Consider the following 139,950-nt stretch of genomic DNA (forward strand, 5'->3'; position numbering starts at 1 on the left):
TTATTCCATCTATACCTACCTCAGAAACACACATAAATATGAAGAATAATTTTAATGTTTGAACATTTGGTTTTTAAAAAAGTTAAAGCTACCAGTTCGTTTTTTCTAATCAACAAAATGAGATATAATCATTATATTTCCATTCTTTGCTATATGTCACAAATGAATACTAAATGGGAAAGCTGTAGAATGCCCCAATTCCATCCAACAAGTATTATTTCCAATGGGCTTAAAATATATTTCAGTGAGAAATGAAATAAAACTCAAAACTTCATAAAGGTGAGTCGGGTTTTTTTTAACTATAAGACAAATGGGTAAAGTTTTTATTTTACACAATTAAGTGAAATACAATGGTTATTATTTGCAGGAGGGCAGGAAAGGCTCAGATTATTTATTCATCCATTCATCTATCTATTCATCCATCCATCCATTCATCCATTCATCCATCTATCTATCTATCTACAATGCCCTGTCGGGAGGAGAGGCAGAATGAGAAGAGGCAGCCAAACCCAGAAGTAGAAATTTTTTTGAGTGTAGCGTTGGTCTCTGCTAGTGAAAAGAGAAATAGGGACTGAGAAATACAATATACTTGAACCTGACAATGGAAGAAGCAAGGGAACCATTTGCAAAGAACCCAACAACAGTTGGCAGTTCAACCATAATGGAGGAGAAAGGAGTTCTGATTCTAGAGAACTGATAGAGTGGAGTGGACTGGAAGAGAAAGTGCATAAATCAGAGATGCCTTCTGAGTAGGGGGCGGGTAAGAGAAGAAAATAGGATTAACATTTATGTGGGACTTTTGAAACGTATAAAGCATTTGACGTTCATTATTTCACTGGATGGATGAATAAGCATTTATTTTTATTTATTACCTAGAGGGCTGCCAGGTGGTCCAGAGGACAGAGCACATGATCTGGGGTGAGAATAGAGCTGAATTCAAATATAGCTTCTGATGCGTAGTAGATGTGAGATCCTGGGTGAGTCATTTAAACCTGTTTGGCTCAGTTTCCTTATCTTCAAAATGAACTGGAGAAGCAAATAGCAAACCACTCCCTCCAGTGTCTTTGCCAAGAACACCCCAAATACCGTCACTGACAGTTGGACAAAGCTATACATCAGTGTACCAGGAGCAAGGCTAAGGACTGATGCTAGCAACAAGTCTGTGACTATGGCACCAGAGGTACTGCTATCTTCATTTTACCAGTGGAGAAACAGGATTCGGACACAGAACAGACAAGTTCAGAGCTGTCTCCTCTCCAGTTTGCAGGCTCTACCTACCAAGTTAGTTCCAGTAAACGTGGAGAAGGCAAGCAGCAAAACTGAAGACAGCATCAGATGAAAGTTGAACTTAAAATTCTGGGTAATCATGCTTAACCAACTTAGGAGACAAAATTGCAAAATGGATAGTGAACCTGGTTCAGAGACCCAGGAGGTGTGGGTTCAAGTCCCTTCTCAGACAAATGTGTGAGGCCCTGGAAGAACTAATTAACCTATCTAGACTCCAGGCACATCTTTGTCTCTTTGTGTCCCAGCAGTTTTGGTAGAGGAGGAGTTCCTATAAAGTGAAACCACAGGTCTACCAAGTCTAAAAAAAAACCAAACAAACCCTACTATCTCTGTGTTGTATTTTTCGTGTTCAGGTCCACAAAACATATTACAAGATATAGACTTTCCCACCCCTTATCAAAGTTCATAACAACATTCAAAATTCAAGGCACTGTCTGGATTGTTTCCGTAATATCAGAATTTTACCGTAGCGATAGATAAGGAAGCAGGTAAAGCTTCTTACCGAGGTTTAGATCTCTTGTGATATACTAAGATTTGGATTACACTAATTTTTTCTTTTTACAGCAGGACTGAGTAAGGTTGTGTTGACACTTTAAAAGAGTCTTCCTTTAATACCAATCAGATCAATGAGCCAAGTAAATAATCTACCAGAAATTCCATTTTTTCTTCATTTGGGCTTTTGTACACTTGAGGTAATTTATTACAAAGCTCCTCTTGGTGCTAGTGAGAAAGGAAAAGGACCAAAACAAATCCACACTAGGGGCTGTAGGGTGTTTTAACAACAAAAATCAGATTGTAGAAGGAATAAAGGCCAATTTTCGAATTTACAGTTCAGTACCCCCACAACTTTTTTTTAAAAGCTTTATGTGCTTCTCTGTGTTGATTTTCTGCTTTACAGAGCAGGTCATCTAAACCCAAACTCCATAAAGTAAGTAAATAATGAAAAAGTCTGTCCTTGGGAGCAGGATATTTTTTCAGTGTGGTTTCTGGTATCCAGGGTCAAAGACTAACATTCCTGAATGGTGGGGGAGAGCTGCAGAGAGAATTGAGAGATAATTTGGTCCCGGAGAGCAGATACTTTCTTCCAGACAGACAGTCAGTAGGTGGGGTTTCGATCCTGGGGAAGGATTTGGAATGGGTTGATGGGCACCAAAGAGAATGTTTTGTCTTAAAGGCCTGCCCTTAATTATGGAAAGCATCAAAGTACGCAAAGATCCTTCCCTACACTTTCAAAAACTGACAGCCTGCAAATAATAAACAAACAATGCTGCTAGGGTGGAGGGGTGGAAAGGAGCTGTCTCTGGGCTAGGATAACTGAAGTCAGTATAAGACAGTTTGGGGCACTTTTTGAGAAATGCCCCTTCACACCTTAAACAGCATTTCTGTCGTTGCTGTTCCAAATGGAACAACTTATTTTAAATCAATTAACCAACAAGCATTATTAACAAGCTACTACTGGATTTGAGAAGTATCACCTTCCTTCCATGCTTTCATGTTCAATTAACTGTGGGGAAATGCAGAGGTAGTAACTACTACCAACTCAAATTGCAACCTTCCCCAAATTTAGTAAAGATTAGGGATTTCCTATGATATGTAAAGGTGAAATGACTTATCTAGGTAGGGTAAGTAACATAACTAAGAAGTAGCAGAGGTAGGATTAGAACCCAGGTCATGGAGATTAAAGCTTGTTCCAAGAGGTACAAAGGATTCTAATAACTACTCCCCCTCCCAACCTAGTTAGTTTGTAAAGAAGCTGGCATAAATGAACCACAATAAAATAATAATTGAACCAACAGGAATTAAAAATTTTATCAATATTATATTTATTCAATAAGTAGTTATCAAATAGCATTGAATAAATATCATTTATTTGTCAAATAACATTTATTAAAATGTGCCAGGTACCGAGCTAAGTACTGAAAAATCTTTAGGAAAGAATTATTTAAAAGGAAAGCAGTCCTTTGTAGTAATAACACTTGCCTATAAATTGGGTTGTAATCAGAGTTCAACTATTTACCAGTTTTGTGGCCTTGAACCAGTCTCAGCTTTCTGGGGGCCACAGCTCCCTCCCCTACAAATAGGAGTTGGAGCACAAGATCTCTAAGGTCTTTCTCAATTCTTGTCTAACCTTCCAAAAATGCTTTTAAATTTGTCCCTTTAAATACTTTAAAGGGACATCCCCTTCTGTGACTGTCCACAAAAGATCAGTCTTTTGGGTTACTAGGTTATTACTAGTCCAATGCAGACAAGTCCATAGATTCATCAGATAATCTCAGCTCTGTCAGTGCTTTATGCAGGTCTCATAATCTTCAACCTAATACATGTTTCAGCATGCACTGGATTTTAAAAATGTATATATTTTTTATTTATGGAATAAAATAAGCATTTTCCTAACTTAGTATAATAAAGATGATTGCATACGAAAATGCAAAGTCTATTATGTACAATTTGTTATTCTTTTCATATATATAGTTATCACATAAATTCCTTTTTAATTCCTCCTTTCATAATTAACATCAGAGATAAATTGGGAGAAAAAAGATGTGTGCAACATAAATTAAATGAAAATTTTTAGCACAGTCAGATGCCCCAAATTCAGGCGAAAACTGAAGCTTGACTTTGAGAAACCCTGAACAAAACTTCTGGGTTCTTCAAGTTCACCTAAACTTGAACAAAAGCCTCAAGTTCTGCTCCAAAGAGGAAGGTGAAGGCCAGAAGTTGAGAAATACTGAGTCTAGTCTAGTTCTTCCTTCACTGTTAAAATACAAGCTCCTTGACATGGAAGCAAGGAATAGAAGTTTGAACAGACTCTGGGACACAGCAGAGAACTGAAAGGCCAGGCCTGCTGTGGTCCCTGGGGTCACCAAGAGTCGGAAATGACTCAATGAACAACCACATGATGCTCTTTGAGGGCTGGAACTGTTTCTATTTTTGTCTTTGCATCTTTTTTGCACCTGGCCTAGAGTGTGGAGTAACACTTAATAAATGCTTTACTGAAGCATTTTGGTGAATTAAACTAACTAGTTGAATGACTTTCTGTAACTTAACCCCATCCACAATATGAGAGGTTAGCCTACCTTCCAGCTCTAAATTCAGTGATCTATAAGGAACGGTGGTAGTGGTAGAAAGATTTGAAGGAAGGAAGGACAAACTGGGAGGAGATTAAAAAGCCAAGGAGCTTTAACTTTTTTTTCTTTCAAGAAATTAGAGTCAGCCTATAAAATCTTAGGGAAAAAAAATCAGGGCAAGTAATCAGAAAATTACCTAAAGTTCTTTGTATTATTTTTCCTCTGACACTGTGACGTTGCCTTTTGGTAATGCTGGGAGCTAATATTAAGTACAACTTTGGAAAACATGTTGGCAGACCTTAACATTCCTTAAGGACAGAGTTGGCATCATTCAAAATCACTCCAGTACCAAAATGTGACTGCAGGCAAGAGGTATCTCTTGTAAGTAGTACTTACCCAAATGGAAATACCATTAAATTTCACCTTTACTATGTATGTATGTGTGGATTCGTATGCATGTGCATGTTGAATCTTGTGACTTAGTAAAAAGGGGCTATTTTCTTCTTCCTCTATTCAGGGTTCAATCCTCCCAGGTCAAAATCTTTTAGTTTCCAAAACAATAGGGAGTGGTGGTATCCCGTGGCTAGATGATGATTCTAAACAATAGGGGCTTCAGAGTCTGGGTTTATTGAAATGCTCTTGTCTGTGTCCTGGGGGAGATTGTAAATGAGATGTCAATAGGACTTCTTTTGTGCAGACGGCATTCATCCTGAAGCAGGGGAATTTCCTTAGGTGCCAGTATTTAAAGCTGGTTTGTGGCTGCTCTTAGTTAGAACTTTTTTTTTTAATCAAACTCCCAGAGCTAACTGCAGTGAATGAGTCATTTGGTGTGATTGTAACTTCCTCCACTTCTAAGCAATGACTCAGTAATTTACATTTAGAAAGGAAAGCTCCTAAGAAGATTCCTCCTAGGATTTTCTGGAGGGTTTGATCCTCTTTTTCCAGACCATCACGTGGGCCTGAGCAGTCAGCAATCCGGTTAACCCTGGGGGAGACTAGCCAAGTTGTTTTTCTCACTCCTAAGAAAACTTGGGATGATTTGGCTTGCTTGGTTTTTGAAATCCTAAGGAGAAAAGCAGATCCATTTTCCTGCCTGAAGCCTTTTTCTTTTTCTTGAGCCTCCACCCCCAGTTGTTATTTTATTCTTTTTTTGTAAATGACTGGCAATTTCAGTTTACAATAATTATAGTGAGCTGAAGTTGGGCTAACTCCTTCCCTGGCAGATAAGGCAGCAGTTTTATTACCTCCCAGCCAGGTGCCGGAGGGTAACAAGGCTTGCCTTAAGATAAGGTTATCAGTAACTGCAAATGGGGGGAACCTTTGAGCTGTAGCCATCAAAACACTCCCAGTCAACCCCAACTCCAACACCTCCAGGGAAGATCTTTTCAATCCAAATAGTAGCTCATTTTCTCTAGGGTTTCCTCCCTTCATTCCTGTACCAAAGTTCTTAGAATACCGCTGAAATTGCTATTTCTCCTAGTCAATGGAAAGGAAAACAGCCAAATTCCCAAGGTGCCATCTGGGCAGGGTATAAGGATTCCCTCCTTACCTTCTCCAACATCACCTTGTGTTTTAGTCGGATACAGACTGAACTCTAGGTCATGGGGCTGTGGGAGATGCAAGTACAAATAGATCTTCTCCAGCAAAATGTTAAGTCACTGCCAACATCCTCTAGGGAATTAACATTCTCATAAACTTAATAAAAGATAAGTATGGGTTTGTGTTGTGGATTTTTTGTTAAATATCGCGTAGTTTAACAGACTGCGCATACGATTGAAGTAGGTGCCGAAAATCAAAGGACATGTAACAGCTGTGGCCTCTGCCCTCAAACAGCTTATGTTATAGAGTTAACTGTTGGTGCTTATGAAAATCCAGAAATTAGTTTCTTTATTATTGCTATTTATCATTTTTACCATTTTGCTTAATAGCTTTTTCCTATTTACTGCTTAATACTTATAGTTTTTCCCTATTTATTACATACTATTTATAGTTTTTCCTATTACTATTTATAGTCTTTTCCCATTTATTACTATTTATAATTTTTCCTATTTATAGTTTTTCCAATTTATTACTTACTATTCATAGTTTTCTCCTATTTATTATTGACAATTTATAGTTTTCTCCTATTTATTACTTACTATTTATAGTTCCTTTTGAGAACTTAATAATTAAGTAAGCAACACCAGGCAACCACAGAGTTGTTTTTGCTCCAGGGTATTTGTTTCATAATAAAAGGCATATATATATCTTCCTATGTCTGTCTCCCTTCATTTAAGATATGTGCACAGAAATGTCACTTTTTTCTTCTGTCTCCACGCAACACTTCTTTTTTTAAGGGGCATTTTCCAAGTCCATGTTCAAAATATGTCTGATGGATCTATAACTCTAATGAATGCAGAATGCTGTTTCCAGATAAACCTTCAGGAGCCCTCCTTAAGCTACATTAAATGAGTCTTGGCATTTAGCCTGAGCTTTGGGTAGAGCCAGCCTCTCAGAGGTCCAAACATGCAGTAACAGTTTATGGTAGGCTAAGAGAAAGAAAGGAATGTTTGCATTATTTTGTTTACTCTCTGGGTAGGACAGGCTTTGTACCCTGGGGACAGGGGGCTGGGGCTGAACAGGTGAAGAAAAAATGTTAATAAATTTAAGAGAATTTATCCATAAAGATGCAACAAACTATTGTGACTTAAGTTAGGTGCGGACAATTGCCCATATAATGGAGCACCCAAAAGCACACACCATTACCACAAGATCTAAATGAATGAACTAAATAATAGAGACTTCTGGTCTGAGTAGAAACACAAGTGCAAAGCATGCTGGGGTTGAACTTTTCAGCTCCTTTTTGTCTTCTGCTATTAGGAGATAAACTCCCTGAAGACAAAGGCTGCGCTTTCATTATTACTGTATTTTTATCTGTAGCAAATAGCACAGTGTCTTGTCTAACAAATAGTTATTAATAAATGCTCATTGCCTGGCCCAACGAGCCCTTTATATGAGAACTAGGCAGTATCAGAAGTATTTTAAAATCTGATCTACAGTTCTTCTTTCTAACTTAAAAGACATAAAGAATTTACAACCTACTTTAGATAGGATGTTAGGGGAATGCTAGGTATCGAAACTGTAGGTGTGCCTTTGGTGGGCAGGGGACTGGGCAAACCTGTAGCCGACAACAGAGATTCTTAACCTCTTTTTGTTTCATGATCCCCTTTGACAATCAGATGAATCTTATGAATCAACCCCTTCTGAGAATAATAGTTTTCTTTTGTTGTTTTATTTTTTCCTATTTTTTGAAACTTAAATACCTAGACAAAAAAGAGTATTTCATATACAACATAAAAAGAGGATTCACTCTAAAACTATGAATTTACATTTCACACTGTTTACTTTTTTTTGAAAAACTATGTAAGTACTACACACCATTTTCAAAGTTACTCTGCTTTCTATGCTTCCTTCTACTTTTCTTTTATTCGCTATGTAGTTCTTATTTTTTTCCCTCTCTCTCTACCCTGCCCTAGAAAAGCTATGATTAGACACAAATGTGTGCGTGTGTGTGTATGTAGAAACATATTATACATGCTTCTGTTTATCAGTTATTTCTCTGGCAGACAGCATCTTCTTTCATAGGTCCTTTGTAGTTGATTTGAGTATTTATAATACTCAAAATGACTTTTGTGCTCAAAGTGGTTCTAAAATAATATCGTTCTTACTGTATGCAACATTCTCGATTCTGCACATTTCGCTCTTCGTTATTTCATGAAAGTCCACGTTTTTCTAAAAACATCCATTTTGTCATTTCTTATATTACAGTAGTATTCCATCATGATCATATACCACAACTTGTTTAGCCATTCCCCAACCGACAGGCATCTCTTAAATTTCCAGTTCTTTGTCACTCACTACAAAGAGAGGTACTGCAAATATTTCAGAACATATAGGTTCTTTTCTTTTTTCCCCAAAGCATCTTGGGACACAGACCTAACAGTGGTATTGCTGGGTCAAAGGGTATAGAGAGTTTAGTATCTCTTTAACATAATTCCAGAAAATAATATTTTTAAACACATAAAATACATAGAATTACAAACAAAATTAATTATATTTTTATATCATTCCAAAAAACTTTTTTTTAATTTCACAATGCTTCAGATTAAGAACCCCTGGGCCAAAAGATCACAATTCTGGTTATCGACTATCATCTTTCCAGTGGAAGGGCTGAACTGGCCCTCCTCCAAAATGTTCCAAGGTTTCCATAGGAAGAGGGAATAGAGAACAGAAAGTGGGATGTCAGCTATCTGGTTTTAACGACCACCAGTTAGTTAGCTTTCTGACTTTGAGCAACTGATTCACTTAGGTTAAATTTCTTCACCTGTAAGATGACATGGTTAGGCCACTTAAATTCTAAAGTTCATTTGAGCTCCAAAATGATATGGTTTGCATTTCTTTAGAAGAAACAGTAAAATCACAGGCTTAGTGTGCTTGCCTTTACTCTTTTCTCAAGAAACCATGATTAAAATCAACACTAGCATGACACTGCAAACTGTTTAGTAGACTGTCATAATACTTTGGATTTTTCTTTTTAATTCTGAACCCCAAGGCAAGTATGATTTCCTGATATAGCATCAGACCTTTGCTGTACCAATAGTCTCTCTTGTCTCTCACACTGAATTTAGTAGTTATCAAGTGTCAAAGAACAGCAGTTCCAGGGTAGTGGAAATACCATGGGGCTTAGAAGGAGAGAGGAGCATAGGCACAGGTTTGCCATTGACAGATTATATGGTCAGAGGCAGCTAGGTGGTACAGCCCTGGAGTCAGGAGGACCTGAGTTCAAATTCAGCTTCAGACACTAGCTGTGTGACCCTGGGCAAGTCATTTAACACCATTGTCTCTGTCTTCCCCCCATGCCCCCTGAAATTATATAGTCTTGGGCAGCAGCTAGATAGTGCAATAGGTAGAATCAGGAACACAAAAGTCAAAATCTGGCCTCAAATATTAACTAGCTGTGTGAACCTGGACAAGTCATTTAACTTCTATCTGCCTCAGTTTCCTCATCTGTAAAATCAGGATAATAATATAGCATCTACCTATATTGTTATTGTGAGGGTTGTTGTGACATTAAGGTTAGATAAAGCACTTTGTAATGCCTAACACAAGGTAAGTATTTGTTCTGACTGTGACCCATACAGGATATGAGACACTTGGCAAGTCAATGCTCTAGGTAAGGCAGCTAAGACTATGAAATGGTATAGAGAAGGTGTGAATGTAAACCAGTAGAAAGAGTTTCCTTACCTGAGTGTTTCCCATTCTAATGAAATTCCAGGTCCTGATCCTATCCTTCCAGCTATACAATTCTGATTGTTTTTTGGGGACCAGAAAATGTCTGGAATTTTAATCGGACTAAATCATGGATATCAACAATATTCCATTTGTTGGCCCAGTTTTAAATATGCATGTATGTGTGTGTGTGACATACATGTATGAACATATATACGCACATATATGTACATATACATATATATGTGAGTACATATGGATAATATGCGAGGAATCCTAATAAAGAAAACCGTAGGGTAATTAAATACAATAGTATTCCCATATAGCCCTGCATCCCAAATTCAAATAATTAAATTCAACAAACATTTATTAAGGGCATACTCTGTCCAGGACATCATGGTTGGTGCTAGCTAATTATTTATTTCACTTGGCCTTAAATGACAGGAAGGATGAATATTCAATGCATTCATCTTCTTTTTTTCTTTACTTACATGGACATCCTGTTTTCCCAAGCTTATGGGTTTGGCTTTGTATTGTGTAAAAGCCTTCCTGTCTGATCTCCCCTGCTTTCCCCCATCTGCCTGATATAACATCATACTGCTGCTTTTACAAGAGTGATGCCCTCTTCCCAAAAGCCCATTAGTTTACAGGCACTTTGTCAGTGAGCAAAGGTTACTTAAGAAGTCTAAAATAAAGTTTCAGTTCAGACTTCAGCCTGACTGGATTCCCATCAGATATTACAGAATGCTTTATATAGAGATCATTCTAAGACACCATAATCACTTCCTAATATAAGGAAAGCACTTCAATATGTATGTTATAATATGCTATCATCCGGAAACAATTGGTTATAACATCCTGGCAGAGATGAATACATTGTTTTTTCTACTTCGTTTTCAGTGTGGCATTACTGAATAGACATTGCCATCCCTCTCCCTTCTCAGCTAGTCACCAGCTGTCAGACTGGGTGGGATGATTTCATTCTTGATCGTTTCATTTACTCTGGGTTTTGAGGTTACTTCTTTCAGGTGATAACCAATTCTCTTGAAATAATGAAGTCATAAAATGAACAGAGTTCTTAACCCTCAGACGTCTTATGCCTCACTCAAGCAGATAAGAAAACAAGGGAGAGGCAGGTGTGCCAAAAACTAAGGAGAGGGAAAAAAGACTGAATGGCAATTACATCAAAAAAAGGACAGTCAGAGCCACTTGCACATGCAGGTATATCTCTAGGTAAAGCAAAACAGAAAGAATTGAGGGTAATTGAGGGGTAACAGAAAGAATTAAGGATAAAACACACAAACCAACAGTACGAGGGAAGCTGAGGCTGGTGGACTGCTTTAGTTCTGAGCTGCATTACAGCTAAAACCAATTGGGTATCTTTTGTAAGTTTAAGAACATTATGTTGAGCCCGCGGGAGCCTGGGCCGCCAGGCAACCAGCCCAGGTTGAAAAGAAAATAGGTCAAAGTTTCAATACAAAATGAAGGAGAAACGAGGAAGAGAAGGAAGGAAGGATGAGTGAGGGAAGAAGGAGGGAGGGAAGGAAGGAGGGAGAGTAGGAACAAAGGAGAGAAGGAAGGAGAGGGACTCAGGGACAGAGTGTAGGGTTAGTTACACCAAAAGGTTGAACTGTTTCCAAACCTTTTCCCTGGCAAATGGGAGAGACAGACTGGCCTGAGTTTGGGGCATGGTCCAGTAGGAAGCACTTAGGGACAGAGGCAGAATGTACAGTTAGTTCTATATCAGGCAGTTCTCCAGAGAATAGACAAGTATTTCCCCCTACATCCTGCCTAAGGCAGTCTCCTTCCACCTCTTACCTCTGGTTTCCTTCATTTTGAGTTCCTGATTCTTTTCTTTCAGGGCAGCTTTTCTCACTCCTCTTCCTGAACCAGCTACCCCATGCACAGACAAAAGCAGCCCTAGTGTGCAAAGATTACAATTGGTTAACGGGGAATAGTAGCATCTCATAAAGGGTGAAGTAGCCCAATAAGCAATCCCTTTTCTATTGTATTACATCACCCAGAGTGAACAGTCCTCTCAATCAAACCTATTAATACAAATCAAGGTGTGCCTAAATTTGCAGTACAAACATTGGCCCAGCTCAGTATCCCTTTATTAAGAACTATTCAACAAGGTACCATGCCGGACAAAGAGGATAGAAAGACAAAAAAAAAAGTCTTGGTCCTCAGGAAACTTACATTCTAATAAGAGGGCTATACACAAATGTTAAGTAAATCTGATACAAGGATATGATGGAGTCAAAGGAGAGGGGGCAGATAGGAAACTTTCCTGGAAGATGCATCTTCGAAGCATCGAAGATCCCAAATCTGCTTTTAAGCTGAGCCTTGAAAGAAAATTATTTTAACAGGTATAAACATAGATTGATTCCAAACTAATATTTTACTGGTGTTATTATATGGAAGCAAAATGGAATATATCACTGCCTCTGAAATATTAAAGGTGACTGTCACAAATAGAGGGGAGTGGAGAGATAAAGGACGGGCACAGCTAGACATATACCGACAAGGAACTCTGAAGACAAACAAGAATAATGGATGTCATCAAGGAACTTATGACAGGATTAATGATGTTACAAGAGATGATGACAGGTGGAGAGTCCGAGTGCTCTACTGTATCCCTGTATTGTTGGAAGAAATTGAAGAAGGCTTCTAACACACTGGGTGAACCCTTGTTGGTAAATATTTAGGAAAAAATAGACAATCATTGAACAGGATGGGCAGGCCTACAAGGGTTACAATTGGCATTGCTGAAGGGAACTCTCAAACTGATGAGATCAGATTTGTTTTAGTGTTTGAGATGGGAAGGGAGTGCATTCTAGGATAGAGGAACAGCCTGAGAAAAATCCCAGGAGGCAGCAGATGGCATTCAAGATTCCAAACTAGAACAGTTTGGCTGGAATGTAGGATAAGGCTGAAAGGAGAGTAACCATAAAATAAGGTTGGGAAGGTAGGCTGGAGCCAGATTGTGGAAGGTTTCAAATGAAGGACTAAAGAGCTTCTATTTTATCCAACTGGGAATTACTGAAGATTTTTGAACGAGGGAATAAATGTCTGACCTGTGCGTTGGTAAGTTATAGAAGGATAAATTCACGTTAGGCATGTTAGATGCTAAAGGGACATTCATGTGGAAACGTCCAGCAGACAGCTGGCCAGGTAGGTCTGAAATTCAGGAAGATTAGAAATTGATGAATTTAGATATCATCTGCATTGAAGTAATCATGAAATAAATGCATGGGAGATGAGTAAGGGGAAAGAATGTAAAAAGGGCCAAGGGCCGAACTTTGCAGAAGACCTATATTCAGGGTACCAAAGATGAAGCAAGTAGGGTTTGACTGAGGAACTAGGAAAGTATAATGTTAAAAAATGCCTAAAAGAAGAAGAAAATGCAGAAAGGTCAAAAAAAGACTTTATTTGCAATTAAAGAATTATTGATCTCTTTGAGAAAGAGGATTTTCATTGCAATGGGTAAGGTACAAACAGGTATAAATGTAGGAAGACTGGAAGAGACAAAAAAAGAGAAAGTAAGTGGGAAAAATGTAGGGCAAGAGGTGGTGGGGATAGGAGGGTGAAGAAAAGTATAGCTTTTTGTTTTGATTTTTTTAAGATAGAGAAGATTCAAGAGTATTTGTGGTCAAGGGGTAGGAGCCAACAGACAGGGAGAGCTAGGAGAGCCTGAAAAAAGAGAGAAGGGGATTCTCCATTGGGGAAGGCTTCCAAAGAAGACAGGAAATGCAATTAAGGGCACCAATGGCCTTGGTAAGAAGTGCCACTTCATCTGTTGATAATGAAACAAAAGAGAGGGATGGGTGAAGTTTATACCTTCTGTAATAAGGGAGATTAGAGAGCCCCCTATAGAGTATAGGAATCTTCTCAAATGAAGGGAGGAAAACACTCATCCACTGGGGGAGGGGGAAGTTATGAGCTGAAAGAGATAGGAAGAGATTTGGTATCGCCTCTATAAGGAGCTCTCCAATAGAGAAAAATAAAAAGATGGCAGTTTAGTGGTGAGAGCCTAGTTGAGGTTAGAGAACATGTTTGTAATAGACTTAATCCATACAATTTCCTGACTTCTTTAACAGCATTTATCAACTGGAAAGTATGCACAGAAAACATGAATGGTGGGGATGAACTGGAATAAATAGTGAAAAAAACAAAGGGGTAGAAAAATTAGGGGTAAAAAAGTTGACTACAAAAGCAATATGATAAAGGGAAGAAAGCAAGGCCAGAATAGGGATAACAGACTGAAAGACCAGTGAAGGATTAAGGAATCAGAATGTAGTTGTAGCAAGGACAAAAGTCAAGTTTTGGAGTAGAGTGAGGCAATGATGAGAAAGGTAGAATAAGGGATTGTGATCATGAGGGGAAGGTGAAATTTCAATTTCAGATCTTACAATTGCAAATTCTCAGGTGATGGTGGGAGTCTAAGATATGACCATCTCCTATGAGTGCATTAGATAGAAAGGAGATGGGGATCATGATAGTTGAGGAAGCTGATGAACTGGAAGTTGTGTTAGAAGCATCATAAACGTGAATATTGAAGTCACTAAGTTTTGAAGACTTCCAACTCATTAAGTATGGAAAGCTTGAAGACAATCCAGACTACATTTGGGGAAATATAATGCCAAAAAAACCAAAAACACCTTGATACACCCCCAAGTAGTATAACTGATTCAATAGGTAGAACTTTTCTGTCTCATAGATTATAGAATTTTTAAAGCTAGAAAGGGATTCCCCTTGAAGTGATGGATAGGGATAAGGGTTAGACCTGAGATTTCACTGGCAGAGGGAACAGTCAGATGAGGAAAATTCCTCTACCTTTTTCTTTCTCCCTTTTTTTTGTAAATTTTTAAAATTTTAAACAAATACAAAATAAGAAAAGAAAAAAAATTGCCATGTACACAGCAGACCATAAGAGAATTCAACATAAATATATGTATATATATGTGTGTGTGTGTATAAAACAATATTTCCATTTCAAGAAAACCTATATAAATATTACACATTGTTTTCAAAGTTTCCCAGCTTTTCTTTGCTTCCTTGTGGGTTTTCTTTTGTTCTCTGCAGTGTACTTTTTGCTTTATTTTTCCCCCTCCTCCACACCACCCTAAAGAAGGCTACAATTAAGCATGGATATACATATATGTGTATGTGTGTACATATACATACATATGCACATATACATAAATATCTATAAACATACACATAATATACACACACTCATACACATATATGTAAGACCACACTATGCTTACCCTCCTCTCATCTGTTTCTCTATAGATGGACAGCATTTTCCTTCATAAGTCCAAGTATTTCCATGTTTTTCTAAATCAACCAGTTCATCATTTCCTACATCCCAGTAATGTTCCAACCCAATACATCCTGAGAGATTGTCTGTGAAAAGTTTTTTTTCCCCAACTTTCTGCATTTCTTCTGTTCTTGGATACATAGGTTTTATTTACGTAAGAAAAATTTTGATTTAAAAATAATCAGAATTATCCTTTTTACATTTCAACAATGCTTTCGCCTTATAATATATTTCAAGGTCTGATACTGCTGAATCTACTTCCGTTACTTCTTTTTTCCCTGGTTTCTTCGATGTTCCTGACCTTTTGTTCTTCCGAATTATTTTTTCTTACTCAATAAAATTGGGATGACACTGAATAAATAGATCACTTAGGTAAACTTGTCATTTAAAAAATTATATTGGCTTTTCCTACCCATGAACAATAAATATTACTTTAATTTTTTAGATCTGAATTTATTTGTATAAAAAGTGTTTCACATAGTTTGTGTCTGTTTTGGCAGTTTTTACCTTTTTTTTCAAAAATTACTGATGTCAAACTTAATAAATAGGACCACTAAACTGTACCTAAGGATCCTCGCAGGATGGATAGTGACTCAGGAAAACACAAATTAACATTGTTTTGTTGTATTTTTATTTATTAAATATTTCCCAATTACATCTTAATTTGGCTCAGCTGGTCTCCATATGCTGCAGGTGACATGGGCTAAGTGATGAATTCCTCTGGCCTACTGGCCTAGGTGAAATGATTTGCCTGGTCACCCAATCAGTACTTGTCAGTGGCAGGACTACAACCCCAGGTCTTGTTAGCTTTGAAGATAGAGTATCTATCCAGGGCTGCCCCTCTAAAGGAAAAGGGAACAAGTCTATTAAGTGACTACTATGTTCCAGGCACTGTGCTAGGTGATTTACAAATATCTCTTTTGAAGAGGTGATGGAAAGATGAAAATATAATCTTTATAGATGAAACTAGTATACCTTCATGATTCAACAACACTAATCAGAAAGGTAAGGAAGTAAGCTTTCCAGTGTCCTGACCATAGCTCGTATTCGAAAGAGCCCTGTAGTCCCTGTTAGACAAAGTATTATTTTTAGATTCTTGTCATATATTTCTGTTAGTTATCAAACTACTCTTATTCAGAGCTGTAAACAGTTTTGTCTTTAATATAAGTACTTTCTAAATGCAAGATACAATCCAATCTACTTCAAAACTCAACATTAAACAAGCCTAGACTTTATTCCAGGATGGGGGCCATCTAAAGTGACCTGCCCAAAAACACGACTTTATCTTCTTTAAATAAAGAGAAATCACGGTCTGAATGAGATGTATAGTAGCTAGGCAGTCTGTTGTGAGCTTCTTTTCCAAGACTTCTCCTTGAAATAGACTAGGTGGAGAAAGAGCAGCACCACCACATAAATAAAACCCAACTTTTGTGAGAAAAGGGTTAACTTGGGAGGGATTACCAAGGCAGCTCATCCATTAGCATCTGAATGTGTTTACCCCTACAAACCCTAGAGACCGGTAAAGGTGGGGGAGCGGAGAGTTCCACTGCTTTCTTCAGGCTGTCTTTAAATCCTACCTAAGCATTCCTTAGGTCAGACCAGCTGGAAGGCAAATATGCAAATTAGCCAGGGCCCCAAGAAACTAAGCAGCAGAATCTTGATGGGAGACAAAAATGGAAAATGCCAGGTCCAGCCCTGGCGGGGATTCCGTGCCTCTGGAGACACCAGGTACAATCACTGTTCCAACTTAGGTCTACGCAGGCAGGGGATGCTGATTCTCTTTATTGCCTGGTAAAAACTGTTAAGTTTGAAAAAGAAAAAAAACAGTAATCTTGGCCCAAACTTCTTCCTGGGTTTAGAACATCCTTCCTTCCATATCTTCACTTCCCCTCCCCCTCACCCCCATCCAAGAAGATTGACTTACCTTCCTTCCTGCAACTGGGAAAGGTGGAAACACTGAATCAGGGGCTTTGAAGCACGTCAGTAATGCTCGAGTGGTGGCCACTAGGGGTCTCTAGAGAGCAGGCCTGCGAGCAGCAATCGTCTGTTTCATTGTGTTGTAAAGCCCTCCTTTGAAACACACACACACACACACACACACCACACCACACACAGACACATACACACACCACACCACACACAGACACACACACACACCACACCACACACAGACACACACAGACATACCACACACCACACCACACACACAGACACAATACACACACATGCACACGCTACGAGTTGCCATGCTGCTGCTTGCCAGGCTCTGGGCTGGGATAGGGAGGAGGGGAAAGGTAAGATGCAGAGTGCTTTGGCTTGCTAAGGTTTCAGGCTCTGTAAAGGGGCTGGGGCTCCGCTGGCAGAGCAGCAGCTGCTCTACACCGCCCCACATTTGTTTGGTTTGACGTTCTCAGTGAAGTTGGAGCATCTTGCATCATTTCCAGTAATGAAGTGCCTGGGGCTTTTATTTATTTATTTAAATGACTAGTTCTCTGATCCTCCCCTCCCTAGATTTGCATAATAGCCTTACCTCGGGAAGTCCTAGTTTTGTAGCAACTTGGGTGTCTGTTTAGAAAGAGTTAAAGCAAGCAACTCTCCAGTTGTAGCATGTGAAATAAACTTTTACATCCTTAGATCCACCTGAGAACAATGTTATGTTTGATTAGCAAGGGGAGAGTTCTCCCTGCGGTTCTCTTCTTGCCTTGTATCAGCTGAATAGATCTCCAAGTCAGACATGCCCAGGCACGGGGGCATTCGTCTGGCATTAGGAAGCGTCTAGAATATTGGTTGCTAGCAGCAGTCGACTGTTAAGAACACAGGATTTGCTTCGTTCTCCATTTCCCTGGTCCCCCTCTTTCCTTTCTCCCTCTCTCAGCACCTTGCCCCCCATGGTGAGACATTGAGAATTAAAAGTACCTTTGCCAGGAGCTTCTGGATTCAGAAGGAATGCATTCTCACTTCGGAAGGGTCCTAACTCCCTTTCCTCAACTAAGCCCAAAGAGATCTTTTAAAAATGCTCTATTACTCATGACAGATAGCCCAGAGGTGAAGGAAGCAAGCTTTACAAAACTGCCCTTTTTTTTCCATCTACCTCCAGGCTTCCCCAGCCAAACCCCACCCTTCTACCTGAGGCCTTTCCTATTTATTCTGTATATCTTGAACATACTTATTTGCATGTTATCGCCCACGTTACCCTGTGATGTCCTTGAGGACCAGGTCTCTGGTTTTGTTTTTCTTTTCTCCAGGCTCAGCCCTAAAACCACTGGGCTCTAAACCTCAGTGGCCTAAAATGTGTGAGGAGAGTAGTTAGTGTGTAAGAAAAACAGCAAGATAGAAAAGGGTCAGGCTTTAAAGAGCTATGTTTGAGCCTAGAAGCAATAGGTAGCCACTGGAGCTTAAATGAGTGGGGAGATCCTAGGGGAAGACCTGCTTTTCCAAATCTCCTAGGAGGATAGAGCCTTAAGGAACACCCCTCTGGGTGGAGATCCAGCAAAGGAGCCTAAGAAGGAACAATCAGAAGAAATAAGAAAACCCTGAGAGAGAGGAGAATATCCAAGAAGAAAAAACGTTGTGAAAGGTGTCAGTGCTTCAGAAGTTAACGATTGAGAAACTGGCATTAGACTTGCCAATGGAACATCTCTGATAACTTTGGAGAGAGAAGTTTCAGTTGAACGATGATGAGGTTGGAAGCCAGACTGGAGGCACTCACTCTAGACAGCTTTTTCAAAGAGTTTAGCTGAGAAGGGAAGGAGAGATATACAAAGATAGATGGAAGACTTTTTTTGAAGGCTAGGGGAGATGTCATTAAATGTTTGTAAACAACAGGAAAGGGACCAGAGACTAAGGGAGACTGAAGGTAAGTAATTAGGCATATTCTAGAAAAGACTGGAGGGAAGGGATCTAGGGTTCACTGAGAAGAGTTGACCTTGTAGAGGAGAAAGGCTGTTTCTTCCCTAAGGAGGAGTTAACGTAGGGGTCAAGTCCGTGGGATAGGAGATTAGAAGGAGCTATCTTTGAATAGCCATTGTTATAACAGCTGAGAAGGTGAGAAGGGGACCATGGTGTGAGAAACTTGAGAAAAGGAGGTTTGGAATAGTTGCAGAGAGGGATACACCCTATTAGGCTGAAGTAGAATTGCCTTGCTACTGTGAGGGTCCAGTTAAGATGAGATAACTTGAATTTGTAGTGACTTGTCAGTGTAGTTTTGTAGTCTCTTGAACAGCAGATGAATAAAAGGTGGGAATAATCCAGGGTTGGGTCTGACCAGGTGGGATCTTTGGTAAAACATGGAAATAAGGGATTGAGAATAGCGGACAGCTAATATAGTTGACTTGGTTTACAAAGTGATCAAAATTGAAAATGGTAGAAAGTGCAGCCAGAGTAATGGGGATAGCTTGTGAAAGTGTACTGAGAGATAGAGGGACTGGAGGTCACAATAAGGTCAAGGAATAGGGTTAGGAATAGTAAGACTTAAGTAAAGATGGAGTGATTGAAGACTATTTGATGATGTGAAGAAATTTTGGAGTTATTGAACATGGAAATAGAACACCTGTAAGTCTGGGCAAGATAAGGATATGACCATCCCTGTGTGTATCTAAAGTCCAGTGGAGGAATTTAGGTCATGGGAATGAAGAGGTGGGGAGGAAATTGGGATATTTTAGGGCACGTAATACAATACATAGATAAAACATCTTCCTGAGTTCAAATCTGGCCTCAGACGCTTACTAGCTCTGTGACCCTGAACAAGTCACTTAACCCTAGTTACCTCAGTTTCCTCATCTGTAAAATGATCTGGAAAAGGAAATGTGCGTGTGTGTATGCATACAGATACATGTGTATATATGTGCATATACACATGTGTATACACTTACATGTATATTGAAATGCCTTAGTATAAAGGCAACAATTGGGGATCAAAGCCAGATAGGGTCAGATGGGACAGTTATATAAATATCTATTAAGCACCTGTTTGTAAAACACTGTGCATGGAAGCCTTGAGAATAAGACAAAAAGAAGACAGTCCCTATCCTCTGGAAGCTTAAATTGTACCAGAAAACACCATAAGTACCCATATAAATAAAGACTAAGTATTCCCAGAGTAATACATAGTAAGTTCAAGAAGGAGAAAGATTCCTCAAAGCACCATCCTAAGTAAAGCTACACTTGATCAAACATATTTTGAAGCAAAAATAAAAAATTAATTGTTGAGTTTTCAGAGGGCTTGCCTAAAGACAGAGCAAAGAAAAGGTCAGAAGCAAAGATGTCAAAAGACCAAGTAATTAAGTTAACCAATTAGAGACTGTCAACAAACTTGAGAACAATATTTGCCCAGTAAAACCAGATATAACATCCACCTCAGATAAACTGAAGTTAACTGCATTTCCTCATAGGGAAAAGAGCTCATTGAGCCCAAAGGACAGGGTGACCATTGTTTTTGTGAATCGCTAAGCAGTATTCAGATAGTAAATAGTCAAGCACCATTCTCCTTTATAGTCAAAGAAACCACTCTGAATCATGGGGCAATGGACTCGCAGAACAGCAAAAAAAAGAACCATTTGCTTAGATAAATGTTTATAGGATCTTTCCTTTGAAAAGCCTCAGGAAGTATTTTAAACACTGAAACTCAGATCCCATTCAATGATATGAGGTAGCTGCTTTAGTTAGGATGATGTATTTGAAAGTTGTAGTTCAGAGGTCAGCCTTGGCAGTGTTGAGGCCCAATAGCAAAGAGATTTGGACATAGACTGTGCTGTGGAAAATTCATGAGAGCTACTGGGATCACATTTGTAAAGGAACATTAGAGAAAAATCATGACCTGGGGCAGCTAGGTGAACCTAGCTAGAGTGCTGGCCTGGAGTCAAGAAAAGTCATCGTCCTGAGTTCACATCTTACCTCAGACACTTACTAGCTCTGTGACCCTGAGCAAGTCACTTAACCCTAGTTACCTCAGTGTCCTCCTCTGTAAAATGATCTGGAGAGAGAAATGTGCATGTGTGTGCATATGGATACATGTGTATATATACATGCACATACACATATGTGTATACACATACATACATGAAATGGCAAACCACTCCAGCTTTGTCAAGAAAACCCCAAATGGGGTCACAAAGAGTCAGACACAACTGAAAAAGGATTGAACAACAAAATGGCAATAGTTGAGGCAAGACTGGCAAGAATATGGACTTGGGACTTGAAGTGTTGTTTTTGATCTTTAATTTTTTTCCAAAATCTAGTTCATGTTATATTACTATAAACTCAAAACAAGTAGAATATAGTTCTTTCATAACTGTCTAATATGGTTAAGATTCTATGGAGGGTTCTATTTTTTAAAACTTCCACTGTTTTTCCTTGGCCTCATAGTCAGCCTAGATTTGATGAGCCTGAGGGAGAAGGAAAAAGAAAATTCTCTGTGGGTCTAGGGGTCTGGTCCTTAGCTTCTTGGGGGCATAGAAACTTGGTTTTAACAAATTTTCAAGGGTTGTCAAGTCCTAGGGGAATTGAATCACAACAACCAAACTCTCATGATTGATTTGTAAGGTAGAATTTTACTTTATTAATTTATAATATTTGTCTGTGTCAGATATATCTCTTAGCATGTTTGCTTGTACTGTATCAGTTTGTGTGTGCGTAAGGAATACCTAGTGTATTTCAGTTGTTTTTCAGTCATGTCTGACTCTTCATGGCCCCATTTGAGATTTTCTTGGCAAAGAAACTGGAGTGGTTTGCCATTTCCTTCTCCAGGTCATTTTAAGATAGAAGCAAATGGGGTGAAGTGACTTGCCCAGGGTCACACAGCTAGGAAGACCAGATTTGAAATTAAGAAGATGAGCCTTCCCTACTCCAGGCCCAGTACTGTATTGACTATCACTTAGCTGCCCACACCTGGCATATACAGATGTACATATTTATACTTTGCACCCCATCTTTTCAGTGGTTCACTATACTCAGAAAAGCACACTGTAGATCACCAAATTTTTACTTGATGAACAAAGGATTAGAAAAGAAGAACAGATCTCACCAAAAAAAAGATTAACATCAAGATAATGTTGACATAGTAGATTTGTATCTGGAAACTTGGATTCAGGTCTTGATTCTTCCCATTACTAGGTGTTCAACTTTGAGCCTATTATTTAACCTTTTAAGGCCCAAAGTTTTCAGTTATAGAGAGAGGCAGCAAAGGATTGGGTTCAAATCCCACCCTTGATGCTCATTATTTTAGGAAAGTCATAACTTTCCTGGGCCTCAATTTCTTCCTCTGTAAAATGAGTATGTTAGAATAGTTATTCTTGAAAGTCCCTTTCAGATCCCCACCTCCCAGTGTTGTTGTGAGAATAAAGTGAGATAATATTTGTACTTTGCTACTGAAATCTATGTGGGCAGCTAGATGACACAACGGATAGAGTCTTGGCCTAGAGCTGGGAAGACTCCTCTTCCTGAGTTCAAATCCGGCCTCATACCCTTACTAGCTATGTGACCCTCAGCAAGTCACTTAACCTTGTTTGTCTCAGTTCCTCATCTATAAAATGAGCTGGAGAAGGAAATGGCAAACCGCTCCGGTATCTTAGCCAAGAAAACCCCAAATGGATCAAGAAGAATCAGATACAGTTAAAACAACTCAACAACAAAAACCCTAGATCTGTAGACCACCGTAGACAACTATTAAAGGGGAATGAAAATATGATCACTAACCCCTACTTCCTTCTATTTCTGAGGTTCAAATGAAATGTCTATGAAGCACTTGAAATATAAAGGTAAACTATTAATATCTTTCTCCACTATAGAGATAATTCTGTCCATGACTGCATGAGAATCAAGCATCATTTGGATGGTGCTGGAGAAACACTAGAGTTTCAATACTTCATTGTGTTGCTCTTTCCTTTCTTTATCATTCACCAAAAACTTCTGTCATTACAAACTTACCATATAACTAGATTACAACCTGCTTTATCTTAGTTACATTAACTTGGTATCTTCCAGGTGAGAATTTAAGATTAGTACCCTAGGTTACGTGATGGATATTTGGAGACAAATATTATCTGTTAGGTCGTTTGATTCCAAGGATAATCTCATACTGTATTTGTTGATTCTTTTTAGTGTCTACTTGGGAGAGTAGTTGTATTTGCTGATTCTGTCCCCTCTGCTCTGATTATCATTATATATCATCAGTTAAAAATGTTCAATGTCTTAGTGTGTTTGTTTCATGTGCCTCAACTCCTGATGAATGGTTAGCTGCCGATTCAGAAAACAAAACCCAAGCAGAAATCATACTGTCCTTGTTTTCACTGTCTTCCAGTGTCATCTTGCATTACAACATATAAGAAGACACCACCTCCAGTCCCACCAAGAACTACCACAAAACCTTTCATTTCTATCACAGCCCAGAGCAGCACAGAATCTGCCCAGGATGCCTACATGGATGGACAGGGGCAAAGGGGAGATATTATCAGTCAGTCTGGACTTAGCAACTCCACGGAAAGCTTGGATAGTATGAAGGCTCTGACTGCTGCCATCGAAGCTGCTAATGCCCAGATCCATGGACCCGCCAGTCAACATATGGGAAGCAATACTGCCACAGTCTCAACTACCACCACTACGGCTACGGTCACTGCAGAAGACAGAAAGAAAGATCACTTCAAGAAAAACCGATGTCTGTCTATTGGAATACAGGTAACAAATCGGATTTCTGTTTTCTTTTGGAACTATTCATCACCCCTTCCTAACCAATGCTTCCCAATGCTCATCTCCTAGTAAGAGTTTGATCAATGCTTGCCCGTTGCTTATGTGATACATTAGCATTTTCCGCTTGTTCTCTGAAGTTGGAGCTTTCAGATACAGAGTTGAGATACTTTGTTTCTAATTTTCCCCCAATTTTGTGGCTATTTTTATTTCATTGCATAAGTTCTCACCTGATCAAATTCTCAAACATGTTTGAGTTCTTCCTAGAAATAATTGAATTGTTCCCCAGATTTAATGTATTCCTTAAAATGAGGAGCAAGTAAACAGATGTGAGCCCAGGTAGCCAAACACAGTAACATCCTCCAACTGGTCACCCTGGTGAACCTTTCATATTTTTACACTCAGCAAAGAAGTCATTTCCTTGGACTCTCAGGGTTGGGCTACTTGGTGAACTAAAAAGTTCAGCCACTCACTTAGCAGCTGCAGTGAGACAAGTATGTGAATCACTTCACACACAGGTGGGAGGGAGAGAGTCAGGAAAAGGCAGAGCCAAGTAAGGCAGAGAGTTCAAAGCAATCCTTTATTTACAGCAAACCCAAGCTCGGAAAAGTCTTGCATCCTGCCCAGGAGAATTGTCCCTAATTATTCATGCATGGCATAAAACTGTTAGTCAATTCAGCTGACCTCCCATAGTTCAATTAAGTGTTATCTTTTCTCAGAAGATAAGATCCATCTGATTCCCACTTGTTTTAAGTCAGCTAAGCATAGTTCCCTCAGCCTAAAAATCTCCTCCCCTTCTCCTTCGCTGACAAAGCAAGTCAGTCTATCTTCCTCCTTCAGACTGGGTGTAACTGTGTCCTCTTGCAGGTGATTTTGAATGGTAACAGCCAGAGCTTCTGCTCAGACATAATTTTTAGCCACACCAGAGCAACTTCAGAAACCTCACTGAGGCCAAATCACCGGATTGGAATACATGGCAGATGCAACTCTTTAGCTCTGTAGAAAGCTCCCCCCACCCCGGCCCCACCCCCAACCATCAAAAAAAAAAAAGGGCAGGTGCTGGAATAAGTAGCATAGTGGACTTAGAATGAAGACTGAATCCTACCTCATCTGGGCACTATCTGTTCTCCACCTCAGTTTCCTTAGCTGTAAAGTGGAGATAATACCACCTATATTCCAGGATTACATAGCTAGAGTAAGTCTTAGTACCTCCATAAGGTACTAAATTTATTATTTATTAAATTATTTATTAATATTTGATGGTACTGAATTTATTAACATAGGCAATGTGGTGAAAATACATTATATTACCTTAAGATAGTTTCTGAATTTGGCGTAACTGATTCCATTTTGTTTTAAAGCTCAATTTTGTAATTCACCTGTCTTGTATAAGTGTTTTTCTATAAGTTGTTTTTCAACACTAGGGTTTTGGGAGGATCAGTTGAGATAACCCATAAAGTACTTTGCAAACCTTAAAGCACTTTATTTGTTGTTGTTGAGGAGACCTGGAGGAAGTCTTATACAATTAGCATGTTAAAACTATGAGTTTATTAGATTAGCTGCTTGTCACCTTGAAAAAGCAAGGAGAGTCTAAGGGCATAAGGTGTGAGACAGGAAGGACTAGAGAAAAAAAGAAGGGGTAAGCATGGAGAAATGAAGAGGGAACAGTGGAAAAAAGAAATTGCTGAATGGAGACAAGTAGAAGTCACCTAAACGAGTCGCTCTCCCACTCCAGAATACATTCTGCTCTTTGAGCAGTGGGGAAAATATAAGAATCCTATTCCTGATTCATCATTTGTGGTACTAAAGTATTTGCATGTTAATCAGATTAGTCAAACCCCGGTACAGACACATTCATGTATTTACTTCATTTGTTTTGGCTAAAAAAAGCCACAGGAGCCAATTATTGACCTAGCTGTGTTTTTTTGAAACAAAACTTTATTCCACTGGTGAATCATTTTCTGCTCAAGAGAACTGGGGATTGAGGTATAGAGGTGGAGGGAGAAGGAAATTCTCCAAATGCCTCTCCCCACAGATTATAACCCTTTCCCTTTTAACTTCCCCATGGAAATGAACACTTCCTCAAATTCAGTATCAGAGAGGCTTCATCAGTCCATTAAAATCCAACAAGCCTACTTAAAGTCCAACCATCAACTACTACTCCTTATGTCTTCTTTTCACTACAGACTTGAGACCTCTCTCCCAGTGAATAGATGGACCTAGAGTCTTGGAAGACTCCTCTTTGTGAGTTCAAATCTGACCTCAGACACTAACTGTACGACCCTGGACAAATCACTTAATCTTGTTGCCTCAGTTTCCTCATTTGTAAAATGAGCTGGAGAAGGACTTGACACACCTGACTGAAACATTCAGACTTGTATCTGCTTTGCTCTTGTTCCCACCTGGGATGCCTCCTCACCCTCCTTTACCAAAGTTTTACCCTTGACATTTTCCTTCAAAAATCACCTTATGACTTGCTTCCATGAAGCCATTTCTTTAGCATCTTTACTCTGTACTACAAATTCTGTCCCAATTACATAGTACAAAGGTTCTTCACTTTTTCTATGTCAAGGATATCTTGGGTTCTTCACTTTTTCTATGTCAAGGATATCTTGGGAACTCTGGTGAAGCCTATGGCCCCTATCTCAGAATAGAATTTTTAGATGCACATAATAAAATGCATAATATTACAAAGCAAACAAATTATACTGAATTGAAGATGTAACGGGGATCCCCCCCACCATTCAAATTCTTAAAGCCCCAGTCCAGAACCCCTAACATAGTTCATAGTTCACTAATTGTTTTTATAACAATATCTCCCCAGTTAGAGTAAAATACCTTGAAGTTAGAAACAAGTGTTTTCTACATGCTTGTGTCTACTATAGCGCCTCCAGGAGTATTGAGTACTCAATAATCACATAATGAATTTTGACACTTGACAGTGTGGCATGGTGGAAAGTGGATTCCTGGCTTTGGCCCTTAACTACCAAACTGAACTTGGGAAAGTTATTTAATTGTCTAAGCCTTGGTTTCATGTATGAAAGTGCTTAGCACAGCACCTGGCATACAGTAGGAGCTTCAAAAATTCTTGGCTAAAAGGAATAAATTGGACTTGAGGACCTTCAGGCTCAATATACGATCCTGAGATCCTGATCCTCAGGTTAAACGACTTCCTGCATAGCTAGTCCTCAAATAATTTGGATCCAGTTTGCTTCCTGGTGCTGTGGATGGCCTGGAGTCAAGAAGAGACCTGAATTCAAATCTTCCCTCAGCTACTTAATAGCTATGTGATCCTGCCCAAGTCACCTAACCTCTGTTTGCCTCAGTTTCCTCATCTGTAAAATGAGGATAATAATAGCACCTCCCTTCCAAGGTTATTATGAGAATTAAATGAAATAATCCTTATAAAGCACTTAGCACAGTGCCTGACACATAGTAAGTGCGATGGATAAATGTTAACTATTATAATTTTTTTTTTCATTTAAAGTTGATAATAGGATCAAGAATTTAAGGGGAAGGAGGAAGGGGCATTAGAAATCATCTAGGCCAATGTCTCATTTTATAGATGAGGAAACTGAAATCCAGAGAGATGAAATGACTCGTCCGAGGTCATACAAGTAGTCAAAAGCCAAAGGCAGGATTTGAACAGAAGTCTTGACTCCAAATCCAGTACTCTTACCATCACACTGTGGGTTTGATATTCCTTCTCACCTTCATACCCAGTTTCTCTTTTATCTTTATCTCAAACACCAACTTCTGCTGGCAAGTCACTTGGCACAAAATATTAATGTATTGGGAATCAGTTCTTTATTGCTGTTATGTTAGCCCCAGCCTGATAAGATTATTCTCAAATCCATGTATGATTTGGTGAGTGAGAATTTTTTTTTTTTTGCCATAGAAGACATTCTATTTCATAAATTTTAGGTTGCTTACATATGCAATTAAAACTCCTGTAATCTATGCTTTAATGATACTCTGGTAATTTCTCATTGTCCCTAAGGATCATTTCTTTAATATTGCTGTGAATCAAATTCATGAGTGTTCTAAGTTATTGAAATATTCCCAGAATAAAGGAGGGCATGTGTCATACTCATTTTAAGTATAGTTCACTGTTTTCTCCTAAACATCAGCAGAAATACATCTGTGTCTGTGGGAGTGTTATAGCTAATGTCTAAATACATTTTAATCAGTATTGGTTTACAGCTGTGACATGCAGGTTGGGATCTTGAAGTCCCTTAGGTCCTGAGTCTTACGCTAGAGCTGCTTAGACCGTAATTGTATAAGTAGATTATAAATATTGGGTTTTACCATGCTGGGTCCTTTCTCTACGTAGACAGACAGAAGCTCTGTTTCATGAGTTGCTGTGGTCAAAATGAATTCAGAATTTAATGGCCAGTCTTCAGAGCCTCTGAATTTAGCCAGGCTGGTACTCAGACACACACCCAATGCATCAGAGGCTCATATTTCAAACTTTTCCACCTTAATAGGATCTATGCTTTGCTAGTATAACATTTGAGAACCCCTAGTCAAGTGCTTTCCACAATCAGGTACCAGAATAGGATTTTAGTGGGAATATATACAAAGTATACTCTTAGTAATGCCTTAGTAATGCCCATTAGACACATTTCAAATAAGAAGATTTATTATTTCTTTTTAAAGGAAATAGATGTGGAATACTTAAGAATAAAAAGACATGGATTTGTCCATATATATTGTTGAGTATAAAAACACAAGTAATTTCCTGCAGAAAGTGGTGAGTTCTAGTAAACAGTAATAATAGTGTTGATAATTATAATATCTAACTAGCGTGTATATAGTGCTTTAAGGTTTGCAAAATGCTTTACAAATATCATCTCATTGTGTCCTTAAAACAACCTGGGGAGATAGGCACTGTTATTATCTTCATTTTACAGATGAGAAACTGAGTCAGAGAAATTTTTTTTTAAATGACTTGTCAGGGTTATACAGCTAGTAAGTATCTGAGGCTATGTATGAAGTCAAGTTTTGATGACTGAAGGTTCACCAAAGAACCAGCTCTAACATTTTTCCCTATATACTTATCTATGTATCTATTATTTTTTCTATAAGCATTTATTATCTCTCCAACCCCAAAACTAATTTTTAAAATGAAAAAATAAAACCCTTATAGCAAATAGGCATAATTCAGCCAAAGCAAATTTTCACAGGGGTTGTATTAAAAGGTGTATGTTCTGCATTTTAAGTCTATCACCTCTCTGTCAGGAAGTTGGCATATTTTATCTTCAGTCCTCTGGACTCATGGCTGATCATTGCATTGATCAGAGTTCTAAAATCTTTTGAAGTTGTTTTTCTTTATAAATTCTTTATAAATTATAAAGGGCATAAACTATATTCTTAGTTCTCTCCTCACTCTGCATCATATCTCCCTAATTTCCCCTGAAACTATCCATTTCATGGCACAATGCACCCCATTGTATTAATGTATGGCAATTTTTCATCCATTCTCTAATAGACGGGCATTCCCTTAGTTTGCAGTTTTGGGTGACTATGAAAAGAACAACTATAAATATTTTTGTATATTTGGGTCTTCTTCCTCTTTCTTTTAACTCTTTGGGAAGAAGGCCTAGCAAGGGTATATCTGGATCAAAAGGATTTACACTTATTACTAATCTGTTCATTGATCAGTTCAATGAATTCCACAGGCATTTTTAAGGGCCTTATTGCCACTTTAAAGGAGGCCAGTATTATTGGAAGCACAAGTTCCTTGGCCACCTAGGCACTAGCAGTTCCTGCCATAATTGTGTTTTCATTTATTATCAATTGGCTTATTGCTAGACTATACTGTGTTTTCAAGCAATAGAAATAGATTCTAATTATAATACTATCAGAGAGGATTAAAAAAAATTTATACTTTAGTCAAACCCTCTCACCATTTTTTTTTTCGGTCTGCACCAAATTTTCACTGATGTGGAGTACTCTCTTCTCTAAGTAGATCAGTAACTCATCTGTAACTTGTAGTCTTAGAGAGTTGCCTGGGCACCAAAAGGTTAAGTGATTTTTAGATAACAGGATTATAGAATTATCAACTCAGATCTGGAAGAGACCTTGAAGGTCGCCTCTTCTTACTGATAAGGAACCTGGGGCCCAGAGAGATTAGTTGACATGACCATAGATAGTAAATGGCAGAGCGAAGATTTAAACCTAGGTCCTCCAATTCCAAATTCAGCATCTTTTCCATTTCACCATGTTATTGCCTATGACCACCCAGGTAAAATATTCTGTTAGCTTAGAATTAAAGAATTTGAGTGGTGGAAAGGATCTTAGATATTGTATAGTCCAGCTCTGTAATTTTGTAGAAAAGTAAAGTCCATGGAGGAAGAATGATCTGACCAAGGTAACTTAGCTGATAAAATGGTCGAGTTTATATGTGAACCCAGATTGTCTGGCTTTAAATCATTTTTCCCTCCTTCAATTTGGTGTCCACTCTCTGGGAAATTGTTTTTAAAAATACTTGCTTAAAGTCTTTATTTGTAATAGAAGTGGTTTCTATTTTCTGTTTCTAACATCATAGTCTTAATGTTAGAGCAATAACTTCTGTTATTGCTTCCGCAAGGATAGCTTCCTCAAAACTCTTGGCTGAAGGTCATACAGTTATAGATTTAGAACAAGAGGAGACCTTGGAGTCCATCATGTCCACCTCTTTATTTTACAGATGAAGAAATGAAGCCTAGGGGAATTAAATGACTTGCCCAGGTTCACCCTACTAATATAGACCTTAGTTGGGATTTGAACTCCAGCGCCTTTCTGACTAAACCATGCTGCCTCTCATGGCCCACAAGTGTATTTGGCCACATTCCTAGTCATTATTCCCCCAGTAAAAATTTCAGGCTGTCTTAAGAAACCACATATTTGTTGGGGTTTTTTAATGATAGATTCATTGATTCAATGAACAATACAAAGTTCTTTTGTATGTTTCAGTTAGGTTGAGGAATGTACATGGTCAGTTTGATTGTTGCCATATATTTCCAACAATACATTTTAAATAAGCACATGAAAAAAAATCTTAAAACCCCCACAACAATCAAAATAATACACAAGTATATAGAAATCATGAAAGTCAAGAGCTGATTAATCAGTTCTGGCCTTCTAGACATTGAAATACTCATTTTTATCATCTGGTAATAATAACAAAAATCTCAGTTAAAATGATAACTCATTAATTCAATTTAATGTTGCCACATTGGATAGGATATAATAATGACAAGACCTAAAAGTATAATGCTAACCCCTAAGAGGCAGGCCACCCTACCCATTTCTTTAGAAGCTAGGGTTCTCAAATCCCTACTTTTGAAAGTGGATCTATGCTTGAAAACTTTTAGCTGAACCAGAGGGAAACATGGAATTGATCAAGTCTGATAGAATTTCTTCTCCCACTCCCTCCAGTCTTTCTATTTTTAACATGATAGGGACATACTTAATTTAATTATCCTGTCAATTTTTTAAAACCTAAAAACAAAACAAGCCCTAGAAAAGCAATCTGGGCTGCAATTTCACCATGGAGAATCTTATCAATCCTTTTAATTGATAAGAAAAGACAAAAAGGAAAGAAGTGACAAACATCAGTGAAGGAACTGTGCAGTAGCTACATGATCCTATTATAGTCATTGTCAAATTATTTTAAAAAGAAGCCCCTTCCATATTCTCTTTTCGGTGCTCTATTGCTTTCCTTCCCTTTCTTTTACTGAGGAATTTCATGAAAGAATCATATACATTCACAGGCTTCCCTTACTTATCAGTCATTCCTTAATATCTGGTAAGTCTAATCCTATTCACCCAACTCTACTGAAGCTACTTTCTCTAAGGTGACCTAACCAACAAGTCTCATAGGACTCTTTTTTTCCCATTTCTGCAGTATTTGACAATTGTTTATCTGATCTCTGATAGTCAGTATCTCCTTTGGGTTCCATAGTCCTTTATTCTGATTGTGCTTTCGTCTCTTGGACGCTGACAGAAGGACAGTGACCATCTGGAAAAATAAGTGACCAGGATAGTGAAGGGACTCAAAAACATGTTTTAAAAGGACTAGTTAAAGAAACTGAGGATCTGTAGCCTCAAAAAGAGAAGAAATCAATGTCTTTTCATATTTGAAGGCCTGTTACCCAGAAGACTTAATCTTCTTGCTCTCCCAGAGGACAGAATTAGGAACAATGAGTAGAAGTCACTGTTGTTCAGTTGTGTCTGATTCTTCCCAACCCCATTTGGGATTTTCTTGGCAAAGATACTGAAGTGGTTTGCCATTTCTTTCTTTAGCTTATTTTACAGATGAGGAACAGAGGCAAACAGAGTTAAGTAACTTACCGGAAGTCACACAGCTAGACCTCAAATCTGAGGTCCCATTTGAATTCCCTTCCTGACTTCAGGCGTGGCACTTTATCTAATGCACTACCCAGCTGCCCTGTGGAAGACAAGGAGACAACCAAATATAAAGAAAAGCAACTTAATGCTTGGAGCTGTCCAACAATAGAATAGTTACTTTTCTGGGGCTGAAGTCCCATGACTGATGGGGCTCATCAAGCAGAGGCTGGCTAAGTTGTTGGCCTCTAGTACAAAATATAAATACCTTTGTTAAGCATTTAAAGCCTCACAGAGCCTGACCTCTCCCCCCAGCCCAACCTTCATTTCTAGACTTACACATCGCTCCCTTTTCTACACTCTACAATGCAGCCAAACTCATCTTCTTACTAACTTCTCTCTGCTTTGGCACTAGCTGGTCACCCCCCCATGCCTACAATGTACTCCCTCCTCACCTCTGCCTCTTACATCCTCTATTTTCTTTAAGATTCAGCTCAGGCACCACATTCTACTTGAAACCTTTCCCGATACCCCCAAGTGCTAATGCTTTCTCACCTAAAATTTCGTTGTATTTATTCTAAACATACTTATTAGAATGATGTCTCCACCGCCACCACCACCACCACCCCTACTCTCCATGTAAGCTCCTTGAGGGCAAGAACTCCCAATTTTGTCTTTGTATTCACAGCAGCTAGCATAGTATATGTCGTATGGTAGGTGTGTAATAAATAATTGCTGATTCATTAATAATTCTTATTTTCTCCACCCATCAAAACCCACCTATCTTTCAAGTCTTATTTCAAATGTTACTACCTAAAAGAAATTCTTTTTTAATCCTCCAAACTGAGTATGATCTTCTCCTCCTCTGAACACTCATAGCTCTTGGCTTCAGTTTTTATGTCACACTAACAGAGGTATTCTTTATGAAGCATGAGGAATCCTGGGAAGTCTAGTCCCTCATCATGAAGAGTTTATTAAATGCTGCAAGCTGGCCTTCCCAAAGTCATAGTCATCTCCAGTACAATATATCTAAAACAGAATTCAAACCCTCTCCTCTTCTAAACTTCCTTATTTAAGTCAAGAGCACCACCATCCTTCCAGTCACCCAGATTCTAAACCCACTCACCCCACACATCCAACTGGTTGCCAAATTTGTTTCTTCTTCCACAACTCTCTGCTTACATAGCCATCATCTAAGGCAAGCCTTCATCAGTTCTCCACTGTACTATCTCAGTAGCCTACTACTTGGTTCCCCTTCCTCAAATCTCTCTGCACTATAATCCATCCTCCTCATAGCTGCCAAAATAATTTTCCAAAAGCACAAGTCCAACAATGTCACTGTCCTATTCAATAAACTCCACTGGTTCCTTATTACTGCTAGAATCACATACAAACTTGTGTTTTTAAAGTGAGCCTTTCACAATCTGTCCAAAAACTGTCTTTCCAGCCTTATTTGTATGTTACATGTCTTCACACGTATTATGACTTCAGTAACTGGCCTTCTACTGCCCCTCACACATGCTTACTCTATCTCGCATCTTCCGCCCTTTGCACTGGGCTCTCTCCCATGTCTGGAATGCACTCCTTTTTTCATCCACACCTCTTGGAATTCCTGCTTTCCCTTTTGACTCATCTTAAGCACCACTTTCTACATTAAACTTCTGCTGATTCCCCCAGATGCTCGTGCCTTCTCACTAAAATTGTCTTGTATGTATTTTCGTATGCATACATATGCACCTGCTGTCTCCCTGAGGGAGGTAAATTCCCTGGGTGTGTACTATATTTCACTTCTGCCTTTGCACTCCCAGTCCCTGACTCATAGTAGGCAAATAATAAAAGTTTATTGATTTATCATAGAATCATAGGTTTAGAGCTGGAAGCGAATTTAGAGCTCATCTAGTCGGATCCTTTCATTCCACAGGTAGGAAAAAAAGTCCCAGAGAGCTTACCTGTCTTACCCAGAGTCAGAGAGGTAGACAAAAGGGGAACTGGAATGCAAACTTTGGCCCCTTCACTCCAAATCCAAATCTCTTACTATCGCATCATCCTACATTTATCATAATCTATTATAATTATAATTATTTGTGTGCTTGCCTCATACCCTTTATGCTATGACAACCTGGCTCAGGGCAGGGATGGCATTGTTCTCATCGCAATAGCACTTGAAAAATAGAAGCACTCAACAAATACTTGGTGAAGTGGAATAAATTGAAGTAAATCAGCTTTGATACTGAAGCAAATTTCTTTACTTCCCCCGCTACCTCCCATATAGAAGCTTCTTACATTCATCATGCTAGAGCAGGAGATAATCCCCAGGTGTAGCCAACCTAGGACCTACAGGTAAAGGCAAGTAAGTGGGCTCTCACCTGGTTCCAGTGAGGAGTGCCAGGGTGTGCGTGGGAGGATTAAAGGCAGATCCTAACAGGATCATAGAGGAAAGTCTGTACCCTTGAGGTGCAGTCTAAATGAGGAATCTATTTGAAACATACAAATTTTTCAGTAGGCTTAAGTACCATAAACCTGTGCAGAACTAATTATAGAAAAGATGCAAGCTGGCAGACTTGGCTGTGACTGAATCAGAGATACATTTCCAACAGAAAGAAAAGCCCCCTCCTCCTACTCCCACCCCCCCAAAATAGATTGAGTTTGAAAACTTGTGATGAGAAGGGGGTTGAGGTCACGTTCTACTTTGTGTTATGTGGAATATTTTATAATACATCAGAAATGATAGATCTGTCTGAGAGCTCACCTCCTCCCAATACAGAGCTGTCTTTTCAGCACTTGAAACAAGTTCACCACCTCTAGGGATTTTGTTCCATGATTCTATGCATGGAGATCCCCTCTTAGCTCCCCAGTCTCTATGTCCCTCCTCCCCTTGCCAGGTATTCACCATGCCTGACTTATCTCCTGCTTGGCTGGTAAATGTTGCCATTTAATAGATACAGTTTAACCTCCTCAAGCTCATCAGTTCATATGCTACAGAGCATGTGAATATATAGAGACTAAATAATATTCAACATTTGGTAGTTTGCAGCTATTTATTGTGTCAATAATACCCTATGGTTGATAAGGGACTTTATAGTTTACAAAGCACTTTTTTTTTTTTTTTACGCAATTAGGGTTAGGTGATTTGCCCAGGGTCACGTAGCTAGTAAGTGTCTGAGGCTGGATTTGAACATAGGTCCTGACTTGAGGGCCAGTGTACTATCCATTGTGCCACTGAGCTGCCCCTATAAAGTACCTCAAATACATTATGTAATTTGATAAATATAATAATATAAATACAAAAATGCAGATGTTAGAGATCAGGGAGGTAATGGGTTTATTTTCAGGAGTGTGACAATCTGAAAATGGCCAATTAAGTTTACAGATAGACTTTTAGAAGCATATAAAAGTAACTGACCTGTCAATAGACTTTGAGACAGTCATTATTTTATGCAAATCTCAAGTTAGCTCTCATTTGTGATAAGCAAATTTTTTAAATGGATGTAAGTGATAGAGACCAGGGTTTCATATGCATTCATCTTTTTCTTTTCTACCTTGTATGTAGAAATTTTCTTTTTCCTGATGTTTGTTAAATGAAGACTTAAAAAAAATGAAAAATATGGAAAAGTGTTCAAGAGAATACTTGTGAAGCAGTCAAGCTTCATGAACTTTATTTTGATGGCTAAAAGGAAAAAATAGAATTACTTCTCATTTGAATAGAGATTTGTTTTATTAGACTTATCTAAAACTAGAATTAAGTAGTTCAGATGATCCTAATTTCCCTTCCTTCTCCACAATTGGAGCAATCATGATTTTGCCATTTTTAGGCATGTTGCCCATTTTAAAATAAGCAAGTTATACACACACACATACACATACACACACATACATATCACAACATTTGCCTATGTGCTGAGTGGCTCTGGATTTATATTTAAAGAGCAATTCCTTTATTGTCGAAAAAAAAAGCAGTTGGTAACTGAGAAGTTTACATTTTTAAAAAATTAATCAGTTCCACCAAAAGAAGTCTCCCTGACTACAAAGATATCTTCTCTAACTAACTCTAATAACAAAAATGGTTTATAAGTAATTCACTCTTATTGGGCTTTGTTTCTTTTGTAGTCTATATCTGCATATCCCAAGCAGATCCCAGGCTAATCCAAAGCATCGAAAAAGTCCTAGGGAGGCCTGCAATTCTATGAGTCTGAAGGTCTATCTGCAGCAGACAAGTTTAAATTATACATTCTTAAAGGGATACCTACCACTGCTTCAGTATTTCCAGGATCCATGCTTCCATTGCCAAGAGTACCGTCTTCATTAATACATATCGCAACTTTTCTATGCCTTAGTAAAATAGATTCAGGGCTAGAACAAACCTTAGATATCATTTAGCAGACCATATCCATGAGTTTATAAGGCCAAAAAAATAATCATTTACTTGATGATCAACCTTCTAGTGATAAGCTTTTCAGTAATTGATTAGGCTATTTGGATACACCAGTGATAATCCATGTTCAAATTTTCTTCAAATTGTAAACACCTGCCAGAACCTACCTTGTATTTACTAGCCTACCCTTCAAAAATCCAGAATCACAGTCCTATCAGGAGGAAGTAACAGAATAGGGCTTTAATGGAGAGAGCTTAAATGCACATTTATTAAGAATATATAGAAGAAATATCGACATCTGTCACCATCTATTCCAGCTCATTGGAATTTGGTGAGTAAATGGAATGACTTTTCATTTAGTTGGAGAATGAACATGTAGATAAATAAAAGAATGATGGCCCCCCAGAAAGCATAAAAACAGATCTTGCAACAGAAAGCTGTAGGTAGTGTGGTACAATGGACAAGAGGGTTGGATTTGGAGTCAGAGAAACCAAATTCAAAGCCTAGCTCTGTGATTTACTATATATGTGATCGTGGGCAAGTCACCTAATCTCCTTGAGTCTCAGTTTCCTCATATGGAAATGAAGGAGTAGATGATCTCTGAGATACCTTTCAGATTTCAATCTGTTCCTCAGATTCTGAAGTTCACAAAGCAAACCAGAAATACATATATATGTGTACATATATACATATACGTACACATATATGTACATATACCTATACATACATATATGTACATATATACATATGTGTGTACTTGAGGCTTTTCTGATAAAATATAATATTGATATTTTTTTCAAGCTTGAGTAGTCTTGCTAAACAACTCCACTTATCTGATTCTCTTTCAGGTTGATGATGTTGATGAACCAGTCAATGCAGGGGAAAATAAAGTAACCAGTAAGTTCCAGTCCATAGGAGTCCAAGTGGAAGAAGAAAAATGGTGAGTAAATACCCACTAGCTTTCTTATTTAGCATTAATAATTGGTAAGTCCTTCACAAATATTTTTCCCTACATGACCTCTGTAAAGTAGACCAATTTCCCCAATTCTGTAGATCATAGAGTAGTTAGTCAGCAACTCTATTCTAGAATGGTAATGGCTGGACCCTCCTGCCACTCCACTATGGAGCCCATTGTATTGGGATAGACTTTGAGAAGAGATTCCCTTTTACTGACCTGTCTATATGCTCATGCTTACATGCGGCTCCACTTGAATCTGGTCATGTTATTCCTTTTCTCAGAACAATTCAGTGACTCATTATTACCCGTTTAAGTAAAGTTCAAACTCCTTAACCGGCATTCAGTGCCCTCCATATTATGGAGCCATTCTGCTTTTCCAGTCTTCTCTCATACTCCTTCTCTCTACATGTGCTATACTCTATACATTGGCCAAATGAAATGTTTCCTCACTAAATATAATCAGAGAGACTCATCTTCTTGAGTTCAAATCTGGCCTCAGACACTTACTAGCTATGTGACCCCAGGCAAGTCATTTAATCAAGTTTGCCTTGGTTTCTTCTTCTGTAAAACGAACTGGAGAAGGAAATAGCAAACCACTCCAGTGTCTTTGCCGAAGCCCCTAAAGGGGGTCATGAAGAGTCAGATATGACTGAAATAAGTCAATGACAACAAATATCCCTCCTCTGTGCCTTTGCTCACACTATTCCATATACCTGCAATGCTCCTCCATGCTTATTCTTTTTCCATTTCCCCTCCCCACCCTAAACTCTTTGTCCTTAGCATCTTGAGGCTTTATTCAGTAACTCCTTTGAGTTATTGAACTCATCATATGGATACTCCCTCTAATGTGCAGATCACAATTCAGCCAGAAACTCTTCTCAACTTTCCTCTGTGCCCTTTCATAAATCCATCATAAAGGATCCATCTAACATATTAGGGACTTTCTTCTGTTGTTGTTTTTTTAAATTTTATATGGGGATCCATGCAGATCTTCAGCTATCCATCTGTTATCCCTCAACTTCCCTGCACCTTTTCTCCATACATTTCCTACCCTCTCCATCAGTTGAGACATCCTACTTGGCTCTTTAGGTCCAGATCAAAGGCAGCATTCCCTAGAAATTCAGTTAATACCAAGTCTCCCTTACCCCATTCCAGCTCTTAATAATACTCTATTTTCTCCTCTCATTCACTTAAGGATAACTTTTTATGAGTCTCGGTGTGTATGTAACATATTTTCCCTCCTCTATAAGTTCCATATCACTATTGCCATGAGCCAATTACCATGTCTCATCCAAATTTTTAATCTCACTCTTCATCTACCTCTCTGTTCTGTACGTAATAATTGCCTAATAAGTCTTGTTAAAGTTGAGGTAAAATAAACCCCCTATCTTCTTCTTCCCCGGCACTATCTTGCCCAGAATATCTCTTAGTCAATTTATTGCATGAACTGGGGTGTATCAAGGGCTACCTATCTTCTACCAGCTGAGGATGCTCAGTGACCAGGAGCTGATCTGGGAAAGGGTTTCCTCTGCATGCTTACAGTGTGTGGACACATGCTACCCAAGAAAATCTCTCCTAAAATAAGCACTAGGAAATAGCTATAATCTTTTCCCTCCCCTTTTGCTTCTCTACTACCCAGGGCATTTACAAAGCAGCTGCACCCTTACGGAAGGGTGCAGAACAGTTGCTTGGCCCCTCATAAATTCACCTAAAACATTCCATCTTCCTTTGTCAGCTGGCTTCCCCCTGCATGGAAAGGAAAATTCAGGCTATTTGCAGGACTGGGTCTTGCCAAAAAGCAATAGGTGCTAATCCTTTTTCTAAATGAAGAAAATGAAACACAGGAAGAGTATTATTTATATAGTGGAAAAGTAATAACTAGCATTTACATAGCACTTGAAAGTTTGAAAAGTTTTCTCCTCACAACAGAACTGTGAGGTGGGTAACGCAAGTATTAGCATCATAGGATTTAGAGTGTGCTCTCACTTGGTTTAAGGGGAGTGTGTTGATGAGGCCCATCGGTGGAAATGAGGGCCATGGAAATAGATGTAGGCTGAGTAAAAGGTCCAGGTCAGGCAGCAGCCAGATTGGGGCCAGTACCCTGACAATGTAGAGGCAACAGAAACAGCCAACAAGGTAGAATCTGAAGGTTGGGCTGAGGCTAGAGTAGCCTGGCCACTCCTAGGACCAGGGAAGCTAGGATATGAGGCTCATCAGAGATGGCGGAAGGTGACAGTCAACCCATCAATGAGCACCTGTTGCATATGGGCCACTCTGCAAGGTTCTAGAGATACAAAAGCATAAATGAAACAGCCCCAGCCCTCCTGGAGTTGTGTGTGTGTGTGTGTGTGTGTGTGTGTGTGTGTGTGTGTGTGTGTGTATGTATATGTATGTGTATGGAGTGACAGGGAGAGGAGAATGACATGAACGGTACTGATATACAAAATAGATAGAGGGTAGGGGGGAAGGTGGCACTGGCAGCTGGGAGGATCAAGAAAGAAAGACTTTGTAGAGAAGGTGATGCTTGAGCTTAGCTATGAGGGAAACTGAGGATTCACAGAGACAGAAGTGAAGGAGTGAATTCCAGGAATGAGAAACAGTTCGTTCAAAGACACAAAGGGAGGCGGAATCGCTGTTGTGTATGAGGAATGAGAAGATGACCAACTGGGCTAGACTGTAATCTGTGTGAGAGGGAGTCATGTGTCATAAGGCTAGGAAGCTAGTTTTAGGACCAGCCTGTGAAGGACTTTAACACAGGTCAGTGATACAGTGATACGGAAACCTATTCCTTTGGAAATAATCCAACGACACTAAGAAGAGAAAGGTGAGTGGAGAAAGAATTTCCAAAGCAAGACTGTCTCCAACTGAGATCAATATCAAGATATTGAGGAAGAGGCCAAACATCAAGAGGGAGAATCAGAAGGGAACAGATTCCTGTGTCTGACTTAGCTGTGCAGATGACTTCTTGCAGTTTAGTTGTCTGAATTTCACCACTGTGTCTCAGTAACTGTTCCTACAAGCCCTTTCTCCCATTGGTTAGCTCTTCCCAGAACCACTATGTTGGAGAAGGGCACAGACCATCCTTCCCTCCTTCTCTGAACTATGACACCATGCCTCAGTTGCCCCTTCTTTCAGCTACTGTGGGGTCCTTCTCCCATTGGCAGTTCTTCCAGAATTTCTATTTTGGGGAAAAGTCCCTCCAGTAATCCCTCTTTCTGCAGACTTAGCCACCATTTCACGATGCAGTTAGGTTCCCATCCCACCTCTGCTTCTCAGTTCCCCTTTTATGAGCTTTCTTCCCCTATTAGAATATAGGAGAAGGACCACTTTTCTTTTTGCTTGAATTTATATCCCCAGCCCTTAGCACAGTGCCTGACATGTGTTGTTTTCAGTCATGTCAGACTCTGTGACCCCGTTTGGGGTTTCCTTGACAAGGATACTGGAGTGATTTGCCATTTCCTTCTCCTGCTTATTTTAGCTGTTCCACCTGGCACATAGCAAGTGCTTAATAAATGCATGTTGGAGAAAAAGAGTGAGGTATTTAAATGTCATGTTTAAACACTGCTTGGCTCTCTACGTGGACTTTAAGTCTTGGTCTGAGCCCTTCAGGAAGTGTCTTTATCATCCTGCCTAAATGTGGCTGCTGAGTTATTCTAGGCTCATTCAGATGAAACTAAGGAAAATGGAAGATGGCTGAATATACAGGGGGGACGGCCCTTTGGACCAATCTGGAATATGATTCCTGATGTTGCCCCTACCCAGTGTCTGCAGGTAAATATTAACTCAAGCCATGGATTCTTCAGAGACTTGTTAGAAAATCACTCCCCCATTGCAGCCACCTGAGGTCTGTTTGAATGAAGAACTAGATCTGCTGATAAATTTAGAAGCTAACTGTAAAAGAGAAGATAACAATAACCAAACAGCTTAGACATCTCAGGACCCAAACACAAGAAAGATGGGAAGGTAGCCCAAGATCAAAATGTTCCTACAAAACTCTCTATGACTGAAGCAGACTATGAGCAACTACCAAATATGTCCAAAAATGTTACAGATGAAGAACTTGGAAATTGGCTCGATTGCATAATTTTCTTTAAAAAAAAAAAAGTGCCTGAAGAGTTTGTGTTTGCCTTTTTATCGACCAGTGGGATAAAGGGGGAAGATGCCACATCGGGCAATACTTAGGGAAAGTTCATACATTTAGGCCTGAAAAGGACCTCAGGAGCCATTTAGTCTATGTTACTCATTTTACAGTACTGATGAGGAAACTGAGGTAGAGGGACGTTAAACAGCTTGCCCAGAATCACAGACAAGAGGCAGAGGTGGAGGGAGTATTTGAACCCCCAAGTCAGCATTCTAGCATAGCTATTGAAGTATGAAGTATACTTCATATATATATATACATATGAAATATGCCTGCCTGTCTATTTGAGATAACAGTTAACATAATAAATTAAGGAGGTTCCTTCCAATCAATTTCTCTCTCTGGCCTAGAATTCTTATATGCTGACTTTTGAAAGCAAGTAGGTTGTCTCTCAATGTGCTTTCCTTGCTAAGGATAAGATCCAGATTCTAATTAGCTGTGGTATTTGTTTATGATAAACCAGGTGCTGCTGATTAACAGGATGTGACTAGAGCAAAGTATGATTGGTACCCGATGCACTTGGGAAAAAACAAATTATAAATGTTAGTACAAAGTTGTTTTTATTTTACAAAAAAGAAAGAAATTAAGTTTTAATTAAATGATCATTCGATTAATTACGATTTATTATACAGATTGGCCCAGGTGCCCTCATTTGATTTATATGTCAAATGATCACGGGTTACATACATTACCTGATGATCATATATTATAGCTTCAAAAGAGACCTTCTCTCCCTCTTCTCTGGATCTCACTAGAGACTAAATCCTGGAAGAACCTTTGCTCTTGGGGCCTCTAGATTGGTAATCATGTTTCCCAGAACACTATTTCAAGAAAACCCCAGACATGCTTCATATCATTCCCTCCTTTCCATCTACTTTGTTCACAGTCTGCTAGCCAGTAGCCTCATAGCCTTCCCACCCTGTGTCAGTTCTGGAACCAGGAACCTCGATCAAATAAACTCTGTCTTTGTCCCTGAAGGGGATGTACTCCCTAACTCACTATCTCCCCTCCCCACAATTCTCTGTGGTAACATTCTGGATCAAACAACACATTCTGTGTTGTTTTCCCTATTGGAATGCAAACACCTAGGTCAGGCACACTCTTTGTTTTTGTAACATAAGTATTTAATAAATGATTTTTTTCTTCCATTTCCATTCATTCATTCATTAGAAGTCATTAACTCTCTGGATGGAGGCTGCTAGATGGCTCAGTGGATACAGTGCTGGGTCTGGAGTCAGATCTGAGTTCAGATTCAGCCTCAGACATGAACAACTGACTGAGTCATGTTAAATGACATGACTCAGTCAAGTCACTTCACCTCTGTTTGCCTTGCTTCACTGGAGAAGAAAATAGTGAACCACCTCAGCATCTTTGCCAAGAAAACTCCATGATCAGTATTGGTGTCTTATGGTTCATGGAGTCATAAAGTGTCAGATATGACTGAATGACAACAACAGCTGTCCTGAAGAAAAAAATAGAAGCTCACTGCTCTGAAAGGTTGATGATGGAGATTTGGATCTTTCTCTGAGGAAATTTAGGAGCTCCTATAAAAGGATTTATGTATTTCAAGATTTTGAAAAATAATGAAGCAATTCAATCACAGTGCTCTCACTAAAATAATTATTTATTTCTTTTTTATTAATTTATTTGTTTTCAGTTTTCAGCAATCACTTCCATAAGTTTTAAATTTTCTCCCTCCTCTTTCCCCCTCCCTCCCAAGACGGCATGCAATCTTATGTGGGTTCTACACATACATTCTTATTAAACACATTTGCACATTAGTCATGTTGCATAGAAGAATTAAAACGAATGGAAGAAACCATGAGAAAAAACAAAATACAACACAAGAGAAAATAGTCTACTTCATTCCGTGTTCTGATTCCATAGTTCTTTCTCTGAATGTGGATGGCATTTTGCATCGAGTCCTTTGGGAATGTTTTAGGTCCTTGCATTGGTGTGAAGGGCTAAGTCTATCAGAAATGGTCTTGGTACCCTGTGGCTGTTACTGTGTATAATGTTCTCCTGGTTCTGCTCATTTCATTCAGCATCAGTTCATGTAAGTCTTTCCAGGTTTTTCTGAAGTCTGCCTGTTCGTCATTTCTTGTAGCACATATACCACAACTTATTCAGCCATTCCCCATTGGATGGGCATCCCCTGAATTTCCAGTTCTTGGCCACCACAAAAAAATCTGCTATAAATATTGTTGTACATGTGGAATTTTTTCCCATTTTTATGATCTATTTGGGATACAGCCCTAGAAGTGGTTATTGCTGGGTCAAAGGGTATGTACATTTTTATAACCCTTTCAGCATAGTTCCAAATTGCTCTCCAGAATGGTTGGATCAGCTCATAGCTCCACCAACAATGAATTAGTGTTCCAACCCTCCCACATCTTCTCCAGTATTTGTCATCTTCCTGTTTTGTCATGTTAGCCAATCTGACAGGTGTGATGTGGTACCTCAGAGTTGTTCTGATATGCTTCCCTCTAATCAAGTCACTAAAATAATTTTTAATGGAGCAAAAGAGATTTGCTTGTTTGTTGTAAAGAATATTTTTATTATTAAAGAAGCCTATTCATTGAATGGGTGTATCTCACCCAAAATGAGGATGTGATAAGACCTTAATCTGAAAGGGCCAGGGTCTCCCATTGCATCCTGGGCCATCTCCAGTCATCCTGATGAATATCAGGCCACTGGACCCAGATGGCTCAGGAGAAGAAAGTGAGGCTGGTGACCTTGCACAGCCCTCTCTCACTCAAATCAAAGTCAACTGCAAGTCATGCCATCATCTTGATGCCATGGTCCTCTTCGAGAATGAAGGACAAGCACAACAATAACAACAATTTTTATTTTATTTCATCCTTTTAAAATTTATTTTGGTGTATGTTTTATAATATACTTATAAGTACAGTAGTACACTTACATGGTGATAAAGATTGGGCCTCCATTGGTAGAGGGACTTCCTGAGTGAGGAATATCCCACTCTCCATGCAGATTGCAACCTTATTTGCAACTTAAAAATTTTAGAAAGTCATTTCGTTTCAGAGACTAGACTTGAAACGTCTCCCTGACTCCAAGGACAGCACACTGCCTCTCTGGGCATAGCTGAATAATCCATGAATACACATACAGACACCAGGAGTGTATGCTCAAAAAGTTTATCCTGGGGTACATGATTTAGGTATAAAGATTGATACCATGAACAAACTGGAGAAGCAAGGAATAGTGTATTTATCAGATCTATGGAGAAGGGAAGAATTCTTTACTAAAGGAGAGATAGAATGCATTATGAAATGCAAAATGGATAACTTTGATTACATTAAACTGAGAAGTTTTTGCACAACCAAACCCAATGCAACCAAAATCCGGAGGGATGTAGTAAATTGGGAAAAAATTTTTACAGCTAAGCTCGGGGATAAAGGCCTCATTTCTAGAATATATAGAGAACTGACCCAAATGTATAATCATACAAGTCATTCCCCAATTGATAAATGGTCAAAGGATATGAACAGGCAATTTTCAGAGGAAGAAATTAAAGCTATCTATAATCATATGAAAAAATGCTCTAAATCACTATTGGTTAGAGAGATGCAAATCAAAACAACTCTGAGATACCACATCACACCTATAAGATTGGCAAACATGACAGAACAAGAAAATGATAAATGCTGGAGAGGATGTGGGAGAGTTGGAACACTAATTCATTGTTGGTGGAGCTGTGAGCGCATCCAACCATTCTGGAGAGCAATTTGGAACTATGCCCAAAGGGCTACAAAAATGTGCATACCCTTTGACCCAGCAATATCACTACTAGGACTATATCCCCAAGAGATCATAAAAATGGGAAAGGGTCCCACATGTACAAAAATATTTATAGCAGCACTCTATGTAGTTGCCAAAAACTGGAAGTCAAGGGGATGTCCATCAATTGGGGAATGGCTGAATAAATTATGGTATATGAATGTAATGGAGTACTATTGTGCCATAAGAAATGATGAATAAGAAGACTTCAGAGAGGCCTGGAAGGACTTATATGACCTGATGCTGAGTGAAAGGAGCAGAACCAGGAGAACTTTATGCACAGCAACAACCACAGTGTGTGAGAGTTTTTTCTGGTAGACTTAGATTTTTGTAATAACACAAGAACTTCTGAAAAAAAAAAAAATCCCAATGGTGGACCTCAAGGCAAAATGCCTTCCACACTCAGAGAGAGAAATATGGAAGTCACTCACATAATGTAGCAGATCATGTTTGTGTATGTGTATCTGTTTGTGTATCATGTTCTGATTTGTTATACGGATTCTTTCATTTATCTTAGTCTGACTACACAGCATGACTATAGTGAAAATATACTCAATAGGAAAGTATATGTAGAATCTATACAGAATTGTATGCAGTCGTGGGGAGGGAGGGAGGTAGTGGGGGGTGGGTGGGGAGGGATAAAATCGCAATTGTATGGCAGTGATTGTTAAACATTAAAAAAATAAAAAAATTAATTAAAAAAAAAAAAAAAGTTTATCCTGGTAGATGACAGGTCAAAAAACAAATTTGGAGACCACTGGGCTAGAGCGTTTTATAGTAAATCTGTATTATTTTCTAAAGTCACACATATTATTTATTTCATTAAATATTTCCCAATTACATGTAAAAAAATTTTTTTAACATTTTGAGTTCCAAATTCTTTTCCTCCCCCCACTTTTCCACCTTTCTTGAGAAATCAAATAATTTTATATTGATTACACATGAGAGGTGATGCAAAATCTTTATTTCCATGTTAGTCATGTTGCAAAAGAAAACATAGACAAAAAAAGAAAAGAAAAATAGAGAAAGTAAAAAAAAGTGTTCTTCAATCTGAACTCCATTCTCTTTTTGTAGGTGGATAGCATTTTTCAACATGGGTCCTTTCAACCGTTTGTTCTTACCCATGTTTCTTTAATTCAGCATTTAGGGAAATGCTTTGAAATCTGAAATACCTTAAGGCAAGATAGATTCGCAAGAGGAAATCTCATTATTTTTCATGTCTGCTTTATCATCTTAAGGTTTCTTTCTGAAAAAACTCCCTCCCACCAGGGAGAATTTCTGAAGTAAAAAGTTGAGGAAACCGGCTATACAACCATGCATGTTACAGTTACAGCGAAAAACAAACCTCAGCCATGTAACTAGCCTTCATTCATATAAATCTACTGCTATCAGCATAACATACTACTAATAGAAGCAATTTTTAAAGAATTAATGGAATGGTAGAAGATTGCTATATACTGCATTATTTGTGCTTATTATTTAACAGCAATCAAAAAATTCTAATAAGCATTTTTGTTGTATTATTAAAAGGTCAGTTGAATGTTAGAAAAAAAGAGAAACTTTTTGGAAGGTTGTCCTTATTGCTGAATTCCTTATAACTATCAAACTGGATCCCTCCAAAAAGTTTATTGAACTCTTCCCCACTCACTTAACCAGCCTTAGATAAATGAGCTCCTTTTAAACTGATGTTGATGTCTGTTTTACTCCTAGACAAACAAAGCTAATCCGTTGTCTTAAAATACACTCCATGGACATTTCCTATTTTACTTGGTGAGGCTAGGTAAATTGGAGAGCCTTATACAATACTCAATCAGTTGGGAGCTTTGTCTATCCAAGTCAGCAGGAGTTACCAAGTTTGGCATTAACGAATGAATGTTGTAAGGTGGGGGGGTTTTTGTTTGTGTTTTTAATTCCCTGGTGGTAAAGTGGACAGGGGTATAATTTTTGCCCAGAATAGCAAATAGCTATCCATCAAACACCTCCCCAAGTAAACTTACTGATAAAAGATAGCATCCAAACATTTATTGACAACAAGAATTAGTCAACTGTAGACAAGGAGGTACTCTATCACTTATTAAATCTTGCATATTTTGGGAACTGAAGCAAATATGGGCAAAGCTACTTAAATCTTTATCTGCTAAAGGCCTGGCCCCCTAAATAGAGGACATTCTTCCTACTTCTAAACTAAACAAAGGGAAATTCTGTTAAATGTTGGGAGAAGAACACCAGGTTAAAAAAAGTTAAGACTGGGAAATTGACTAGAAAGAAGTTGGAGAAAAGGGCTATAGTAAATGTCCTTATGCCATATTTGCATGTAGCCATTGTACCCTTGAATACCATGGGAAGTTACCACTTGACAATCACTAGCTGTGTGACCTTGGGCAAGTCACTTAACTCCAATTGCCTCATCCTGGGTCATCTCCAGTCATCCTGATGAATATCTGGTCACTGGATTCAGGTGGCTCTGGAGGAGAAGTGAGGCTGGTAACCTGCATAGCCCTCCCTCATTCAAAACAAAGTCAAGTGCAAGTCACGTCATTATTTCTCTGATGGCATGGTCTTCTTCGGCAATGAAGGATGAATACATACACGGGAAGCTGGGTTCTATTTCCATTCTCCTAGGCTGCTTATTGATTGTTTATAAATGTGTCTGCTGGATGTTAAAAGATAAAAAAATGTACACAATACAAACTCTGAGATCTTACTGTCTTAATAAAGGTGCAACAACTTGTACACAAATATGACACAAAACCAAAAACCTAACATACATAAGGACAGGAGGGCCAAGGGATATTACTCCCAGAACAACATCTTGGACAAATCACCTAACTTGTCTAAGCCTATAGTGTCCTCCTCTATAAAATAAGGGTATTATATCTCCTACCTCATAAACCTGTTGTGAGAATCAGATGAAGTCATACTTATTAAGTGCTTAGCACAGTGCCTGACATGATAGAAGCTAGACAAATGTTTATCCCTTTCCTTCCCTTCCCCTCTAAAGACCTTTCCCTAAATCTGCAAATTTATGATCCTACACAGCAGACCTGCACAAGTTGGCAGTTGGTAGGCACCAAAGTTAAAATAGGCTAAACTTCTTAGGCCACAGATAAGTTAGCATAAAGACAGACTGACGAAGGTCGGTTGCCTTGGGTCACATGACAATTAGAGTGAGAAGTGGCAACCCTACATTTTTCAAAGGCTGCCTGAAACCCTTTGGTGGGCAGCAAGCTTCCCAAGGGACATACGTTTTGCAGGCCTGTTATACACGGATAAAAGCTGGTAGTTGATTGGATAGTGGGTACAAACTTCTGTAAGGAGAATAGTGATGTCGTCAACAGAAATAGGGAAATTAAAAGGAGGGACAGATTTGGAGATGGAGAGAAGATGAGTTCAGTTTTGGACATGTTGAATTTGAGGTGCCGGTGGTACATCTAGCCATGCTGACCTATCTGTTAGCTGATTAAGGAGGTATGAGACTAGAACTTTAGGGAAGAATTACATAGACTAGGGTGCCATTCTGCATGGAGGTCGTCATTGAAGTTTTTAATTTAATTTAATGTTGTTTAATCCTTTCAGTTGTGTCCGACTCTTTTTGACCCCATTTGGGGTTTTCTTGGCAAAGATACCTTAGTGGTTTGCCATTACCTTCTCAGCTTATTTTGCAGATGAAGAAATTGAGACAAAGAGGATAAAGTGACTTACCCAGAGTCACACAGCTAGTAAGTGTCTGAGGCTGGATTTGAACTCAGGAAGAGGAGTCTTCCTAGCCTGGCACTCTATCCACTGCACCACCCAATAGGAGTAGATGAAATAGCCAAGGGAGAAGGAAAATAAGAACAAAAAGGAAGGAGGAGGACAGGAAAGGGGAGGAGGAGGAAGGAGATGACAACGATGATGACTGCCATGGAAGACAGAATTCTGCAGGAACATTCACACTGAACTAGGAGAACAGAACAACAAAAGAGAGAGAGAGAGAAGTAGCCAGAAAGGTAGGAGAACCATAGAGTACTATCATGGACAAAAAGGGAGGAGAAGATATCCAGAAAGAAGGGGTAGGTCAACAGTGTCAAATGCTTCTGCCTATAGGAATCCTGCCTAAAACTCTGCCTTTCAAGATTCTAATTACCTGATCAGATCAATTAAAAAGAGAAAGCAAAAAAGGATTTCCAGTACTTCATCAGTCAAGATCTTTTTGGATCCTGACTGTCATCTGTGTGTTATTTATCCCTCCCAGACTTATATCATCTGTAAAGTTAATGAGGATTCCATCTGTGCCTTTCTCTGCGTGATGAATGGACAAACAGCACAGGGTCAAGCACAGAACATCAGGGCAATCTGCTAGAGATCTGCTGCTAACTTGATATTGAACCACTAACTTCTCTTTGAGTCCATCCATTCAAACAGGTCATAATCTGTTGTCTCATTGTATTATCTTCTAGTCTACATCTTTCTACCTTCTCCACAAGGGTAGAATGTAAGAGTTATTTATCAAGTGCTGTCCTAAAGTCTAAGAGAATGTTATCTAGCACATTCTTCTCACCTGCAAGTTTAATAACACTGTGAAGAAAGGAAGGAAGTTGCACTTGGCGTGATTTGTTCTTGAGGAAGCTTTGTGATCAATCACTTTCTTTTCTCCAGGCTAGAATTTTCTTAGGAACTGAAGTTGCACTCATTGGCATATAATGCCCAGACTTCATTTCACTTTTTTGAAAACAGGGATATTTACCTTTCTCCAGACTTATTCCACCTTTCCTGTTCCCCATAAATTTTCCCATATTCCTGACAGTGCCACCTCTTCTATTCTATTCCTCATTGCTCACCTCTTCTAGTTCCTTCCATGCCCAAAGATGTAGTTCATTTCATCCAGGTGACTTGAATTAATTAAAGGCAACTAGATGCTCACTTACTGTCTCATTACTTATCTTGGGGATCAGCTTCCTGTTGGTCATTTCTGTTCTGTAATTTCCAGGGCAAAGGTCATTCTCAGCTGAGAGAACAAGCTGACTAAGATTCCAATAGCCTGACCTTTCTCATCAGTTATCGACACGTTCACTCCCAAATAGCTTCTCTGTTCTTTTTCTTGTCCTTTCCTCTCTATGTTACTTTTTTTAAGTCTTTTTTTCTTAGCTCCCCTAACTTGTCTCACCCCATGCTGCATTTTAGTCTTCGATACTTGTCTTACAAGACTACACTCTACTCATAATCTCTATTACTTACCCCTGAGTCCATGTACTGTACATATTTTATTAAAATCTAAGTTGCTTAGTGAGTTCTTATGTATTTTGTTTCTTTCTTCTTACAACTGATTTTCTTTCTCATTAGAGCTGTTTCCCTTTGTGTCATTCTTGAGTTTCTTATCACTCATGGGTTGACTTACCCTGACTCCTCAGGATCCCCCATAGCATTCTCTGAAGCTTCTGAAATCTATTTTCCCCAAATCTTAGCTGCCTAGCAGACTGTGCTTGACTTTCCTTTCCTCTCTCACAAACTATCAAAGGCAATGGTCACTTTTCCACAATGTTAGAGGAAGAGCTTAGTACAGTGCCTTGCTCTTAGTAGGCACTATATCAATGCTTATTTTCTTTCCTTCCTCCTTCTTATCAATTCCATTCATTTCTCCAGATTCAGTAAACATTTATTTCTTGTTGGTTATTCCACTTTTGAAAGGGTGACATGATTATGGAAAGCCACAAAGGTATTGGGTACTCTGCTTTTGTCAGAGAAAAAGCTCCAGTACATGCTTGTATAATTGAATTTTCCCATTACTATTATATCATGCCTCTATAATAGACTTGTAATCTATTTCCCAAATTCCTCATAAATTACTTCATTCTGTCCAGGTGGTCTGTAAAATACTCCAGTGTCAAAATCAACTCTGTTCCTCTCTTCATTGATATTTGCACAAATGCTCTCTCTACCACATTTCCTTCTCCAGGGACTGAGATTTATTGTCATATTCCAGGCAAGGTGTTCCTCCCTCCAAATATCAATGACAGCCATGTGATTGGATTGCCTCCTTGCTTTAGGATCTCTCATTCCTGTCTAAACTTTGGTCCTTTGTGTATGGACATTTGAGGCCATGGGTTTTATTACCTATTTCTTTCTTGGATTTTTGTCTCCTGTGAATTTCTAGGTATCCCAACCTTTATTCTTCCTTCATTGTTGCTACTTTCTATGGTTTCCAGCTTGGTGGATATACATAGGTAATTTTACCCCTTTTAAAATACTTTTTAAAAATACTTTTGATTAGATTCGCAAATATATTCTTTCCAGCTTTTGTTAGCCATATTCCACTTCTGGCTAGAAATTTTTCATCTCTACTTTTCAAGATGTAGTCCTGAAAGCCAAATCACCATCCTCTTAGTCACCTGTTCACTTTCCAAATCAATTTTTCTCTTCTGCACGTTTTTGTCTCCAGTGCTCAACAGTGAGGAAAACACAATCTATGTCTGTATAGTCTTCAGTGTCTTGCCTAAGACTTAGTAATCCTTAGTAATATTCTCTGTTATATCTTAGATACATGCCCCAGAGAAGGCAGCAGACCTCTCTGTTATTGTTATCAGGTTGACAAATAACTGCCTCAGGACCTCTGACCAGGGAATAACCAAACACCACAACTTTTCTCTACTTCTTCCAACCCATCCTGGATGATCCCTTATCTGGTTGTTTCTGTGGTTCTACATTTTCATTCCTTGGAGGACAAGCAGCTGCTTCCTCATAGCATCCATATCTCTCCCCTTCAGCCTCACTTTAAAAAAAAAAATTCCAACCATGCAGTCATCTTTTTCCTTCTCTGTATGACATTCTTCTACTCTCTACCCTCCTCACAAGTGTCATTTCCTCTCCACCACTTTGGATCCCCTTTGTGCCCATTTTTATTGCTGCTTTCAAGAACATTTCATTCTCCCTTCTAACCTAGAGTCCGAAGACAAATTCATCAGTTTCATCTGTTTGAGTATTACCTCCACTTAAGCAGCCTCTCCCTCTAAGCTTCAGTAAAGGGTGACTCTTCTATGCCCCCATAGCAAATAATCTTCATGAGTTACTATGGCCAAAAAAAAAATCCTTCACCCGATTACTAGCCTTACAGTGATGAGCCCCTCCAAACTTAGGTACTTGGATCTAAGGTCTGTACTCAAAGCCTTTCCAGTATGGTAGAGCTTGTTCTCCATTGGCATAACCAGTAAGGACACAGGGTCAGCCCCATACTCTGATGAAACACTAAAGTAGGATAATAGATACCTATATATATGACTCTTAAGTAGGGATATGAGATAATGTACTAGGTTCTCTATGTAGAAAGAGTAGATTATAAATAGAAACAAAAGTTGCTCCAAAAGATGTCTTCATAGGGTCTATTCCATGGAGGTAGGCGGGAGGAACCATTGTCATTCCCAAAGAGTTAGGCTGTACAAATTATGCCATGTGATATTCCCTCCACCCTTCTTTGTATTTTGATATAGAACATGTGGGAAGAATCAGACTGGTCAAATTTGGTTTGAAGGTTGAAGTATAAACCTGATTGAAGACATCTCAGTGTAAATATGCGTAAACATCATTCCCATTGGAACTTTGATGATGTCTTCTTGATGTGGTATGGAAGATTATCTTTGTTCTGGATGCTCATTATACCACAGTGAGGGAGGGTGATTGACTGAGTTATGGATTTTGGAGAATGATTGATCCCTTTGCAGCTGGGATAAATCCGAGTTGTACTCTAGGACTTGCCCTTTAAAAGAGAACAGAAGAAATCTGGAGAGACCTTTTCTAAGAGATGTACAAGGGAGAAGAGATACATACTTGAGTCCTAAGGAGTGAGGTGGGAGAGGGGAAGCCTACAGGTCTGTGCAACACCCCAGAAAACTTAGAGGCCCCAGAGTTGACAGTCATGGGGAGGTAGTGGAAGAGCAGCTAAGAATCTCCCAGAAAAGCAACACCTAGTGAAGAAGTTTCTGGACCAAGGTGGAATCAGAGCCAAGGGAGCAACAAGAGCCATGATGTGGAGGCAAAAATAAATGTCTTTGTCTTCTCTTAGTACTGTAAGTTAAAAGGGATTGGCTTTCTAGCAATAACCAAGTTACCCTTTAAAGGAGCCTCAATTTTAAAGTAGTACAGTAAAATTTTCAGGGATGTGTATAGGTCCTTGAGACAGAAGAAACTCACTAAAGGATGAAGAAGAATTGTCTTGATTGTTTATGGGTCTGAGTGTGAGTCCTTTGCTTTCTGCATTTTCTGTTTGGTGAAATAAAGCTTCCTGTATATTCGCTGTATCATTAACAGAGCCCATAACTTGGACCTTAGGGTATATTTACCTTTCCTGTAGAGCCCTAGTCACAAACCGTACTCTGATGTTCCTGAAGGAGAAGTTGAGTGGAGGCACCAGTCAGATCATGTTTTTTGAGAATCTCTGAAGGACTGAACCAGGTTTTTATAACCTAGGGATTTTGTTCTGAACCATATGTCTTATATGTATATGGGTAAAAACAGTTTAAAATGAACATTCATAATAAGAGTCAATGAGAGATAGCCTGGCTACACTATTCAAGACCCTGTCAGCAATCCCACTCTTTTGGGCAGAGGATTAGGGGAAAGCAAGCTTGCTGGTTATGTGCAATAGCCTTTGCCTGTTATTATTAGTAGTGAAAACAGTATTTACATAGTGTTTTATGGTTTCTAAGGCACTTTTTTCCACAACTACATGAGGCATCTCCCTCCCTAAGTATACCTCTCAGTTCTGGCCTCTCCAGATTTATGTCTGTTCCCTTTTAAAAGGTAGCGCTCAGAACTATCCCAGCCACAAAGGAATGCAGGTATTGTTATATTCCCAGCTAGCAAATGAGTAATCTGAAGTTCAGAGAGCCCAAGTAATTTCCCCAAGGTCACGATGGACACTTGAAACTGGTACTCCAAGCCAGGTCTTCTGACTCCCTTTCCACTGCTTTGTATCTGAAGAGACGTGAATCATTCTATGGATTTATTCAGATATAAGAATGTTAACAGCTAAAACAAGCCAAATTGAGACTAGCACAGAGGAGAGAGCCCTATAGTTGGATCTAATTTGAGTTTGAATCCTGGCTCTGACCCTTACCAGTGGTGGATGATCAGGGAAGAGATCTTCAATGTCCACCTTCCGCCTTCTCCAATTAGAGAGATGGAGGGCTTCTGCAGGTAGGAGATGCTGAAGAGGTGAGAGTTTCCGAGCTGACTTCATCTTGCAGAGTGATGAGTTTCTGGAGATCACGAAGTCCAGAAAAGCTTTGTGTCCATGAGCAGGTCTGATGCCTTAACATAATCATCCCTTAAAAAATATTTGTTGAACTTAAATTAGACTTCTCTGAAGTTCAGTTTCTTAATCTGTTAAATTTGAGTAATGTTGAATAACAACTGTATTACCAACCTCACCTGGTTGTTAAGACAGAAAGAACCCTAAAAATGTGGGTTATTATTCTCCCAGAGTCTCTTCTCAATGACAGGCTTTAAAAGGTTTGCAGCAGTCAGAACCCACTTCTTTGTTAGCACAAAGGCTTCAAATCTAGCTTCATACCTCACTAGTCCATGCTCTAGTACCCACCCTTGTTATTATAATCAACAAAATAGTTCTTTTCTTTGCCAAGTTTTCGATAGCATGACCTTGTCCTAATAGTTCCTTGCAGTACACACCAGTTTTCAGGGTGTGGTATTCATCTTGTTTCAAATTTCAAAAGCCTAAAACTTGGCATATTCACTGATATCCCACATGCATACTTGTCTTTCCTCCTTCCTTCCTCCCTCCCTTTTAAAGCAACTCAAGTTTGGGAAAATCAAAATCACAACCTGATTCAGAGTGTTAGAAACAGCCCCAACCAGGAGCACAGTGAACCTCTGTGGCATTAGTTATAAAGTACCTCCCTTAGTGTACTCCCTGGGCATGACCCAAGACTCTAGTTTCGGTGCTAAAGAATGAGTTCTTTCCCAGTGGGCCATTCAGTTCATGGGTGCTTTGTCAAGTCTACCAGCAAAGGTTCCTAGAATGATCAGTTTTTAACAATGTTAACACCTGCCTGGGAGGGATTAAAAGCAGACTGCCACCATGCTCTGGGCCAGTTCAAAACTTGACAGTTGTCACTTCCCTTCTCTCTCTCCTCCTTATTAAAAACCTGAAGTAAAATTTCTTATTTTTTTCTCTTGTGAAATTCTAGGTTCAATTTGTTATCCATTTGCAGAGTCTACTGAAGATGTTCACATGGATGAATGAGTTCCATATATTGTCAATTAAACTATGTCATGGTTTGAAAAAAGACATTTTTCTTTCCTTTTTTTAATATTTTATTTATTTTTAGTTTTCAACATTCACTTCTGTAAGATTTTGAGTTCTAAATTTTCTTCCTTCCCTCTGCACCTTCCTCTCCAAGATGATGGGCAATCTGACAGGTTATTGATGTACAATCACATTAAACATTATTTGCACACTGAACTAAAATTTCTTGAAATTGAGCAAACCTGCATAAAAAAATTCTATTCTGCTTTTTATCTGTGGAATAAAACCCAGGGAATAGGATGATAAAGAGTATTTGAAATAAACAGCAATAGCCTGTTTGGAAAATATTTAAGAAAGTAGCCCTGTATGAAAATAGTTTGGGAGTAAGAATTCCTCCATACCCAATGTCTTTCTGCTGCTGTTTCTGTGTTACTCTTAAAGTGTTCCTCATAAGATGACAGGATCATAGACTTAGAGCTAGCAGGAGACTCAAAGGTACTCTCATCCAGTATCCTCATCTTGCAACCCAGGAACCTGATACCCAGAGGACTGAAATGAAATTATTTCCCCAAATTCTCTCAAGTATTCTTTAGTTGGCAGAGCTGGGATTGGCATCGAGGTCCTTTGACTCCAGACCCAGCTTTCTTTCCACTGCGTCACTTCCCTGGATGGCATGATTAAGCATTATACCTGGGTTTCTTCCTGCTTGGCCCACTTTAATTTGGAAGCTGATCTGCTAACAAAGGATGGCCTTGTTTTAGGGAATTTTTGTTTGCAATTGTTGGTGGCCTTTTGCGCTTGCTTTAAAATAAGGGAGGGAACTTGAGTTTTTACCTGTGCCTCAAAGTGAGCCATTTTCACTACGGTGGCAGTTCTAAGGGGTGGCATGTTCAGACCTCAGCCATGACGGAAGGCTTAGAGAAACGTTTCTAAAGACTCTCACAAACAAAGAACTGTATAGGTCTAGCATTTCCCTCATTGAAGTGAGATTTAGTCCTGAAAAGCAACCATTATGTGAATGAAGAGAGCAAAGATAACCAGCAGCCAGAAGATTCCAAACCCGATAGCTGTTAGTCTATTACCTAGGTTTATGACATGAATCTTGAAGCTGTGTGAGTGAATGAATACCTTGCAGGTACAAGGCACACATAGCTTTGGCCACAATCTGTTTTGTTCCACTAGCAGCACTCAGCTTTGGTAGAAGCAGCCCAGGGCAAGAAGCAACCAAGGGGCTAGAACACAGACCAGGCCTGGAATGATTAAAAATGGCTCTACAGTTTAGCGTCTGTATGTTCATTTGTAACTTGTAGCACAGAAGGGAAGAGAAAAAGCCCTCTCTTGAGAAACATAAACTTGTTTCTTAGAGGGAAGCCAAAGCACCAGCTTCAGCAGAGATGCGTGCTAATGATTGACCCCAACAGCCGTAGCTATTAGAACAGACTCTGCATTGTGTTCCAGACTGGTTTATCCAGTCTGTGGTTTCATGGTTTTCTGCACCTTAGGCCAGATATCTGCTGGTAGTTTGCAGAAGTTGTAATGATTACACCTTGTGCCTTTGGGGTATGGAAGAGTGAGAAGAAGCAGCACCAGGTCTGAGAAAAGTGTTTGACGAAGCCTTGATCCCAAGGCATGGGGGAGGAAGGGTACCTTGGGGAAAAGGAGGACCACATACATAGGGAGCAACATATACTTTTCCTCCAGAGCCCAATCTCTTTGTCCCTGGGTGTACCTAAGAATGCTAGTTGTCCCCCTCTCAAAAGAGGAAATTGTAACTTGAAAGATATTGAATGTTTTGTAGAGCGGAACATTCTTTGAAAGCTATGGTAGAGGGAATCTCTTTCTTAAGGAACTAAGTTGACAGGAACAGGACAAATTGGAAAGGTCTGCCTGGGTTCAAAGGCTCAGCCTTTAATCCTTAGCCATTTTAATTTCACTTAACTTTTATTTCTTTCTGGGTGACTTAACTGTAAACTTCTATTAATCTATTGCCAAGTCATTCTTCTTGCTATAGTAAATACATTTACAGAGTCTGTGGCCAAGACCAATCTGTCAGGAATGTTGGTAGTACTTTTTTTTTTTTTAATAGATAAAACAAAGGCATATGAAACTAGGTCATTCTATTTTATATGTGGCATGGAGTCAGTCTTTGGCTGCCTTTTCTCAGACTGAAAACAATAAAGGACTAGGACTCATAAAAGTTTTGAAATGTAATGCCTTTAGCAATACATCATCTTAGTAAGTCAAGCTTCATGTTTGCACAGTTGGAATTTTGTATGACTGGAACAGCTAGTAACTGCAGCATTGTCTTCCAATTTACACTCGGGTGAGGTGGGAGAAGTCAGGGAACATCAGGAGGTAACTGACAACATATTGGGGATGCTCCCAAAGAAGGCAGTACAGAGGTAGCCTTCCTCCCTTAGAGAAGCAGCAGGCTATGTTTGATGTGCACAAACATTTAGCAAAACTTGTCTCTTTCTCCACAGTGACATGAGGCCTATAAGCATGACTTCATTCTTTTACACGAGCTGAGATTCCTTACTGTTACTGTCAAATAGTCAGCATAAATAACACCAAAGAACTGACTGCTGGCAAGTCATAGCAGTTCTTAAACAGCGTACAATCTACATGCATGAAACAGCTAGACTGAAACGATGACTCATTTGCTTTGCCCTCTTGATGGTCAAGCCCCAAACTGTTTCCAACAAGTTAAAATGTTGTTGTCCTCCCACTGCTGTTGCATGCTTGCCAATCTTAGAACACCACAGTATCGAAAGAATCAAAGTTGGGGGTGACTCAGAAAACAATGAAGAAACACATAAGGGTATGTGTGACAGTTACAATGTGTTTCTAGTGATGCTCTAGGCTCCAGAGCTGGTGGAAGAGATTTTTATTTTTTACAGGACTAGTGATTTCACTGGTTAAAGTACTAAGATAAACACCTTCTCTCAATGAAAGTCAACCTCTTTTTCTGCAAATTACAATCTTAGAGGGTTGCCTAGGGGCACCGAGATAAAAAGTGACTGGTCCTGGGTCACCTAACGAGTATGTCAGAGATGAGTCTTGATCCAATCTTCCCAAATGCTCCCTATCCAATATACCAACTTCACCTCTAAGCATAAGGGATATCATTGAGAAAACGAGTGATCAGAAATGGAAGAGGCAGTGCCATGGAGAGCCTGAGTGCTGTCCTGGTACCCACAAAATGCACAAAGACCTCGAGGAAGTGTTCCAGCACACTGGGAATCCCCTATGGAAGATTTCTGGGAAGGAGTGGAGTAGAAAGTAATCTGCACTGAGGGAGGAAAGGACCCTTTGAAGGAAGTCTAATCATACAATCATACAGATCACTGTGTGATTGATGCAGCCACAGGAAACATAGTGTTTACGCTTTTCAAAACAGGAGTGTAAAAGGATTGGATGAGATTGTATTCTTAACCTGTTCAGCTTCTAGGAAAATGCATCTCTATAACTTTGTGAATAGCCTGTACTCCACTATATGAATGGGGGTCAGTAATAAATATAGGATAGGCCAATTCAGTTCACCAAATATATATTAAAATACCTACTACATCCAGAGCACAAGAGGTAGTGTAGTGGAATGATTAGAGAGCTAGCCAGGAATTCAATTTAGTAAATATTTATTAAGGGCCTACTCTGTGTCAGGTACTGTGCCAAGCATTGGGGATATAAAAAAGGTAAAAAACAGTCCCTGCCTTCATAGAACTTACAATTTAATGGGAGACCTGGCTTCTAGTTCCACCTCTGACACATCCTGTCTATGTGATTCTGGAAAAGTCACTTAGCCTCTCTGTGCTCTAGGATTTTGAGGATACAGAGAAGGTTTTAAGCTCTGTTGGGAAGAAGAGTTTCCCTACCTGGCAGCTGCCTGTAATAATGAAATCCCAGGTTTTACCGCTATATCAGTTCCTAACTATTCAGGCAGGGGTGCATGGGCTGTTCAAGAGGACTAGCACCAGTGGTGTGAGGGCTTGTCAAGCCTTTTTCAGGGCTGTTCATCCACCTTTGGTGTCCACTTGATTTGCTCATCTCTCACCTGTGGCTCCAAGAAGCTGTATCATATGTAGTGGCCACAACCTAGTAAAGTGATTCAACAAACACACTAAAGCAGGTTAAGGGGAACCAGTGGGTCTCAAACTGTTGGTAAATTAGGGGGCTGTCTACCCCAATCATGGAAAGACTTCCTCTGGCAGAATGAGGGGGTGAGAGCAATTTGTTCCACTAGCCATGAAAGTGGCTGAAGCAGATCCTGTGAAGAGCTGAGAGCTTGATCAGGCATCAGAGACACTATGGTCATCCGCTGCATTCTAGGCCACTGCCGGTCATCCTGATTTGTTTTACCACTGGACTTCAATGACTCTGGAAGAGAGTATGAGGTTCAATTAAATCTAATTCATGAACAAGTTAAGACATAACCTTGTAATGTCATTGGTCCTCTTTGAAAACAAAGGACAAGCAACTGCACCGATTCAGGCTACAATGCTAGGGCTCTGGACAAAAGACAGTGTAGACAATACTGAATTCCCACCCTCAAAGATCTTACTCAGTCGTTTCAGTTGTGTCTGACTCTTTATGGCCAGGTAAAGATTTCATTTTAATTGTTTCACTAATTGGATCAGTGCCCTTTTATTTGTAGGTTGGTAATTTTGGGTGCATCTTAAAAGTTCTCCAGATGCCAGTGTGGTCCAGCCCAGCAAACATTTAACTGAGCCTACCAGGAGCAAGGCATTCTACTAGGCTCTGGCAAGATTAGCTACAGGGCTGTATTTTGAGGCAGTCATGATTCATGGAAATTAGAGCTAGGAAAAACACCTGAGAGATGGTCTAGACCAATACTCTCATTTTAAAGATGCAGAAAGTAAACTTTAGAGGAAATAAAGTCACTTATCCACAGTTACACAGCTATTTAAGGGCTCTTTTCCTGACCATTGCACCACACTGCTTTTCAGTATTAAGAATCACACTGGAGGAATAACCATGAAACATTTGTGAAAAATCAACTGGCAAATGTGACCCATAAGATAAAGTGACAATTTTGTTACCTTCTTTCATTTGAGAAAGCATTACTTCTCCACCAGAAGTCAATTAAAGTACATGATAGCTACTGCAGGAAAAGGAAGGAAGTAGGAAAAATGAACAAACTTATCAGAGTTTGAATCAAACAAAAGACTATGGTTCTATAAAGCCACCAATACCTCTCCATTCACATCCTGCCGCTAGCGTACAGCACAGAAAGGAGGAAAACACCTCTTGTGTGTTTTGTGCCTCATTGTTTTTTCTTTTTAGTAAACTTTAGGAATTTGCTTTCAATCATTTACCATCAACTAAAAGGAGAATCCTGAAATTAAAGTTAGATGTCAGAAGTGCTAAGCCAATATGTGCTATGCTACTAATGTCTCTACAACTAACTCTAAGCATTTAAAAAACACCAACTTTCTCACTGAAACTATGCTGTCATTTTCATTTTTTTTTGTTCTAGGCTTGTCATTTCATTGGTCAGGGGGAGCTCATGGCGAGGAAGCTTCCTCCATCAATGCAGATTTCCCACTCTTCTGCAGTTGATAGCTGGAGACAGCTGTTTGGTGCACTGGTCAATTAATAACTGGTCTAGGGTCACAGTCAGTTTGTATCAGAGGCAGAAATTAAACCCACATCTTCCTGATATTAAGGCCGGTTCTCTATTACACCATGCTACTTTTCCTACTTTTGGAGAGTGTTTAATTTTTAGCATAATTACAAAAGAAAAAAATAAAAACTCTAAAATTTTTAATTATTCTCATTTTTTGGACAAAATATTCATTTTTCCTGTGGAAATTTTTACACATCAGAATCTTTTTTGGTAAAAGGCAGGTTTGCAAAGAAAAAAGGGGTTAGGCATAAAAGTGTATAGAGCGTATTCAGAACAAAGAATGGTGGGTAAATGGTACAGTCACTGATTTCTTTCATTATCCTCAAACCAAGTCATCCTTAAACTTAACTCTACTTTTTACGATCTACATGAGTTCAACAGTAAAAATAATTTAAATGTATTAAAATAATTAAGAGAAACAAAAAATCACATTTGAAAAGGAATACTCAAGTCGCCTATCATACTTTGTCATGAACAACTGTCTGGATGAACCAAAACACTACCAATGTCGCGACTGCCTTAAGTTTAATGAAAATTGATTCCTGTGGTGAGAGTGACAGCTCTAACAAGTGTACCTGGCTTTCGTTTTATTTAAATGTAAATTCCTCAGTTCAGAGGAAAAGAGGGAAAGGATTAGTAATTTATTTTTCCATTAAAATATAGATTTTATTGCAGAATCCTAATTTTAAAAATATGCAAATATGATTGGGTTTCATGTAAAGTAGCTGGAGAATGCCAACTTTTCAGGGAAATTATTAATTTGTCTGACAGAAGACTGATAAAATTGTCATCCACTTGCCTTCTTAAAACACCAAAAACCAATACCTTGCATAGTTGTTCATCATAAAATTTCCAGGTTTCTCAGAAAGATTAATAATTTCTTGTCCACATGTTGCTTCTCCCTCAAAAGCAAAGGACACACACGTAAGAATCAGTGTTTCTCAGTCTTCAAGTGAAATCTCTTCTCATAAACACCCTTCTACTTCATCTCCTCAAAAGAGGTAAAAATTGTAGTCTTCATTTGTACTGTCTATGTCCTAGACAAGCCTTTCTTTAGCTTTTGTTACACATTTTCCCAGGCAGGCTTCCCACTTCTAACAGCCAGCTACTGAGAGCTCCTAGAATCCAGGTTAATTATATTAGGGAAGGTCTCAAGGCAATTGGTTTGTTCTCCTCAAACTCTGTGACCTTGACCTGTTTCACATCTTTTCCTTCATCGTTTGGGTGACTTTCTCCTTAGCATTTTAGACTTTGCATCCTTCTAGATCTTTGTCTTAACTTTGTCACATTTCACATATCTTTGGACATGGACTGCTTGTTCTTTCTTGGTGTTTTAATCTTAATCTACAGATGCGATATGTCTGACCCAGAAGTCTTTAGTGATGCTCTCTGATGGCTGCACAGATTCAAAACAGCTCTTTTGACCCAATCAGTTACTGAAAATTATGAGCTGAGTTATTTAAACACTATTTAGATTGATTAATCTCTGTAAAAGGAATGATACTACTTGTGAACTCAATGTTCTCTGAGATTTCTTTGATATTTTGTCCTAATTAGAATCATAAACTTTTAGAGCTGAAAAAAAAGGACTCATAGATCTTCTAGTCTACACTTTTCATTTTTTAGAAAAGAAAAAGATGTTCTCCTTGGTCACAGAAGTAGTTTGTGACAGGGCCAGGCTTAGAGCCTAGATCTCTTGACCCAGTTTAGTGCTTTTTATACCACCCAATCAAGAACAGTTGGCACATTGATTAAGGGCTGGTACTCTGTTCACTGCACTGTCTAGCTACCCCTGCATACGTAGTTTAAACCATTAATGCCATGCATCTTAGTCAACCCCTTTAGGGCAGAAAGCCCAGACAAAATAAGTAATGGGTAAGATACCTTCTCATTTCACAGATGAAAGAACTGAGGCCCAAAGGAGGGGGAAGTAATTTAACCCAAATTGTTCAATTGTGCAGAACTGGAATTGGAACCCAAGTGTTTTAACCTCAAGTCCAGTACTCTTTTTATTATGCCATGTTTCTCTGAATTTGTGGCGAATAATTATGTAAGGGGCATTGATCAGAGGAGTCCCTGATCAACTTGATTTCCCCAATGAATTTATTAAATTCATAGAGAGTGACCCTTTGTTTGAAAGCAACTGGATGGCAACCAGTATTTATCACAGTGCCTGGCATATAATAGGTACTTAATAAATATTGATTGGTACCGCCTTATGAAGTGTGATATTAGGGCCATATGCATTTGGCTATAGAGATTAGGTCTAACTATATATGTTAAGGGCAGCTGCGTGGCACAGTGAATAGGGAACTGAGCCTGGAGTCGGGAGAGTGGAATTCAAATTCCAACCTCAGGTACTACTAGCTGTGTGACTCTGGGTAAGTCACTTAACCACTTATATGAGCTGGAGAAGGACATGGCAAAATATTCTAGTATCTTTGCCAAGAAAGCTCCAAATGTGGTCACAAAGAGGTGGAACAACTGAATAACAATAGTTTATGTTAAGCTGACTGAGAATCAGTAACCCTTCCCTATGGTCTATAAAATCAAGATGGTTGGTCTCACTGAAAAGGATTTCCTCTGTATATCTCTCAGGACTTCTTTTGGAGTATAGCAAGTAGGGGAAGGTATTTCTTTCTTTCTCCTTCCAGTCATCTGATGGTGACTTAGAACAAAAGTACACAGCCTTAGATACTGACAATGGGTTTTTCTAGTTTAGTAAATGGTTACATCTTGAGCACCAAGAATTTTCTTGCAGAACCACAAGATAGATGTTGACATGGGTGTGGCCATTCAGCCTGAGAGAACTTGAAACTCTGGGAGTTATTTGATGGGTAATCCCAAGTTTGGGTGTTCTCAAGTTCAGTAGTTCAGTCACCAGATCTTCCAGAAACAGGAGACTTCCTAATGCAGTGTGCACCTTGGAGGAAGAAGAGAAGAGACCATGTAGTCTCTACTTGGAAGTAGTGAATTATTCTGATAGTGCAGGTCCATCAGAAATAGGAGGGCTTCTTCAGAGTCCTCCAAAGTACCTCGTAGCCATCCCTAAGTATCTAAGCCATAGGGTGACTTGTGGATCTGAAAGGGATGTGAATGACCCTGAAGAAAAAAGAGCTTTTACTGGATATTGACCCAATAACAACTCCAATTTAGTTACTAGGGATGGAGGTAGGAACTGATGGGTTATTTGCTTTTTGTCTTTTTTTTTTTTTTTGTATCCTCATCACTTAGCATGGTAGGCACTTAATGGTAGCTGACAGACAAACTTACTGTTTATGGCTTCCATTAGGTACTTTAGTACTTTTGTGTTTTTTATGGGATAAAATAAAATCTGTCCCATATTTAATAGCCACACTGTGCCTTGAGTGCTTATGTGAGAGCTGGGGACCCCTTATGCTCACATTTAGGGATAACAACATACAAATTTTTTCCTAAGTATATAAGAAAATTTTCTGGGAGCTACTCTGGGTGGAAAAAATGAGCCAAGGGGAAAAGATAACCCTCTGAGATCAGCCCTCTGGATTGAACCCAGTTCATGCAAGCTCAGAGCCTTTGCAGGAGGTGGGGGGGAGGGGGGAGGGAAGGAGGCACCTGAGTCATGGGTTATACCTGTGGCTTAAGTAAAGTTCTGCACTTATATGAATAAGTAATTGACTTAGAGAATCTAGTATAATTGTTGCTTCTTATTGGTCAGCTTTGCACTCATTCATTCAGAAAATTGTCAAGCACCAAATGCATACAATTTCAGTTCGTCAAGAATATTTTTCTAACACTTTTAAATCCTAGCACCACGCTAGATGTCAATATTAATACAAAGAAATAATGGGGTTACAAAATACATGCCCTGCTCCTACCCTATCACTACCACCCACCCCCCTACATTTCAGTCAGTCTCATTAACACTTCATAAGCAAACTCTCCTGAGAAGTTTGTTTTTTTTTAAAGTATTCTTTTGGAATGCAATATATTTTCATGAAAAGAGCAAAGGATTTTGATTGGAACCAGGATTCCAATTCTGGCTGTCTTATTTACTATCTTCCTTACTATATTACTCAGGCTTAGTTTCCTTATCTGTAAAATGTAGAGATTGAACTAGATCAGAGGTCCTTAAACTGGGCTCTGTGAATCTTTTTTTTTTAATATTTTGATAATTATGTTTCAATATAATTTGTTGCCTTGGTAATCTTGTGTATTTTATTTGATTTATTTGAAACCATTTTTTCTGAAAAGGGTTTCATCAGACTGCGAAAGTGGTCCATGAAACCCAAGATTAAAGTTAATTACTAGAATTGAGGATTTCTGGATTCTCCTCCAAGTTTAAATCATATGATCCTATGACACTGAGCAGGGTATGCCTATATAGGATGTAGGTCCTTATCTTCATGCAGCTTATCAATTAGTCAAGAAGATGAGAGAGAATAGAAAACTAAAGGTAACGTTGCTCTAAATAATAAATTCCAAATGAGTGGTAGAGACAGTAAGCTCTTCAAGAGGTTCAAGAAATGAGAGATAACTTCCATCTGGGGAGTCTGGGAAAGGATGCTTGGAACAGGTGTGTTTGAACTGGACCTTGAAAGGTAAGAAGGATTTAGGTAAAGAGAACGAAGGACAGTGTTCCCAGCAAATAATAGGAGGTTATTATGGCAAGAGGAGAGAGTTAAGGGCAAACCCTAAGGAAGATATAGGATGCCCAAAAGGAAATAAAAGTTAACTCCCACAGTGGCTTCAACAGTCAGGTTAGTGGTAAGGAAAGTGTTAATTTTAGGTATCAGGATCTACTTTTCTTCTGAACTACACATTCCACATCCCCCACTTCTTATTTCAAGTCAGAAGGAAGAATACCATCAAAATGCCTTCTCCCAACAGGTCCCCAGCTAACTAGGTTTGAGAAATGACTCTTGTCTATAAAGACTCATTGGAGAAAGCCAAGCAATGATGCCTCAGTTATCAAGGTCCGCTCTGTGTTGACTACATACTTAGACCTGAGTAAGGTTCTATGGAAAATACAAAGAAGACGAGCTCTTGATCTCCAAAAGACACAATTCAGCTGATGTATTCTAATTATGTCTACAATAAGTTGCCTGTCATTTTGGTTGAAAGGAAAAAGGAAAGGTAGAGAATAGTAAAGTATTAAAATTCATGGTGCTCCTAAAAAAAGCCAGTTATAGAAACAGTAGACCTGCTAGGTGTGAGATCCCATATGGTAGAAAGTCTGGGTAAAATGGGCTGTTATGCACAGATTACTGTGGCCCTACCCATTTTTTTCAGCACCTGGAAAATTATATTAGCTCCAGACAGCACAGTACAATAGAGAAAGTCATTTGATGTGGAGTCAGATGGTCTGAGGTTTGAGTCTCAAGTACTTCGCAACTAGCTTTGTGGCCTTAGGCAAGTGATTTAACCTCTCTTGGATTCCTCAGTTTCCAGACCTTTGAAATAGGAGTAAGAATAATTGTATTATCTAAATAACATTGTGAGGAAAACACTTGATAAATGTGAGTTATTATTAAGGCACGGTACAAAATTTCCTTTGACCCTTGTAATACTGTATTCTCTGGTTCAAAACAATCAGGAGTGGAACAGGATTGTTTGCTGGGTTGGAGCAATCAGCCTGAGTTCTCATAGGGTTCTCATTTCCAAAACATCCCTATATCAGAATCAGCAACATGTTTTTCCTTCCTCTCTAGACCCCAGGTCAGTGTCCCAATAGGTGGGTTGTAGAGATATTAAGAAAGCTAAGACATTTGCCCCTAAAAACAGAAGGACTGTAGTATATGGTAGAAAGGGACTTGACTAGACCCTAGAAGGCATGAATTGTAAACTTGTCTCCATCATTCAGTAGGGTATTTATGGGCTAATCCCTTAGTCTCGCTCTGCCTCAGTTTCCTCACCTGTAAAGTATAAGGAAATAGTGTATGGCCTATCTACACAAGCAGTTACTGTGGAAATCAGCTGAAACAATGGATGTGAAAGTAATTTGGATATGTAAATCATTCTACAAGTATAGAGTGTCATTAAAAATAAATTAGCCCAAACAATTCAAAGCAGCATAGTATCATGTCATAGATCTACTGTTGAAAAGAATCTTAGAAGTCATCTAATCTAATTCCTTTATTTTTTAAATTTTTATTTAATTTGATTTTTCAGTTAATAAGTATTTGTTTTCTTTTTCTCCCATACCCCACACCCATTGATTAAAAAAAAAACACTCTTAACAAATATTCATAGTCAAACAAAACATATTTCTTCGTTGTCCGTGTCCAGAAACGTATGTCTCATTGTGTATCATGAACCCATTGCCTCTAGGTAGCATTTATCATTGATCCCCTGGAATCATTATTGGTCTTTGCGTTAATCAGTGTTCTTAAGTCTTTCAACATTTTTTTGCCTTAATGATAATGTTATATAAATTATTCTGGTTCTGCTCACTTCATATAGAATCCATTTATATATACCTTCCTAGGTTTCTCTTAATCCATCCCTTTCATCAGTCGTATTGTATAATAATTTTCCATTATATTCATGTGCTATACTTTGTTCAGCCACTTCTCAACTGATGGACAGCCCCTGCCTTATTAGTTTCCAGTTCTTTCTCATTACAAAAGACCTACTATAAATTTTTTGAACATGACTCTTTTTCCTCTTTCTTTCAACCTCTTTAGGGAACTGAGGCTGAGAGAGACTAAGAAGTTAGCTCATAAACACTCTACTGAGTGATAGAGTCAAGTTTACAATTCATGTAGTAATGGTATTATTGGTAGGTCAAATGATATGCACAATTTAATGACTTTCTAGGAATCATTTCTAATCACTTTCCAGAATGGTTATACTAATTCACAGTTCTATCAGCAGTGCATTGATGTGCCTGTTTTCCCACAGACCCTCCAACATCTGTCATTTCCCCCTTTTTTTTGTCATTTTTGCCATGTTGACTGCCATTGTCTTTATCTCACAGAGGAGGAAACTGAGGTCCAAAGAAGTTAAACTTGTTCAAGGTCCATTTAAGGTCAAGGTCATAAAGGAGCTAAGCCCAAGTTCTCTGCATCCAAAACCAGTGGCTGTTCCATTGTACCAGAATGCCTCAATGTGCTTTTGGAACAAGGGGCTACCATACCAATTTAAAACATTTATTTTCTCTGTCATTTGTATTTGTATTCTTTGTCACACAGCTGGGATAAATTCTCCAATTGTTACCTCCACTAGGAGAGCTAGAATAAAGTTTTGCTTCTGGAAATACCCCTTGACTAAGCATTCTTCCTCTATTTTCTAAGTTTCCGCAGGTTCACCCGGTCTAACAGTGTGACAGCAGCAGTACAGGCTGACCTGGACTTCCATGAGAACTTGGAAAACTCTCTGGAATCTATAGAGGACAATACCTGCCCAGGACCAATGTCCAGGCAGTTTTCTCGGGACGCCAGCACCTCCACAGTGAGCATTCAGGGGTCAGGAAACCACTACCATGCCTGTGCTGCAGACGATGACTTTGACACAGATTTTGACCCTTCCATTTTGCCTCCTCCGGATCCTTGGATTGACTCTATCACTGAAGATCCCCTGGAGGCTGTTCAGAGGTCAGTGTGTCACCGAGATGGTCACTGGTTTCTGAAGCTTCTTCAGGCTGAGAGAGACCGGATGGAAGGTTGGTGCCAGCAGATGGAGAGAGAAGAACGGGAAAATAACTTGCCTGAAGACAGTAAGTAATGATCAAATTAATATTAATGAGCACTTTCACATCTATTAAGGTGTGTGTTTTGTTTTTTAATTTTCTTATTCTTTTGCCTGGCAGATAACCTACAAATTCTTCTCAGTGTTACACCCCCAAATGATAGCATGTGAAAGAACCAGGCAAATCCAGCTGAGAACATAGACAGTATAGACTGGTGTACACATAGAAAATATTACTGGGTAGATGTAACACTTTTCTCAAATATAAATTTGTGACATTTACTGATCTAGGGCCTGAAACTTATGATGAAGGAAGCCTGATGTTTCAGTAATGGGTCCTTTTAGCTGCAGCTGTTTCTACAGATCACTAATGTGCCAAATAATCAATGACAAATTTTTTTTTGACTTCCAGGTGTACTTAATCTTCTCTTTTCACTTCAACTGATAGAAGCTCCTTAAACAAATCAATCAATCAATAAGCATGTACTAAGCACCTCCTATGTGTCAGGCACTGTGCTGGGTACTGGGAATATAAATAACAATGAATGAAATAATAAATAATTAAAATAAATAATAATAAATATATTATACATGCAAATAAATAGAATTAGTAAAAATAAATAATAAATAAATTCGCAAAGAGGCTACATTCTAAGTGAAGAGATAGTAAGACTATACATATATATATATATACACATACACACATACATATGCATATATGGACACAAAATAAATATAGAGAGAGTAAAGACAAATAAATGCAATGTTGTTAAATGCTTCAGTCAGTATTTCTCCCATGTGATCGCTTTGGGGAAATGCCAGTCAGACAAAATTAGTAAAATATCTGTAAAATGTTTATTTTGTTTTCTAAAAACTAAATTATAGATGTATTTCTTTCAAATGAAGATCCTTCTCTCCCTCCCACTTACTACCCTACCCCCATTAAGAAAGCATGAAAAACAAGTCCCTGTCACAAATATATGTAAGCAAGCAAAACAAATTTCCACATTAGCTGTGTCCAAAGAAGTCTCAGTCCACTCTTTGAGTCTATCATGTCTCTATCAGGAGGCGGGTAGTGAGTAGTAACCTGTTATAGAATAGCTTTTATAGAAATATGGTTTTATTACTTTCAAATTATATGGGGTGTCTAGAATTAAGCTAACAAAGCACTAACCAGTAGCAGTCTGGGAATTCTGTTTTAATGAATACAGGTACCATAATTAAAACATCACTTATTTGTAGAGAAGTAGAGCTTCTAAAGAAACTGAGGAAATGTGAAAAGTTTCATAACTAAAATAAACTTTCCCCTACAAACTTTTTTTTTTTACAATATGTCTATGGAAATTAACACAAATTCTAAATTAATGGAGTTTGATTAATAAAGTTCTACTGTACTTACTGTACAACTTGTGGTGAAACATTCCAAGCGATTGGTCTGATCAGTCACAGTCAAACAAACTGTAACTTACTCTCACATAGTGATGCCATTATGGTCGTCTTTGAGAATGAATCATTTGTCAAATGGTAGCTAGTTGGCCTTTGAACAGCAAAAATGATAAACAATTTATGTTCAGAAATGTCAGTAGAAAAGTAAAAAAAGGGTTAAAAACCTACCTAACATCATGGCAGAGAGTCTTAAGCTTTTTCAGCTCATGGCTTACAGGAAACCTTCCCATACCCCTGTCAATATGAAAGGAAAGAAATCCTAACCTTTACCATGCATATGCAAATAAGAAACAAACTAGAGAGATTGATTTTTCATAAAGAAAACTTTATTTGGCACATGTTTTAATATCATAAGGTTGTTAAATATTTACCAAAAGAGTGTCATATAAACTGAGACCCTTGATTCTGTTTCTTATCACCCAAGGGTTTTATTTTCAGTATAGTTTTTGAAGACGAAACCTGCGTATCATCATCAGCCTCATTTACTTCTTCCTTTAGATTTGATTGAAAACAGGACTGAAAATTCTGACTCACAGAGATTAATTAAAGCTTTGTAAGCATATTTAGTAAGAATAGAATATGCTTCTCCAAGGGTACATCCACAATCTTGCAGCTTCACTAAATGGAAACCAATTTAGTGTTTCAGGTTATTATGACGATCTTTCTCTAGGCTGTTGCTGATTTTTTCTGGTTCAGCTTTAAAAAAGTGTCTATATTCCAATCTCATTCATTTAGTCTTGACTTACAGAAACTATTTCTTCAACTGCTTCTTTCAAAATGTTTTATATCTGCTTTAATACTTCCTCCCATTCCTACTCTACCCCCTCTCCAATGCAGAATTTTTTCCACTAACACTACTATTTTTGGAATATTTCATTAGATAATAGAGGTATATGCTAAATATTCCCTGTGCTCCCTTGACCAGTTTCTTGTACCCGATGGAAGCCATGGCATCATAGGATTCTTGTTATAATGGACATGCTGTAAAGTTGCTTTCTAAAGCTAATTTCAGATTCTACTGTGCATTATTTGAGTACTCAAATGGATGGTGTTTCTTTGATTTACTTAATTTGGGGCAAAACTGTCAAGTAGCAGTGATTCTCCATGCCAACTCCTTTTCTCCTTCCAGTGATTTTTTTCCCATTTAAAATAGCCTGTGAAAAATAATGGCTTAAGGTCCCCAACATCTCTTATTATTTTCCATGTCTATACATAGGGCTTCCTCTGTGCTTAGCTTTTTGTCATTCCAGCTACATAGAAGGCTTCTTGCTGCCGACCAGCTCATTTATTGCACTCCTGGGCTGGTTAAGATATTCACAAATGGAACAGAGTAAATCTTTTGCAGCTCCATTCACCAACTAAGGATCAGTGGGTAGAACGAAGTCATTAAGAAGGAAACTAATTGCCTCATGTTCTCCTTTCCCCTTTCTAGGAATACCCACCATTTGTTAAATTATTAGCAGACAGAAAGCCTAAGTAAAAGAGGCTGTTGTCTTTTGTGTTGTGTTCCTAAAAGCTGGTATGCCTGCCTTCCCATGTATGGCGGGCTGGCAGACTGGCTGAATTTCTAAAGGAATTCAGTGAAGTGGACCTAGAGTTATCTCTACTGTCTACCCCCCCACCCCCAGCCCCGTAGTTCTGGCTATCCTGATAACTTGCTACTTATTTAACTTAGGTAAAGTCATTTAGTTTCTTCTACTATCCGTTTATCTTTCTTACAACAGAAATATCCCTGTCCTGTCACTGTTTTTATAAAGCTAAACTGAATATGGGACAGCTAGGTAACACATAGAGCACCAGTCCTGGAAGTCAGGAAGACTCATCTTCTTGAGTTCAATTCTGGCTTCAGACACTCACTAGCCTTGTGACTCTGAGCAAATCACTTAACCCTGTTTGCCTCAGTTTCTTCATCTGTAAAATGAGTTGGAGAAGGAAATGGCAAACCACTCCAGTGTCTTTGCCAAGAACACCCTTAAACACCCTAAACACCCTTAACACACTCACAAAGAGTCAGACATGACTGAAACCTCTGAACAACAACAAAGAATTGAATATCATCTTAGGATATGACTATTATTTTATTATTATTACAAAAATACCAGAAATCATAGCTAACATGCCTTAATGTTAATTACCATATTGATATACTTTGTTTATAAGGAAGATTAAAGTTGTTTCAGAAAATCAATTCCCTAGCCTATATAATTGAGGGTTATCTAGATGGTCTATTAATTACTATCAAGTAATAATATTATTGTGAAACATATGGCTAATATAAGTAAAAATACACATCAAAAAACTCCATTTTGATGAATTCAGTGATGCAGTGTGACATGAACAAGAACACCAGACAAGAGAACTGAGTTAGCTTCAGGTTTCCTCGGGCTAATTTATGACCATAAGTAAATTATCTAACCTCTTTGAGCCTTAATTTCCCCATCTATAAACTGAAGGTGTTGGATTCAATGCTCTCTAAAGTTACTTCTGACCTAAAGTTTCCATGATTTAAGCACCAAGGGGTAATACAGATTCTGTTGTGGTGGAATGTTTATGTATCTAGCATTGTTTGAAGTAAGTGGATCATCTTTGGGGGGTTTTGAAACATTTTTGTTAATCAGATTTTTTGCTGTGGTAGTAATTCATATAATGGGAATAAAAATACACTATTTTTCAGGCTCCTAGTTGAAGCTATTTACCCGCACCCCCACCCCCAGCCTTCAATAAGACATGCATGGAAGCTTTTTTTCCTAATACGTAATGAATTTATACTGATCTACCCATGTTCTCTGTTTTCTATGACATCATGGCACCGAAAGTTTCTTCTCCCTCTTTATTCTCCACCCACCCCCAACAATGGCTTATGATCTTCAAATAGATGAAGCTAAGGATTCAGTCAGTGGCTCCAGTGCCAAACTGGTTCATGTATACATATAATACAATATACATACAGTATATATAAATGTATATACAATATATATATAGACCTAAATGCACAACACATGGCACTGGCCTTTTGACCACAATTTTCCAACTAATTGAGGTAATCAGTTTTAAATGTGTGATACACTAAAAAAACCAAACAAAAAAACTTCCTCAATTTATACTAGTTAGGGGAAGAATTTCTGAATTACGTAACTTTTTTTTAAAAGGTTATTTAATTTAATTTTAAACTTTAAAGTATTATTTTAATTCCAACTACATATAGTATAGTATAGTGGTAGAAAGTTGTTTTGGAGCTTAAGAGGTGAATTCAAGTGCCACCTGACACATATTGGCTGCCTCAGGAAGCCTGACAAGTCACTTCAATACCTACAATACTGCAGCAGAGCAGATGTATGTTTGCTTTGGGGAGAAGGGATTCCTCATTCAGGAGTCTTTTATGCCAATAAAATCAGAAATCAGGAAAAAAAATTCAAGTAACATGCTAACTAAATGTTTACAGGGAAAGCTATATCCGTAAAGTCTGCTTTAATGAAGTGGCAAAATTCATTTGTAACTAGCAATCCCTGCAAATGATACAAAGTGCTGACGTTCTTTTTTAAAATTATTAATTTATTTGTTTTCAGTTTTCAACAATCACGTCCATAAGTTTTAAATTTTCTCCCCCTTCCTCTCTCCTCCCTCCTGAGATGGTCATGTGATCTTATATGGGCTCTACACATACATTCCTATTAAACACATTTTCACACTAGTCATGTTGCATAGAAGAATTAAAATGAAGGGGAGAAACCATGAGAAAAACAAAACAAAACCTAACACAAGAGAAAATAGTCTGCTTCATTCTGCGTTCTAATTCCATAGTTGTTTCTCTGGATGTGGATGGCGTTTTGCATCGAGTCCTTTGGGAGTGTTTTAGGTCCTTGCATTGCTGTGAAAGTCTATCAAAGTGCTGACATTCTTAAAAGTAGTTCATCCCACAATTGCTTTTCCACAATTTGTTAAGCATGCACTTTCTTCATAAATTAAATATTGACTATTTTATTTTATAGTTTAATTTATTTTTATAAATTAACTAATGACTATTTCATGAGTAACATGGTGCAATGGAAAAACACTAGATTTGGCGATAAAGAACCATGTTCAGATCTGGGTTCAGCTATCCCACACCATCTTTAAATCATTTCTGTATGGTGTAGTGGAAAAATTTCAGCGATTGGAGTGGGAGGATTTAACCCTATTGTTTACACCATGAGTAAGTCACTTCACTCTGTGGGCCTCAGTTTCCTCATTTGTAAAATAAGGGGGTTGGACAAGATAACTTTTCGCAACTTAACTAACCTCTCAGTTTACTGTAAAAACCAGTCTCTCAGTTTATCTGTAAAAAATCAGACTGAAACTAAAATGGTTTCTAAGGTCCTTTTCAACTCTTTGTACAATGATCTTGTAGGTTAACAATTACAGCTGCTACGAGTTGCTGGTGATAGGACTTCACTGAAAGTATCTAAACAGAAATGAGGTGAATACCATGCTTTAACTATTCTTTCATTGGATGGGAGATTGGATTTGATCACCTTAACAACTTTTACAACTCTTAAAATTTTTCTTTTTATTATGAACTTGATAGTCATCCAGAAACATGAACATGTCTATAGACAAAGAACAGAAAAAGCAGATTGCATTAAAAAATGTGAATATATGTACACATCAATTCTAACATGGTAGTACCAACACTACCCTTCTTGTCTGTGTCCATCCTTCTGTTCTCTATTTATTTTTTATATGTTTCATAATGCCCTCTTCTTTCTTCTTGGGTTTATTCATTCATTTGTTTGTTTATTTATTTGCATTACTATCCCTTCATATCCTCCATAACACTTCACTCTCTCTAATAAAAGGTTTCTTTTATAGCAAAATACAGTTATGCAAAACAAATTTCTATTATATTGATCGTGTCTTAAATCTTCCAACTTCTTCCAACTCTTAAGACTATAAATGGGGTGGGGAGGAAGGTCAGAATTTAAATTAGTGAGCTTTTATTATAAAGCCAATACTTGGTAGAGATGCATTCTGGAATAGGGAAGTCCCCAAAATTATATTGTAGGGTGCTGATAATTAAAATGTAAAAGGAAGGAGGGAGTTTTTCCAATACATTTTCCCTTTTCTTTGGGGGTAAAGGTGGGCGTATTGGACCAGACAAGGCTGAATTAAGACAGACTGAGACTTTAATCTTCCAAACCAATCTTGACGCAATCTGGAGGCAATATGGTATAGTGGAAAAACTGGGGAAATTGCAGGATTTGGAGAGAGAGGACCTGACTCCGCTACTTGAGCAAATCACTCCATTTTCTGGGCCTTAGTTTCTTCATTTGTAAAATAAGGGAGTTGAAGCAGATGATTCTTGAGGACCTTTGAAGCTCTGAATCTATGATCCTATGATATTTTAAGTCAAGGATTAGAAAAACTGCTCTTGGAATGTTCAGTAATACATAGGCACCACTAGGGCTCTGGATAAAATTGGAAAAATGTTTCTGTTGTCTTCTCATCTCTCTTTCTGAACTGCTCTCCCCTTTTCTACTTGCTTTTCCCATGACCCCCAGATACCCAGTACCTCTAGGTGTCCAGAGCTACCCTCTCACATAGGCATACAATCCTGTTCCAAGAGTTCCCCTCCTTCCTCCTATCCCTACCACAGCTCCCATTCAGTGAGTACTACTGACTTCAGCCAAGTATTAATCTGTAGTAACTCACACTAACCAGTACAGATAAGTGCTGGTGGCACCATGGATAGAGGACCAGACTTAGAGTCAGCAACACCTGGGTTCGAATCTGGCCTCATCTACTTATTAGCTGTGGGCAAGTCATTTATCCCTACTTGTCTCAGTTTCCTCATCTATCAAATGATCTTGAAAAGGAAATGACAAGCCACCCCAGTATTTTTACCAAGAAAACCCCAAATGGGGTCACAAAGAGTAGAACATGACTGAACAATAACAATTCACATTAAGATATGGAAAGGATTTTACCCTTTCCAGAGGATCATTTGAATCTTAAGTCTTTAATAACCCAAATTAATCTCTAACTAATTCAAATTAAACTGTGAGAAAATATTTTTTCTTGGGAATGTTGAGGGGAGAAACACCTCTGAACAGAGCCATAACTAGTACTTCTGGAACCTGGGGAAGCAATCGATCAATAAGCATTTATTAAGTGCTCACTGTGTCAGACATTATGCTGGGCACTGGAGAGACGAAAACAAAAATGAAACCATCCCTGCCCTCAAAGGACCAAGATACTATGGGCATGGGGAGTGGGACAAGATACACATACAGCATGTACACATAGAAGTACATAGAAAATACATGTAAAGTAATCAATTTTGAGGGAGGAAGCACCAGCAGCTGGGATCAGGAAGGGTCAAATACTGAAAATAGCTCTCATGTTGTTGAGTAACTGATGGATTGATACCAGAAAGAATCAGTTACCTTAGGAGAATGGTCATAGATCAGAGACCACCCAGAACATAAAAAAATTACTACTGAAGAGGATATCTTTGGGGTAAGGAACTGGGCAAGGCTAGGTAGAGATACAGCTCATCTGGAATACAGCCTGGGTTAAGGACTACTATTATCTGGTAGCCTCCTATTTTAACTAATAAATGTTTGCTGATGAATTGAGTGATTCTTTCTAAGTGACAGCTCAAGTTGTATTGCCTTATTAAAGTAATACAAATGCTGCCAGAACCTTTTAAATTTTTAAGCCTCAGTTGCTTCCACTCTGGTTGCAGTTTTGCCCTTGGGTACTGAGTCTGCCAGGTGGTAAAATAAATGGAATCGAAACTATAGCCAAAGACACCCAAAAACATTCCTACCTTTCTTGGTGAGCTCTGTTCCCTGAAGCTTAGTTAAAAAAAAAAAGACTCATTCCTTGGAGAATATGGTTCTCCTTCAGCCTGCCCATATTCCCCAAATCAAGCTTCTGAGAGGCTGGAGGGAATGTTCCAACCCCCCTCTACAGCCTGATAACTGTTTGCTATGCCCTCAATAAGCAGTTATCCCACCTCCACTTGAAGAATGTATGTGTGTATATATATATGTGTATGTATATGTGTATATATACAAATACGTACATGCACACATCTCTATATATGTATACATATATATGCATACACACACATATATGTATGTATCCTGCATGTACCTAGTTCTTTTCATCTTGTCTCCCTCAATGGAGAGTAAGCTCCTTGAGGGAAGGGACTCTTTTTTTGTCTTTTCTTGCATCGCCAGGGCTTAGCACGGTGCCTGGCATGCAGTAGGTGTTTAGTAAATAATGAATGCTAGTTTATTGGTCAGCTGACCTTCAGGAGCAAAGAACTAAATGCTTTTCATTAGAGGTCATTTCATTTTTGGACAGCTTTATTTTTTTTGGAGTTTCCCCTTATATTGAACCTAAAACTGCCTCCCTGTAACTTTGACTCATTTGTCCTAGTTAGCCAAGTGCAGTAAGTTTTCTTCCAGATGACAGCCCTTCAAATTGAATAACAGAAAGTCCTCTCCTCCTTATTTCCTTCATTTTTTTCTGCTATCTCATTTTCAAGGCTGATCAACCTCCAGGTCTCCTTCCCTTAGGTGAATTTGTCATTATCTGTCCTAAAATGGATGCTGGGAATTAAACACGGTTAGGTTTGGTCTAATCAGGACAGAGCCCAGTGGGACTAGAATTTTCTTCCTTTTGGACCCATTGCTTTTCTTAATGAAGCCTAAGCGCCCTTTCGCTCTTTCGCCCACCATGTTATTCAACTATTCACTCACTGAGCAATCTTTTTCACATGAATGCTCTCTAACCACATGTCCCCATCCTCTGCTTATGCAGCTGACTCTCAAATTCTTTCTATCCAAAGATGAATATTCTCTTTAAAAATTCCAAACATTTCATTTGAGTTATTCTTTTAATTCATTTCAATTCTACAAACATCTATTGAGGACCTAATGCATGTAAGGCACAATGTTAGATGCCAGGGATACAAAGACATGAGTGAAAACAGTTCCTCCAGGAGCTTATATTCTACTAGGAGGGAAACAAAGTGTACACAGATAAGTAAATATGAAATTAATTTGAAACAGTTTCAATATGGGAGGGTACTAACATTTGAGAAAATTCTAAAAAGGCCCTATGTATAAGATGGCATTTGAGCCTTGAAGGGAGCTTGGAATTTCATGAGAGAGGTGAGGAGGGAGAGCATTCCAGACAAAGATGTGAAAACCAGAATGAAATGGCACATACCAGAGAATGTCAAGTAGTCCTATTTGTCTGCAACTTAGAGTGCAGAAGATACATAATCATCAAAGGAAAGTCCTATTTTTTGTCCTATTGCCTATTTTATCAGTAGTCTTGGTTAGCAATTCTATATGGCTTTTGAAATTTCTGTTAATTATTCTTTGAAAATACTTGGTGGGTTGATTAGTTTATGTTTTTTCCTTTAGGCACTTTACAACTGTATTGAGATCTTTTTTAGCAAAAGATCTTGCAGCTAGGTTCTGATTAGTGTGAGTGATGAATTCCCTGAAGTGGACCCATTATGTTCAAATTTGCGCTATTCGAAATTATAATTATGTAAAATGTGGTAACTGGTTCCAGCCTAATGGACATGTGCTGGGCAATAATGGGATCACCTCAGAGGATTTGTTATCACTAATTGAGACCTAGCTGGAGCGTTAGTATGCAGTTGTATTTTCATAATGAAAACTTCTAAGATAAACCCTAATCACATAGTGATGTGCATATGTAATTATTCACTAGACCTAGGGTTCTTCTTTTTTTATAAGAAAGTCAGAAAATTATATTTCAATTTGCAGTCAGAGTTCATCAGTTCTCTCTCTGGAGGTAGACAGGACTTTTTTTCATCATGAGTCCTTTGGAATTGTCTTGGATCATTGTATTGATCAGAATAGTCAAGTCTTTTAACAACTGATCATCATCATCACACTATCCCTGTGCAAAATGATACCCTGGTTATTCTCACTTCACTTTGTATCAGTTCATATAGTTCTTGCTATGTTTTTCTAGAACTATCCCCCCTTGTCATTGCTTATAGCACAATAGTACTCCATCACAATCATATGCCACAACTTGTTCAGTCATTCCCCAACTGGTAAGCATCCCCTCGGTTTCTACTTCTTTGCCACCACAAAAAGAACTGCTATAAATACTTTTGTACATATTGGTCCTTTTCCGTTTTTGTTAATATCTTTGGGATACATACCTAGGGGTGGTTTTGCTAGGTCAAAGGGTGTGCAGTTTTGTATCCCTTTGGGCTTAATTCCAAATTGTGTTCCAGAATGGTTGAACCATTTCACTATAGAACAGGAATTCTTAACCTAGAGTCTGTGGATGTCAGAAGATCCATAAATTCAAAGAGGGAAAAAAACCTGCATCTTTGATTTTACTAACCTCTAGCTAAAATTTAGCATTTCCTTCCATTGTGATTATATTATTTTGAACCATTATTCTGAGAAAAGCCTTCACCAAACTGACAGAAAGACCCCTTGACACAAAAAAAGTTTAAGAACTCCTGGACTAAAGCCAAATACATGAATAAAGGAACAGAAACAATTCTAATGTGTAAGGTTCCAGTCTCTCTTCCATCCCCTTGTTATTTCTGTATCTCCTTTTTTGATAATAAAGGCGTTCCTGAACCAGAGTTGGAGAAGCTTTCTCTTTTCTGAAACTCCTTTATTCTAACTCAACATTATATCCGAGTGGTCTTTATAAATAACGGTAATTATAATAACTGACATTTATGTAGTCCCTTAAAGTTAGCAAAGTTCTTTAACTATATCTGACTTGAGCCTCACAACTTTATGAGGTAAGAACTGTCGGTATCACTATCCCCACCTTAAAGATGGGAAAACTGAAGACCAGGAAGGCTAAATGATTGCTTTGGATCATGCTGGCAGCAAGTGTGAGAGATAGGATTTGAACCCAGGTTTTCTTTTCTTTGGGGGTGGGGGAAAGCAATTAAGGTTAAGTGACTTGCCCAGAGTCACACAGCTAGTAAATATCTGAGGCTGGATTTGAACGTAGGTCCTCCTGACTCCAGGGCAGATGCTCTATCCACTGTGCCAGCTAGCTGTCCTGAACCCCTGTTTTCTTGATTCTAAGTCCAGCACTGTAGCTGTTATGCCAGATTCCTCAGGAGTAAGTGGGAAGTCTGTTTTATTAGCGAAACCCTTTTCTGGATTAATAACACACCTTGAGAAGCCATGTCTGTTGTTGTTGTATCCTGGTATTTGGGTGTATAGAATGATAAAGCAGAGAGGGAAGAAAGAGTTACAAGAAACCCAAGTTTAGGGCCCATGAAAAGAGAAAAATCCTCCCTTTTGAAGAATGATTAAGAGATTTCAGAACAAGTTGAGGTGGAAGGAGACCCTGAGTGCAAAGTGTGACTAGTGGCCTAGACCTTAATGCTATTATGGAAATGCTAATGGAAAATCCACATATACCTTTCCTAGTTAAAGTCGGAATCAGAGTTGCATGTGCCTTGGTGCCTCAGAAAACCTTTAAGGATTATCTGCTTTATAACAAGTAATAAAATTTTTAAAAAAGACTACTTTATTCACTATAGACTGCTGTATGGCCTATGACCCATTCCCCCTTCCCCCCCAATTATAATAACCTTTCTCAATCTCAAAGTCACAGCTCTAACTCAATATTTGTATGTCTCTGGCAAACTGTTCCCTAGAGAGAAAATCATGGAAAATCATAGGAAGGGTTGTATGGGGAGAAGTAAATAGAGACCCAAGGACAGAGATGTAGGGTAACATGAGGAGTGGACTGGGGATGTTGCTTCCTGTTTTAACTAATTATTCTTGCTAACTAGGTGCTAAACTCTGTACAAATACCTGAGGCCAGGCCCTGGTTTCTTCTCTAGGTGAATGCTAAAGGAGGAAAAAGGACCAACCCTCTTTAAAAATATTGCTCAGTTATCTCCTTATTTAGTCTGTGATGTCAGCACAGATTCCTGACTCTGACAGCTGCTTCCTGAGCAGGACCTTGTGTCTGACATTTCCTGGGCGAGACACTGTTTCCTACTTTACCTGAAGCCAAAGCACTGGATATAATAAATGGGAAAAGCTGAAAACAAAACCTTACAGCAGAGAATAACTGTCTTTTAAAAAATGGTCATTATTGTTATTTGTTTAAGGTTTGTGAGAGTCAAGTCGATTCTTATCTGTACGATAGGAGCAGAGCAAGGACTCTGATTTTCCTCTGGAGCCTTCAGCTCCTACAGTCGATAGTGTGTTTTGAGCTTGATAACAAAATAATGAAAATTTGTAGTGAGCGAAGCTTCCTCCAAGCCAAGGCAGCTGACAGAATGCCTGTTCCCCCATTTGAAGTAAAATGATACAAGCTTTTCTCAGACAATGCAGCCCTTGTGTGAAACAGCTGTCTCAGAGAGATGGCTCAGTGCCGTTTGACAGTGGTCTGTATGTTACATAGATACGTGTGGTATTATCTAACTGGGAATGAAGCTACCAGATGGGATTGAATGTTTCTAACTAGGAATGCAGTCTACTGTTGTGCATAAAAAAATAGGCTAGGGTTTCACTAGCACCAGGATGAAATACCAGTATACCATACTTAGAAATCTATCTTTGCCTCCTGAATTGTGGACAACTTATCATATGGAATTTTCAGGCTTTATCTGAAGCTATTAGCTGATAAACCTGGAGCGTGTGCAGGAGGCAGATTAATTCCACCTTAATTTTACTTGGTAATCGCATCCAAGTTAGTGAAACTTGGCCCCAGGTCCCCTAGAAGCTTTGTGAGACTTGGCAGCAAATGTGGGGCTGGTAAAGGAACCTGAAATGGGGTTTGCCTGGTTTCAGGTTTGGTTACGGAAGTTTTGCATGGCTATTCTTGTGACTTTATATCAGTGATATCACCAAGGACTTGCTCATCCAGCCTATTTTAAGATCCAGCCTTGGGTGTCCATACAGCGTTCACATTTGGAGTAAGGGTGAGGTAGAATGGAAATGGGAGAAATAGCTCTTCCCTGTGGGAATTCATGAACACATCAACTACAGACACCTCTGCATCCCTGGACCCAGATGCAGAAAACATTCTGGGCTTTTTTCATCGTCAGTCTCATCCCATCTTGAATCCGTGTCTTAAAGTAGCCCTCTTTCTCTACCCCCCCACCCCTGCCCAACACAATTATTACCCAAAGAGAATTGTGGGATTTGTGAACACAGAGGAGTCTGAAGTCAGCTGGAGTGGGACTCAGGATAAAAGGAATGTTAGGGTAAGTTTCTTTAGATTCAACCTCATAGGATATTTGCCCAGCTTAGCACTGGGCATATAGTGAACATTCAGCACATACTTGTTTGGACTATTCAATAATAATTACTCTGGGAGAATACAGTTGCTACTGGCTTCAGACATACCAGCTCTCTGAAGTCTGTAACACCCTTTGAAGTTAGGATCTCAGTTTTTAAGCTCCCAAGTAAAACTGAACCCCAATTTTACTTGATAGAGTAAAAAAAAGATCACAGGCTCTAGAGTCAAAAGACTGGAGTTTGAATCCCACCCATGTGACACTGGGCAAATCATTTCACCTCCCTGGGCCGCTGCCTCCTAAGCTGTAAAGTGGGGTTTTAGAGCAGGTAACCTCTGAGGTTCCTTCTTGCCTTAAATCTATAATTCTATGATATCACCTGTCTTAAAAAGCTCAAGAAATTACTATTTGTTCGTGCGATATTTTAGCTTCATGACTAGAATATATAGAAGTGACTGATAGAAAAAAACGAATTTAATTATAAAGAAGAAAGACATCACTTACCAATAAGAGTCCTGGTGGGATACGAAAGGAAAAAATATTAGATTATCCAACTACTTGAAAACTTGTTCCTTTAAAAAAAAGATAGTATTCTCTTCCTGTGGAAGATCTAGTTAAGGTTGAAGGCAATATCTACCTGGGAATCATTTTCTTTATTCTCAAGTAACAGTTTGATTTCTGTTTAAAAAAACAAACAAGCAAACCAAGACTGTTTGTTAGGTGTAAGCTAATTACTCTTGGCAGGAATGAAACAGATCCACCATTTTTCTACTTAGACCTCATATTGGATAAAGTTTGATCATGTGTGGCTCACAGCAGATTACAAATGTGCCTGAACCAGTTGAACTAAAGCTATGAGGAATTATTTTTCAAACCAGGATATAGAAGTAACAAATGAATATGTACCATGTAAATAACCCAAGCAGAATGAATACTAGGTCTGGAGACAAAAGATATAGATTCAGATTTGGAATCTACTACTTACTCTGTGTGTGTGTGTGTGTGTGTGTGTGTGTGTGTGTGTGTCCAGGCCGCTCTTCTAGGTAAGTCCCTTCACTGGGCCTCAGTATCCAATCCAGTAAACTTTTAGGAAGTGCCTCCTATGTGCCTGATAGAGACAAAGGACTACAACCTCAGGTATACTGTCAATGGCTTCAACATTGGTTGATGATAATCTGTTAAGAACGCTATGAAAGTATTCAGCCCATCTCTCCACTCATCAGTGTAGCTCCTTCAGCATTGAGTAGTTGAGATGCTCCAGACTATGCCCATAAATAGTCTTCAGAGCATCATAGAAAATGAATCTCATCTGCCTTTTTGCTGAGCCAAGAATGCTGCATCTCTCTAAGCTTTGCTTACACTTTACTTTTGATGGCGTTAAATGCTGTTCTTAGAACTGACAAACTCTTCTTCAGGTAAACTCCATGGAGTTCTCATTCTTGTTTAGCAGCTTCTGAATTTCCCCATCATTTTCATTGAGCCAATCTTGATGGTTGCAACTGTTCCAGCCCGGATGAGTAAATGCAGTGTTGTACAGTGTTGTCTCTGAAAGCTGCTCATTCCTTTTCTGCTCCAGTGTTGCTAACTGTATGCTGATTTAGCTTTCCCTCCAGTTCCGCAATAACCTATTTACCCACAGAGAAGTGCTCTAATCTGTTGGTACTGAGTCTCCTAACCAACCATTCTCTTACCTTGGGGTCACCTCTTTTGTTAAATGAGAATGTTTAGCTTGAAAAGGATAAGTCTGTGATTGATCCAGCATTCTATGCCACACATCTTTTTTGTCATTCTCACATCCTGCCTGTCTCTTCTCCTTACAAGTATGTAGTCTATTAAATGCCAGTGCTGCAAGAGTATATCCATGACATTTTGTTGCATTTAGGTAAAAGGAAGACAATGTTGATGATGAGAAGGTCATGAGATACTGAACTTCCAACTGAAGAAGAGGTGTTGAATACTATTAGGTTCCTCTCATGTGACAAAGTGTCTGGTACTGATTTCATCCCAGCAGAAATCTATAAGGCAGAGGGTCCAGTGCTCATACAGAAGCTGACTGAAATCTTCCAGGTTATATGACAAGAGGAAGTTATTCCCCCCAGGAGATCAAAGATGCCTCCATTGTCCATCTCTAATAAAAGAAAAGGTAACAGTTTGAACGGTGATAATTGTAGAGTATCTTTCTCTTAGCTTCTTCTGGCAAGAATTTTGCCAGAGTACTCCTTAGTTGGCTGAAAGATGGTTATCTACCTAAGAGCTACTGTGGCTGGGCTGAGGAATGGGTAGTATGGCTTTTGCTGCCTGACAACTCCAGAGAAATGCTAGGAGCAGAACAGAGGTCTGTCCACAAAATTCAGCAACCAAGGTTTTTGATACTGTCAGTTGTTAGGGCTTGTGGGATAACACGGTGAAATTTGTTTGCCTAGAGAAGTTCACTTGTATTGTGCGCCTGTTTCATGATGGCATGCCTACATGGGTTCTGGATAATGGACTATGCTCTAAAGCTTTCCTAGTCATCAGTGGAGTGAAATAGATCTGTGTATTTGCTCCCATACTTTTTAGAATAATGTTTTCCACAATGTTGTCAGATGCTTTTAATGAGGTCAGCTACCACACTAATAGTAAATTAACTTGAAAAGACTACAAGCCAAGACTAAAGTGGAAGGAAAGTTGGTGTATGACTTTCTGTTCGCAGATGATTGTGTACTCAATGCCACCTTTGAAGGTGAGATGCAACAGAGTATGGATTCTCTGCTTGTGCTAATTTTGGTCTGCCAACACCAACAAAATAGGTTCTCCACCATCTAGCACCATGCCATTCATACATGGAACGTTTCATTGCAGGTAATGAAATTCTGAATGATGTGGATAAATTCACTTAGGTTGGCAATATACTTTCTAGGGATATCCTCATAGATAATGAAGTTGATACATGCATTGCCAGAACTAGCCCAGTGACTGGGAGGCTCTGAAAGAAAGTGTGGGAGAGAAGAGGTACTAGGCTGCATACCAAAATGAAGGTCTACAGAGTCATTGTGCTATCCTCCTTGTACGCCTTTGAAATTTGGGTAGTATACCAGCACTATGCCAGAAAATTGAATCACTTCCATTTGAATTGTATTAGAAAGATTCTGAAGATCACCTGACAATATAAGATAAGACACTGAGGTGCTCTCTCCAGCCAAATCACCAAGCATTCAAACTTTGTTGCAGAGTGCAACTCCAATGGGCTGGCCACATAGCCCAAATGCCAAACATAAGTTTGCCTAAAAGACTTTTACAGAGAACTTGCATAAGGCAAGCACTCACATGGAGATCAGAAGAAATGATACAAGGATGCACTCTCAAGGTTTCTTTGAAGAACTTCAGTCTTGTGAGACATGGGAGACACTGACACAGCAGCACCCAGTATGGCATGCTTATATCAAAGATGGTGCTGTGCTCTATGAGAATCACAGCAGCTCAAAGGAAATGTGACATGCATAGATCTAGAGACATCTCCATCCCAAATGTTCATGTGGACTATTTGTGCTCAACCTATGGTAGAAACTTCTGAGTTCATATTAAACTGATGAGCCACAGTTGAACACACTGTACCTTGACCCCAACATTGTGATGCCATTAACCCTATTTGAGCATGAAGGACAAACAGCAACGATGTGCCAGGAATTGTACTAAGTGCTGGAGATACAATTAATAAAAAAGAAAGACAACCCCTGCCTTCAGGGAGCTCACAATTGAATGGTGGAAACAACACAAAGGGAAATGTAGGAATGGGGGGCACCAAAGTGTACCCAGTGTGTCCTATGGAGTTGAAACCAGAAAAAGCAGCAGATGAAGAATAGACTGAGTCCGAAAGTCCAGTTTCTGTCCTCTATAAAGGAACGCATTAGGAGGAGTTTGGCACTTCACTCTCCAGCCCTGCAATCAGAAGGGAAAGGAGGCTGAGGGAGGTGATGTCAGTCAAGTTAGCAGCATGGTGATGAGATTAGAGGTGACGAGCTTAACCTGGGAAGGACATCTTGTTCTATGGAGTTGAAACCAGGCAGTACAGCAGATGCAGAGTAATTGTTGTTTGGACATTTTTAGCCATGTCTGACTCTTTGTGACCCCTTTGGGAGTTTTCTTGACAAAGGTACTGGAGTGGTTTGCCATTTTCTTCTTCAGCTCATTTTACAGATGAGGAAACTGAGGAAAAACAGGGTTAAGTGACTTTCACAGGGTTACACAGCTAACAAATGTGTGAAGCTGAATTTGAACTCAGGAAGATGAATCTTCTTGACTGCAGGCCTGGCACTCTATCTAGTGCACTGTGATGTTTATTAGTTTTTGATCTGTTGATTACATCCCCTATCTGGTACTTATAATGTTGATTTTTTTAAGCCAAGTGTAAGACTTTACATTTATCTCTACTTCATTTCATCTCATTAGATTTGACCTGATGTCCTAGGCAGTCAAGATTTTTTTTTTTGTCTACTAAGCTATCCTTCTTTATATGTCAGTTAAGGATACAAAGAGAAAAATACATAAATACACACATACACACACACACACACACACACACACACACACACACACTGATAAGTCAATACAAAGTAAAATCAAAATAATTTCAGGCCATGGGAAAGAGCACTAACAATGTTGGGATGTAGGGTGGGCTACGGTAAGGAATGGCCTCAGTAGCCAGCCCTTGAACTGATGCTTTAAATGGATCTAAGGATCCCAAGACAAAAACAAGTAAAAAGACTCAAGGCATGGGAGATAGCTTGTGAAATTTGTCTAGAATGTACAGTGTATAAAAGGGAATAATGTGAAATCATACTAGAAAGATTGATTGTAGCCAAACTTTGAAGGGCTTTACATCCCAAAGAGATGACTGTAATTTTCGCCCTAGAATTTAAGGTAACCAGCAAACCTTCTTGAATGAGAAGTTAATAAGTGCACACAAGTGTCTGAAGAATATCAATCTGGCTGCTATGTGGTGGGTGGATTGGAGAAGGGTGGAGATTGATGGCTGGAAGAGTAGTTAGATCCTGGTGGTAGTCCTAGCAAGAGGAGTCAAAGGCCACCACATAAGTGGAGAGAAGAGGGATACGAGAAATGATGTGGAGCTACAACTGATAGCCCTGGAAGCTGATGAAACATGGAGGTTGAAAGAAAATAAAGAATCTAGGATGATTCTGAGGTTGTGGACCTGTATGGCTAGCGGATGATGGTGCCTTGGACAGAAATAGGGGAGTTCAAAAATGGGACAGGTTTTTGGGGAAAGATAATTCTATTTTGGATATGTCAAATTGCCTGTAGGACATACAGTGCAACATTTCTAATAGGCAATTTGCAAGGCACAACTTTATTTTCTGGAATAGAGGAGGGATAGAGAGAGAGAGAGAGAGAGAGAGAGAGAAAATGATAGATAGATAGATAGATTTAGGAGGCCTCTGCATAGAGATGATGACTGATCAATCAGAGCCATGAGATCACCCAGAAAGAGTGTAAAAAGAAGTAGGACAAGATTAAGGAAGTCTTCGGAAATATTCATGCATAGGGGGTGTACCATGGATGCTGATTCAGCAAAGGAGACTGAGAAGGAGGGGTCAGAAGAAGAGAGAACTAGGAGAGGGCAAGAAATGAATGACTTCTCTTTGAATTGGGCCATCCAACCAGTTCCCAATCTACCTAACTGTATTATCATCAGGCACACATTTCTCCCCCTTTTCCATAAGATAACATAAGATACTTTATCAAATGCTTTACTAGAATCTAGGGAGAATATATCTACAAGATTCTCCTTATCCATCAGTATAGAAATCCTGTCCAAAAAAAAAAAAGGAAGTAAGGTTACTCTGGTGCGACCTGTTGTTCTTAATGAAACCATGCTGCTCTTTGTAATCCCACTTCCTTTTCCTTTTTACAAAGACAGCTGATATAGGAATGACTTCCCTGATGTTAACGAGTCTTTTACTATCTGGTTGTTTTTTCTTTTTGTATGTATAATTTGTGGTGCTTGCCATGTCTAGCACCTTCCAGTTCTTTTCTTGAAGAAAGTATTCATGTTATATAGATGTGAGGCTTCTATGTGGCCTCTCTTATTCCTTACTATTAAACCATATTTATTATCCAATATATTTTTTATGTTCTCTCTAGTATCAAGTATCAAAACGTGTGTGTGTGTGTCTCTGTGTGTGTGTGTGTGTGTGTGTGTGTGTGTGTTTGGTGGGGGGGAAGGGAGGACTTGACCTGTGATTTTATTGATGATGGGAATGCCCAGTGTGGATACCCTTTACCAATGCAAATCAGCATCTGCTCTATAACTTATAGTCTAAGGGAGTTGCCTAGGCATTGAGAAATAAAGTGACTTGCCCAGGATCACACAGTCAGCATGTGTCAGAGATGGACTTGAACCCAGATCTTCTTGATTCAGAGGCTAGTTCTCTATCCTCCTCACCTTGGTTGCCTCTCAAATGATATGTTAACTTAATTTGGAGGGTCTTATTAACTTCTTTGCAAAATTTCTCTATTCCTTCAACTTCGATAACTGACATCATATTAGTCGCAATTATTTTCAGGGTGGGCTTTTGCAAATACAAATCATGAGCACAGCAAATACAAGATGGCCAAATGCCCCATGACTTTTCATTCTTAGATAGTCTAGTCCCTCAGAAATCAAATTAAATCTGTTCCTAGATGGGAGCAGTTGCCAGAGCTTGTATTCCCCAGACATAGCCTTCAGAAACCCAAGGCTGCCTCCTCACCTCATTACTTCCACTTCATGGGGCAATAGAGCAGGACTTAGTGAAGGAGATCTATAGTACAAGTATTAGTATCCTCTCCCATTTTACAGATAACCAAACTGAGGTTCACAACAATTAAGTAAGAGCCAAGAAATTGAATCCAAGTTTCTGCTCCAACTCCAGTTTTTCCTCTATGCCACATTGCATCTAAAAGAATGAGGAAATTGCAAGTTTTTGCCCAATATAGTGAATACACAGGTTGCCACTGGTGAAACAGATATAAAAACAATACTGGTTTACATTGGATTATAGTTTTGCTATGTGGTGGAGAGCTGTGATTAATGATGTCTCCATTTCAGAGGCTAGAAAATGAGGCCTAATATTTTTAAAGATCAGTCATCCGGTAAATGAGAACTGAAGTCAGTGAGAAAGTCATTGCTTCTTATTTCACTATTTAGCACACAGTGGGATGTAGATTTCTAATTACACTTATGCATGTGTCAATAATGTTTTTAAAGTTCTAGGGTTTCCCAGCATCAAAAGTCAGCTGAATAACCAAATAAAATGTTTTCCTTTACCTTTAGCCAAGCCAGCTTCCAACTGTATGCAACCCTTTGGATTCAGTCTCAGAGGTGACAATTATATGAAGCTTTAGAGTTTACTGTGTGGTTTATGTACCTCCTCATTTAATTCTTTGACTAGCCCTAGGAAGTAGTGAGAGTTGATGATTACTAGCCCCATTTTACAGTTGAGAAAACTGAAGCACAAAGTTGTTAAATGACTTACCAAGATCATATAGCTGATAAACGGCAGAACTGGACTTTAAATCTACATCTTTTGATGCGAAATCCAATGCTCTCTGTCCCCAAAGAACTATTTCTGTCCCTGTGGTTCTCCTTATTTCTTTCTCCCTCAAAAAAGTAAACCCCATTAATGACCTGTACTGTATTCTTTCAAGGAGCTGTGGTGCTCTGTCTGGCAGCTCTTTTAAAGGTTACTACTCTAAGAGTTGAACATTAATAGCTGCCATACCTGTACCTGAATAAGAATCCCTTCTGGAATTTATCTGACAAGGCTTTGCTTGAAGACCTTCAGTGAATGGTAATTTATTCCATCCCAGGGCAGTCCTTTGACCTTTTTGGCTAGCTCTAATTGTTAGGAAGCTTTTCCTTACATTGGATCTAATTTTGTTTTCTCTTCAATATTTATCCATTTCTCCTTGTTCTGGTGTTTAAGGTAAGAACAAGGCAGAACAAATGTATTGCTTTTTTCATACGCTCTCCATTCAAATACCCGAAGCCAGCTATAATGTTATCATTCCCCTCCCCCCAGTTTTGTCCAGGCTAAACAACCCTAGTGCTTTCAGTTATCCTTCATATGACATGACCTAAAAGCTCTTCACCATCTTGGTTCTTTTAATTTTTTTGTTAAACATTTCCTATTTTAATCTGGTTAGAGCAGGCTAGAAGTCTGACACTTCTGATCCATACTATGTATACCTTTCTAAAACATGGCACCCAGAACTGAATACAGTACTCTAGGTGTATTCTGACCCATGGCACGTCACAGCCCTAACCCTACACACTGTGCCTCTCTTAATGCCCGCTACAATTGCATTCAATTTTCTAGCCACCATATCACATTTGACTCACATTGAGCTCATTAATCCATTTAAGATATTACAAAGTCTCATCCTTGATTATTAAATGGCATTAATTAGAAAGAAATGGCAGAGAAAAAGTCTAAATCTGAGGCAGGTCTTCATTTTAAAGCTGTGATCCTTGTGTGATGTGATGAGCACCTACCCCAGGATGTTGTCAATATCAGAGGAGAGAAGAGGGAATATACGAGTGATGTTATGAAAATAGAATCTAAGTGAATAAGCGAGGGGAACAGAAGCAGAATTGTTACCCCAGAATGGAAATGATCAGACACTAAGCGCGACTCACAATAGCAGTATCCTGGCTTCCATTTCTCATTGGCAGTTACTGCAAATCATCATTTTTAATACTTAAAAGCTCTGTAAGCGCCAGGGTGTGGGTGCTCCCTTCACTGAGCCAAACTCCTCCATAAGTTAGTAAATGAGCTGAAACCTGCTGTGGCCAAAAAATTCATCTCTCTAGTGGCCAAGTGGGAGATGAGCCACTGTGACTTTACCTAGGCTGTCCTTCAGACAAAATGTATATAATCCTATAAGTATCTAGGCTGGGACAAACTAACAATTATTTCCGACCCTCTTGACTGGTTTTTCTTTCAACTTGGGACTCATTTTTGTAAGGTAAATAGACTTAAAAAAAAACAACCCAGCAACTGCTTTTTTCTTCTTAATTCTATGAGAGTGGAGATGTGGTCTTATCTATACTTTGCCTCGTCCCCAACCTAGCACAATGCTCCTAAACCCTTAATAAATGTTTATTGAACTGCCTTCGGCGCTAGAGCAACCAATCTACATAACTTTTAGAGTCAAGAGGCCAAGGTAGTCTCCCAGGAGGAGACTGCTGAGTTACACCTAACAGGTTGAAGGAAAGGTTGCAAGTTCTATAGTCAGTTGGCAAGCATTTATTAGCATTTACTGTGTTCTAGGCACTGTGCTAAGTGCTGGGAATAAAAGAAAGGCAAAAAAATACCCGTCCTCAAGGAGTGCACCGTCTAACAGGAAACAACACATGCAAACAACTATGTACATACATGATACATTCAGGGTAAATTGGATGTAACCCCAGTTTCTATCTCTAGGAGAAGCCTATGTGTATCCTGCTTCTCATTAGCTCCCATCAGAAGTTAGGAAATTCTGGGGCAGCTTTATAAGCTCTTAGAAACTAAACTTTGGTTTGATTTGGTTTATTTGGTAAACACTTTGTGGGGGAAAGGTGTAGAGAGATTTCTTTATCAAGTATTGGTGGAACCGCATGACCCCATTATAGTGCTCTGAGATTTCGTGATTCCATATTTTATCTTCACTAAGAGCCATCTTCATTCATACCCCAAGCCAGCCCCCAAGAAAGTTCAGTCCCTATCTCTCTTCCTCCCCATAGGGCCTGTGAGATAGAGGCAGAGGAAGGTAGACAAGGAAAGAAAGTGGTTCCTCAATTGGCACTAAAAAAATAGAGATGAGGGTCATGTGTTTATAGGATGGATAAAATGTAATTGTCCATTTAATGCACTCCCTCTCATCTAAACCAAACTGCCCTTCAGACTCAACTTGTGACTTTTCTTTTTCCCTTCAAAATTCATTTTAGCTTAGTTTCACCTGCCTAACAATATTTGTGTGGGAGGGGTACATGAAGTAATTTCCCCTGCTCCCCTTATCCTATATATACCTTAGAGGAGGTATACATAGGGGAAGGGCAGCAGAGACTCCATATATATACATATATGTGTGTGTGTGTGTATGTGTGTGTATACATATACATAGCTCCCTTCCCCCCAAAATGTTCCTGCCCCCACCAAAAAAACTGAATTTAAGAGTAAATTCTTAATTCAAACAATTGATTAACCAATGAACAATTTATTTATTAAGTGCTTATTATGTTCCAGGTACTCTAGAACCAACTCAGATTTTCGGGTATCTTGGAAGATACTTGAATCCTTTCCTCTCTAGGGTCTAATTTTTTTGAAGTCCAGGATTTTCTTTAAATGTTCATACAACTGTAGTAAAATATTTAAAGGCACGTCTTCTAGTCTTAATAAGCCTACAGGATGGAATGCCATCCTGGAGATACTATTTCATGTACAGGTACAATGAGTACTATTGCAGGCAATAAGTTTAATTTTGGCTATCTTATCTCTCCTTTTCCTGAGATCCCATGATAGCTGGTTTGTTTGGCTAGACTGTCACTGAGTCCAACCCCTTTGGGTCCATTTTGACCCTGTGAGTCCAGTATCAAAGCAATGTTCAGATTGCTGTGTCCTTAATTCTCTTCTGTAATATGCAACTATCAGCATATTTGTTTCCAATCCTGTGTTTATTCTTTCTTTTTTCCACTGATAGTATTACTAGAACTCCTACACCACTTTATAGCCTCTGTTGAGGGAAGCTGGTAGAGTTGAAACCTCTCTGGTTTGGGGAATTAAAAGGCTTAGATTTGAGTACTTGATCTTGCTAGTTGTATGGTCCTGGGCAAGTCACTGACCCTTTGTGAGCCTCAATTCATCTGTTATGTGAGAATAATAATATTTTCTTACCTTGTAGGATTTGTTGTTGTTAAGGAAACAATATAGAATTATACCAACAAGTCACATTTTTATAACACTTAAGAAACTTATAAGATAGAGAGTGGCCTTTAAGTTTGGAAAGCCAGAGTTTGAGTTCTGCCTCTGATATATAAGCAAGTCACTTAACTCTTCAATGCCCAGATTGTAAATTGTAAGCTTGTAAACCACACAGGGGGAGCCCATCTGTATGGGTAGAAGAAATTTCCTTCATTGGGAATTCCCTAAATGGACAAAATCACAGCTTCCAACCCCTAACACTTAAAAGTGCACAAAGTGCTTTGCTCACAACAAACCTGCAAGATAGCTAGTATTTTGTTTTTGTTTTTATTCCAGACCTGTGATTTCATCAGTGTGTGGGAAACTTATTAGGACAGTGAAATTTAATGACTTGCCCATCATAGCAACGCTGGCAGGAGCCCAGGAGTCCAGGCTTTAGGTCGTTCTGGCTTAAGGCCAACGTTCTATTCATGGCACCATGCTACCTGAAGTTCTTCATTTCCGTACCCTGAGATTTTACGATTCATAATTTGTCTTCACTAAGAACTCTCTTTTCTCAGACTCCAAACCAGCCCCCCAAAAAGCTCAGCCCCTTTCTCTCTTCCTCCCCAGCGAGCCCCTATGAATAGATAGAGGCAGAGGAAGGTAGGCAGGGAAAAGAAAGTGGTTGCTCAGTTGGTACCAAAAGAAAAAAAAAAAAAACCAAACCAAACCAAACCAGAGTTTGAGGGTCACGTGTTTATAGGCTGGATAAAATGTAAAATAATGTAATGTAAATGTAAAATAAATTGTAAACTTGTCCCTTTAATGCAAACCCCTCTCTTCTAAACCACACCTACTCTTCAGATCAACTTGTGACATTTCTTTTTCCCTTCAAAATTCATTTTAACCTAATTTCACCTCCCTAACAATATTTTTCAGTTGAGGAAGCTAAAGCATTGAAAGTTCAAGGGAGCTGCCTATGTTGACACAGCTAATGAACTGGGCTTTGAACCCAGATCTTATAACTCTTAAATACACCACTATATCCTGGTGTCTTCTCAGCAGGGCCTATTATTTCATATGAATTCTACTTTATTAAGACAGGGATAATTCTTCCTCTCTCTCTCTTTTTCCCCCCTCTTAGTGATTAATCTTATGGGTTGGAAACCATGACTAATGAGAGGATCTGGTTTCAGCTCGTACGCTGGATTTCTCCAATAGAGAATGATTACTTCCTTACTCCATAGTTCTCAGGAATAGGAACATAAGGAGGGTAAGGGAGGTTGTATTATTCTCTTTTCTTTTTGCAACCAACCCACCCAATTCCCTCTAGATCCATGGTCCATTTGTTCATCTGCTTGCCCTGGGCCATTTTGGGGGTTGTTGTATCTGGGCCCTTAGCCTGTAGAAGAGTCTAGACTAGGGCTTCTTAAACTTCTTTTGTGTCATGGCCCCCTTTGTTGGTCTGGTGAAGCCTGTAGATGGACCCCTTCTCAGAATAATGTCTTTATATGCATAGGTTCACAAAGGAAACCAAATACACTGAATTGTTGTTGGTGGTATTTAGCCAAATCATGCCTGACTCTTCTTGACTCCATTTGGGGTTTTCTTGGAAAAGATATTAGAGTGGTTGGTCATTTCCTCCTCCAGATGAGGAAACTGAGGTAAACAGGATTAAGTGACTTGCCCAGGGTCACAGAGCTAGTGTCTGAAGCCAGATTTGAACTCAGGTTCTCCTGACACGCAGGCTAACTCTATTCACTGTGTCACCTTGCTACCCCCAAAATATTGAAGTACAGTTTTTCAAAATATGAAAGAAAGCAAATTAATAGATCTCCTTGAAGTATTCACCAGTTCCATGATGATTGGCCCCCTAGGTTAAAGGTATCTCCTAGGTACATGGAGGTTACCTCCCTAGATGTCAGAAAAGGGAATCTAGAAAGTACTTCCTTTGATAGCCTAATATAGAGAATAGTCATCCAAATTTACCTTCCTTTGGAGAGGAGAAGGAAGGGGAGGGGGAGACAAACAGGAGAGGAGGAGTATTGTCTACTTACAGGGTTGTGTTCATCCATCCTTGCCAAAGAAGGCCATGCCATCAGAGAAATGATGCCGTGACTTGCACTTGACTTTGTTTTGAGTGAGGGAGGGCTGTGCAGGTCACCAGCCTCACTTCTCCTCCAGAGCCATCTGAATCCAGTGACCAGATATTCATCAGGACAGCTGGAGATGACCCAGGGTGCACTGGGAGACCTTGGAGACTTGGGTTTTACTGGCTAGTCTCCCCCCGCCCCTTCCTCTCCCCTCAAACCTACTGCACTCTGAAGCTCAGACACCATGGGGCTGCTGCTCTCTGCCTAAAGGCTCTCTTCTGGACCCTCTTGGCTTCAGAGTGATTATCAACAGTAACTGCTGCTGTTTCCCTCCCAACCTGTTGTCTTTGTTTTCATTGCCTCATTAAAGTGACCATGCCCTGACTACTTCTTAAACAGGCCTATTCAATGAAGTACCCTAAATGAGTATTTGCATAGACCTTGACCTAAAGGGGCCAAGATCTCCCAGTGCCTCCTGGGTCATTTCCAATCATCCTGATGAATATCTGGTCACTGGATTCAGATGGCTCTGGAGGAGAAGTGAGGCTGGTGACCTGCAGAGCCCTCCCTCACTCAAAACAAAATCAAGTGCAAGTTGTCATCATCTCTGATGGCTCAGTCTTCTTCAGCAACAAGGGACGAACATAATGAAGAACAATGTTGTTCAGGGGGCTGTGAAGATTAGAAAAATGTTTATTTAAAGCTTTAGGTATCTAATTAGAGGAAGGAGCACCTGAGTCCAAGTCTCAGATCTGACCCTGTTATTAGCTTTCTGTCCATGGGCAAGTCATTATGAACCTCAGTTCCTTGTCTATACAACGGGGATAATAAGGCCATGTATCCCTATTGTTGTGAGGCAAGTGTAAGATAAATGTTGGCTACCCAGGCATAACATCAGTATACTCAGCAACTGCAATCCATATTTGAAATAAAAATGACAAACAGGAGAAAGCGCAAAGAAAACAAGAAGAGATTCCTCCAGTAGCAACCAGATTGAGCCCCTGTCAATCATGATAGGCAGGGATGTGCAGGAACCCTCGCCAGGGAGTCCCCTTAGCCTGAACTGTTCCAGCTGGAAATCAACTTGCAGATCAGCAGGACTGGAGAATGCACCAGGTTTCCCCACTCAAAGCTGTAAGGCAACTATTAAAACACTGTGAATTATTTTGGAACCAAGGTTGCAACCAGCTTAAGTTTCATTATGGTAATTCATCAAATAAGGCAAAAGAGCTGACAGTTTGTCTACAGCTCCATGCTCACTGGAGTAAAGCCTGCCTGGGAGATTTTCCCAGACACTAGTATAGGTCATCAGAAACTGACGATCTCAGCCAATTGAGGGCGTCTGGTCACCTTACTTGAAATGAGCCAGGCTTTGTTCCTTTCTTTTTTCTTTTCTGGCGAGAGTCTAGTCTGGCTCTCATGATGGGCACACCCATTGTGAGCAAGCATATTTTTACTGTCCTAGATAACATTTCTGACTCGGTTAGGCTTCAGGAAAAGAGAGAAAGAGAGGCCTCAGTGAATACAGAAGCAAGCTGTCATAGAGCAATCCTGACTTCTGAATAGCCATTAAAGTCAAAAACAATAAACATGCTAGAAGCAAAATGAACAATGATGGAAAACTGGTCTAGAGTGGTAGAAGAGAAAAACCTTCTGAGGAGGTTCTTTTAACTTCAGTCTCATTACTGATACAATCATGGGATCCCAGATTTAGAGCTAGAAGCAACCTTAGAGGTTATGGAATCCAATCCCCTTATTTTGTTGTTATTCTGTCATTTGGGTCAAGTCCAACTCCATTTGGGATTTTCTTGGCACATATTTGCCAAGGTTTGCCCATTTCCTTCTTCAGTTCATTTTACAAATGAAGAAACTGAGGCCAACAGGGTTAAGTGACTTGCCCAGGGTCACACAGCTAATCAGTGCCTGAGGTAGCATTTGAACTCAGATTTTCCTGATTTTAGGCACTTTCCTCTATCCACTGCACTACTTAGCTGCCCTTTATTTTACAGAGGAGAACATTCAGGCCCAGAGAGGTTAAGGGATTTGCCCAGGTTCACATGGCCGGTAGTGTCTGAGGTTGGATTTGAACCCAGAATTTTTTAACCCCAAGGCCTGCCCTCAATGGTTTACAAAACATTTTACTCACAATAATCCCGTGATATAGATAGTACAAAGATGATTATCCCCTTATTTCATGCAACACTTAGATGCCCAAACTGTGGCCTTCGACAGATCAGAGTTTGATCTCTTCCAGATAATAATAATTCTTTGGTTTGCATTGCTCTCCATCCCCAGGTTTGCCTCAAAAAACCTCAGAATGTAGCTTGAATGTGACTTATGAATAGGTCTTCTCAGATGGGGGTAAAAGGGTCCTCAGAACCTGTGCACTGCTTTCAAGGAATATATATTGAGAACATATATTGATGGCCTTTATTCCACTTCCATGGAAATGCAGAAAACCATAAAGATCTCCCAGTAGTCCATAACAAATCAATATAATTCTGCCTCTTCAAAGGATCCCTTTGGTAGGGAAACTATCTAGGAATTATTAGTAAGGCAACCCTTGAAAATCCAGTTAGCTAGCTTCCATCCCAGCTCATCCTGCCATTTCAACTTATTGAGAGCTTAGACCTCTCTAGGGAGGGAAATCTACTTGGTATTGTTAGAAAGTTATTTTGGTGAGTGCCACTTCCTTCTCAGAGACCCATAGTAACATCCAGTTTTATGGTGCTACCATGAGACCTTGTATACTTGCTCAGAAGGGATTGCTAGAGGCAAAATCCTTTACCATCAGACCTGCACTGTCCAAATAACTCATGCTAATAGCAGAGGTCAAAGTTCAAATCTTTTGTTCTCCCATATCATGGTTTATCTTCTACTGTTACCCCTTCGGGAGTGGCTTTAATTCTCTTCTCTTTCAAAGAGATTGACAGAGCCCAAGTGTTCTTCTTCTTTCTCTACAAGGCTGGGTCCCAAGACTTTCCAACTTGATGTTGCCACTGAGTCCAGTACAAGGTTGGCACTGCTCTTTGCTTGCTAGAAGGCTGGATTTGGAGGAATCACACTGTCCAGAATCCTCACTCCTTCAAGAAGCTGGGACTCAAGAATTCTCAATTGTTCTCTAGAAAGCTGGAATTCAGGGACACTCACCTTTGTCCCACCATTTGGGTCATGTGGTTCCCCTCTCCCCGGAGCTCATGATGCCTCTACCACTGCCTCTCCAGGGTCCAGGCATTCAGAATTTAGGGACTCAGAATCCATCTCTGGGGCTGAGGTGAGAAATGACCATTTGCCATTGCTTGGATATTCCCTTGGGACCAGAGTCCACTTTCAGGTCTCTGGCCTATCAACTGTGTTCAGAACAGGAAAAAAAAAGGACTGAGTCTATAAGTCATCTGAGACCCTGGATGAAGAAGTTTATCTTTTCCTTATGTTCAATTTATTTTAAAAACACTTCTTAAGTATTTATTGTGTGCTAGACCCTGGGACCATAAAGATAGACATGAAATAGTCTTCTCAAGAAGTTTACCATCTCCTGGGGAGAAAAGACATGTATGCAAATAATAATGAAAAATATGACAAGTACAAACGAAACATCCAGACAAAATGCTATGACAAATTTGTAGAGGAAGAGGTAAGCTTTCAGTTGGGGGGTGTTGTAGAGCAGGAGAGTGAGGGAAGAAGGGAAGGCTTTGTGGAGGTGGAGGTGTCTAACTTGGAACTTGAAGGAAGGCAAGAATCTCAACATGTAGAGATTGAAGGGGCAAAACATTCCAGAATGGGGAAGAGAAGGGAAAAATATTTATGAAACACATCTACAAGCGTAAGCACTTTACAAATATTACAAATATTATCTCATTTGATCTTCACAACACTGGAAGATAGCTGCTGTTATCCCCATTTTACTGTTGAAGAAACTGAGGCAAACAGAGGTAAAGTGACCCACCTGGGGTCACACAGCTGGTAAATGTCTAGGGCTTCATTTGAACTCTATCACTGAGCCACCTAGCTACGTCAGAGAACAGGCAAAAACACAGAGATGGGATTGGAAAGGAGGGAGAAAGTTGAAGTGGGTGAATATTAGCAGATAGTAGATGAAAAGGAATAGAACGTGATAAGGCTAAACCATCAAGTTGGAACAAAATTTATGAAGAGCTTCGAAAGCCAGGACAAAAAGGTTTATAATTTATTCAACAGGTAATGGGGAGTTATTCAGAGTTTTTGAGTAGAAGCATAATGTGATCAGAGCAGGGTGAAGGAGGAATAAGTGAAGGTAACATAAACTGGAGACCGATGAGGAGGTGATGACAGTAGGTGCATCATAGCAGGGTTATTGTAAAGAAAAAGGTAACCCTGCACCCTGACTCCCATCTCCATAAATTCATAGAACTTGTCTTAAGTTCTCATGTAAATACCCTCCCCAAGAACGTTTAGAATTAGGAGTGCATTTCTCAAAATGTTCTAACATGTTCTTTTTTTTTTTCTCCATCTTTCTTCCTTTTTTAAGTTTTATGTTTGGGTTGGGAGGGAGGAAGCCTTGTGGCTTTTCCCCTTCCTTCCTGGCAGTTGGGATGTGTTCTGAATGGCCTAGTGGCTGGACTCCAGCAGAGGCAGCTGTTTCACAGCACACCCCATGGTGGCCTGGGCCTCTGAGACAATGTCAACCATATCAGGAGACTCACAGCCCAGCTCATCCCAATGTCTGAGCATGGCTTTAGCTTGAATTTAATAAATGCTTGTTGACCAACTGACTGATTGTTCAGAGGGTCTCCTTTGGGATGGCATGAAGGACCTATATTTTCTACCTAGCACATGGAAAAGCAGACATCTTATATTAACAACAGAATTGGTGTGTGCCTGGAGTTAGAGTGGTAGGTTGATAGTGTAGGACATTTTAAAAAGCTTCTCACATACTCTTTCCTGACAATTCTGATATCTGAGCCTTGGAAACAGCCTGAAGGATGTGGAGGGGGTCTGGTGAGTGGTAAGAGGCACTTTCTCTCAGCCAGCGTTGTTCCAGCAAAATTTTGTTAGATCCTGTAATAAACGCTTTAAATCCAGTCCCATTGTCAAAAACTGTTGGCTCCATCTTTTGCTAACTTTGAGGATGGAAAAGCTATTTTCCCTCAAGAAACACACATGTATGATAGAGACTTTTTCATATTTTCTTTAGCATCAAAACAAGGAATATCTTTGCAATTGAAACTAAACAGCAATACTCCAGGTGCATTGTGGGGGCCTGTGAGTATGTGTGGGGGGTAGTGTTTCTATAAGTTGTATTTTCCTTCTGTTGATCATAGCATAACTTCCTCTTTGGTTCACCAGACTAAATCTCTGCTGTGAAGCCTAACCTATAATGACCGTTGTATGTTTACTTTCTTTTCAGTTCTAGGGAAAATCCGGACCGCAGTAGGCAGTGCCCAACTTCTCATGGCCCAGAAATTCTACCAGTTCAGAGAACTGTGTGAAGAAAACCTGGTATGTAATCCTCCCTTGTAGCTATTGTGTCAGGGCTGGCACTGCTGGAAAGAGATTCAGTACTGATCAAGCTCCTTCTGACTCTGGATTAATTGAAGGTCATTTCTGAAGTTTCCTACCTAGAATAAAGAATTTTGTGTTGATCCTTACTTCTTACCTTTCATTGCTAACGTTTTTCATTGGCTTTCATCAACTGTCTTTGGAGTATTTCAAATATAAGAGAAAGTGATCTGGTCCCTTGGGAGAAGAGCAATGATGCTAAAAGCAGGCAGGGAAGCCTAGAAAGGAGTGATGGAGACACAATTCATTCAGTTTAGCCCACTTCAAACAAAGCCATTCCCTCCCTCCCCTTGTTAATTGCTCTTGGGAGAGTGACACAGATGTTTAAAACAGTGCTACTTTAGAGTCATTGGGACTTACTCTGATGTCCATATGTCCATAACTAATTTCAGAGGTCAGAGATTAGTTATGTAATATAAATATTCCCTTGAACCACAAGAATAGTCCACCCAAAGTTTTGGCCCAAGAAGGTATGGTAAAGTTCTGTCTCACATCTATCCTTAAGAAGGCAATGGAATGGAATGAACTCTCAACTTAGGGTCAGAGAGATCTTAGCTTTGTATCCTGCTTCTGACCTTACTAGTTATGATCAAAGGTGATTCATGGAACCACTCAGCACTTCAGTTTCCCCATTTGTAAAATGGAAATGGGAAGGGTGGGATGGGCCCAGACCTGTGATTTCATCAGAGAAGAGTAAAACTGGTATGGAAACTCTCTCCACCAAAGCAGATCAACCATTCATCTATAACTTATACCATGGAGAGTTGCCTGGGAGACAGATGTGAAGTGACCTGCTTGTGGCGATACAGCTAATTTCAGTCATCCTAGAATCCCAGAGTTATGGAATGCCAGTGGGCATGCGTCAGAAGCAAGCCTGGAAGGCAGATCTTCTCTATTCTAATGACATCCCATGTTAGGTTGCCTCATTAAAGATAAAGATAATGATACTTACACTGTCTTCCTCAGGGAACGTTGGGAGGAAAATGCTTTGTAAACCCTCAAGCGATGAAGAATACAAGCTGTTGTTGTTTAGCAACTGTTCTTTTTTCTACAAGAAAATTATACAAGAATAACTTCCCCAGATTTATTTGGACAGTTCTGAAAAGCTGGACAAAGTAGATGAAAAGAAAAATATGTATAGGAAAAAAGTTAGTATTACACAGCCCTGCACTGTTATCTGGTGATGAGGAAAACGGATTATTGGAATCTGCCCAGTGACAAAGCAAAGAGCTTCACCCTCCCATACCAAACTTCCAAAAAACTGCCAACAAGGTTTTGATCTGGGTAAAATTGTGAATAAGGGAAAGTTTGTACTTTGTGCCCTTGTCTTTCACTTCACTTCCCTGCCTCCTTTTGACATCACCCCTCACTTCTGAAGGGCCCAGGCCACCTTTCCTCCCCCAGGTGCTAGACAACACTCCTCTGCTCCTTGTCCTTTGGGTGAGGAAGAGGAGGGGGATCCTCTTTTGAGATTTTCCAGAATAGGAAGCAATGAGTTTAATCAAATCTCTGCTAGTAAGGGAGTTTGTTAATCTATAACCTTGCTGGGTCAGAATTTCTAAATAATCTCTTAAAGAAGGCTGCTAATGCTAGAACTTTCAGATGATTGGACGTGGACTGGTGAGAAAAATATCTGAGGGTTGGTGGGAGAGTCATTAGTGATAGTCCTACCAGGTGGTACAGAGTTTCAATTTTTTTTTTCTTCTTTGTCCATTTTAGTGGGGATGGGAAGCACCACTGAGCTGACCAAGAGTGACAACGAGAGGTAGATAAGCAGGAACTAAACCAAATCAAAACAAAAAGAGTAATAAAGGGGGGTTATTTGTTTACTCAGTTAGCTTGCATGGGCCCCACATGTCCTCTTCTTGTCATGGCCTTCAGCTTTTTGCATTAACCTTTCTGTATATACAACCTTAATCTCTCCTCTGAATGGCCGATGACTGTGGAACATTTCCATGTTTCTACTAGTACATCCAATTCAGAATTTACCAAAATGCACCCAGGTTCACTAACCTGTCTTCTCCTTTCTTACTTCTTTTGATGGCTCCCAGGTAGCCAGGCTTAAGACTCCATCTTCACCTTCATACCCTCCGCATCATTACTAATCAGCTGCGAAGTCCTATTGATTGAACCACTACAGTGTCTCTCATATTTGGCACCTTTCCACATATACTGCCATCATCAACCTCAGCACCTCAACCCCTCTAGGCTAGATTATTTAGTAGTGTCCTAATTATTCTCCCTGCCTCCATCTTTGCTGCTTGTCAGTCACACAACTACCAAAATAATGTTGCTTAAGGCAGAGGTTTGACTCGTCCTCTCCTCTTTTTTCCTCTCCTCTCCTCAAAAACTTCAGTGGCTCATTATTGCAGCTGGGATTAAGTTTATTATCCCTAGTCCCTTCACAGGGGCCTTCAATGAAGCTCCCATGTATCTTCCTAGCCTTATGTCACTTTATTCCTCTTAATGAAAAATCTCAGAATCATGGAGTTGAAAAGATTCTCTCAGAGACGAACTAGTCATGCTTGCTCACCTAAGCCTTTGTTTGAAGACCAACCAGTTCATTCTAATTTGGAAAAACTCTTAATTATTAAGAAGTGTTTCTTGACATCTAGGCTAAATCTTTCTCTCCATCTTTAGCACTTCAGTCTGCCAGGCCTAGAGGCCTGTGTGGGCTACCCGAGTCTTCTTACCTCACCTCCGAGGTCTTCGGTTGGCCAAAACCGGATGCTCATATGAGAGAAAGGACGTTCCAGAGTCGAACAAGGGTTGAGCTTTATTTCAGGGTCTCGGTTACAAGTGCAGGGGGGTCTTCCTTAGGAGGAAGAGGGGGAGATTTCCTAAGGAGGCTAAGATCTTAAGGGATTGGAAGTAGAAGTACAAGCAGGGAGAGAGGGGGAGGGGAGAGAGGAAAGAAGAGAAGCGGAGCCTACTGTCCTCTTGGCTCCTCACGTGCTAAGAGAGCTTTCAGGCTTCCTCAATCCTATTTAACCTTCAGCCGCATAGTTTGCATCTGAATACCGTGCTGTTAGGTAACTAGGTGTGCCCAGATCCGGGACAATCTCGAGGGCGGGGAGATCTCTCTCCCATCACGTTTCTCACGGGAAGAGGCGGAATTACTCGAGATAGCTCGGTTCACCTCGATCCCCTGCCGTTTCCTGGGGGGGGTCTCGTGAGAGCTCTAAGATTTAGAAGCTCCCACCTTTACCCGCCCGAGACTGTCCACACGGAATTGAGCTTCCAATCCCAACATCAGTCCTATTTCTGCTTCCGAGGCCTAAGCAGACCTTCTAGCCCTATAGATCCTTTGAAGAGTATGTCAAAGTTTTATCACGAGTTTATTTAAATTAACACTGCTACAAATAACACAGAGAGCTATTATTTCACAAAAAATATAGAATTTTGAAATTAGAGGAGACCTCAATGGCATTTAGGTCAACCCCCTCCCAGAAAATCACATACCTGACAAGTAAGTAATCATCCAAGCCTCTGTTTGATAGTTTCCATCTTGGTGACTCTTCTCTTCTTAAGGCCAACCACATTCAGTTCCTTTGATGCGTTGGATGACATAGCTTCGACTCCCTTAATTGTCTGGTTTACCCTTCTCTGGATACACATCAGTTGTCATTGCGCTCCCTGTAATGAGGAAGTATTGAACACCATTCTCCATCTATGGTCTGGAGAGGACAGAGTTCACCATTCCTGTCAAGCTGCACTTTTGGCTTGTCCCTGAATTTGACCTGCCTCTTCCTGCTGTCCATGTATTTATCCAGGCTGTTCTCATAGGCCTGGAAGGCAGTCTTTTTTAACCTTCATTTTCTAGAATACTTCTCTTCATTCAGGGCTTAGTTCAAGGGCCGTTAAAATAATAATAATAATAACTAACATTTACGTAGGACTTACTACTTGCCAGGCATTGTGCTAAGCACTTTTTAAACCTTGCCTCACTTGATCCTCACAACAGCACTGAGAGGTAGGTGCTATTACTATCCCCGTTTTACAGATGAGGAAAAAGGCAAACAGAGTAAAGTGACTTGCCCAAATCATGTAGCTAGTAAAAGTAGCTGAGCCTGGATTTGAATTTGGGTCTTTCTGATTCCAGGCACCATGCTTGATCCACTTCACCACATAAAAGGCAAAAGAGAAATTAATTCCCAGTTCTACCATTGCTCCTATGTGACTTTGAGGAAAATCATTTCATGTCTTTGAGCCTCCGTTCTCAATTTGGTAAAAATGAGGGGTTGGGCTAGGGTCATACTCTGAGATCTCTTTCAGCTTTAAATCTACAATCCTTTGAGTTTTGCAGGGTTTATCAAAGTGTAATCATGAGTTTATTTAAATTAACACTGGTAAAAATAACATAGGGAGCTATTATTTCACAAAAAATACAGAATTTTGAAATTAGAGGAGACCCCAGTGCTGTTTAGGTCAACCCCCTACTAGAACATGAATACCCACATGTTATATTATGTTATGTTATGTCACGTTATATTATATTATATTATATTTATATATTATAATATACCTGACAAGTGGTCATCCAAGCCTCTGTTTGAATACTTCCAGCAAGGGAAGCTGACTGCCTCTTGAGGCAATGCATTTTACTTTTGGACAGCTCTAATTGTTAGTAAAAAGCCTGATGTCAGGCCTCAGTTGGCCTCTTTGCAGTTTCTACCTTTTGCTCTGGTACTGCCTCTGTAGTCAACAGGATGCATTTATAGGCCCTCCTGGACATGTCAGTCCTTCAAATACGTGAAGATAATTATGTCTTCCCTGAGTCTTGTCTTCTTCAGGCTACACATCCCCAGTTCCTTGAGCCAAACTTAATATGGAATAGATTAAAGTTCTTTTGCCTCCTCTGCATGTTCTTGAGTCTATCAGTGTCCTTAATCTGTGGTATCTAGAACTGGACATGATGCTCCAAAGGGAGTCTGCCCAGGACAGAGCACAGAGGAACAATTGCCACCTCCTTATTCCTGGAAGCTGTGGTTCTTTTTGCAGCCCAAGGTCATATGAAATCTCTCTCGAAGCCTTCCTTGTTCTTTCTTGTTTTAAGTATTCTCTCCCTACTCAGACATTCACGGAGCAATTTTTCCTGGACAGTTCCTTTCCTCCAGTTTATCTGTATTCATTTCAAATCTCTCTCTCCAGTAAACTACATGTTCCTCAAGTGACTATCATTTCCTGCTACACTGCCATAGCAAATGTGCACGGTGCCTTGTCCATAATGTTTGTGATTATAAAATGGGTCAGATCTGGGAACCAGGAAAGAGAAAATCCGCCCTCCCTGAGCTCTTATCCAGAGGAGGAGAGGAGAAAAATAATTGTGATACTTTGCATTTATGTTCTTCTTGATACTTCTAAAAGCACAGACTAAATGATTAGATGTCGAAGAACAAGAATTACCTATAACAATTCCTTTTCCCTACAGAAATCAATTTCTCCTTCCTCTTCCCCACACTCAGTTTCCAAATATAAATTGGATTAAGGGATTTTATTTCGTTGGATACCGGGTAACATCCTAACTCAATTACTGTAGTCAAGTTGCTTACGTACTTTTTTTTGTTACCAGTTTTCTTATCTATGAAAGATTCCTCCCAGGTCCTTTATAAGATATTTGAGGGTGGGCAGGTAGGAATAAAATATATACCTAACCTTTTTGGTGAGTGGGGCATAATTTCTTCATGTTGTAGTGGTGCGTGAGCTTTTGGAAATCATTGAAGCAAAGGTAATAGCACATGGTGGTGTTAGTGGTCTGTCAGAAAACTACAGTTTGTGAGTTAAGAATGATGTTCATATTTTTAAATAAAGCTTTATTGTATTTTGTAGCCTATAGGCCATACTGAAACAGGTAGTGGGCCAGATAAGGTCTACAGGCTATATAGTTTATCAGCACTTTGTTTAGAAAAATAGTCTCAATCTATAGTGTCACTGTATATGCTTCTAATACTCATCCACATTGTGTTTTTTTACATTGTATTGTATTTTTTTCCAGATCTGTGATTTCACTGATATAGGGAACAGTTCCTATACTGAATGAAGTGAGGAACTTCTACCCATGCAGTTGGAACCTTCTCTAAAATTGTTGTTCTGTTACCATCATCTCAATTCTTATCTGTCTTCTCAAAGACTTGTCTATTCCATTAGTCTGAGCAAAGAGGCAAAGGGCTGTATGTATCATGGGGAGACTGGAAATATAGTAACAAAGGTGTGAAGCCCCTGCCTAGAAGATTTTACTGATCTCCAGAAATAGAAACTGTTTAGTATTTATTTCCCCAGTAGGATAGGGCCCATTAATATGAGGTGATGGAGATGCCTACTTAAAAGTCATCATCCTTCTCTGAATCAGATTTGGCAAATACTTTTTCTAAGTCTTAGTTCTTAAACTCAATGTAGACTGAAGAATAAATGGTTACTACCTGAACTCAATTGTAATTAGATGAGATTTTTATCATGTCAAAGATTCACAGAATGTAACATGTATTTGCACAGTTTAGAACCTATATCTACATTGAACTCCATGATGTAGAAAATGTCAAAAACAATACTATGTGAAACTTTTGTTCTCTCTCTCTCTCTCTCTCTCTCTCTCTCTCTCTCTCTCTCTCTCTCACACTCACTCTCTCTCTCTCTCACACACACACACACACACACACACACACACACTCACTCACCTCAATGGATCTATGATCTTATCACTTTGAGAGTTCCTTTCCAGTGATACAGATTTCCATCCATCCATGCCTGTCCATCCTGTGCATCTCTTGGCCATATTCTCTCAAAAGTTCTGCACAGGGCTTCCTCTGGTGCCTTATAATGGTTTGGAAGTCCTCGTGGGTTCTAAAAACCTACACTAGTTGCCTGTAAGTGCTATCCGGTTAAGCCAGGACGAAAATAATTTAAGTATGGTCCCTGCAACAGACTGAGTATTTTCCATTACCCAACCAAGACAACTACAGAGAGGCACATCACCAATATGTTGGCTACTCTTTTTTTTTTTTTATCATGATCACTTAGGAAACAAAAAAAATTTTTTTTAAAGAACCTTAGTTCTTTACAGTGTCCTTCTGCTCTCATAGAATTGATAGCAAAGTGGTAGGAAAGGAGTAGAATGCTAAGAATTACACCATTTTTAGACTGTTAATAAACTTTGACTGTTGGTACTCTAAATGTGAGCTCCTTATCCAATGAATGGATATATTGGTGGAGGAGGTGAATCATAACACACACACACACACACACACACAATTTTTACGGATAGAGATAGTATGTATATGCACTTTCAAAGCCAATCCTACATTAATGATGGAGGGAGGGGATAAAATCCTTTCCTGCAAGTCTGTTGTCTGGTTTTCAGCTGCCTAGCACTTCTAGAGTCGGCACTTGAGGGTCATTGAGCACTGAGATTTAGTTTGAAAAATAAAGACTCACTCCTGCCTATCAGGTTGTCACCCAGATGTAAGGATTTGCTTTATATCCAGGAAATGGAAAGACTAAATGTCCCTAAGTGGAGTACCTGGTATATGTTCATACTCTTTTCCAGTCCTCTATATCTGTTTGTATCACAGGCAGCAGTTTATAAGGAGCTATCAGGTTTTGGAGCATATTTTACCTTTTATAGGTCTGGTATAATTATATTTCAAAAAGTTATTCTGATTTTCACAAAAGCTTAGACCACTTTTCTGGAATACCCAGAGACCAATGTCTGGTTATCTAATTATATATCTGTTTATATGATATCTAATTATATATCTATTTATATATCTGTTTATATTATATAGGTTTATATTCTTATGATCTGTGGGTTGCATTCTCCAACAGTGCTGATCACAACCTATCCATGCATCTCCCTACCTACCTACCGAACTGGTCTCCAAGGTCACCATTGCAGACGATTCCTCTAGAGAATTTTCTCCAAATTTCCTGACATTGTCAAAAAACTAACGGAGCATGGCTGCATGCTAGTTATGCCTTCAGTTGTCCCGTTGCATATATACATTTACCATATTAATTAATTAAGATTATTTTTAGATCAGGTGTTCTTAACCTGGTATCTATGAACATGATTTTTACAAAATATTTTTAATAATTGTATTTTAATATGATTGAAATCCTTTTTAATCCTATGTGTTTTATGTTATATTTTTAAAAAATGTATTCTGAGAATAGGCTTCACCAGAATGCCAGTGGATTCCATGACACAAACAAGGTTAAGAACCCCAGTTTTAAGCCAATTAAGTCCCCAAGGATATAGTCAAGACAATAATGGAACTTTGTTCTTGAGTAATAAAAACATCTTACTTGTTAACACAAATTATAGTACATTGAAAAACCTAGTTAGTGAGCTTTCTAAACTTTGCAATGAATATCAAAGCTAGATTGTTTATTTTCAGTATCTGAGATATTTTTGCATTTGTATATTCCTGTGGTGTCCAAAAAAGGTATGGAGTTTTTGTTGTTGTTGTTAAATATGTTTTCATTTAGATATTGTCTTTAGAAATTGAATTGGAGGATACTTATCTTATTCTTGCCCACTCTGGGACTTTAAATGTGTAGGACTTATCCAGCCTGTAGAGGCAGCTAGGTAGCTTAATGGATAAAGTACTAGACCTGGACTGACAAGGACCTGAGTTCAAATCCAACCTCAGATACTTACTAGCTGTGTGACCCTGGGCAAGTTTCTTAACTTCTGTTTGACTTAATCTGCTGGAGAGAGAAATGGCAATAGTATCTTTGCCAGACAGATCCCGTACAGGGTCACAAAGAGACACAACTCAACAATATCCAGCCTGTCTGGAATGGGGGATGAAGGGAAGAATCTTACGTTCAGCATTGGTATTTGAGACTTCAAATGTGCAAAGGAAAATCCAAACACTATTTTGTATTCTACTTTAGACTTTTTAAAAAGACATTTTGAAAGTGTCACTATAATACTATGTATTAAATTATGTATTTCATAATTTCCTTGCACTAAGAGCCACTGAAGTTTGAATATTTTTCTTTCTCTTATACAGAATCCCAACGCTCATCCGAGACCAACCTCCCAGGACTTAGCAGGGTTTTGGGATATGCTGCAGTTGTCCATTGAAAATATTAGTATGAAATTTGATGAACTTCATCAGTTAAAGGCCAATAATTGGAAACAGATGGATCCTCTTGACAAGAAGGTAGAACAATGTAGATTTTGTATGGTTCATTTAAAAACCTGCACAAACACTGGACAGACTAAATAGGCCTCTCTGCATACAGTCCTGCCGTTTAAAATGTGAAATGAAGCTTATATCAGATTAATTTCATTGTAACGACAATGTTTACATAGTAATCATCTGGGATATTATCTGTAACTTGTTTCAGGCATATTTTTAAAGAAAATCTGTCTTTGTGAATCAGAAAATGGGTATGTGGTTTTTTGGGATTTGTTTTTGGTTTTGGTTTTGTTTTTGCTTTTTTTTTTTTTGGTTAATTAAACTTTAAGTTAAATCATATTAGAAAATCAGTCATTAAAAGGAACTGCCTTACATATTGATTTTTAAAGTAAAATAAATGGCATCTTTCTAACAGTGCATGGTTACAGAGAACAAGAGTTTAACTTCCTTGCACACTAAGATGTGTTATTGAGAAAAATAGGGAACACTGACAACATCTCTGACTTTGGTAACCATTTCATAAATACGGTAATAAAGAAATCACTGTTGTTCAAGTCTAAGAACATATGCCATGAAAATTTCACATTTTCATATTTCACGTGTTGGATTTTCAAAAGTTTTTTGTTTTGTTTTGGGGGAGGTATTGTTCACTGGGTTCCCATGTGCAGTCATATAGAAATAAAGGTTCACATTCTTTCATTTTAATTGTTGAACCTTAATCTTCAGCCCTGGCTGTGATGGGCCCATCAGTCTCCTATGTGTGAACAAAATCTACCTTCTTAGACTAGTATGTCTTGATTTTTTTTTCATGCTTTGTCTAGGACTGGCCCAGTGGTCAGACAACCCCCTTGATAATTCACCATATAAATACGTATTGATGGATATGTCCTCGTAACACTCGTGACCCTGCTATTTTTCAGGTTTCCTCACCCCCAATACTGGCATATCCTTTGGACAGTCCATTGTTAACAGCAACTCAGTTTGATTTGCTGCTATCAAGAATAAGAGCTGTGCCCTTTGGGATTCATGAAGGACCCCTAAGAATGCTCATCCTAAGTTTGTAGCCACTAAAAGAATAGGATTGTGCTATAACTCTTCCCTCCTTCTCCAATCCCATTCCCTCCCCTCACCAGTGCCATCACCCCAGTACACTTGACTTAGAAAGGGAAACATGGAAATGTCACTGATACGTGTGTGAAGTTTTTCCTGGAAAGAAGAGGGGAGGCTGTTTGTACTCAATTTTAATTTTATTTCATTTCTTTCTTAAGGCTGAGATACAAGTCAATGTTTCTTAAAGTTAATCTATTCATGAGGAGACATTCCCCAAAGTACAGTTGGTGTGTGTATACACTTACACATTACATACTCTTAAAACGCATAAGCAATGGGTCCTGTGTCCTTTTTTATGCAGATTTTTATGCTTATTTATTTTTTTTATAAGAAAGTCAGCTGTAGGACCCAAAAGAAGTTACACTTTGAAGAACTGTAATACTATATAACCTAATGAGATTTGTATCTTAGGGAATTACTTGACTTGATTCCTGGATGATTAAACAGCCTATCTCTGAGTATGATCATAGCTTTTCAGCTCCCTGTCCACTTTTTAAAGAGCGATACAATATACAAATCAATCGTGTGAAATAGTATCCACTTTTCTCTCTTTCTCTCCTCTTTGAGGCACATAACCTTCACCTTAAATGGAGAGGAGACACCTAAGGTTAATAAGTTTAACTCAGCATTCTACCCAGTCAGGTGAAGGAAACCACTGTTGTGAACATGAGAAAGTATTCAATCATCCCAGCTTTACCTTGGGTAAAGGTACTTAACTTTGCTAGGCCTCAGTTTCCACATTTATAAAATGAGAGCGTTGGACTAAATGATCTCCAAAGTCCCTTCCAGTTCTAGAGTGATGGTCCTATAGAGTGTGTACTGTGCAGAATAATGTAATCTGTATTCACAGAATCCATTGTCATGCAGTAGGGGGATTTGGAAGTAAAGGGGCAAGAAAGGATGGATGCATTTTACTTTAAATGCAGTTACACACAAAACCATCTATCGACTGAGTTGGACCACTTTGTACCCTGAAAGTTAGGTACCTTTTTCTAAAAGTTCATCTTGGTCTAGATATCTACATTTCCTTATTGGTCAGTGCCTTTTTCCTGCCAAAATGATAAATAGCATATGTTTCCTCAGCAACTTTTGAAATATCTGCCAGTTTTACAGTGTGTTACTGATAATAACAGCGTGACTCATTCTCATTCAGTACTGTGCTCAATTTCCCCAAGCTTCCCTATGTGTGGATATGCCTTTCTGACCACCAGTCATCTCTAGGCCTCTGATTTCCGTCTTAGGCCTCCACAACAGCCAACTGGAACTGGCTTGACTCGTTAGTGTACGAGTTTCCACCGACAGTATGAAATATGTTGCGGAAACTCCAGTGTCCTCCCTCCCTCTTTGGTGATCCTGCATGGTGTATTGTCTCTGTGTGTTGTGCAAAAGTGCTACAAGTCTCTGTGGCATTCTTTACATCTAGAGAACACAATTCACTGCAACAGATGTTTACTTTGATAATCTCTTTCCGAGGGTTTGTTAACTTCTTATTTGTTTGTTTGGGGGTTTGGGGTTTTGAGTTATTGGAGGGTTGGGGGGTTTTATTGTCCATTCGGGGAGGTGGGTGAAGAGGTGTTTGGTTGGGCGGTGGTGGTTATGTGGTGGTGGTGGTGGTGGTGGTATTTTGTTTCCTTGAGTTTTAAACACCGAGCCAACTTGCACAAATGAGCTCGCCTTTAGTAACTGATGCAGAGTCCTAAGCTGCTGCTGCTTCCTTTTCCCATCTCTGGCACCAGGAAGAGTCTGGATTCCCCAGAGACTACCGCCCTAAACGGTTAGATGTGCTGGGAGCTTCAGTCTTTTTTCAGCATGAGGGTGTTTTAAATATCCACACCGTTACCTTGGAGAAAACTAGCTCTGCTATTCCAGCTCTATCCTTTACTTAAGCTTGACAATATTCTTTTTTTATACATCTTTTGAATACCAAAGCCAGTCCAATGAAGAAAAAAATACAGTATGCAGATTTAAGAACTAACAACCCTTAGGTAAAAATGTGTGTTCTAACTACTGACCTATCCCAGTTTTTCCCAAGCTTGCTCTGAGAAGCTGTGTAATGTCATGAACCTTCTGCTTTGATCAGGAGAGAAGGGTCCCTCCTCCAGTGCCAAAGAAGCCGGCGAAAGGCCACGTGCCGCTGATCCGGGAGCGCTCCCTGGAAAGCTCGCAACGCCAAGAGGCCCGCAAACGCCTGATGGCCGCCAAGCGGGCTGCTTCGGTCCGCCAGAACTCGGCCACCGAGAGCGCCGAGAGCATCGAGATCTACATCCCTGAGGCCCAGACCCGGCTATGAAGGCGCCAGGCCTCTTGACCAATCCCCACTCCACATCCTTGTTCAGTCACCATGCAGTATTTGTAACCCACCCCCATTCCTTTTCTCTCTCTCTCAATCTCTCTCTCTCTCTCTCTCTCTCTCTCTCTCTCTCTCTCTCTCTCTCTCTCTCTCTCTCTCTCTCTCTGTCATTCTCTGTCTCTATCTCTGTATGTATCTATCTGTCTCCGTCTCTTTGTCTCTCTCTCTCTGTCTCTCTCTGTCTCTGTCTCTCTGTCTCTCCCCCTCTGTCTCTCTCTCTCTCTCTCTCTCTCTCTCTCTCTCTCTCTCTCTCTCTCTCTCTCTCTCCTTCTGTCTCTCTCTCCCTCTGTCTCTCTCTCTTTCTCCCTCTCCCTCTCCCCCTCCCCCCCCTCCTCTCTCTCATTGTCCGTTAAGGATCCCATGACTTCCACTAGTGCTGTAGTTGTCACTTCCAAGAGACGTCCTATAATGCCCCTTGGCCCCTTGCTTTTCTGGCAAGTTTGCCCATATTCCTCATCATACTTTTTAACCCATGTACTGATGCTGTCAACATGCCTCCTGCAGAAATATACAACCCTTTATTTTCTTGACAGGAAACAAAACACACCTGTATAGCAAATGCACCATTGAAGTCATTCACAATCCTCAGTTCTCTCTAAAGCTAGTCTGTCACCTAGTGTACAGCAATATTAAACCATAGGGTATTTTGGAAATCTAGTATTGTAGGGTGATCCCTTGGGACTCTACAGTCTTCCTCATTAAAGATGAAAGAAACTAGGGCTCAGATTCCCTTTTTTAAAAAATGGCTATTATTTTTTAAAGCAGATGGAGCACTTTATTCTGAACCTCAGAATCACACCTTCTCACCAGAAATAATGAGTCACAAAGAAAAGGGTGGAATGGACTGGGATGGAGCATACACAATTGTATAGTGGAGAAAGGGAGAAGTAAATTCTCTAAGTGATGTCTGGACTAGAAAACATCCTTCTGAGAGGGACCTGCACCACTCAACAGCTGCATAAACTGCCTCATTTTAATTTCATAAGTCACTAGTTCAAATATTTTAATCAGCAGAAGATTGTAATTTTGATCTTCCGGGTAGAGGGGTGGGGAATCTATTCTGAAAGGCAATAAAATGGAGAAAGGAAAGGAGAGGAGAAAAAAGCATGAACAGTTGAAGATATTATATAAGAGATTTTCCTTTGTCCAAGTGTTAAGACCTTTTAGACTTGTAATGTATTGATGACTCCTGTTGTATTGTAAGGATTATATTGGTTTAAAAAAAGAAAGAAAAAAAGTTTGGTTTTGTTCATTTGTTAATGTCTTAATCCTGGTGGGACTATTAGATCTCTCTCTCTCTCTCTCTCTCTCTCTCTCTCTCTCTCTCTCTCTGTCTCTGTCTCTGTCTCTCTCTCTGTCTCTGTCTCTGTCTCTGTCTCTCTCTCTCTCTCTGTCTCTCTCTCTCTCTGTCTCTGTCTCTGTCTCTGTCTCTCTCTCTCTCTCTGTCTCTGTCTCTGTCTTTCTGTCTCTCTCTGTCTCTCTCTGTCTCTGTCTCTCTCTCTCTCTCTCTCTCTCTCTCTCTCTCTCTCTCTCTCCTCTCTCCTCTCTCCTCTCTCACACACACGCACACACACATACTCACACTCACATCTGTTTATGAGACGCTCCAATGAAGACCATAGCAGTTTTCAAAGCAAAGTTCTTGGTTATATCATTAGCTAGTTGTATACTACAGTTCAGACTACTTTGCCCCCAGTAGTTCACATTTCAGATGTCTTTCTCTTTGAGTCTCTTCCTAGTAAATATAGTCTATCCCATGATTTCAAACATCAGGATTTTGACCTAATGGTTGTACACTGATGAAATACTGTTTCCACTCCAAGACAGACAAGGCTGCATCATTACAAATAGTTGTCTCATTGTTCGTTTGAAGTCATGAATAGACAAGTTTCCAGGTGGTGAGGTGGGAAATATGACCCACAAGGTTTAGAATCCAAAAGGAGGGGGAACAAAAAGTTGTGATTCTTAAATGTTGAAAAGAAGTACAATCTGTTGGCATAGAACACTGATTCCCATCTGCTGGCATCATGGACAGCAGGCACTTTGCATCTAGCTGGACTTGGCTTGAAATGCCCTTATTCTTTTAGCAGTATAAACATTCAGATTATAACCCTAATGGATCCTTGGCATTGCTATCGGCTCACAGGCTCAAGTATTTGTAGTTACCATTGCAAAAGAAAAGTCATTCTAAAGCATCTGTTAAGATGCTCACCATACCAGAGAGGCAGGTTTTTTTCTTTTTAATTCTCTAACAATAGCCTACCATAGCCAGGTGCTAATTTAATTTTATTTGTGAAATTAAAAGAGATAATGGATCTTGACAACAAATATTTTCATTGACTTGTTCTCAAACCACTAGAGAATTTGCTACCTCTCAGAACCATTGATATCTGAACTATGTTTATTTGGGGGTGGGGAAACAAAACACAGGGCACAAACATTTACTGCTGTGGTTTACAAGATAAGGGCTACTAACTTGTCATTGAAAACAAAACAAAAAATTTTTAACTACAGTGAGCATCAATCCGATTCGACCCCTAGAGAGCTTCATGCAATTAAGAGCATCCAGAGGGTCGGTGTTTCAGGCATCTGAATACAGCACTGGATTTGCTCGTTTTTAAGAGAACACGCTTTTTTATTTAAAATTCAGCAGCAATGAAAGCTCATGCAAAGTTTCCATCTTAAGAGTGCCAACTGCCACCTCTGATCATTTATGGTCACATTCCAATTGGAGGTTCTTTGGAACTCATCTGTGCCAAGATGGATGGAGCATCTCCAAGTTCCATGCTCACAGCTGATGTTAAGTGGATCTAAGGTAGTCTTAAGTTTTGGACTGAGAGAAGTAGATTGAGAAACTGGTTCAAGACCAGTCTCCAATCTTTTCTTCAGAGACTGACAGTCTGGGATGTTGAGAAGTGGGAAAGTTGATTAATCTTATCTATAATGAAACATGGTATTTGTATATTCATAGGATATTTTTGGTATGTATTTTAAATCTTTTAGCTGAATGCCTATTTGTTCCCAAGTGGACAGGGCATTATGATCTTTGTCTCATTGATTAATATGTTTTGAACAGTATAAACAATTTAGCAAAAGAAAAATAGAAGGACAACTGTGGCCCCTCAGAATGTTGCGTGTTAACCACTTGACACCTTCAGGTGACTACCATAAGCATAGGATATATGTTCCATTGTTCCTTTTGATGTGATTTGTAGTAATGTAAAGGTATTTTTCAGTTCATCCTGGCCAATATGTGTACCCAGAAAAATTACTTATTTTGTTTAACTTTGGTACAAAAGTTGTTTGCATTTTCTGGGGGGGGGGGGGGATTTAAAAGAAAGTTTTTGTCTCCTACATCAAAAGTTATTTAAATAAATTAAGTATTTATTATATTTTTGCGGATGTTTCCATAAATTCACACAATCTTTTTGTAAAGAAAGCTGATGAAACGGATTACAGATTTTTAATATTTGAAGAGGAAAATAGAACTAATTTATTTGTAATATATTTCCATTATTTATAGATGTTCCCTTAATGTTTTGCTGTGCATTATTAATTTAATTTAAACCTTATCCTTGTGAATTTACCATTTCTTTTTTAAGACATGTCTAGATGCATATTTTAAATAACTGGAATGTAAATCACTGGCAAACCTGAATTCCCAAATGTGATTTTAAAAATTATTTTGGTTTGGAAAAAAAATTAAAATTTGAAAGCCTTTAGATGGAGGGGTGGGGAGCATTTTTATGGCTTTATGAATTGGATTTTCATAGGATTATTTACCTAGTTTGTGTGTGGACAGAAAACAATTGTAAATAGATGAATGTTTCCCATAATGTAAAAAAGAACAAATTAATAAAATAATTAATGCACTGCTTGTAAGGTCTGTGGGTTTTCATTTGAGATTGGCAATCCATCCAGAATAGACATTCTTGTATCCTTTGGAGCAACTGTTAAGTATTTAAGAAACCAACCAATTAACCACTCGTCTGCCTTGTAATCTTGCTAGAACTACTCATTGTTAAGCGGTGCTGAACATAAGGAAGGTTGTCTTGGATTTCATCTAGGGAGATTAGTACAAAAATGCCTCCCAAACACCTTTGGTAAGGGAGTCCATGAAGCATTCTATGCCTTGGAACCCAAGATCAAGCATTACAGTCAAGTTCAAATATATTTCATAAAAGTTTTGTGCTCTCACATTAGATGGTCATCTGCAAATCCTTTCTCTACCTTTGTTTCTATGCCATAATCAAAGATAGAAATTTGGTGACTGCCAGGCAAAAATAAATGAATGGATGAGTGAATGTCTGATGCATAAAAGATATTCAAGTTGTAAGGGGAATTGCACTATTGCTGGATTTAGAGTCAGAAGACCTCAGTTTGAATCCCAGATCTATTATTTGCTACCCAAGGAGGCAGCCAGGTAGTTCAGTGGATAGAGCACTGGGCTTGGAGTCAGGTAGATCTGAGTTCAAATTTTACCTCAGAAACTTGCTATCTGTGTGAACATGAGCAATCACTTTACCTCTGTTTGCCTTAATCCACTGAAGAAGGAATGACAAACCACAGTCTTTGCCAAGAAAACCCTCTTGGGGAATATTGTACAAGGGGTCATGAAGAGTCAGACACAACTAAACAACAATGTTCTTAGTCATGTCCCTTGACCTCTGTTGGACTTGGATTCCTCATCTGTAAAATGCGGGGGTTGGACAAAGATCTCTTCCACTTCTAAACATATGATTCTATGAATTTTAGGCTTTCCTCTCAATTTCATACCACGGTAACGAGACCAACTTTTAAAAATAAGTTAGATTAATTTCTGTACACAAATGGAAAATAAGAACTAGGCTACAATGTAAAATTTTCACTTTCCCTATTTTTGAATAACAGTATTATAGATTAGAACTAGAAAGAACCTTAGAGGCCATCTAGCACAACTCCCTCATTTTTCAGGTTGTGAAACTGAGGCCCAGACAGGTTAAAGTGATTTGCCTGAAGTCTGCTACTTGCAATTAGCAGAGGCACAATTCAGACTCAGGTCTTGTGACTCAAATTCCACAATAGTGTTGCCTTTACCTTCTGTCTCCTTACGTAACTGACATTTAGCTAGTGTTTCACATACATTTTCTCATTTGAGCCTTGCCACAACCCTCTGAGAGAAGTTCAACAACTATTACCATCCCTTTTTTATAGATGAGGAACTGAGTTTCAGAGAAATTAAGGGACTTGCCCACAGTATCCAAACTGCAGGATCAAAACTCATATTTTTCTGCCCTCCAGGTCCATCCCTACACCATGCTGCCCCACAAGAGAGAGGTTTGCATTGTTTTCCCTGGTATTCTGAAGTGGTAATGAATCTGTATAGGAAAAAAAGAAGAATGAATATTCTTACTTGAAAATAATAATAATTTCCTCTTTTTGTATAGCAAGTTAAAAATTTTAAAGAGGTTTCATGTATATTTATCTCATTCAAGTCTCATAGCAAACAACCTGGTGAGGGAGATGTGGCAATATTCTCATTTTACGGATCATAGGATCCTAGGCCTCAGACACATACTAGCTGCATGATCCTGGGCAAGTCACTGAATACTGTTGGCTTTAGTTTCCTTATCTGTAAAATGAGCTGGAGAAGGAAATGGCAAAACCGTTCCAGCATCTTGGCCAACAAAACTCCAGATGGGGTGGAGAAGAGTCTGAGACCACTCAATGACTAAACAATTAACAACGAAGGATCAGAGTTAGAACCACAAACAATCTTAGAGGCCATCTGGTCCAACTCCCTCTTTTTACAGATAAAGAAACCGAGTTCAAGTGGTCAAGAAGCAATTCAGAGACGGTAAGTAATTTGTTCAGGTCACAAAGCTTGTGAGTGAAAAAGGTAGGTAGCAGAGTGGATAGAGCCCTAGAGCTGGAAGCAGGAAGACCCGAATTCAAAGCCTGCCTTAGAAGGACTTACTAGCTGTGTTCCTGGGCAAGTCACTTACTGTTTGTCACCTTCAGTTTCCTCATCTTTAAAATGGATATCATTTTACACTTACTCCTCAGTGTGAGGATCAAATGAGATAATATTTGCAAAGTGGTCATAAATGCTAGTTTTTATCATTATTTACAGCTAAGGCTAGAAGTCAGGCTTCTGACTCTTTGATATTACCTCCATCATCACCTATTGGTACCATTACCATCACAGGATTGTGAAAGCACAGCTTTAATGCTGAAAGGGACCACAGGTCATCTAGTCCAGCCCCCTTTATTTTACAGATGAGGAAAGTCAAGCCTACAGAAATGAGGCAATTTGCCCAAAGTCTCACAGGTAGCAAGCTGCAGATCCTAGATCTGAAATTCAAGTCAGCCTGCTTTTCCCTATACCATGCTATCCCCAAAATATGGCATTCTTAGTCAGGGCAAACTGGATTGACCCTGGGGTCTCTTGCATCTCAGATTCTGTGAAACAGTTCAAAGTTGTAGATAAATATCTGCCCTTATCTCATTGTCCCTGATTTTATCATGGACCATATTGTAACATGTTTTAAATAAGATAAAGAAATAGAGAGACATTAGAAATGATTGCTTCTTAATAAGAGGAGTCAAATTAGACTTAGGCATGCCCTAAATCTGAAAACGGATAGTAGATGGAGTCCAGGCCTAGAGTCAGGAAGACTCATCTTCCTGAGTTCCAATCTGCCTTTAGACACTTATTGTGTGATCCTGGACACGTCATTTGACCCTCAGTTTCATGAGCTGAAGAAAAAATGGCAAATCACTCCAGTATCTTTGCCAAGAAAACCCTAAATGGGATCACGGAGAGTTGGACACAACTGAAAAACAACTGAATAAAAATCTGAAAAAACAAGGATCTCCAACAATAAACAAGCAAACTCAGCACTTCCTTAATACTGTCTACTATAAATGCACACCCTGGTCCAAACTTGGGAAGTGTCAGAGGAAAAGCAGGCTCCCTGCCCTTTATATATGTGATCCCCTGACGGCTCAGCCAACATAACACAATGCACTTTTGAAATGCTTCTAAAGAAGAATGATCGAATGACAGCATAGCTGGTGAGTTGGGAAAGATCAAATGACTCCTGTGAATGCACCTCCCTATTCCTGCAGCCGGAGTGGGATGGCAGCCCTTCTGGGCTCCCCACAATACACAAATTCATGCTCATGTTTAATTACTGCTCTCTAAAAGAACTGGCATGTCACAGAAATGAATGCTAGATTTGGATCTATGTGGAAATCAGGATGATCCTGAAGCACATCTCCCTTGACGCAAGATAGGCCCAGAAAGATGGGATTCAAGGTGCATTGTGCAAGGAAAGTTGACTTTCTTACTAGAGAGTTTCTTTCTTTTAAAATCCATCCCACCTCCACTTGATGCAGGCAAAGGCAAGCAATACGGTAAATTCTACTGCTTCCATATAGGTTTATTCTTAGACTACATAAACTGTAAAGATTACAGACTTGACCACTTCTGTTTTTATGACCTTAGGCAATTCACTTAATTAACATCTCTAGGACTCAGTATCCACATCTGTAAAATGATGCAGTTGGACTAGATGACTTTTAAGGTTCCTCTGAACTCTAAACGTATGTTGACTATATTTTGTTCTAAAGGCTCCTTGACTTCAGGTGTTAACCAAGGATGGATCAGCGGCTTTGGAAAACATTCAGATTGCTCACATTTAAAGCTTCTCTCACCTCCCCACCCCCTGGTTCTCAGAATACTTCCTAGTAGAAGTTTACTGTGAGGCCTTAAATTTCTTTATGATTCCCCCCTATTAACTGCCCTGAAACAAAGAAAAGAAGTAGGGCTTAGCACTTCCTGGTGACTCTGCTTTTATTACTAGCCTAAGAACACATATCCTCAGAAAAATTATAGGAATGACAAGTGCAGATTAGAATCCTGTTTTCTGTTTTTTCCAGCAAAAGATGCTTCCTTCTTTTCCCCAGGTAACGTAGCACAGCCTCCTTCTCCCCACCGACCCCACCCCCAAGATGGGCTTGTCTAAAACTAGGTTTGTTATTTATTCAGTTTGTCCAACTCTTCATGACCCCATTTGGGGTTTTCTTGGCGAAGACACAAAGTGGTTTTCCATTTTCTTCTCTAACTCATTTTACAGGTGAGGAAACTGAGGCAAAGAGGGTTAAGTGACTTCCCCAGGGTTACATAGCTAGTAGGTGTATGAGGTTGGATTTGAACTCACAAAGATTTCAGACTCAGCACTCCATCCACTGGGCCACCTACTTGCCCCAAAACTAGGTTGTAAGCACAGAAAAACTATAATAAGAACTGAGAATCCAGACTTTTGTGCTAGGATAGGAGCTCCTTAAGCTGAACCTGCTCCTTTACAATCAGATGCATATTCACACCAGATTTGCTAAGTGTGAGAAAAGAGAGGGAAAATCTTGTGAAATGACATTTTGTGTCAGCAAGACTCTGTTAGTGGTTTGCACAAAGACATACATTGCAGGGTAGTTAGTGCACTGATTTTCTAGCTGAGAAATATTTTTAGACAAAATAGAAGGGACCAGAAAGGGCCTATTTCCACAGGATACCTCTATTCTTCAGTGTACATACTCCCTCTGGACAGTGCAGATCACTCATAATCCATCTATGCCTTCCCGTCCTGTATGATTCCCATCTGTGTCTTTCTTTAAATCCTTCATGGAGGATCCATCTAATGCCTCTGGTTCTTTTGGGAGATCATAGGATTTAGAACAGTTAGAAACCCCAGAGATGATTACTCCAACCCCCTTCTAGGGGGCAGGACCTGTCAGAGGTCCAGACAAGTGAAGTGACTTGCCCAGGGTCACAGGGGTAGCAGTAGCAGATCTGGGAATCAAATCCACTCTGGATCCAAATCCAATTCTTTTTCCACTCTATCACACATCTTCTCTTAAGAGTTGGGGGTATATAGCTCAGTACTAGGGGTTATTCATGATCACTTTATGATCTACCACCATCCTTTCCTAGCCAAAATATCTATCATGTTTTCTTTTATGCTATATTTCATATGCATATATCCATTGGCAATATGCTGTAACTTCCATCCATCCACTAGCCATCCATGGCTTTTAATTTACTGGGGTTTTTGGTCATTTCTTTTTAACCTTCCACTCCTTCTATTATCTTTCCATTGACTTCTTGGTCATGTATAGCTTTAATTCTTTGGAAAGTTGGGTGGGCTATGTGTATTGGTATTTCCAAAAACAGGTAAGTCTTCAGGTAGAGTAGCTAGGGATGATAGGAAATATTACTGTATTTACTAAATATAATCCAGTCTGATATACTTCTTTTGTATACAGTTCATTGTCTGTCTTCAGTGCCTGTTCAAGATATATGTATTGATAGACTAACTCTTCGGACTACCATCATACATCTGAACAACAAGCATTTTCCAATTGGTTTTGTTAGATTAATATCATACAAATGACCACAGAGCTCATAAGGGAGGCTTCTGAAGGTTCTGGGACTCACTTAAATGTAAATGAACAAACTGTCATATGAGAAGAGGAGGTTTTGGAGAACCTTACATCAAAAGGGAAGCCCATTTCTAGTTGGACTTGGTGCAAAACACTGACAAAATCTTTAGGGGAGCACATGCCTCTCTGTCTTCTGCATTGCTTCCTTGCTTAATAAAGATACTCAAAGAATGATTAAATAAAGTTCTTTCTGTGGTTGTTTCATAAAATCTTGTAAGACTTAAGCATATGTATGGGAGAAACTTCACTTGAAGAAAACCTTTGTAGCAGAATCGCATTCTACTAAAATAGATTTTTTAAAAATCAAGGGAAAATAAACACAAAGGGTTCTTATATTCTTTATGCCTTTCAGTCAATTATGTGACTATGAACATGTGGTCTGCTTTGAATAAAACATTTGTGAATATCTATTTCCTTCTCACATTTTCATTAAGCATGAAATAGCATGCATAGCAATCCATGCATAGACCATTCCCATAAAGATTTTATATGAATGAGAAAGTAGATGCATAAGCTTATTCTGTCTCTTCTCTCATTTCTTTCCTTTCCTTTTCTTTTCTTCTCTTCTTTTCCCTTCCCTCCTCTTCTTTCCCCTTTCCTTCTCGTCTTTGCTAAAAGTACCCTATCGATGATCTTTTTCATTCTTTTAGAATCTTTGAGATGTCTTGAAAATCTGAGAACTCTAAATTTTGGTGTTACCTATAGTAAATAATTACTTCTTATGTGCCCAGGTCTGGTCATTATTCTCAGTTTCATCTTTTTTAAATGCCATTACCATGACCTTACATGAACATCATATCCTAAGATAGCAGAATAAACATTTGTCAGTCCCATAATTGTTGCTGATGAAAGAAGATGACTGTAAAAACACTAATAGATAGGTTCCTTTTCACTTTTATTTCATCATTTTCATATACATTCTTTTTCTCCATATACATATAAAATATATTTGTATATTTTATATTACATATAATATGTTATTTATGTATGTATTCCATTTGACACTCCACATATTTCCTGGAGTTAATTCCATAATAAAATAAAATTAAGTGCTTATTTTATTATTTATTTATTATTCCTTTGGGGAAGTATGGTTTAGTTGGAGCTCACAAAGCTCTCTGCAAATTCTTTCCCCCATAATTGCTTTTTTGTTTTTTGTTAAGGTGCTATTTTCTTTTTTTTCACAATCTTCTAAGATAACTTTCTACTTTACAAATGAGTTCCACTGTAAATAATTACTGACTTTGGTTGACATGTCTTGCAGTTTAGCAAGAAAGTCAAGTACTTACAAAGTTCATTTAATTTCTGGGGCTTTTTGGCCTCCTTGTTTTTGCGTAAGTTAAACTCACCTTAGAAATAGTAATAGTCACAGATAATGTCCTTATTTTTCTATGTCCCTTTCACTAATAGGTTGGGTTGGAGCCACTGCAATTGCCTATAGTATCTTCTTCCATCTTTAGCTTTTTGTATAATTTGGTTTGGATTTTGATATTTCTAATTGGGTGATGATCTTATAGCCCAGAATCAGGGTCATCAGTTTCTGAAATAACTATTCAGTCAATAACCAGTCATTTCCCTTTTGGGGGTGGGGTGGGCTGAGAGAGGTATGGGATGTGTAGTTCTTGCTGTTGAAAAAAGTGTTCATCATATATAGATGTGAGTCTTCTGAGTCTTCAATAGGTCTTCAACCTCTCCCATTTTTTGACCTGACCAGTTATTTTCAGAGGTAGTTTTTGCTGTGTACCCGTATGTCCATAGAGTATGAATATATGTAATTGACTTAGATTGCAGGATTTTTCAAGTTTTACATAGAAATTCTCTATTTCTTCATTCATTATAAGGGTTCCAACCCAGGGTCTGTGAACTTGTTTGTTTGGTTTTTTTATGTTTTGATAATTAAATTTCAGTACAATTGGTTTCCTTGTAATCCTATATATTTATGAATTTAAAACCATTATTCTTAGAAAGGGTCTATATGCCACACCAGACTGCCCAAGGGGTTCATGACCAAAAAAAGTTATGAATTCTCATCCTATATAGATGTTGGTACATAAGTTGTGATTTCCTATTTGCTGACGCTCACCACGAACACTGCAAAGTAAAATGACCAAGTTTCTTTAGGCCACATAATGTAGACCGCTGGGTCAACTCTTTTATTTGTTTCTCCAGGCAAAACCTGTGAGTCATCTTTTAATTTGACTTCTTTAGGTTTTCTGGGTCATTTATAATCAGAATGTCAGTATGGATATGATTTAGTTGCTCCAATGAAAGTTGCATTGAGTTTTTTGTTCAGTTGTTTTAGTCGTGCCTGACTCTCTGTGACTCCCATTTGGGGTTTTCATGGCAAAATACTGGGGTGGTTTGCCATTTTCTTCTCCAGCTCATTTTACAGATGTGGAAACTGAAGCAAACAGGGCTAAGTGACTTGCCCAGGGTCACACAACTAGTAAGTGTCTGAGATCCGATTTGAACTCAGAAAGATGAATCTTTCTGACTTCAGGCTCAAATCACTGGCAACCTACAAACAGCTAAATTGTTTGTAGGTGATCTGAGGACTGTACGATTTTCAGCATCCTTTGGTCACTTTTCTATTTCTCCAGCAGCATCATTGTGGAAGTAGAAAGGAGCCACATAGTACTAAAGGCCTTTAAAAATATCTGTTTCATGGGTCTTCATGGCCAAAAATATCATCTTCCTGGTGATGATTCTTTCCATACCTGACCTGGCTGATTCTCGGAGAGCAGACAATCTATTGTCAAGTTTGTCTGTTTGTGTCTAACTTGGTACAGCTTTCCAGAACTTGCATCCCAACGACACAAGTTTTTAAGAGCCCATGGGCTTGACACTAGATTGTCTGCTCCCTGAGAACCAGCCTGGCCAGGTAAACACATAAGAAATGTAACAGATATTTGTAAAGTACTTAGCATAGTGCCTAGTACACAGTAGGCACTATGTAAATGCGGTTTCTCTATTATAGTTATTATAATTATTATTATAGTAATTATTATACCTAATTATATATAATATTGTATATTATACATAATTATAATTATTATCATAATTAAGTGTAAGAATCAACACATCTACTAAGTCTGACAGTATAAGCAATGCTTCACACCCATGATCTCCCTTCTCCAGAAAAGCTGTGACTATTGCTGCTTTAGTCTTAGTCAAATAGTGATTATAAGCATTGAGGGAATTGAAAGAGAAATTTTTGCGGGGCGTTCGTTATTTCTCCTTTTGGCTATCCTTGAGCTGATACATCAGACTTCTTTTTATTGATCTGATTTCCAACATGAAACCCTTCTGAGAGAGTGAAAAAGTGATGGGTCTTCATTGGAAGATGAGACAATGGGAAGTGTTATGGGGAAAAGGAGATTTTTTTTTTAAGACAAAGGAATAAGTGAAATCTTAAAGTATTGTTAAGGAGACAAGCTCTTACCTAAAACATTCTGAGAAAATATTAGAAAAAGGATTGAGGAGTAAAGATTCTGAGATTTGAGTTCTTTAACATAGATTCCACAAATTTTTCTGGTAGACTTAGTTCTTCATTACAATGCAAGGACTTAAAAAATTCCCAATGGACTCAAGGCAAAATGCCTTCCACACCCAGAGAAAGAACTATGGAATTTAATCGCAGAATGAAGCAGACCATTTTCTTTTGTCTTATGTTTTGTTTTATGATTTCTCCCATTCATTTTAATTCTTCTATGCAACGTGAGTAAGGTGAAAGTGTATTTAATAGGAATGTATGTGTAGAACCTATATAAAATTGTATGCCCTCTCAGGGAGGGAGTGGGGAGACAGGGGGGAAGGAGGGGAAAAAAAATCTAAGATATATGGGAGTGATTGTAGAACACTGAAAACAAGTAAAATAATTTAATAAAAAAACACATAGATTCCACAGTCCAGATTCGTTAGCTAATGCATAAAGCCTTGACTTCACTATTGAGCACCAAGGTATAGGTCATAGGGAAGTCAAGGACCCCCTATTTTTTTTCGCCAGCAAGGGCAGGGCCTTAGAAATGAGTTAAAGATTCAACAGGGAAAACTTGGGTTATTTATTAGAGGAAGGTGGGTTGTGTTTTGTGTGTGTAGGTGTATTTGTGGGGGTGTGGGGGGGCAAGTATATGGGTATATGTGTATGTTTAAAGTTAGGCTTGGCTACTAAGAAACCTCAATAGACCCTCTAATTATAGAGCAAGCAAAGGGATGTTCTATAGACTAACTGTCTTGGAAACTAGGATAAATCAACTAGAGTTATTAGTAAATAAAACATTATTTTTTTTAAAAAAGATTCTATTTCAGATAAGGGAAAGGAAATTCCCTGCAGTTTCATTCACATTTTACCTCTTAGTGGTTACTGATCATAGACAGAAAGGCTGAACAAGAAGGGAGAAGGAAAGGCACCCATTCACTCCCAAACACCAAGACAATACTGTAACTACACACTGCCCCACTGGGCCATGCTGGTGCTCTGGGTGGAATCTGCTGGTGTCCCACCCCCAAGAATTGTTATATGCTCTCTAGCTAACTCTGATAGAATATAAATTAGGCTCAGCTGATGGATTCTTTTCCTTCCACACCCATCTGTAGTTGACCATGCCATAGGAAAAACAATCAGAGGATGCCCGTTTCCTAGGCCTGAAAGGGAAACGACAGAGCAAGGTTTAGTTTAACTTTTAGGTTTTCAGGAGTCATTTACAGCCTGCATGTCAGTATGGATATAGGTCAATTGCTCCAACAAAGAAGTTGCATTAAGAGCTTCTTTGTGACAGAGACAGGAAAATGATCTTGAAATGTTGAAGGATTGTCATGTGGAAGAGGAATTCTTGACCTGTTCTTGTCTGCAGAGGTCAGAGATATGAGTAATAGGTGGAAATTCCAGAGAGGCAGATTTAGGTTTGATGTCAGAAAAGTCATCCCAGTAGCTAGAGTCATCTAAAGGTAGCCTAGGGTACTTGGGAGGCAGGAGATTCCCCATCACTGGAAGCTTTCAGGCAAAGCTGAATGATCACTTGTAACTGAGGTTGTCAAGTGCGTATTCAGGCAGTGGTTGGACTAGACTGGGCTAGATGAATTTCTGAAACTGCCTCCAGCTCTAAGATTCTGTGATTATCTAATCAGATAATGTTGCCCATTCAAGAAAAAATCAAAAACTTTTAGTCATTTTATTCTGGGCTTGCCTTTCCTCCTCATCAGCATTCACTCAATCTTGATTGCAAGTACTATTTGTTACCTTTTGACTATATACCCTCAATTGCCTCTGGCCCTCAGATTGGAGGACTGTAGGGTGAAACAAAGAACTCCTCCCAAAGCCTTCTTTTAAAGATGGCTCAGAAGCCCAGCCAAGTCTTCTTTTCCTACCAGCTGTACTGATTCTTTACTTTTCCGCTAATATCATACCCCCTGCCTTTTACTCCAGATTTCAGCTTCCTTTTGAGTGTCGTCTTTCCTTCCCCACTTCATTAGATTGTAAGCTTCTTCAAGGACAAGGGATGTCATTTTTCTCAGTTGTATCACCAGTGCTTATCATAGCGCCTTGCATGTAGAAGGTGCTTCATGAATGCTTATTGTACTGTATTGTATTGTTAGTATTAAATACTAAATAGTAACTGTTCCTCTTTTACCCAGGAACCCTGAGGGTCTTCCCTTCCCAGTTTAATTTTTTTTTTTTTATTAAAGGAGACATCCCTTGATTAACTACTTAAAGAAGACTATTCATTGAATGCGTGTATCTCACTCAAAGTGAGAATGTGATAAGACCTTAGCCTAAAGTGGCCAAGGTCTCCCATTGCATCCTGGGCTATCTCCAGTTGTCCTGATGAATATCAGGCCACTGGATCCAGATGGCTCAGGAGGAGAAAGTGAGACTGGCTACCTTGCACAGCCCTCCCTCACTCAAATCAAAGTCATCATCTTGATGTCATGGTCCTCTTCAAGAACAAAGGACAAACACAACAACAACAACCAGTATTGTATATGGTGACACAGGTAATTTTGGCAAGAGAAATCTATGGATAATTTAATTATGTCATGCTAGTAACCAGATGACTGGATGGGATCCAACATGATTCAAGTCATAGGGCTCTTCCATGGGAGCTAGTCTGAGGTGGAAAAGAGGAACCCATTGAAGGTCAGGACCAAGGATACCTAATCTTCTTGGACACTCCATCCTTGGGCAATGGCTTACCCATATCTCCCCAGTTTATATTGCACATGCAAAGACAACATGCTTCTGAACTTTTCTTCTCTCTCTCTTCTCTCTCTCTCTCTCTCTCTCTCTCTCTCTCTCTCTCTCTCTCTCTGTCTCTCTGTCTCTCTGTCTCTCTCTCCCCTCCTCTGGTCTTGTTTAAAACCAACTCTCTCACCAAGTGAGATCAGACATAGCCAACAGGAATCAAGACTAGCTGATAGAAATATTCCACAACCCAGATAATCAATAAGGTGAAGTTGGCTCCTTTGACAAGTGGGCTTCTAGAATTTGGGGATTCACATGTTTCTAGGTAACATTCATGAATACCTTTAGTAAAGCGACAGAAGAAAGGATCAGCTGAAATGCCCAATGTTGCTTCAGAGCAAGAAATGTTTTTGCCTTTCTTTGAATCCCCAGTACTTAGCATTAATGCCTGGCACATAGTGGGTACTTAATAAATGCTTGTTGAAGACATTATATTTTCCTTTTCCTTTGATGTTTTTATTACAAATTTCATTACCTAGGGTTCTTCCTTCACTTATAGAGACAGATCACAATCTTCGTGTAATTATGATAGATGAATTCATTAGCTAAGAGCCAACCTAGATTTCAGGCAGCCAGGTGAAGCAGTAGATAGAGTGTTGGGGTTGAAGTGGGGAAGACTTATCCTCCTAAGTTCAAATGCAGCCTTTGATACTAGCAGTTTGACTCTGGGTAAGTCACTTAACCTTGTTTACCTCAATTCTTCATCTATAAGATAAGCTGGAGAAGGAAATGGCAAACCAATCCAGTATCTTTGCCCCAAATGTCACTAATCGTTGGCACAACTGAAAGAATCTAACATCAACCAACCTAGATTTAGGAATTAAAGGGACCTTGAAGGTCATTCAGTTTAATCTCCTTATTTTACAGATAAGGAAACTGAGACACAGGAAAGGCAGGTGACTTACCCAGGGTCATGTAACTATTGTCTGAGTCTGGATCTGAACCTAAGTCTTTCTGATTTTAAGATTATTGCACTATCCGTTACTGCACACTAATGAGTATCTCCCAGTTTGACTAGGCCGGCTAGTTAATAACATGGCCATATACCTACCTGAAGCCTCCCTAACTTTAGAGGACTTGCCAGAATCCATCTGGATGGCATAGTTCCTAGAACCCAGGGTGACCCCTCAAAGTAAGACTTTAGTTGTCATTTTTAACTTAAAAAAATACTCGAGTTCCTAATCCTCTCACCCTTTTAATTTCAATATATTTAAATTATCCAAACTTCTGGCTCAAAGAAATGATCCCTAAAAACATGAAAGCTTGTGTATGTTTGTGGTTTTTCTCTAAGCCTTTTCTCTCTCTCTCAAACAGGTGTAATCTGTATGTGTAGATACGTGCCACCACAAACAATATATTATCATTATGCTCCAGAAAGCAAAGAATTTTGGAAAATACATTTTTAGGGCATGCTTAAAAAAAAACAACCCAGATCATCCAATCAACTCTCATGCTTGAAAAAGACAAGCCAAACCCAGGCCTGAGTAAACCTGGGGGCAGTGTTAGCCCCATCTTTTATGTAACTCCCACAACAAAGATTCCAAAAGTTGAACAAGGGAGTAAGCTTAGCCCTAGGGTGTGGGAGGACAGGCTTTCTGTGCAACTAGCTGGGGATTGGTTCATGCATCAATGCAGGTTCTCTGTGCATCCGTGTATAAACATAGCCCACACCCTCGGAAAAAAAGGCCTAAGAGGCCCCTGTCTGCTGAGGCTATACCTTTTTTTTTCTTTTTGCCACATCAATGGACTGAATTGGCCATAGCCATCTATAATGGAATAAAAGAAAAACCCTAGCACACTAAGGATTGTATGGTCAAACAGGACTGTAGGACACAAGTTAGTATTTTAAAAGGTAGGCTTTTGTCTGCGGCTTTACATTCAGCTTGAATTTTGAAGAAAACTCCTCCTAAATTCAGAAAGCTACCACACTGAAGGCTCATCATTCTCTGTAGTAGTGTGGGACCTAACTACAGCTCAGAAATCCTAGAGGAGGCTTGACTGACTAATTAATGGACTGCTTTGTGACCAATCAAGAATGAACTGGTTCATTTGAATCAGCCAGATTAGGTTGGTGGCTTCCTATTGGATTAACCTTCCTTCACACAATTTTGAAACCGGTCTACTGGACAAGTAATTATTAAGCACCTACTTTCTAGGTGTCCTGCTACCTGCTAATACAAAGACAGAAAGAAAACAGTCCCTGATTCTAGATCGAAAATCCTATCTTTAGATAGTCTGTTGAGTATTACAGGTTTACTATAGACATTCAGACTGGTTGCGGGGGTGGGATGGGGAGGGAAGGGCTAGTGTTTACCACAAGAAACCCTTTATAATTCAAGTTTTAAAAACAAGGAACACTCTCCACCCCACCCCCATTTTGGTTCAAATATCCTTATTAAGTGAAATAATCTTTGCTAAGTCAGACATCCTTTGGAATTCCATCCAAGAATGTGACTTTTCCATGAGGAAGTGAACAATGTACTGTCTCCCTCCCCCTTGTTGGGTTTTGTTTTGTTTTATTCTAACCAGGGAGATTCCTGACAAATAAATTGTTTTCTGCAACAAACTCTGCCTAGCTATACCTGTGTCTTTACTCTTTAATAAGGTTTGATCTGTGAGCCGGGGTCTTTCTTTCCCAAGAAGAGTGTGAGAGTGCACTTTTGGGCTGCCAACTTGTATATCCAGGCACAGGAAGACTGCCTTTTCCTGGTTGCTGGAACACCTCGATGCCATGGTGTTGCTATCCAGAGGACAAACTCAAATGCATTTCTGCAAACCCCTTTGAACTGGTTCTCTCTTCTCTGTGTCTGTCTGTGTGTCTCTCTTTCTGTCTCTGTCTCTCTTTCTCTGTGTGTCTCTGTCTCTCTATCTGTCTCTCTCTCTCACACACACACACACACACACACACACACACACACACACACACACACACACACACACACCCACCCACCTCTCTTGGTTCTGTGTTTGGAAAAGCACTCCCATAGACTTGAGTAAGCAGGCGGGACACTACAGACAGTTTCCCAAGGTCTGGTTAATGTTTCAGCCCCTGTGCAGGAAAGCCTGCACTTTGATCTTCTACTGTGCTACTGGCAAGCTGCGGCTCTCAGATATTTCTCTTGTGTTTCTGGGTTCATGAAAACGGACTGTTGAATGGTCGGATGGGAAAGAGCTGATCCCTTTCATCCTTAAAGCACTGCTAGGTTAACCTGTCTGGAGGACACTCTAGAGAACACTCTAGCTAATCAAACCTTTCTCTGATGGCATTTATAGATCCCAGGTGCATTTACATATGACAGGAAGTGGGTATGCCAGATTTAGTCCCAGCTGTCATGAGCAGCCACTGACAGCCAGGGGCAAGTCTCTTGTTCCCCTTGCAATGAAAAGACTTTCTGTAAGCTTGGAGTATAGAGCAGGGTTGGGAACCTGTGACCTTAAGGCTACATGTGAACTTCCAGATCTTGGGTGTAGCCTTTTGACTGAGTTCAAATCCTTTTATTAAAGTGATTTGTTCTGTAAAGTCTGGATTCAGTCAAAGGGCTACACTTGAGGACCTAGAGGACCACATATGGCCTCGAGGCCACAAGTTCCCTGCCCCTGGTTTAGAGTGACTATCAGAACATGTCAGCAAGGAAGGAAGCTCAGACTTAGATCTATAATATATATATTACATCTAGCACATATGTAGATTGCATACTTCTCTGTAGAAAAGAATTTGCATCTCTTCTATTTGAATAACTATGGCTCTATGGTACATTAACAATTGCCCAATATAAATCAGCTTTTCTAAATGGCTGCAAGGCCTTAAGAAGAACCCACTCTTAAACAGCTGCCTAAAACGCATTGTTGACTGTTTAGGTAATGCATATCTTTTGATTTAGCTTAAGGGTTAGTGACTCAGGCCATATGTAAGGTCACTCAGGTTGCAGTACTGTTATTTTAATAGAAATAATAGCTTATAGATACATAATGCTTTGGGGCATTTTTACTCTTTGTCCCGCCCAGGATATTCAATGAGTTGTCATCTAAGTCAGTTTAGTCTTCATTAGATCTCCTATATCTGTCCAGCCCCACCCCTACCCCCACCTCACAAGGTCAGGGCCCTACCACCTCTCACCTGGATTATTGCAATAGCATCGCAATTGGTTTCCCTTTCTACTGTCTCTCCCCTCTCCAATTCATCTTCCACCGAGCTGCCAAAGTCCTATCCCTTAAAGACAGGTCTGACCATATGCTCAGTATGCTTTGGTATCTCCCTACTACCTACAGACTTTTAAATTTAGTATCTAAGCTCCTTTAGAAGCTGGCTCCAAACTGCCTTTTCAGACTCACTATGAAAGCACAGTAGTAAAGACACAGAAGTGAAGACTTCCCTTCATCTACCATTGACTCCTGCCAAACCGGCCTTCTGGCAGTTCTTCACCTGTCATCCCCTGCCTCTTACAATCACCACTTCCCTTCAGATTGCAGCTCAGATTCTTCAGCCCACAAGATGCCCTACTGTGTCTCCCCTATCTCAAAACTTGTATTTCTTTTGTATAAACTACTATGTGTCCATATTGTCTGACCCACTGAGTTTGAGTTTATATCTCCGGTGTCCAGCCCACAGCAGGAACTTAAATATTTGCTGTGGTTGGTTAAGCCTTGAAACAAACCCATGAGGTCAATAATATAAGCGTTAGTCACATTGTACAGATGAGAAGACATATTCTGTTGAAAGTAAAACAACAGTCAATTTCAAAGACTTGAATTCAAATCTCAGCTCTGGAACTTAAAACTTGTGATATTGGGCAAACCACCTAACCACTCAATCTCACATTCCAAATCTACAAAAAGAAGGGGGTTGACTTACATGACCTCCAAAGTCCCTTCTAATTTTAAGTCTAATGATTCTAAGTTAAGGACTTGCCCAAGGTCACGTGGCTGGTAAATGGAGTAGCAGGTGTTATTACTATCATGTTGAGTTGGGTGTAGATAACTTCAAAGGTTCCTTCTAGCTTGGAATACATGCCCTTACGATAACAAATATCAATGAAAACATTTGTATTACAAAAAGATATTGAGGTCCCAAACAATGGTATAATAAATTTCCAGTTCAGATGAAGAATTTGGATTGTCCCCTTGGTCCCTACACTGGGATTTAATATGAATACATTAATAAAAGTAGTAAAACAGATGTTAATACCTCTTCTTCAGTGTCATTTCACTGATAAACTCTTTATCAGTTTCTGACTTTGAACATTTTGACAAAGACCTTAGTAAAAAGAACTTTCTTTTCTGGGTCTTCAGTAGCTATGCCTACAGAACCTTCAGAAGCAGTAGACAGTCGCACCGCCCCCCCCCCCCCCCTCCGCCCCAAAGGATAATGACTAAACACTAGACTGGAATTATTGCTACTCTCAAATCTTCATGTGGAGTGTTCTGGACTGTCTCCATCAGGGTCTGAGAGGAGATGGTGGGCAAGGTGGTGCTGGTTGCATATGGTACCTCTTGTCTCTTCTTCAGGGTATCTTATGGGATAAAATTCAAATTCCTTAGGCTGGCATTGAGTTCTCTTCAAAGTGACTTCAAATTGTTTTCCTAACCTTATTACAGGGACTCCCCTGTATATAATCTCCAGTTCAGCCAAATTGTTCCCCATTCTCTACCAGCTCTTTCCCTTCACCATCTATGTGCGTGTCATTCACTGGGTCACATTTCCTTTTTTTCCCCCTCATTTTCTGGTCTTTCTTGAAGGTCCAACTCATCTCTTATATAAAATCTTCACCTATTCCTCCAGTTGAAAATGGATCCTTCTCAAATTTCCTCTGGCCATTTGGATAGATCTTTCATTTGTAGTCTTATCACTTTTTATCTTGTGTCATGTTTATGTATGTGTCTAATTCCTTCTATCAGACTATAAACTCCTAGAGGGCAGAGACTGTGCCTTTTTTTTTTCTCTTGTCTTTGTACTCCCAGAACTCAGCAAAGTGCCTTAAGGATAGTAGGCTCTTGGTAAATGTTTACAGAATTGCAGTGGGAGATATGAGTAATTTGTATTGATTAACTAGAGAGATAAATGTGGCATGTGACAGGGCATGTATAGTCATACAGTTATATATAGAGTGAGAGGCAGCACTACACATAAAACAACAAAATTATAATATTGGGGAAAATGTCTGAATAATTCAGTTTGGGGTAGTGGAGTCATGGGATGCAGGTTCAAATCCTGACTGCTGCACACAATCAAGGTGACTTTAGAAAAGCCACTTGACATCTTTAGATCTCAGTTTCCTCATCTGCAAAATGATGGTCTCTGACTAGGTGATCTTTAAATTCTCTTCCAGTTCAAATCTGCAATCTTATGAATGTTCTCCAAATAATGAAATGAATTTCTATACATTCAACAAAGTTAATCTCTCTGTTAACTTTAGCTCAACAAGTTTCTTCTCAGATCTTAGCAGTTACAGATAGATTCTGCCAGTGGAAGGTGCCAGGGTCACACCTCTGTGCTAACACCGGGCTGACTCAGTCACCTCTGGGCACGTCAAAGTCTGGCTGGAGGGCATCAAAGGTGAAGGGTTAACTTGGCAGATACCAGCAGAGGGCAGCCAAGTCCTAGCTGAGCAAGGTCTGCTGAGAGCTGTTAGGGCAGCCAGTTGGGACAGAGGTAAGGGAGACCTTGGTAGAGCCGAATCCCTCGGGAGCCCAATATTAGATGGGGGAAAGGAAAGAACCTGGGATAGCACAGGGGAAATAGGCTGACAAGAACCCTAGATCCAAGGATGCAGAGAATTATTAAAGCCTCAGGAGGTCTAGTCTTTACTGCTGTCTCTTGTCTTTCTTTCTGTATCCTCAGAGCTTAGCACAGTGTATGGCACACAGCAGGCACTTAATAGATGCTCACTGACTGACTGAGCAAAGGATGATGGATGAAAGACATAATAGAAAAAGAAATGGAATTGTATTCAGAAGAGTCACTAGCTGTGTGACCCTAGCACACAGTCCCTTAAACTCTGTGAGCCTCAGTTTCCTCATCTGTAAAAATAGGAATAATAATACCTCTACCTATCTGAGTTGTGGTGAGGATCAAATGAGGTGATGTTTGCAAAGTGTTCTGCAAATGTTAGGTGCTATATCAATGTAAGCCATTGTTATTAACTCTTAGAATTGTTCACTGCTGAAGAGGAATAGGTAAGAGGTGAGATCAAGAGGTTTATGGGATCCTGATATATTCAAGGACTCACTCTTGGATCCTGGATTAGGGAGCACAACACAAATCTGTATCTCTTTTCCTCCAAGCTTCCTAGCTCTCTTCTTTTCTTCTTCTATACTATTTCACTTGGTGATCTCATAAGTTTCAACATATTCAAATATCATCTCTTACGCTCTTATCTGACAATTCTCAAATCTGTCTATGACCTCTCCTGACCTCTAGACTTGTGCCTCCAATTTGCCTATCAGACATCTTGAACAGGATGATTCATAGATATCTTAAAGTCAACATGTCCAAAACTGCACTCATTAGCTTTCCTTCAAAACCCTCCTTTCTTCCTAACTTTCCTATTACTATGGAGCGTACCACCATCCTCTTAGTTATTAGGGATTCCATACTCTCATCTCCAAAATCTAATCAGTTATTAAGTCCTGCGATTTCTACTTCCTTAATATCTCCTAGCCTCCTTCTATCCAGTGACACTGCTACTACCCTGGTCCAGGTCCTTATCACCTCATTCCTGGACTAATGCAATCAATCACCTACTAGTTGGTCTCCAGCTTCGTTTCTGCCCACTCTAGTCTAGCCTCCACTGAGTTGTTGAAATGATCTTCCTAAAGTGTAGGTCTGATCATGTAACCACCTTTTAAAATAAACTCCAGTAGTTTCTCATCACCTCTAGGATCAAATATAAAATCCTCCCCCACCTTTTCTAGGTTTTTTTTTCCACTTTATTCTCTACCACCCAGTGACACTGACCTTCCTGATCTTGAATGAACAAGATACTATTCTCTTGACACTACATTTTCATTGACTGTCCCCTATGACTAGAATTCTCTCTTCTGCCTCTTGATTTCCAAGGCTTCCTTCAAGTCCCAGCTAAAATCCCTTCTTCTAAAATAAGCCTTTCCTGATCTCCTTTAATGCTAGTGCCTTCCTTCTAAAGACATCCATAAGTATCTGAGGCTGGATTTGAACTCAGATCTTTCTGACTCCAGGTCCAGTGCTTTATCCACTGGATAAAGAACACAATGGCAAGGAAGCTGCCCTGGGAGTCATCCAGGAAGCATGTCACAAGAATGATATAAGTTGAGCAACCAAATGAGAATTGACTCTATTTCTGTTGTTACTGTGCCATATTTCCTGTTCTCTCCCATGATCTAATAAATTCACTGAGGGTAAAAACTATGTCTAATCTTGAGATCATACTCCTATTGGTCTAGAGTACATCCTTAGCCCTCAGTCAATAAATATTGCAGAATGTCTGATGAGTAATGAAAGGTTGAACAGGAATTGTTTCAGTGCCCAGCCACACTCAGGAACTAACTGGTCAAGGCAAAGGCAAAAACCCAGAATAGGTGAAGTCATTTTTTAAATTTTAACTTAATTTTTCATTGAACAAAAAAAGAAAAAAAGAAAACAAGCACAAATGTGCATATTTAAAGAAAACAAATTCCTGCAGTGGCCATGTCCAAAATCTACAATGTCTGAATTTGTACCTTCTTGTTACTAAGAGGACTTGACTCGTTAGCATTTCTGTCATTGCCTCCTCTTGTAGTCCACAGGAAGGGAAATCTTTCAGTTTAAGCACAAACCTATGAAGTATTCTCAGTCCACGGTACTGCAAATTCCCAATACGAAACTAAAATACTACTGTCATTTGGAAAATAAAGAAAGAGTTGAGATGGTCTAGGAATACTGAAGATGAGAAATGTTCTGGCATCTTCCCCTGTTATAGAGGAAGTCCATTAGCTGTGTGATTTTCATTGAAATAAAAAAAATTCTTTCTACTAGCCCAATGTCAGGCCTCACAACAGGAGAGCCCAGAGAGATTTTCTAATGATCTGACCCATGGCATTTATGGCAGAATAATCTTGCTACATGCCTTCCTTGCCTCCTGACAATTCAAGCCACTATTTGAAAGGACTACAACCAGAAAAAAAAAAAAGAAATCCCTGTGTTCTCTAGTCTATGTGTTCATTAGATTATGACCAACCTTATGAGAAATGATGGGGCAGTTTAGGTGGCTCAATGGTTAAAGCAACTGGATCTGAATTCAGACTTTCAGACACTTACTAGCTATGTGACCCTCAAGTCACTTGACTCTGATTGCCAGAGAGAAAGAGAGATAGACAGAGAGAGACAGACAGAGATAGACAGACAGACAGACAGACAGACACACACACACAGAGGAAGTATTTTCTGTTGAAAAGTGATTTTTTAAAAAATCACCTTCAATTACTCTATTGTGAATTGTTCTTCTTCCCACGTTCCTTGAATTCTTTATTTCTCATTAAAATGCTTTTTAATAGTAAAAGTTTTCTTCAGCAATTCAAAACAAGGACACAGAAAGAATTTTTCTCTTCTCTTACTTGCCTTTGGAGTAAAATGAAATCCATTTTTATTCCTTAGGGAGAATTCATTTCCTCAAAAAGGTAAAGACAAAGTGAAAAATAGAGTCCTAGAATTTTAGAACTCAAAAAATCATCTAGTACAGAGATAACCCATCTTCCTCTAGAATTGACTAACTAAAAATCAGACCAAGTGGGCCACTATCCTCATTTCTCTGAACATAAGGTCTAAATGTGCAGAAAATATTTACTTTCCAGGTGACCCAGTATCTAGAGTGCTAGCCTAGAGTCACAAAGACTGAGTTCAATAGCCTTAAACACTAGCCGTATGACCCTGGGCAAGTCACTTCATCCCATTTGCCTTAGTTTCCCCAAATATAAAATGAGCTGGAGAAGGAAATGGCAAACCACTCCAGTATCTTTGCCAAGAAAACTTCAAATGGGGTCACAAAGAAACATGACTGAACAAATGTAGCTGCTAGTGCCAATTATGCTTGCTGACACCAGTAGAGGGTAGGTTTTTATATCCGAGTCAGATTCCTGTGAGCCTCCAATGTGTAAGAATGTGTATATAAGTTAGTTCAACTTACCTTCAGGAAAAAAAAGCAGTTAACAACTTGAAGGATACTTTCACTTCAGCTTTCTCCATGACTTTCATTCAATTTAGCCTCTATATTTTTTTAAAAAAATTAAAGTAACAGCCAGCATTTATACACATGTGTATATATATGTAAATATATATGTGCATATGTGTATATGTGTGTGAGCACTTGTGAGCATGTGTGTGTAGTGCTTCACAAAATGCCTTACAAATAATTTGATCCTCATGATTTTGGGAGGTTACCGTCATGCTTCAGTAATTCTATTGGCAGCATGATCTCCCAGATATAGGTACTCCCTCCAGTGGTACAGATGTCACCCATTTGCATCTTTTCATCCTGTTCACCTCTTTTCTATGTTCTCCTGTAAGTTCTCAATACTGAATCTAGTATGTTAGAGATCTTCTTCTGGGCCATAG

General features: G+C 39.2%; 1 protein-coding gene and 1 long non-coding RNA gene across 3 annotated transcripts; one reads left to right on the forward strand and one right to left on the reverse strand.

Annotated features, from left to right (window-relative positions):
• Positions 1-16,622: 16,622 nt before the first annotated feature.
• LOC140502464 (disks large-associated protein 1) lies at positions 16,623-117,537 on the forward strand. The gene is made up of 7 exons (XM_072606607.1): positions 16,623-16,677; positions 23,246-23,619; positions 37,180-37,271; positions 68,390-68,811; positions 100,905-100,996; positions 110,071-110,223; positions 113,393-117,537. Exons 1-7 carry the CDS (start codon positions 16,623-16,625, stop codon positions 113,600-113,602), a joined length of 1,398 nt encoding a protein of 465 aa, XP_072462708.1. The 3' UTR covers positions 113,603-117,537.
• LOC140501081 (uncharacterized) lies at positions 46,181-55,502 on the reverse strand. Of its 2 annotated transcripts, none has more exons than XR_011966052.1 (2): positions 54,320-55,502; positions 46,181-47,884 (listed from the first exon to the last, which is right to left on the reverse strand). It is a non-coding gene; the product is annotated as an uncharacterized lncRNA (long non-coding RNA). The 2 variants fall into 2 exon arrangements; XR_011966053.1 differs by having other exon boundaries at positions 46,181-52,960.
• Positions 117,538-139,950: the final 22,413 nt, after the last annotated feature.

This window comes from Notamacropus eugenii, chromosome 4, assembly GCF_028372415.1.
Source record: "Notamacropus eugenii isolate mMacEug1 chromosome 4, mMacEug1.pri_v2, whole genome shotgun sequence".
Classification (NCBI taxonomy): Eukaryota; Metazoa; Chordata; class Mammalia; order Diprotodontia; family Macropodidae; genus Notamacropus; species Notamacropus eugenii.

Excerpts from the sequence above, each read along its gene's own strand:
- LOC140502464 (XM_072606607.1), top strand. The coding sequence starts at position 16,623 with ATGGAAAATGCCAGGTCCAGCCCTGGCGGGGATTCCGTGCCTCTGGAG. Across the intron at positions 23,620-37,179 it reads GTCTGTCTATTGGAATACAG|GTTGATGATGTTGATGAACC; the intron begins GTAACAAATCGG and ends ATTCTCTTTCAG. Across the intron at positions 110,224-113,392 it reads TGGATCCTCTTGACAAGAAG|GAGAGAAGGGTCCCTCCTCC; the intron begins GTAGAACAATGT and ends TGCTTTGATCAG.